The sequence below is a fragment of the Oryx dammah genome, unplaced genomic scaffold (genome assembly GCF_014754425.2).
Source record: "Oryx dammah isolate SB20612 unplaced genomic scaffold, SCBI_Odam_1.1 HiC_scaffold_1, whole genome shotgun sequence".
Classification (NCBI taxonomy): Eukaryota; Metazoa; Chordata; class Mammalia; order Artiodactyla; family Bovidae; genus Oryx; species Oryx dammah.
Window position 1 is genome coordinate 16293383 of NW_024070185.1, and position 144179 is coordinate 16437561.

Sequence of the window (144179 nt, forward strand, 5' to 3'; positions counted from 1 at the left end):
TTGAAACATGTATATTGTCATATGTGAAATGGATCACCAGTCTAGATTTAATGCATGAGACAGGGTGCTCGGGGCTGGTGCACTGGGATGGGGCTGGTGCACTGAGATGACCCAGAGGGATGGGATGGGAAGAGAGATGGGAGAGGGGTTCGGGATGGGGAACACATGTACACCCATGGCAGATTCATGTCAATGTATGGCAAAACCACAATATTGTAAAGTAATTAGCCTCCAATTAAAATAAATAAATTTATATTAAAAAAAAGAAAGAGACACGTGTACCCCAATGTTCATCACAGCACTGTTTACAATAGCTAGGACGTGGCAGCAACCTAGATGTCCATTGGCAGATGAATGAATAAGGAAGCTATGGTACATATACACAATGAAATATTACTCAGCTATAAAAAGAATGCATTTGAATCGGTTCTAATGATAAGGATGAAACTGGAGCCTATTATACAGAGTGAAGTAAGTCAGAAAGAAAAACACCAATGCGGTATATTAATGCATATATATGGAATTTAGAAAGATGGCAATGATGACCCTATATGCGAGACAGCAAAAGAGACAAAAAGATAAAGCATAGACTTTTGGACTCTGTGGGAGAAGGAGAGGGTGGGATGATTTGAAAGAACAGCATTGAAACATGTATATTCGGTTCAGTTCAGTTCACTTCAGTCGCTCAGTCGTGTCCGACTCTTTGCAACCCCATGAATCACAGCAAGCCAGGCCTCCCTGTCCATCACCAACTCCCAGAGTTCACTCAGACTTGCATCCATCGAGTCAGTGATGCCATCCAGCCATCTCATCCTTGGTCATCCTCGGTCATCCCCTTCTCCTCCTGCCCCCAATCCCTCCCAGCATCAAAGTCTTCTCCAGTGAGTCAACTCTTCGCATGAGGTGGCCAAAGTACTGGAGTTTCAGCTTTAGCATCATTCCTTCCAAAGAAACCCCCGGGTTGATCTCCTTTAGAATGGACTGGTTGTGTTACCATATGTGAAATAGATTGCCAGTCCAGGTTCGATGCATGAGACAGGGCACTCAAGGCCAGTGCACTGGGATGACCCTGAGGGATGGGATGGGGAGGGAGGTGGGAAGGGGTTCAGGATGGGAGGACACATGTACACACATGGCTGATTCGTGTCAATGTATGGCAAAAGCCACTACAATATTGTAATCAGCCTCCAATTAAATTAATTAATTAATTAATTAATTTAATTAATCTTTTTAATGGTAAAAAAAGTTTTTAATAAATAAAACATATGAAAGTGAAAAAAAAAACTTCCTTGGGACAATTATGTTATTTCACTAAAAATTAATAAAGTGACATCTGATCTGTGCATTAGTTGCTTGTGGATTTTATTACTGTGAGTACATTCCCTGGGGTTCTGTAATCTCCCCTAGAAGGCAGCAATCACATCAATGTGCCCGTCAACCTCCAGCCCCTCCAGGGACTGCCCTCCCATTTGCTTTCTCAAACTATAACAGGCAGGACTTTTAAATCTCTGTGTATTTTACACCGAAGTATTTTTATTTCCTTTGACTTTGCTACAATTTCAAATTATCTTCTAAACCTTCAGGAAGGCATGAACCAGCCTCTGTGCTTTTTCTGCACTAGCCAGAATACATTTTGTGATGGTAACTGGATTAGATCTAAACTTGGAAAAGTATCTTAATGTTCCTGCTCCTAATCAGATGGTTATGGTTCCTGTTTGGCAAGGGGTTTGAAATCGGACTTCCCTCTTTGTCAAAACTCCTTCTTTTTATCTATATGAATTTATTCCTCATGTATAAGGGGTTACTGCGTTTAACACATCACTAATTTATCTAAGGCTGTCAGGTTTATTGCAGGTAGACTGACCTTTAGAAAGGATCAGAAAGTATGTTTAGTGGCTGAGATTTAAATATATGTAAAACATAATTTCTCACTTGAGAATTATATTATGGATCATGAGCATTGTAACCGGGTGCTAAGGGAGACTATAGAATCGTGTGCAGCCTAACCTGGAAATAAGAGGAAAGTCTATGGGAGTAGGCAATGTATTACAGAGGAAATATACCAGAACCGTAATCCTGTTACTAACTTGCTGCAGGATTCTGGGTTAGCTACTTAACCTTTCTAAGCCTCATTTCTTCACCCATAAACCAAGGGAGGTGGACCAAAAAAGAAGGCTAAATCTCCTTCTAGCTCCAAAGTTCAAGTTCTGAGGTTCTGTGAAACCACTGGTCTAGCCCCTCAACATATAATCCCAATTAGTGAAATTTATTGGGGAAATCTATAATTTACAATCTAATCAGCATCCCCTGCCTTGTATATCAATCTATAATGTTCCTTTTTTAGCCCACTTTTCACTGTCCTCTATACATCACAGGTGCTTTCCAAGTGGTGCTACTGGTAAAGAACCTGCCTGCCAACGCAGAAAACACAAGAGACATCGGTTAGGTACATGGGCCAGGAAGCTCCTCTGGAGAAGGCCACTCCAGTATTCTTGCCTGGAGAACCCCATGTACAGAGGAGCCTAGTGGGCTATAGTCCATGGAGTCGCAAAGAGTCAGACACAACCGAGGCAACTTAGCACACACGCTATAGCTCACAAGGACACCTACACCAGACTTCACTTCCACTGCGCCCCATGAACTCCCTCTCCCTGATGACAAGCTTTCTCTTCCCACCCCTCACATAATCAGCTCTCACTCTTACCTTCTCTAGGATGGCTCTCTAATCCTATCTAAAGCAAACTTCAGACATGGAAGAAGCCCTAAGGCAGCAGTCAAAATCTCACTCTCAAATATCATCCTGTGTGTATTAACACGAACTTTTTCTTTTTATTGTAACTTGAAGGAGGGACTTTAACTGAAGAACAACTGAAAGAAAACTAACATCCGTTAAACACCAGTTATGTGTCACACCTCTGCATATCACCTTTACGCCTTACAAATAGCTCTTAAAATAGATACTGTTTGCCTTTTTTTTTTTTGAAGTTGAGAAAATAAACATCCAGGGAGATTAAATAAATTGCAGAGATCAAGAGGTAGCATCAGCAGAACTGCGACTCAAACTCCCAGTCCATCTGACTTGAGAACTGCTCTCTCCACCAAATCACACAGTCCCAGTCTGGTCCACAAAGTCCCAGGGTTCTGGGGTATGATCTCAGGGCCCTCCAAGAAGAGAGGACACAAATTAGACTCCATCCTTTCTTTACTCTGAGGATATCCAGAATGTGCCCAAAAGTATTTGTTTTGTAATTATTCCTACTTGATCTGAGGGAAAACAAAATATCCCACTGATTTAGAAATGTTTGTACAGCACTTGTTAAGAAAACAAAGAGCTGACCCCCCCCCTGCTAGAGTATCACCTTTTTATATTCATAGACACTTATTTTGATAGACAATTCAGGTGACGGGCTTAGATTGAATAACCACTCTCACCAATTACCCATTCTCAGGGACAGTCTGAGAAACAAGGGAGGCATGGTAGAGGCTCAACAATTGTTATTCTGTGCCACTCCTCCTATGGCTGAATCTAACCTCAGCTACATCAAAGATGACTGCAGGGTAGTATACTAGAATCTCACAACACTCATGGTTTGTAAAAATTTCACAGATTCCATATACCTACAATTTTAATTTCATGGTTAACATGCTCAGGGTTACATCAAATCACACAACCATGTTTTTCTATTTTTTTTTTTAATTCTCCTGGACCCACATTAACCCTCTTCTTTTCTCTGAGCCAGTGGATTACAATGTGTGAAAACAGAAATCTACATTGAGAGAGAATGGATGTACTACAGGCTGCCTGTGTGAGCAAATAGTAGATAACCACATGTCCTCCTGGCCAATGTTTTTTGAAGTAGAACGTCTGGCAACATTGCAGGCAGAGGAGGGATAATAACATCTGAAGTTAGCTACAGGGCTTAGAAGTGTCTGGCATCTGAAAGGTCAATGTGTGATCAACAGGTAAGGCAGGTGCCAAAAGAAAACAGCAGCAGGAGAAAGAGATAAGGAGCAAAAAGCATCAAATAAACAGCCTCAAACTTGAGAAATGGCCTCGGGGTGTTTACTGGACTGGGAATCTGTGACACTGAGTTGGGGTGTTTCTGACCCTTTTATAATTGTGTCATTCGTCAAAGAAGCCACCCTGGAAACGGGGAGCTAGACTTAGTGATTCTCCCGCTGACTGCAAGGTACTTACAATTTGTCCGAGAAAGGTGGAGAGAGAGAGATAAAGGCCTTCCAGCTCCTACATGGGACTGCTTTACACAGGTGGAAATGATCAACAGGCACCATTTCAATCCATGCAACCTCTGAAGTGGCAGTGGGCTAATGAAGACACATCCCCAGACACTTAACTGAGGCTTCTCTCACCCAAGGCTAGTTCCTCTACAAGGACATGGCATGGTATCTCAGGTATGGAACTACATCAAGTAAGATCATGTGTGTAGGTAGCCTTCAGATTGCAAGTGATGCATAATAGGTATTCTCTAAAGCAGCGGTCCCCAACCTCTTTGGTACCAAGGACTGGTTTCATGGAACACAATTTTTCCACGGACCAGGGCAGGGGTTGGGGGGATGGTTTTGGGCTGATTCAAACACATTACACACACTGTGCACTTTATTTCTATTGTTATTACATTGTGATATTTAATGAAATAATTATACAGCTCACCATAATGCAGAATCAGTGGGAGCCCTGAGCTTGTTTTTCTCAGTTTAGGTGGTAATGCGAGTGATGGGGATCAGCTGTAAATATAGATGAAGCTTTGCTAACTTGCCTACCGCTCATCTTCCACTGTGTGGCCAGATTCCTAACAGGCCACAGACTGCTGAGTGTCCACGGCCCAGAAGCTGAGGATCCCTGCTCTAAAAGTTAACATCTCCTCCAAATTAAATTCATTTTGCCTACAGTAAATTTGAGATGCCTAGAGACTGTTATCGGAGAAGGCAATGGCACCCCAATCCAGTACTCTTGCCTGGAAAATGCCATGGACAGAGGAGCCTGGTAGGCTGCAGTCCATGGGGTCGCTGAGAGTTGGACACGACTGAGTGACTTCACTTTCACTTTTCACTTTCATGCATTGGAGAAGGAAATGGCAACCCACTCCAGTGTTCTTGCCTGGAGAATCCCAGGGACGGGGGAGCCTGGTGGGCTGCCGTCTACGGGGTCGCAGAGTCGGACACAACTGAAGCGACTTAGCAGCAGCAGCAGCAGCAGCAGCAGAGACTGTTATATGGAGATATTCGTATTCACTGTGAAGGTATGGTTCAAGTTTAAAACAGGGGCAGGTTTGTGAAAGTGAGAAGGGTAGAAAGGAAAATGGGTCACTGGTAACTGTGCATCAGGGACAAGAATATCCTTTTCCGAGAAGTGAGCATCACCATGCATGTCCTTTACCTTGTCACTTATATTTTGATCACTGGTTGGTCAGTGACCCAACTTATAAACTATGCTTATTCCATGCATCTCATGAGAAAACAAGTAGCTAAAAACTTTAAACACTGGGCGCAGTGTTAGAACAAGGAAATTTCTTGATTGATTTCCCTGGTCAGTGCCTGTGTGCCTTCCCACACATCCCAGACCTGCAATCTGAGCTCTGATAATTGCCTCGTCAGCCATTCTCCACCAGCCAAAGTGCTATGGTTCAGGTCACGGCCTCTTTTCTTCTCTTTTTCTTGCAAAGAAGAGAAAAGCCACACAAATTTAAGATTTCAATTATGAGCTCTCTTACTTGACCCTGCTGGCTTTGAAACCATAAAATGATCCCTTTCTCTCTGCATTTCATATTTCTCCTTTTAGAAAGAGCAAGTGAGATTCAATTGGTAGGAACATGTGATGAAAAAAATTGGAGTGAAAACTCAAACTGCCTTAAACACCAGATGCCAACAGAACAAACCTGGTTAATGATCTAACTTTTAAATATATTGTGTGCAAAGAAAATAGCAGCAGGAAAACAGGCAACACAAAATGTGTCATAATGTCCACCCACTGAAAAACACTGCATTCTAATGGGGTAAGGGTGGGAGGAATGAGAGAAAGAAAAATGAAAGTAATAACATTTCAATTCCTACTATGTGCTGGGTAGCTTGACATATAGTTTAAACATTATTTTTCTCTAACCTCCTCAGGACAATATTTGCAGTCTGAATGGAATTTAAACCTGTTCCAGTTTGAGCATGGGGACTTTTTAGTAGCCCACATTGAAAGACATTTTATCATTTCTCTAAAAATCAAAAACAGAAATTCTGTTAAAGATGGTCTGTCAGTAGTCCCCAGAACTACCTCCTGTTCACAGATTCACCAGAAGGATTCATGGAACTCATATATAGTTGTACTCCTAAGATTTATTGTGTGAAAGTAGGAAGAATAAACAGCTGGATCATAGGTGAAAACAGGTAGGCAGAGTCTGCAGGAATCCACACACAGGCTTTCTTGGGCTCTCTCCCTCCCATGAGGGACCATACAAAGCATGTTATTCCCACAGGAACAAAAACACATTATATGTTGGCATTTTTCTGCCCAAGGAAGCCCCTAAGAGCCTCTGTGCATGCTCAGTTGTTCAGCTGTATCCAACTCTCTGCAATCACATGAACTTCAGCCCTCCAGGCTCCTCTGTCCATGGGCTTCTCCAGGTAAAAATACTGGAGTGGACTGCCATTTTTTCCTCCAGCGGATCTTCCCCACCCAAGGATCAAACCCATGACTGCTGCACCTTCTGCACTGGCAGGAAGATTCTTTACCCCTGAGCACCTGGGAAGCCCAAGAGCCTCTGTGCCCAAGGTTTTTATTGATGGCTACATAATAATAATAGGCACTCTCTGCCTTGTACATACCAATATTCCAGACTCCAAGAAGGAACACACATATTTAGCATAAATAATATTTGCATAATCTAAGCACACGAATCAACCTTATCAGTTAAGTGCTGACTATCAGGAATGCTCTTACAGCCAAGTTCCCAGCTGCCAGCCAAAGGCCACTCCACAGGAAGGCCTTTCTAAAGAAAACAGTCTTAGAACTATGGTAGCTCTCTTCTGTACAAATGATGGAGTAAGTGAATGCTTTCACCCATATCGTACTCACTACTTCCATGCCCTGCCAAATACAGGGCAATGACAGCAAAATATGAACAGTATGAAAGAAAGAGCTGGGCTTAAAAAATAACCTCAGTGAGTTATAAACAGAACCATGAAGTAGAGCTTTCCGTTTTGGGGGGGGAGCAGTGGGGGGTAAAGTTGCTTTACAATGTTGCATTAGTTTCTGCTATACAACAAAGTGAATTGGCTAGAGGGATACATGTATCCCCTACCTCCTAAGTTTCCCTCCCACCCACCCACTATCCCACCCCTGTAGATCATCACAGAGGCCTGAGCTGAGCTTCCTGCACTGTATAGCAGGTTCTCACTGACTGCTTTACACACGGCAGTGCATACATGTCAATTTCAGTCTCCCAATTCATCCCGCTTCCCCTTCTCCCAGTGTGTCTACATGTCCATTCTCGACACCAGAGTCTCTATTCCTGTCCTGCAGATAGGTTCATCTGTACCATTTTTCTAGATTCCACACACGTTAATTTATGACATTTGCTTTTTTTTCCTACCTTACTTCACTCTGTGTGACAGACTCTTGCCTATCCAGTACATAACTAGAATAAACCCTGAAGAATGCAACAGTATTGACTAGACTAGAGCATAAAAGTCAAACTTATTTCTGGAATATTAGATCTACACTGGAAATCTGTCAGTTTGCCTTGCAAATGGAAAAACGGTACAATTCCAGCTGAAAATACTGGTTAGAAGGGTTCACATTCATGAGGGCTATTTGCTCAGATTGAACCTAAGCAGAGTTGAAGTAAAACTTTTAAACTCAACCAAGTCAACCAGATATACTTAATTTCAGAATCATTTACATTTAGTTCTCAAATGGTGACAAGTAGCTCTGAATTCAGCCCTGGCCAGTAGAACTCTCTGTGATAACAGAAATGTTCTTGCTGCCCATTCTAGCAGCTCCCAGCCCCATGTAACTCTAGAGCACTTGACATGTGGACAGTACAACTGAGCAACTGCATTTTAACTTTATTTCAGCTAAATTAAATTTAAATGGTTTATATATGGCTAGGGATTTCTCTGCTCAAAAGCAGTTTCTAATGGGTTAGAGACATTACTTTGCCAACAAAGGTCCATCTAGTCAAGGCTATGGTTTTTCCAGTGGTCATGTATGGATGTGAGAGCTGGACTATAAAGAAAGCTGAGCACCAAAGAATTGATGCTTTTGAACTGTGGTGTTGGTGAAGACTCTTGAGAGTCCCTTGGACTGCAAGGAGATCCAACCAGTCCATGCTAAAGGAGATCAGTCCTGGGTGTTCATTGGAAGGACTGATGTTGAAGCTGAAACTCCAATCCTTTGGCCACCTGATGCGAAGAGATGACTCATTGGAAAAGACCCTGGTTCTGGGAGGGATTGGGGGCAGGAGGAGAAGGGGACAACAGAGGATGAGATGGTTGGATGGCATCACCGACTCAATGGACATGGGTTTGGGTGAACTCCAAGAGTCAGTGATGGACAGGGAGTCCTGGCGTGCTGCAATTCATGGGGTCGTAAAGAGTAGGACATGACTGAGCGACTGAACTGAACTGAGCTGAATGGGTTCACTGCCTTGTTTTTACTCTTACTATAGGTGCTTTCTTCAAAATGCATTGACAAAGCAGTTGATTTTGAGAGGGTGTGTGTGTGTGTCTTTGGCCAGTGTCAGTGACACCCTTTATAAATACACATTCTTAATTATCAGAAAGAGGAATTCCAGGCCTGCTTTAGATCATCCAAGCTTAGTTCATCTCTCACCTCTTCACATTTATAACTTGACTCTGTGGAAATCTGTAATAAAACCTCATGCATTTAAGTGGACAGGCCAGGTAAATCTCCTTGAATATCGAACTTCTCAAAAATCTCACTAAAGACATTAGTTTTTCTTTAAAAAAAGAAAAAACAGGATAGAGACAGAGGAGGTAATTGTGGTGTCTAGTAATGTCCAACAGAATCTATATTATATATGAATAATGGGTTGTTATAGTTTTACTTATTGGGTTTGCTTTTTTAAAAAAAATTTAAGCAGGGAAAGCATGATTTCCCTGCAAGAATTTATACTGTAAGAATTTTCTGTAAGAATTTATACTCTTGTGAAACTAAAGATTCACCAGGACACCATCTGAACTATAACAATAAAGTGGCGCTGCTATGCTGACACACTAGGCTTGGTTAGGATGAGTAAGCATCAGCCAGGGACACTCGTCTGTTCATCAGTTGTATAATGTGGTCTGCATGTCTCTGATGTACAAGGCACTGTACTAAGTACAATGGACTGGATAAAAATAAGTCCCAACCTCCAAGAGCTTCCCAGGTGGCACAGTGATAAAGAATCTGCCTGCCAATGCAGGAGACACAAGAGACACGGGTTTGAGCCCTGGGTCAGGAAGCTGCCCTGGAGTAGGAAATGGCACCCCACTCCAGTACTCTTGCCTGGAAAATCCCATGGATGGAGGAGCCTGGTGGGCTACAGTCCACGGGGTCACAGTCAATCAGACACAACTGACCACACATGCACACAACAACCTCCCGTCGTTCTGATCAAGACCTGGCACCTGGACTGGATAAATCTATAAAAAGAAATGTCAACGGTGCGTATCCCCTGACTGAACTTTATAACTGGTTTGCTTTAGCATACAATTTTGCTTTGACTATAGCCAGAGGGGAGAAGGCAATGGCACCCCACTCCAGTACTCTTGCCTGGAAAATCCCATGGGCGGAGGAGCCTGGTGGGCTGCAGTCCATGGGGTCTCGAAGAGTCGGACATGACTGAGCAACTTCCCTTTCACTTTTCACTTTCATGCATTGGAGAAGGAAATGGCAACCCACTCCAGTGTTCTTGCCTGGAGAAACCCAGGGACGGGGGAGCCTGGTTGGCTGCCGTCTATGGGGTCGCACAGAGTCGGACATGACTTACGTGACTTAGCAGCAGCAGCATAGCCAGAGGATGATGGTCAGAAAATTATCAGTGACAGAAAGTCATAATATTCACCCTTCCATCTGAAAAATGGATACAAATGAAATGAAATATGGTATCCTAAAATAGAAACAAGACCTTGTGCAGGGGTCTCCAAACTCTGGGATCTAAGGCCTGATGATCTTAGGTGGAGCTGATGTGATAATAATAGAAATAAAGTGCACAATTAATGTAATGCGCTTGAATCATCCTGAAAAAACACCCCTGCCCTAGTCTGTGGAAAAACTGTCTTCTGTGAAACCAAGCTCTGATGACAAAAAGGTGGGGGACCGCAGTGAAACATCTGAATAAATCTGAAATTCTGTAAATAGTGACTAACTTCTTAGTTTTGATCCGTATACCATAGCAATGTTACAATTAGGGAAAACTGAGTGAAGAATGTGCAGAAATTCTTTGCACCGCTGTCTTAGTCTGTTCAGGCTGCATAGCCTGAATAACAGAACTTTATTTTTCACAGTTCTGGAGGCTGAGAAGTCTAAGATCAAAGTACTAGGAGACTCATTGTCTAGCGAGGGCCTTCTTCCTGAGTCATAGGTGGGTCCTCTTCTCACTGAATCTTCACTTGTTGGAAGGTGAGAGGGAGCTATTTTACAAGGGCAGGAATCCCATTCACCTCATGTGTGCGTGCAGGCATGCCTGTTAAGTCACTTTAGTCGTGTCTCTTTGTGACCCCATGAACTGTAGCCCTCTAGGCTCCTCTCTCCATGGGAGTCTCCAGGCAGAATACTGGGGTGGGTTGCCATGCCCTCTTCCAGGGGATCTTCCTGACCCAGGGATCAGACCCATTATCTCTTACATCTCCTGCACTGGTAGGTAGTTTCTTCACCACTGGTGTCACCTGGGAAGCAACCCCCCACCCCGTTCACCTCACCCCCTCCCAAAGGATCCACTTCCAAACACCATCACACTGGGGATTAGGTTTTAACATATAAATGTTGAATTGTCACAAACATTCAGTCTAAAGCAGCTATCTCTGAAACTTTTCTATAAATGTAAAATTATCCAAAATTTGAAAGTATATAAAAAATATATGTGGAAGGACACGCAGGAATGTCTAAGGCCCCCTTAGAGCTCTCTCTGAGCTCCCTGAAAGTCAGCTAGCTGGGCCTAGGTGCTGCCTTTCTTGTAGAAGGAGAGGCTAGACATGACCTCCCCTTCCCACAAGGTCTCCAATAAATCCTATGAACAACCAGCTCTAAAGCCCAGACTATTTGGCAGACTATTTGACAGTCTCGATCTCTGTCTCCAGCGGCAAGGCAGCCATCATACTTGCTCTGTAAAAATGTACACCAAGGAGGGTAGGGTCCCTCCTAGATTCTATTCTCACAACATGGCCAGCTATGCCCAGACATGCCATTTTGAGAGAACAGCAGACCCATCTACTTTCTAATTCTTCTTTCTGTAGAGTCCAGTATGTACCATATTTGCACAAGCCCATTTCATGAATCAGTTCAGTTCAGTTGCTCAGTCATGTCCAACTCTTTGCAACCCCATGGACTGCAGCACACCAGGCCTCCCTGTCCATCACCAACTCCCGGAGTTTACTCAAACTCATGTCCATTGAGTCAGTGATGCCATCCAACCATCTCATCCTCTGTCATCCCCTTCTCTTCCCACCTTCAATCTTTCCCAGCAACAGAGTCTTTTCCAATGAGTCAGCTCTTCGCATCAAGTGGCCAAAGTATTGGAGTTTCAGCTTCAACATCAGTCCTTCCAATGAATCAGTCCTTCCATTTCATGAATAATGCTATGGAAATGCCATCATACTTTATTTTTGAGTTTTCCTTTTTGAATATTTCAATTTATTTCACCAACAACAACAAGAAAAAAAGGTTTGAATAGCCTACCTTTAAAAAAAAAAAAAAAACTTTTTACTGAATAGCCTCCTGTTTGAAAGTTAAGAATCAGAGGAAGTTGGGGGATGAGGAAGAAATAAAATATAGACTCAAACATAGTAAAGCTAAATCTGAAAGCATAGATCAGTTAGTGTTTCATCCCCAAACCAGCCTTTAAACTGTCATCCTAATTTTGATCTATGCAGGATATGTACAAGGCAATGTTTTGAGTGTAACTGTTTTTGTTATTGTTCAGTGGCTGAGTCCTATTTGACTCTTTGTGACCCATGGACTGTAGTCCACCAGGCTCCTCTGTTCATGGGATTTCCCAGGCAAGAAGGCTACAATGGGTTGTCGTTTCATTCTCCAGGGGATATTCCCAACCCAGGGATCGAATCCACGTCTCCTTCATTGGCAGGCAGATTCTTTACTACTGAGCCACCTTATTCAAAAAGTACTAACTTATATAAATAAAAAATTCCCACTAGCTTCCTAACTAATTTTAAATGTCTAGGAGGATTTTTTTTGTAAACAATTATTATAATTATGGGTAGGAAAGATCTAATAATTTACAAGCATAAATTTAGAGGTTAGGGTGATGTCACTTTAAATACAGAAAATGTCAGATTTTGGAATATTTCTGCAGAAAGTGTTCACTTTCCTCAGACATTAATCTGTACACTTAATAAGGAACAGAACTTGTCTTCACAATTTCAGAGGCAGCTGGAGGTTTTTACACGTTGGTGCAGACAAGCCTATGCAAGACCTTCTCACACTGTGAACAGGTTTTTAAATAATGTGTGAAAATTCTGTGGTGGTAATATACTTAGTACTTTCACAAGACAAAATAAGAGAAGAAAAATCAATTCCCACCCTAAGAATGAAAGAGTGGTCTAAGAGTGGTCTTGCAGGAGCAATAAAGCAATTGAATGAACAATTTCAAATTTGGACAACAGACTTTGGGAAGAATAGATTTATATCTTCTGTGAACGTATGGGCTCAGAGTTTCTTTCAGTAATTTTACAGGCAAAAATCAGTAAATTTCTTTGGACCAAGGGGAGAGGGAGAAAAAGAAGGAAAAGCAGCTACAGGCAAAGCTCTGCCTGAATCTTTTATATTCCCTTGTCCCTACGGCTTTCCACATCCCATTTGACTATTATTTCTCTGGGTCCTCCCCCAGTCAGGAAGATTTCACCATTCTTAATGGTCCCATAACAATAAAGCATTCAGCCTGCCCCAGATGCTTTTCAAAAGAGAGCAGAAATTCTCTTCCAACATTGTAGGCAAAACTCCACTACAGCTTATATTACCTCTCATTGTAAGTAAAACTACTTAACAAAACACAGAAAACAACTACCTGAGGACTCCTAAAAGGAAATGAAATACGGTGGATTGTGGAGGGAAGTCAGAACTTAGGGAAGGAAACCACACAGAGGTTGAGCAGTAATTCAGGTAGCCATAACGTCCACATAAACATCCTATTTCTGGCCAAAGGAATGTGGTAAATCCCTAGTAGGTTGAGAAGGTGGGGGAAATCTGACAGACGAGGTATGGGATGACCCTTACTCTACAGGTAAGTGTCAGCCTCACCCCCAAGCCAGCACGTGAGAGACCCAAGCAGGAGAGCTGAGGCTTCAAGAACTGACCTAAGGACTTCCCTGGCGGTGCAGTGGTTAAGAGTCCACCTGCGTTGCAGGGGACATATGTTCGATCCCTGGTCCACGAAGAGTCCACATGCCACGGGGCAACTAAGCCTGTGAGCCGCAACTGCTGGCTTGAGTACCCAGCGCCCACGCTCTGCAATTAAGCCACGGCAATGAGAAGAACCTGAGCACCGCACCGAGAGAGTAGCCCCCGACGGCCACAACTAGAGGAGTCCACACACAGCAACAGAGACCCAAAGCAGCCAGAAGGAAGCGAAGGAAGAAGGGAAAGAAAAGACCTAGGGTCCCAACCACAAGTCAGAGCACAGAATGTCTGAGAGGCACACGTGCAGGACAGGACAGAACAACAGGATAGAACAGGACAAGCAGCACAACAACCAAATGAGACTGGGCACACTGCCCGCAGAAGGTGAACGGAAACCTGTGATCTGAAAGTGAGCAGACTGGTGACCTCCCAGAAACAGCAGCAATCACAAATACGATCAACGTTCCCTAGGACAAGAAACATCACTGGGATAAAAAGACACACCACATAATATAAAAAAAGTCAGTTCTCCAAGAAAACATAACTAAACTTCTCTGCGCCCATCAGTAGAGCTTCAAAATACATGAAGCAAAAACTGACAGCAGAGAAAACGAAAACGCCACAGTTCTGTTTAGAGACTTCAACGCTCCTTTCTAAGCAATCAATAGAACAAGCTGACAGAAAATCAGTAAGGATACAGAAGACCTGAACAAAATTATCAACTATTTTGACTGACATTTATAGAACACTAGCAACAATAGCAGAATATACATTATTTTCAAGTTTACATGAAACTTTCACCAACCGAAAGCCTTAGAGAAATGAAATCTTACAAATACGGTCTTTGACTATGATGGAATTAAACTAGGAACCAATAACAGAAAGTTATCTGGAAAATCTTCAAATATTTGAAAACTAAACAACCTGGTTCTAACAAAAACACATTACAAGGGAAATTAGAGAATCTTTTTAATTGAATGAAAAGTAAAATGGAACATAAAACTTTGTGAGAAACAGTTAAAACAGTGCTTCTAGTAAAATTTATATTAAATACTTCCATTAGTAAAGAAGATCTCAAACCACTTAAGATTTCTCCTTAAGAAACTAGAAAATAGCAAAAAATTAAGCCCAGAATAATACATAAAATAATAGTGTAGAAATTGATGCATTGAAAAGGGAAAACTATAGTGATCAATAAAACCAAAAGCTAAATTTTGAAAAAAAAAATCACTAAAATTGATAGACCTGAAGCCAGAAATAAAGACAAATTACTGATATTAGAAATAAAAGAGGAAACAAAGACCCCCTACAGATGTTTAAAGATAAGAAAATATTACAAATAACTTGATATGCATAAAGTTAACAATTTAAATAAAATGGGCAAATTCCTTTCAAGACATAAACTACTAATGCTCATTGAAGAATAGCTCATATGTATTAAAGAAATTGAATTCATACTTAAAAACTGCAACACAAAAAACTCCAAGTCAAATGGCTTCACTGATAAAGTATGTCAAACATTTAAAGAAGAAATAATATGCCAGGAGAAGGAGGGAAACTTTATAGGGAGTTGCGGTGTCTTTCGAGCTTAGGCTTGCTGAGAAAGGTTGGATTACTAAATTTCTGGGGTCTTGTAGGACAAGCTGTCAATACTCCTCCCCTAGGTACCCTGGTTTCATTTCCTTATCACTTCATTTCTGTACCCTACCACCACCACCAGTCTGCTGAGGGAGCCAGGTGTATAGATTGGCTGGAAGTACAAGGCAGTAACAGCTACCCTGGAGGAGAAGAGGAAGGAGAAGGCTGAGATCCATTATAGGAAGAGAAAACAGCTCGTGAGGCCAAGGAAACAGGCCAAAAAGAACATGGAGAAAAAACTGACAAATACACAGAGGGCCCTCAAGACCCGGGGACTCCTGGTCTGAGCCTGATAAAATTGAGTGTTTATTTCTCAAGAAAAAAAAGTAAGAAGAAATAATATCAATTCCATATAAACTCCTTCAGGGAGAAAAAAGAGGAGCAAACCTCCCAGTTAATGAGCTAACATTACACTGAAAGCATAGGTATGAGGAAACCATAGACCAATATTCCTCATGAAAATAGATAAAAAATTATTCAGTAAAACATTAACAAAACAGATCTAGTGTTACATCAAAAAAGACAATATATTATGACCAAGAGGGATTTATCCCAGGAATGCAAGTTTGGTTTATCATTTGAAAATCAATCAATATAATTCACTATACCAATAAACTAAAGAAAAAAAAAACAAATTAAACGTAACCAAGCTAGTTAGCTTTTAAAAACATAGTAGCAACAACAATGAAGACCCAGCACTAACTTACTATAGACTTCTCTACTATCTAATTTTTGACTTCCCTGGTGGTTCAGACGGTAAAGCATCTGCCTACAATGCGGGAGACCCAAGTTCAATCCCTGGGTCAGGAAGATCCGCTGGAGAAGACAATGGTGACCCACTCCAGTAGTCTTGCCTGGAAAATCCCATGGATGGAGAAGCATCGTAGGCTACAGTCCATGGGGTTGCAAAGAGTCAGACACGACTGAGCCACTTCACTTCACTTTCACTATCTAATATAGGAAGTACCAAATACACTGTCAACACATGTTGGATTCTTTATTTAAAATCTCACTGACTTCAGGGGATTAATAAATGATCAAAGAATGCATCTGACAGGTCTCATACACAAATTCTCTTGTTACCTAGCAGAATTATCTTATTTTTGATCTTTCTACCCATATTTCCCTCATGCATTTGTTGCCATAAAATAAAAAAATACAAAGTGATGGAGCAATTACATTACTGTGATCACTTTCTGAACCATTCAAGACTTTCAGGAGTACCATATTGTATGCTTGTTTGACCTTCTGGTTAACCATACTAGTATCTCTCCAACCTCCAAATGAAGGCACTTCAGAGACAAGAATTTCATTATTCAAGTTGCCCCTCTGGAGAAAAAACAAGAAAACACTTGAGACTGTTCAGTTATGTGAATTGCATTGTCATGCCATTAACCTCGGTCTCACTCTGGTGGCTTCTGGCTGCTTTGAGCTCTACTGTAGCTCCTCACCAGCTCTCAGGGAGCTGCCCCAGTGTGGCCTCAGTGACACTGCCCTCACAGTGTGCAGCCCAGAGTCAGGGGCACAACCCTCTAAACTGTGCCCAAGAATATGGGACACGGAGAACAACCCTGGATTCATAAATGTTTCTCATTTTCATTTTCCTCATAGACTATGGTATTTTGCATTTTTAAATAAGGGAATAGGGACTTCCCTGGTGGCGCAGTGAATAAGGAATCTGCCTGCCAATGCCGGGAACACAAGTTCGATCCTTCATCAGGGAAAATCCCACATACCTCAGAGAAACTAAGCCTGTGCTCCGCAACAAGAGAAGTCACTGCATTGAGAAGCCCGTGCACCACAACAAACAGCAGCCCGCACATTGCAACCAGAGTCGAGTCTAGTCGGCTCTCTTGCTGCAACTAGAGAAAGTCTGCACATAGCAATAAAGACCCAGCACAGCCAAAAATAAATAAAGAAAATTTTAAAAATAAATAAAGGAAGGGGCTATTTTGGAGACTTTATTTTCACAAATTGTCTTAGACTTTCAAGTAAACTTTTGCCTTAGGACATCATGTTCTTGTGACTTTTGATCAATGAATGTTCCAAAATTCTCTGAAAAAAAAAAGAATATGTTTATCTAAATGAAACTTATATCCATATTACATATAAACCATTCACCAGGTTCTATAGTCAATAAGCTTTCTATGCAAGCACCACAGACGTACATTGGCACTGTAGATTTCTAGAATAATTGTTCCTTTTGAAAGTTTACTGTATGAGGCTTTGAGGTTATGGAAAATAGCCTTTGTTGAACCTAATGATCTTTCCTCATGTACACAGACCTCTCCCCTGTCCCTCTTCACTTGGAAACTTACCCATACTCTGAGTCTTCCTTAGGGAACACCTTCCTGACATCACTCCCTCCTTCCACTAGACCTTGCTGTACATCACTGGAGCCTGTCCAGCATATAGGCTCCTGCTAAATTCCCTGAAGGCAGCAAATATGGCTGTGCAGTTACTCTTATTTTCACTATCTAGCACAGTCCCTGGCATATAGAAGGAAACCATAAATATACTTGAATGGAAGAAAACCTAAGTGTGCTATTGCCACCCAGGAAAAACAACCCCCAAATTGGGTAAAAAGAACCAGTGAGATAACAGTGGGCTTCCCTGGTGGCTCAGCAGTAAAGAATCCATCGCAATGCAGGAGGCCACCTGCAATGCAGGGTATGCAGGTTTGATCCCTGAGTCAGGAACACCTCCTAGAGAAGGAAATGGCTACTCACTCCAGTGTTCTTGTCTGAGAAATCCCATGGAAAGAGAAGCCTGGTGGGCTACAGTCCATGGGGTCACAAAGAGTCAGATTCGACTTAGCAACTAAACCACCACCACCAAGATGGAAATACTGATCACCTCCCTTGAAGAAACAGCCTTTTGTTCATAAGAAGAAATATTTTTTGGAAAATATTTTCAACCCAAATTGTTAAAATATAAGTTATGGAATATTAAGCATCCATTACTAAATCTGAAATATTTATATAACTAGATATCCACGATATATGTTTAACTCAAAATACTATGTGTAACTTGATTATATTCTTATTGGAAAAATATAAATGCACACAGACACATATAATGGGATCTTACAGTTTTTCATTTTCTGCCATATATTTTATACTGTAAACTTTTAAACAATTTTGAAGTCAGAAAATAAAAAACTAAAAACATTTGCCATTCTGTTCTAGCTCTTCTGCTAAGTGCCAATATGGCAAGAGTTTCAGTATCATATTAATAGTACATATATCATAAAATACCAAATTTGGCTGTAATAAGACAAGTATTTGTCCTTTTAAATTTTAAGGGAAACATGAATACAGAAAATACAAATTGTAACTCTTCAGCTTATATTTCTGAGAGAAACTGAACTGTAATTTTCCTTCAAACACTCTCCTGCCCCATTATTTCCACCTTCTCCTTCTAGGATTTCTATTTCACATACATACATTTTTTTCACTAGAACAACATGTCTGTTATGCTTTTTTCCCCTGTATTTCCTGCCTTTTTTCTTTCTAGGCTTCATTTTGTTTTCTCTTGTTCTACTTTCACTATTCTGATCTTCTCTTGTGTGCATTGTTTTGTTTAAAATACCTCTTACTGACTTTTTAAGTTATTGTATTTTTCAACTCTAAAATTTCTACTTTATTATTTTGTATATTCTAGTACTCTGGTGAAATCCTCCATGTTCTTATGTATTTCATTTATATTTTCCTCTATTTTGGTGGGGTATTACTTACAGTTATTTTAAAGCTCTTATTATGCTAGTTCCAATAACTAAATCACCTGTTAAACTCTTTTTAAAAAAATCTTACATTTTAAGTTATAGCCTTGTATCTTGGCATGCCTAGAAACATTTTATTGAATGTCAGGTATTATCTGTAAAATATATATAGTCTTGGTATATTATTTTCCTTCAGAAAAGGTTCACCCTTCCCTCTGAGGCTGAATTGAATCAGAACTGGGCAACACGCTGGTAAGTTTCCATTTACCTCCAGTTCACCTCTGCCCCTGGGTGTAAGCCTCCAGGGTTTCATACTTGAGATTGGTGTACCTGGTGGGTCTGGAATCTATCCATATCAGTATCTTTAGGCTGATGAAATACCTGCCTGGTTTTTCAGAGACCTTCTGCTTGGTTTTGTGGCCTGATCAGAATTCAACCAGTATCAGTATCTTGAAAAGGAAATCAGTTTGTATTCTCTACACTACCCTTTTCACTGGATCTGGGCCCCCAAAGTCTCCAATTATGCCTCTCCAGTCCCATAAGATTCCAAACCTCTGTTTGGTTACTTTGTCCTGCAATACAGCCCCTTTGCCTGGGAAACCCATGGATTCTTATAGCCTCTCGCCTTGTACTCACAATCAGCAAGTACCTCCACAATCAATGACACTGAAGTTCAGCTCACCTCTCTGCACTTACCCTTTTCCCACAATCTTGGCCCCTGTCGACCTGCTTACTCTAACAGATCTCTCATGTCTTTAAATAGACTTTTTTTTAATTCAGCATTTTCATTGTCTTCAGTGATAGCAATGATCTCCAATGAGCTACTCCACCATAACTAGAAACAAATCTCTTGTGGAATTTTTTCACTATATCTTTAACTTGTTATAAAGACAAAAATATATAACTCTTAGAAAAACAATAAGTGATGTGTAATCCATTGAAAGATAAAACAAGAGATTTCTATCAGTAAATTTCCTGTTGTTCATATGTATCTTTGATTACTACAATTTTGTTGTGTTCAGTATATTTATTGAAACTATCTGCAATGTAACAAACTGTCTGCAATGTAACAAACTATCTGCAATGTGTTATTCAGAACCACAGGACCTCATACAGTTCTTTTCTTCCTATTGCATTCATAAGTGTGAATTTTCTTAATTTTCTACCTTTTGGAGGAATTCCAGGAGAGTCTTTTATATTTGCTTTTTCTTGGCTCCCTCAGCTCTAATTTTATGATACTTTATTCATTGATTTCATTACATCAATAATTCAGTGAGAATTTTGAACAGTCTCCACTGAAATTGCATCAGTGGCCCTTTTCTCCATTTTAAGAATAAAAGAATAATTGATTATTTAAGCAATAAAATAATGAAATATCACATGTACCATTGCAAGTAAAAAAATAATTAGGTATTTCTTCAGGTACTTATTACATTAGTAGGTACTTACTTTGAAGCACATGTTATTATTCTGTTTACATGCTTTATGCTAGGCAATAAACATAAATGCAGTCAATTTAAATTCTTCAGTGGCAATTTAATGTAGAAATTGAGCTTAAATAGAGCTTTATAAATAATAATGTTACTTCCTCTTTAGCACTGCCTTTCAGAGGAAACATTTTTTTTTGCTTATAATTATTTGTAAACTAATAATAGTTTAAACATTAAGCATTGACCTATGCTGCTGGTTAATAATTAACCCCAAACTCATGTGAAATTCTCCAAAACATAATTAGATTGATATGCTGAAAAGACTGAATTCTCTATTCACATAGAAGCTAACTCTATTCACATAGAAGCTAATTATTTTTTTTTATTGCCCATGTAATATGCATGAGCTTAAAAAGACATATCCGGAAAACTCTTTCATCAAGGAAATAAAACAACTCTTAGCCTCATATGACTACACATTTATAGAACCAGAAAGACTAACATAAACTAATTTTTACCAATTTCTCTCTTAAAAATCTAAGGGGGCACTCTTAGAGAACCCCTAAGACCATCACCAACCCTCACTTACACACACAAACAAAATTTTCTGTAGCAGTAGGAACTAAAATTTTACATGGAGCTGGTTAAAGCAAGACACTCAAAAGTGTTTTCTTAAAGTACTGGAAGAAACCAGGGAAGATTAGTGCCGTTTCTAAGTAATATTTCTCCCTAGCTTTGCATTTCCCTGGGTCTTTGTGAAGATAGAAGAAATTTTTTCCAGAAAGGCTATGGGAAGACTTACAGTCTTAAACCATCAGTTGGTTTTATTCAAGTGGAGTCTTAGTGGGGGATCACATTGTTGTTTCATTCAATCAAAGAATTCTAGTGTTAGAAGAAACCTTGCTAGTCATCCACTTCAAACATCCATCTGGGGCTGAAATGCTCTCCTCAGCTTGCTCAACACATATTTTCCACTGTTATTACATTCTTCCAGTGAACAGAAACTGATGTATCCCACAGCCATCATTTAAAAGTGGACATTCAATTTTCAAATACATAGGATTGTTTAAGTATCTTTGATATTAATTTCTCATTTTGATATTAATTTATTTAAATGCTTTCTTCTCTGCAATCACACTCTGTGTGTTTTGTCTTCTAACTTCATTGAGACTTTCAACGGCTAAATCAAAGATCCCGTGGACTATACAGTCCATGGAACTCTTCAGGCCATTCCCTTCTCCAGGGGATCTTTCCAACCCAGGGACTGAACCCAGGTCTCCTGCATCACAGGCAGATTCTTTACCAGCTGAGCCACCAGGGAAGCCCTAAGTCAAAGATGTTTCTTGGTAAATGTCACATTGCACTTGAAAATATGTGGGTTATTTTCCAATATCTTTTGATATTGATTTTTAACATAATTTTATGTGGTAAGAGAACAGACAGACTCTGCAGGATTTCATACTTTTAGATCATGAAATTTTTGCACTTTGTTTTATGGTCCTGGATATGTTACAGTGCCTCCTGCTTACAGTCTATAGGAACCTGAATAAAATCTATATCCTACTATTGTGTGAAAATTGTATAAATATTAATTATGTTGAATTGGTTCTTGGTGATTTTCATGTCTACTATATCCTCCTTTTCTATATATTTATTCTATTAATTTTTGAGAGTTTGATATTGAAACTCTAGCTAAAAATCTCAATTTATCTACTTAAAAAAATAATTTTAATATATAGTGGGACTATATGTAACTTTGTTCTGTATTTTCCAAGTCTCCTGTAAATGTGTTATCATACTTTCATAATTTAAAAAAGAAAAAAGAAAGAGGAAAAAATCGAAATTGATATATCCCAGAGCAGTTCTGGACCTTCTTAGATCATAAACTAAAATCTTCCTGGAGCTTCTTACTCACTGTGCAACCAAGAAGGACTCTATGGAGCCTTCCCAGAACAGACCTCTTACCCTATGTCTTCTGCCTGCCTCTTGCCTGTAGAAAAAGCTTAGCCTTCTAGGGCCTTCTTTGATTTACAAAGAGTAAATTTAATCAGAGATGTGAGGAAATTCAGAAAAGGACAGAGTCAAGCAAGACACAATAATAATAATTTAGCCATTAAACAAAGTCAAGAACCTTTAGTTCCTCCTCAAGGGATATAGATAATATTCTGAATCACATCTTTTGAGCTGTTTTGCAGATAATGAAAGACCCACCACATGGAAGAAGTCAACTGTATGCTCCCCACAAGCACACAGATCCCGGACTGGTTGAAACCAGAAGTTTGATGATGTTAATTCCTGATTACCTTACTACTAACCAGTCAGAAGAATATCCTTGTGCTGGTCACATACCCCAAAACCCCCTTCTCTAAGGTAAGGTAAGGTAAGGTGAAGTCGCTCAGTCGTGTCCGACTCTTTGCAACCCTGCGACCACGTGGACTGTAACCTACTAGGCTTCTCCGTCCATGGGATTCTCCAGGCAAGAATACTGGAGTGGATTGCCATTTCCTTCTCCAGGGGATCTTCCCGACCCAGGGATTGAACCCGGGTCTCCCGCATTGGAGGCGGACGCTTTAACCTCTGAGCCACCAGGGAAGTCTTTAAAAACCCTTCCCTGGAAACCTTCAGGGAGTTCAGGCCTTTGAGGCAATAGTTGCCCTGGGCTCCTTACTTGGCCCTTGCAATAAATGCTATGCTTTCCTTCACCACAACCCTGGTGTCAGTAGATTGGCTTTACTTGCACAGGCAAATGGACCCAAGTTTGGTTCAGTAACAAAATTAAACAAATAAGTAAAGCAATATCCCCTGGGGGTGGGATAACATTAGTCACCTTTTTCATTAGCATACTTATAATTCCAAACACTTATATTCTGCTTTAAATAGCACACTCAATTTAAATTGTCTCACCTGATTGTCACAAAAGCCCTGTCGGGTATGCATAATAACTTTAAAAGGAACAAAGCAAAACTCAGAGTAAGATTCAGCCTTTTTAAACACTAGCTACCCGGATTCCTTGTTTGGCTCTTGCAATAAATGCTGCCCTTTCCTTCAACACAACATAGTACTAGCAGGCTGGCTTTACTGCACATGGGCAAGTGGATGCAAGTTTGGTTTAGTAACAGCTGGTCCTCATTAAAGCACGTTCAACAATATAAAGTCTAATCTTTCTCCCAAATGCAATGGGAGACCTAAATATTTGAAGGCCTCCTAGTTGTTGAACCTAAGCTTTCTCCTCTCTAAATATTCCCATCTCTTATAGTTTTGAGTTTTTCTCCCAAGTATTTATTTAGTGTCACTGAAGTGGAAAGGACTATGCTAGGAGCAGAGGCATAGTAAAATAATTTTCTCATGTATTCTCCTTCTAAAGGAAGTTTAGGAAGCTTTTTAAGAGGAAAGGAAGTCTAGGTAAAAGTCCTAGTTGCTCATTCGTGTCCGATTCTTTGTGACTCCACAGATAACCGCCTGCCAGGCTCCTCTGTCCATGGAATTCTCCAGGCAAGAATACTGGAGTGGGCAGCCATTCCTGATCTTCCCAACCCAAGAATCGAAGCTGAGTCTCCTGCATTGCAAGCAGATTCTTTACCATCTCTGCCATCACGAAAGCCCAAGTCTTAATGAGTGACTAGTAATTGTTCATTCATTCATATGTTCAACAACACAGGAGAGCACCTATTAAATGCAAAACTCTGTGCAAGGTATTGGGAATTCAGAAATAAGATTTTAAAAAATCACTTGTTGGATAAATAAGTGAATGAATCAATGTATGGGTGAGATAAAGCACAAGCCCTCAGAAACTCACAGTCTATTCAATCTATTTCTGAATACTTTGTACACTTAAAATATTGTAAAATATTCATCACACAGTGGTCTATAAGATTTTACATTTAATTCATTAGGTACATGTATGTTTTATTAGTTGCAAACTGAGGAAAATAAATTCTCAGATTAATTTAACCTTCTGGTAAGCAGTTTACTGTGCTGTGTATAGTTCTCATATATCTTCAAAAAAGACCAAAATGCTACTTATTACACCATATTTGAAATACAGTACTCAACATCTCTTAGAAGCTCCACATACCTCTTATGAACAGTACCTGTGTATTTGCATGGGGGTTATATGTGTCTACAAACACTCCAAGTCATAACATAAATATGCTGAGTTTTTTTAAAAAAAAAGAAAAAATCAGTGATGAAAACAAAATCTAACATTCTTGAGGCTTCGTCCATCATTCAACTCATCAACTCCAGCATTCTCTTTTCTTCTAGTATCCTAGGAAGACTTGAAATTAGTATGGATTGTTGTGTATTGGGGGAAAATGTACAAGTAGTTGGTACTTTATCTTCAGGTTATTTGAAGTTTTGAAAGTGAAATTTTGTCAACTATCATGTTGGGCTAAATAACTCATTGAGAAGCAGTGTGCCAAGCAGTTAATATAAAGAATTTAATTTGTTTGCTTCTTCTGAGTTCTGCCATTGAGCTTTCGGTGGGAAAGCTTTCCCTAAAAACACACTTTATTGGCTCTAATTAAGAATGCATCCAGTAGTGTTCTCTCAGGCTTTGGATGCCTGCTGGCTTAATTTTTAAGCTTCTCCATTCTCGATAAAAGTGCTGAATTGAATTTAAAAGTCTGTTCCTACAGAATTACCCCTTAGTGTGCACACCACTCACACTTCTGCAGAAAAGATTAAAATACTATTTACTACACAGAGCAGACATTGTTTTTTGAAAATGAATGGAAAATGAGTCTATAGTTCAGCAATAATTTTGAAATGAAAGGTTGTTTCAAACATACAGTTTTTGCTTTTTGGTTTACTTTCACCCCAAACCAAGACAGAAGTTATTCATGGAGCCACAGAACATAAGACAGTATCTGTTTAAAGTCAACAAACAGATTCATAGCCTTCATTTTCAAAGGCTGGAAAAGTTCTAGTTATTTCTTTGTAACCAAGGTACACATGACTAACTTTAGAATTTTCTCATAAGGAAAACCCAGTTACATTCTCTTTTATTAGACATCATGGGTATGTTTTCTTTTCATTAATGAAGAGACAACACTCTTTGGTACTCTGAGTAACTTATCCTAAATGGACTGTTTTTGTTCTTCTTTTTAGGAAAAGATTCAACATCATGCTGACTGATCATGTTCTCCCTACAACACAAGCATAAATTTGTATACCACATTGCTTAATTACTCTTCACAGACATGCTGTATCCCACTATGACTTTGTGCCACACCATGTTAAGTTCAGTTCAGTCGCTCAGTCGTGTCCAACTCTTTGCGACCCCATGAATTGCAGCACGCCAGGCCTCCATGTCCATCACCAACTCCCGGAGTTCACCCAAACTCATGTCCATCAAGTTGGTGATGCCATCCAGCCATCTCATCCTCTGTCACCCCCTTCTCCTCCTGCCCCCAATCCCTCCCAGCATCAGAGTCTTTTCCAATGAGTCAACTCTTTGCATCAGGTGGCCAAAGTATTGGGGATATAAGGAGCCAATAGCCCAATGGAAGCTAAATGATAGATAAAATGCATTGACAAAAGAGTGAGGCAAATCCCAAGGAGAGGTGAAAATCATGTATAGTGAGACACAAATGATCCAACCACCAACTCTGCCTGGAGGAATCATATTAGACTTAGAGGAGTTATTTCTTGCCAGAGTTCTGAAAGGCCAAGTGAAGGCTGAGCGGGTATAGTGGTGGGAAGATCTGTCAGGCTTTAGAGACTGTATGTGGATGGAGGTACAGACACATGAAAAGGAAGAAACAATGGAAAGTTCAATGCAAGCTTTTATTAAATGTAATACTCTTCTCTATCAATTAAACTGAATATCCGGAGTGATTATGGCCATCCCCAAAGGCATACGACGTGATCTTATTTCCATAAAATCTGTCTATGATGTTGAGAACAAACAGCAGCGAGGAAAAATTAGAAAGGAAAAACCACTGAGGAAATCATTGCAATCATAGGAAAGAAGTGATGGTGAGCATTAACAGGATGTTATTAGTGGTGATGACTAAAAGATATCATATTCAAGATATGATATGAAGATAGATCTAATGGGATTTATTGACAAAGCAAAGGGATATGGTTTGTGAAGGAGAGAGAGGAATTAAACACATCCCATGGCTGCTGGTCTTAGCAACTGGGGGAATATGTGCCATTTCTGAAGTAAAGAGAGAATGCCAGAGTGTATCTATGCATGTACATAGGCACATGCTAAGATAAAAGAAAACCAATGGTGCTATTTGGCTGTGGTCAGTTTCACAGGCTCTTGGTGAATTGTCATTAGGCAGTTGTATGTAGGAATGTAGTGAGCAGTGAAGAATCTACAGGAAATCAGCTAAGGGGTTGGTGTAAATAGAGAAATATGAGGGCCTGAATCCTAAGGCATGCTAACATTCAAAGTTCAAAAAATGAAGGAGGATTTATAGTCATTCCTTTGGTATTTGTTGGGAACTGGTTTCAGGATATCCATAGATTCACTGGAAAAGGCCCTGATGCTGGGAAAGATTGACAGCAGGAGGAGCAGGGGACGACAGAGGATGAGATAGCTGGATGACATCACTGACTTGATGGACATGAGTTTGAGCAAGCTCCAGGGGTTGGTGATGGACAAGGAACCCTGGTGTGCTGCAGTCCATAGGGTCACAGAGTTGGACATGACTGAGAGACTGAACTGAACTGATAGATACCAAAACCTGAGAATGCTCAAGTCCCTTATATAAAATGGCATAGTATTTGCAAATAACCTGTACACATCCTCATGTATACTTTAAAACAGTGGTCCCCAACCAGGGACCAATTTCATGCAAGACAATTTTCCCACAGACCTGGGGAAGGGGATGGTTTCAGGATGGTTCCAGTACATTACATTTATTGTGTACTTTATTTCTAATTTAAAGCCATCACCGATCTGAGGGCAGGTACTGGTCTGTGGCCTGGAGGCTGGGGACCCCTGCTTTAAAGCACCTCTAGATTACTTATAAATGCTCTGTAAAAACACAAATACAGTGTAAATGCTATGCAAATAGTTTGCTGGAAAATTCAAGTTTGCCTTTCTGGAACTTTCTGGAATTAAAAAATATATATTTAGATCTGTGATTGACTAAATATTTGAATGTGGATGCCACAGACACAGAGGGCCAACTAGGCATACAGTGGAATACTACTCAGCTATAAACAAGAAGAAAATCCTGCCATTTGCAACAACATGGATGAATCTTGAGGGCATTATGCTAAATGAAATAAGTCAGACAAAGGAAGATAAACACTGCATGATCTCACTGATATGTGGAATGCGAAAAAAGTCTAATTCAAAGAAATAGATTGGCAATTGCCAGGAGCTCCAGTGTAGAAGAAATTGGGAGAACTTGGTCAGAGGATACAAACTTTCATTTATAAGATGAATAAATTCTGGGAATCTACTACACAGCACCATGAATTTAGTTAACAACACTGTATCATACACTTCACCTTTGCTAAGAGAGCAGATCTAAAATATACTAACCACACACACCAAAAAAATGGTAACTGCGTTAAGTGATGAATGTGTTAATTGACCTTACTGTGGTAATCATTTTGCAACATACATGTACATCACATCATCATGTTGTACACCTTAACCTTAAGATGAATATTATTTTTCATTTTCTCAATGTTATTTTTCAATTATATCTCAATAAAGCCAGGGAGAGGAAATGCAAGAGAAGCCACCAAAAGTGAAGGAGCAGGGGCAGCCAGTGAGTATGGTGATTCTGAACCTAAGTGAAGGAAATGTTGGAAAGATAAGGGCATAAAAAACTATATGAAATGTTGAGAGACGTGAGGACATCAAGGTATAAATGAGGCATTTTGCTTTAAAGGAGAGCAATAGATGGGGTGACAAGTAGGGCAAATGTTAAGTCAAGACAGGGGCTTTATTTTAGAATGAAAAATAATTATTTTATTCCTATTATGTAATTAAGATAAGAAATTTAACAGCTGATAAGAATAATCCTGTGGTAAGCGGGCACAGTTTGAATGCAGAAGAGAGAATTTTAAGAGTCATGTCCCTGAGTAGACAGAGGAAGGATCCAGTGCCAAGTAGAGAGGTTGACCCTAGCTCGAAACAGGAATAATTCATCCACCTGATCAGCCAGAAAACTGGATAGATCAGCCAGTTTAAAAAAAAAAAAAAAGTAAAAACAGAGGTAGTGGTGAAAAGGAAGACAGCACTGAATCTTCTATGAATGAGGAGAGTGACCTTGGATTGAGAGATGATAACAAGGAATGAGTATGGAGTATCATTTGATGGTGTCTTTAAAGGAGGAGTACCAACCTCCTGAGCCACGGACCACTACTGGTCCATGACCTGTTAGGAACCAGGCTGCACAACAGGAGGTGAGCAGTGGGTAACTAAGCGAATCTTCATCTGTATTTAGAGCTGCTCCCATGGAGAACCGGGAAAAACTGTCTTCCAGGAAACCAGTCCATGGTGCTCAAAAGGTTGGGAACCACTGCTTTAAAGGAGATATTACATTGAGAAAGGAAGGAGGGAGAATGTATTTTAGAAAGAAATAACAAGCAGTTAGTCCACTCCACTCTCCTCCATAACCAGGATATATTCTTATGAGACAAAAAATAATCACCACTTGAGAAGGAAGCACTGCCTTTGGGGTAAGTCAGCTTCCGTGAGAATAAGGGGAAGACAACATTCTTCAAAGAGTTGAGGATGTGGGCAGCTTTGCTCATGACACTCTGACAGGTCAAGAGAGCAGGTGGAAAGGTTTGGGCGGACAGGGAGTATTGTCAGAGTCTCATTAAGATATTTAGAATGCCATACGAGGGAACCTCCCTGGTGGCCCAGTGGTTAAAAATTCACCTTCCAATGCAGGAGACGCAGATTGGACCCCTGGTCAGGAAACTAAGATCCCATATGTGGTAGGGCAGCCAAACCCACACACCACAACTGCTGAGTCCACATACCACAACAAGAGATCCCAGGGGCTGCAACTAAGACCCAACACAGTCAAATATGTAACACTGTATGACACTCCTTATATGTGGAATCTAAACAGAAATGATACAGATGAACTTACTTTCAAAACAGAAAGAGATTCAGGGAACAACAGTTTCAAAGGGGAAAGGATAGTTAGGGATTTTGAGATGAATATGCACACACTGCTCTATTTGAATGGATAACCAACAAAAACCTACCGTATAGCACAGGGAACTCTGCTCAATGTTATGTGGCAGCCTGGATGCCAGAGGAGTTCGAGGGAAATTGGATACATCATGAATATGTATAGCTGAGTTCCTTCTCTGTTAACCTGAAACTGTTACAACACTGTTAACTGACTATATCCCAAGACAAAATGTAAAGTTTAAAAATAATAAATGAGTAAAAAAGAATGTCATATGGGTGTTACATGTGGGCAACAGAGGATGTGATATACACACATGCACGCTTACACACACAATGCCGCATTACTCAGCTATAAAAGAGAATGAAAGTTTTGCCATTTGTTACAACATGGATGAACTTGGAAGGTATCATGCTTAGTGAAATAAGTCAGAGAAGACAAATACTGTACGATATCATGCACATATATAATCTAAAAAAATAAAACAAACTATAGAGAATATAACAGGAAAAAAAAAAAACCAGACTCACAGATATAGAGAACAAACTAGTGGTTACCTGTGGAAAGACGGAAGAGGGGAAGGTTAATATAGGAGCTCAGCATTAAGAGTTACAAACTATTATGTAAAAAATAAACAAGCTACAAGGAAATATTGTACAATACAGACAGTACAGTCAATATTTTATAATAACTGTAAATGGAATGTAACTTTTAAAAATTGCAAATCACTATATTATGCACCTGAAACTGATGTAACATTAAACATCTGTTGTACTATACCTCAAAGAAATAACAATAGCTTTCCTGAAGCTTAAGCTTTTGACTGTGTATGAGGCAGACAGGACTATAAAGCATAATATGATTAGGTCTGATAGAATGTGGATTCTAATGATAGGGTTCTTTTTAGAATCCATCTCACAGTTGGTAAAGCAGTGGATGGGGTCATGGATGGCAGCGTGGGGTGCCAGCTGCTCTGATCCCCCTGCTCAAGAGAACCTTATTTTAACTCACAACCACCAGCTGCCTCGTCTTGGTGGCCCATTGCAGTGTTCACCACAAGACCACACTTTTGCTGGGTTCCTCCCAGCCAGACCAAGCAAGGGGGAAGTGCCAGAGAAAAGACCATTCCTGTCAACTGCAGGACTTCTCTTTGTCTAGGTCCCCACACTGCCCCTGTCAAGACCATCTCAAGGCCACCCTACAGTCTGAGGCTCTCCCTACCAATCTCCTTCCATCCCTCTCTTTTCCTACAGATGTCAAAATTGTTTCTAGATCTGAGGTCTTCCTTGCCTGTATCAGCCCATTCTCCCATCATCTTCCATGGACATCTTCCACAATAAATCTCTCACACTTATAACTCTGCCTTGGAGTCTGCTTCCAGGAGGACACAAGCTGACACACTTCGGGAGAGGTGAGGAGGCTATGGAGCTGAGGCAAAGTGTGCTGGATTTTACTAGGAACTCACAGAGCTCTGCAGGCCTCTTGAATGTCATTGACATCCGATGATCAGGGATGAAGTGGTTCACTGGAAATAATAGAATCCCATGAATTTTCCTTATATCCTGCTAGAAGTGGCAGGCACTGCAGTCAGGATAATGGAAAAGCTTTTCTATCATTATGTACTTTATTGGCCTCCTAGGTGGTAAAGAATCCAACTGCCAGCACAGGAGATGCAAAAGATGTGGGTTTGATCCCTGGGTCGGGAAGATCCCCTGGAGGAGGAAATGGCAACCCACTCCAGTATTCTTGCCTGGGAAACCCCCTGGACAGAGAAGCCTGGCAAGCTACAGTTCACGGGGTCACAAAGAGTCAGACACAACTGAGCACAGCACATGTACTTTATTATCCTCCTTGTAAGCCAAGCTGGGAATGCTACAAAATAGCAAGCAAGACAGTCAAAGAACTGTATTAAGGGCTTGCTCTGTAGCAAGCTCTGGACTAGAGCCCCCATTCATTCAGAGTGTTTACTGCATACCCAGGTTCACAGGGCACCACCTCAAGTCAAAACATGGGTTAACACTTGTTTTTGAAAAAAATCATTTACATCCTGCCTTGCTTAGGCAGCACTGTGTCTGTCCTAAAGCAAACACATCTACAGGCTGCCATGTAATATAAATTCTCCTTGCTATCTTGCTGACTGGATGCTTCCTACTTCTCCCAGCTGCATCTCAATTTTCCTCCTTAAATAGAGCAAACAAAGGCTCTCTTTCTTGCCACTGCATGTTGTGAATGCTTCAGAAATGACAACATACCTCCAGGAGATTGGAACACTTGAAAATCAGTGCCTTCATAAAAGGAGCTTCTTGTGTTGTCCACTTCAGGGGTTCCTGCCTGACAGGTATTTGTGCTGCTTTCCCAGTAGACAGCCCAGCCTGAGTGAAGGCAAAACAATGTTAGCCCCCAACTCAAGAGGAAACAGAGCTGTGGGCTTTGCGTTCCTTTGGACTCCTGGGATACTTATTTGTCTGGTTTCTGTGCTTTTCTGGGATGGCGACTATTTAAAACCTCAAACCTCTGTACCTTTTTATTCCTCCCCTGAGTGAAAGGCTTACAAAATACACCTTTGCATCATAAACCCATTATAGAAGTTAACCCAGAGTTCCCTGGGCCCAGCTAAATGCTAACCAAATGTGTTAAAATCAACAGTTTGATGTTGCCCAAAGAGACAGCTGGGGAGTGGGGAGAAGTAAGGGAGTGACTCACAGTTGGAGAAGCCAGCAGAAAATCATACTACCTGAGACCAAGCGAACAACATGGGCCTCCCTGGTGGCTCAGAGGTAAAGAATCTGCCTGCAGTGCAGGAGACCCGGGTTTGATCCCTGGGTCAGGAAGATCCCCTGGAGAAGGGAAAGGCTCCACTCCAGTATTCTGGCCTGGAGAGTTCCATGGACAGTGGGGCCTGTCGGGCCACAGTGCATGGGGGGTAAAGAGGAGGACATGACCAAGAGACCAACACTTCACGGGAAACCAGCCCCACCAGGCCACAGCACTGATGTGGTGATACAGCTCTCAGTTCAGTTCAGTCGCTCAGTCGTGTCCGACTCTTGTGACCCCATGAATCGCAGCACGCCAGGCCTCCCTGTCCATCACCAACTCCCGGAGTTCACTCAGACTGATGTCCATCGAGTCCGTGATGCCATCCAGCCATCTCATCCTCTGTCATCCCCTTTTCCTCCTGCCCCCAATCCCTCCCAGCACCAGGGTCTTTTCCAATGAGGATACAACTCTAGGTAGCTAAAATTAAAAATGATTACCTAGAATTGTTTAATTAGACCATTTCATTTATGAAATATAAAGTCCACTAAGTGCTTACTATTCTAGCTCCTATGCATGTACAGGTGGTGTTATTCAAAAGTCTAATAAACTCCCTTCTAAGCACTTAGCAGTCATTTACTCTGTGCTTTGGCCATCAAGAGGCAAGAGCTGGGGAGTCCTGAATGCCCTTTAACCTAGCTGTGCCACTCCTGGGAAGAGAGGACAGGAAAAGAGCATTGGAACGAGGCAGTATTCACACTGCAATAATTCTAATAACAAAAGACTTTCAGACAATGGAAATTGTTTTAGAAATTATTTAATACAAACAAAAGGAAATATTATAAAGAATATTTGCATTGAGAAACTAAATCAGTCTTTTCCTGTTGTCTATTGCAATTCAATAGACTGTAAGTTAACACTAAGAAAAAATGCTAATTTCACACACTATATAAAATAGATAACTAATAAAAACCTACTGTATGCACAGGGAACTCTATTCAATAGTCTGTAATAACCTATATAGGGCTAGAATCTAAAAAAAGAGTGGATATATGTGTATGTATAACCAACTCACTTTGCTGTACAGCAGAAGCATAACATTGCAAATCAACTACATTCCAATAAAAATCAATTTAAAAAATCACTTTGGCAATGGTATGCTGAAGCCAGCTCACAAGCTCATAAGAGCCAACTGTTAACATTTCAGGAATTTTATGAGCTGATAATTATATATAATCACCTTTGAAATTTAAATTATATAAGTTTGTAACAAAATAAACTATATAATAAAGATTCATGCCTCATCACTTCCTTAAAAAAAGAATGCTAGTTTTATCCATAATAAAAATAATAGAACTGCCCCAATGATTATTAATCCCAACACCTACCTAATTGTCTCAATAAGGGAAAACAAGAAATTCCAAGAGGCAATAGGAGAGAATTTGTAGGAGATTTTCCTGAGGTGAAAGTGCAATAGATTGTTTGTCCCTCCTCCATTTGGAGAGGATAGAGAGTGCCTCCCCCTCAGAAATTAAAAAAGGGTCCAAAAAAGTGTCCACAGAGTGACAGCCTTGTGTGAAAGGAGGCTGGCATTGCTCAGGTCATCTAGATGTTTGCTGAGCTGCAGACACTTGCAGAACTAGTGCAGCCACCTGAATGAAGGGGGATCAAGAAGTTTTCATGAGACTTTGACATGTGTCCACTGAAACTTCACATCCACAGTAGATCTGCCGCTCATCTGCAGAATTCTGAAGGTAGGAGTCAGGCTGGAGAAGCCTTGATGGCATAGCAAAGACAGATTGCCCAGTAAGGCTGCATCAGTTTCTTGAGAACTGAGTGGATGCCTTGGAAGATAAATGGGCCACCTTTTAAGTACTCTGGCCAGCAGTCCATGATTTGGGTCCACCACCAGCAGTAGTAGAAGATACAGGAAATCAGTTAGAAAGTGCACTGCCCATACTGGGTGCACTGTGGTGGTCCAGTCAGCCTGCAGAATATCCATCAATCCCCGAGACAAAAAGAGCCAGCATTTAGACACCCACTGTGGAAAGCATAAATAACAATATGCAATATGCAAGTAGCAATAAGACAAAGCAAAAGACCTTTGCCTTTTTTTCCCCTCCAGTCTTCTTTCTCCTTCCTCCAAATCTATGAGACTTAGAAGGATACACAAGAGAAATAATAGAACAGGAGACAGCAAAGAAGAACAATCACACCACATGCCCCATTAGGGGTCCCCAAGCCACACTCCAGCCTGCTGGAGAGAAGGGAGAAGGCTGAACGGGATGTGAGATTGAACCTGTGGTTTACATTACCCTACATCAGATAAAAAATACATATATACATAGTCTTAATTACCCTAAATGACACTACAATAATCTCTCTTTCTCCACAGAGGATACTCTCCAAGATGCTCAATGGATGCTTGAATCTGCAAATAGCACTGAACCCTATATATACTATGTTTTTTTGCTATACACACATACCAATGGTAAGGTTTCATTTATAGGCACAGTAAGAGAACATCTCAAATGCCAGCACCACTACTCTTGGCACTTTGGTGCTAAGTCGCTTCAGCTGTGTCCAGCTCTTTGTGACCCTATGGACTGTAGCTTGTCAGGCTTCTCTGTCCATGGAATCTTCTAGGCAAGAATACTGGAGTGGGTTGTCATGCCCTCCCCAGGGGATCTTCCCAAGGCAAGGATCGAACCCGTGTGCTTTGGGGCCATTATTAAATAAAATGAGAGTTACCTGAATACAAGCACTATGGTACCCACGACAGTCAGTCTGATAACTGAGATGGCTACTAAGTGAACAGTGAGCGGGATGCTCTGGACAGAAAGATCATTCATGTCCTGGGCAGGACTGACCAGGACTGAGGGACAGTTCATCACGCGGCTCAGGACGTCATGCAATTTAAAACTTATGACTTGTTTATTTCTGGAGTTTTTCATTTAATAACTTTAGAAGGCAGGTGGCCAGAGGTAACTAAAACCACAGAGAGCAAAACTGTGGGTACAGGGGAACTTTCTAACTCAAAGTGCCTGGAAAATTTTGTCTACACAAGACACAGTGAGAGATGAGTGAGTCAGCACTGCTCTTGCCTTTTTAAAGTCATCATTAAGGAAGTAAAGTGTTTTCCACCGGTGTACCCTCATTAAGTTCCTCTCATTTATTACATCAGCAACACAAAGCATTGTGTTCCTAAACACTTCAAGAAGGAATCCTACCTAGGCTGTGCTTTTTGTGTTTTTGTAAATTCACATTCTTTCTAGCCATCAGAAGCTCCACTGTTTGATTAAAAAGCAAGAAAATTTTGATTTTAAAATATCGAAAATATAGAACTTCAAGGAGCATTTAGAATACAAGTAAAATATCCTGGAACAGTGCTTCCCAAAATGTGTTGCACCAAAAACTGTAAGATCCTCTGCTGTAAAAAGGAGGGATATGCAATAAATTTGAGAAACTTGAATTTGTCATCTTTCTTCCTAAAAATTCACAATTCATATTATCATGTTCAAAAGTCTGAGAAATGCTCTAGTTTTTTTTTTAATTACTAATGTTTAACTCAGCACACTTGATATTCACCCCCACCAATACTCAATTCCGTGACAATATCCAACGATCGATCGTCTGTGGAGTAAATCTTTGTGAGAAGTGCCTTTGCCTACAAGTTCCCTCTGGACAAGAAGGCAGTAGGAAACACACTTCTCTGCCTCTTCCTCCTTTGGATGGTAAATGAAGATAATACGAGCGTGAGAAGGAAAGAACGAGACCACTGCAGAGGACAGAACAGAAAATGTAAAGGGTACAAGATGGCAAGATATTGCAAGAAAGGTAGAAGGTACCTGACGCTGTTTCCTGAAGGAGCACCTCCAAAGGTCAACAGGCAAGTGAAACTATGGCTTCAAAGGAGACTTTTGGCCCAGTTCAACCACTCACAAGGCCTCATTCCCCAAAAAGATTTTTTCCCTTCTTTTTTTAAACTTTTTCTTTTATGTTGGAGTAAAGCCAATTAGCAACACTATGATAGTTTTAGGTGGACAGCAGAGGAATTCAGCCATGTGTGTGCTCAGTCACTTCAGTCATGCCTGATTCTGCGACCCCACGGATTGCAGCCCGCCAGGCTCCTCTGTCCATGGGATTCTCCAAGCGAGAATACTGCAGTGTGTTCCCATGCCCTCCTCCAGGGATTTTTCCCAACTTGGGGATCGAACCCGTATCTCCTGTGGCTCCTTCATTGCAGGTGGATTCTTTACCGTTGAGCCACTGGGAAAGCCCAGACTCAGCCATACATCTACCTGTATCCATTCTAAACCAAAAAGATTTTGGCTAAAGAGATAGCTGACCCAGTGGTTGCAGTATGGAAGGTAAGCAGCAGGCAAAGCTATAAATATCTTTCAGGCAAATGGGGACATTGCATATGTCTGGTTATGAAGGGGAAGGGAGAAGGATCTTAAAACTTTGCAGAAGAAAAACATTCTTAGTTTTCTCTCTGGGGAAGATAATTTCTGGCCTCAGTTGCAGGTAGTATGTAAAGTAGGAGTCTAAAATAGAACCAAAGAAAGAAACAGGAAATGCTCTAGGGCGGGTTGAAAAACGGCCTCGCCAAGCTCCACAGAGCATCGGTATATCAAACGAGCGTTCAGGTACGAGTCTGTCAATTCCACTCCCTTTAGGTGGAATGGGTTCTTAAAAATGCATCTGTGCCATATTTAAAGGAGGGAACCCTATCAGCCTCTCTCCAGAATGCACAGATGGAAAGCAGCAGAGGGTTTTCTTAGTGAAGATGACCAACAGCAGAGTTGGTCATGTGAGATAAGCCATTACCTAAATCTGACGGAAAGGAGAGTGACTTGCTACAATTAATTGACTCCACTTAAAGTCTGCTCTTATTTCCCCCAAACCACAAGAACCTCTCGCCTGCAATACTGCAAATGGACTGCAGACCAAGAGGACAGAGGAGGGCTTCCTTTAGGTCTCCAGAGTGGCTGTGTTCCTCTCGCCTCACAGTGAGCTGGGACAGAGCTTGTCTCTGACAAGATGGAGATAGGGTTAATCTGCTCATAGGGACAAGGCTTTTAACAACAACACAGATGGTTTCATCAAGCACTTAAATGTGCCAAAGACTGTCCTTAGGACCTAGCACCGTTATAGCATTTCATCCTCAAAACAACTATATGTGAAGATGGGCACTTTAATTATCCCTGACTTACAGAAGGATAAACAAGAACACAAAAGTAGGAGAAGAACTAAGAAAGGGAAACCAGAGAAACACACAATGAACTGTAGACGGTTGGTTCTGGAAAGTACCATGGAATTTATTGAGGCTAGTGGTTCGCAGCCAGGGGCAGTTTTGCACCACCCCCCAACTCGCCCTGGCTAGGACATTCAGCAAAGACCGGAGACATTTCTCTTTATCACAACTGGGCGAGGGAGGCGGGGGAGTTGTTGGCATCTGGTGGGGACAAGCCAAGAATACTGCTAAACGTCTAACTATACAAGATAAATGCCATAACAAAGGATTATCTGGCCAAAATATCAGTAGTGCTACGATTGAGAACCCTCAGGTTAACGGAATGATTTTGCATGGGAAGACACTAAGACCCAAAGAGGCTCACATCTCATCACCAGGTGGTTTAGAGCTCGGGCTCTGTCTTAGGCTGACGGGGTTGATACAACAAAATACCACTAACTGGGTAGCTTCTAAACAACAGAAAGTTATTTCTCACAGTTCTGGAGGCTGGGGAGTCCAAGATCAAGATGTGTGAACACTCAGGGTCCAGCCAGAGCCTACCTCCCAATTCACACGTGGCCATCTTTTTTGCCAAGTCCTCACATGACTAAAGGGTCACGAGCACGTTCTCAGGTTTCTTTTATACAGACACTAATTCCATTCACGAGGGCTCTGCCGTCATGATCTAATCACCTCCCAACGGCCGCACCAGGGATGAGGTTTCAACATGAGAATTTTGTAGGAGACACAAAATTCATTTTTATGACAGACTTCAGAATCTGACTTTCTAGAGTCAAACCTGTATGACCTTGGCAATCCCTTCGCTTCTTCAAGCTTCCTTTTTCCTGTGAAGTGGACATAATAGTGATAAGCACTTCATTGGGTCGCTATGTTAATCAAACGCCATATGTAGACAGGTAGCTCCAAGGCTGTCATCAGCACTGTCAAACTTCTGTCAGTGGGTGACTTACCCACTAGTGAGTCCTAACTTTGTGTGTGTGTGTGTGTGTGTGTGTGTGTGCGTGCGCGCTTAGTAGTGTCCGACTCTTTTTGTAGAACTTTCCAGGCAAGAATACTGGGAAGGGTTGCTACTTCCTGCTCCAGGAGATCTTCCCGACCCAGGATCAAACCCTATATCTCTTGTGTATACCGCATCGGCAGGCAGATTATTTACCTCTAGCACTACCTGGGAAGCCCATTCTTTTGCTTTAGTCTTATTTTCCTCCATCAAGAAACAGAACAAAATAGCCTGCTGAGCTGAATGACACTCAAGCAAAATCTGATATCCAAGCTAGACCAGTAGAGATCAAGAGAAATGGTGAGAGAGAAAAGGGTACAAAAGATGACTGAAAGGAAAGTGAACAGGGAGGCAACGTCCCAGAGGAATTAGAATCAGCTATAGAAAAAAACCACCAGCTGAACCAGGTTAAGGTTTAGTTCAAGGCAGGGTGTGTCAGCACAAACCACCAGGTGCAACCCCTGCTTCTTGTGGGCTTGGTGGAGCCCTAAATAGAATAGGAAGGAGGCTCTGTGGATTTAGAAAGACAAAGCTGGAGACATCATGCAAATAGACACCATTGGATCAAAGTTCTATTTACCATCCTTCCTGGAGAGAGGAAAAAAATTCACTGAGGCCCCCTGGTGGGTGTGCTAAAGCAAATATCTGAGCAACTAACCACTCAGAAGAACACATTTGCTTTGATCACAGGATGAGGCTGGAAGCTGCATTTTTCTGGTTATACTGAATCTTATCCACTCCCTTGATGCCAAACCACATTTCTTCTCTATTAGAATAGACCCCTTTTTTATTATTCTAGGCAGCTTTTCTAAAACTCATTTTTTTTCCTTTTTCCTAACTAATGCTAATAATTTCTGATGGAAACCCTGAAAGTTATGTCATGTCTCTGCAGCTGGTAACCCTATGCTTCTCTGTCCACCCACTCCATACCACCCAGGCCCAGAGCAGTGCTGAGCACAGTAGTTTGAGCCAATAAAAAACTTCCCAACGGTGCTAAGGATCCGATAAGTTGTTTAGGGAAGTCTATCCAGAAAATAAGAATGTGTGTGTTTATTGCTCAGTTGTATCTGACTCTGCAATGCCATGGACTGTAGTCCACCAGGCTCCACTGTGCATGGAATCAGGAATACTGGAGTGAGCTGACATTCCCTTCTCCAGAGGATCTTCCAGACCCAAGGATCTAACCTGGGTCTCCTATATTTTAGGCAGATTCTTTACCATCTGAGCCACCAAAAGAACAAAAATCTCTAAACCAAACCTAGGCAGATATTTAACTTGGCCCTTCCGGTGAAGTTTATTTTCAAAAGGTAATTATGCTTCTGAACTATCAACCGTTGTTTAGAATGTCATTTTCTGTGAAAGGTGGGGTAGGCGCTGCAGTGGAAAAGCGATAGCCAAGCCTTTGCAGTAAAATCGATTTTTCAGAAGAAAGCTAAGCTATAAGGCAAGAGAACAGCACACACAACCACTAGTTGAAACGTCTGTCCCTACATGAATAAGAAATGAAAGGAGATCAGAAAGCAACTCTATCAAGATGTCATCCCAGAAGCATGCCAATGCTGGTACCTCCAGGATTTCGGATTCCCAGGTAGAGATGTGAATAAAAAGCAAGAAGCAAGTAGCTCTGACTTTAAGTATTTACAAGGAGCACCAGCCAACACTCGCACTGCATCAGCAACGAGCTGGACGCCATCCACGCTAAGCACTTTACATATACGTCACACTCAGTTCTCACAAGGGCTAAGTACTACTATTACCCGCATCTTAAATCAAAGGAAACAGGCACAAAAATTTTAAACAACGTGCCTCAAGTTTTCACTGCTAGCAAGAAATTACAGAAAACCTGCTGCTGCTGCTGCTGCTAAGTCACTTCAGTCGTGTCCGACTCTGTGTGACCCCATAGAAGGCAGCCCACCAGGCTCCCCCGTCCTTGGGATTCTCCAGGCAAGAACACTGGAGTGGGTTGCCATTTCCTTCTCCAATGCATGAAAGTGGAAAGTGAAAGGGAAGTCACTCAGTCGTGTCCGACTCTTAGCGACCCCATGGGCTGCAGCCCACCAGGCTCCTCCGTCCATAGGATTGTCCAGGCAAGAGTACTGGACTGGGGTGCCATTGTCTTCTCCAACAGAAGACCTGAGCTGTTTGCAAATACCTCTGATCTGCTCAGAGCAGTGATGGAATTTAACGTGGCTTGGAACTCTATGGGGGCTTCCCAGGGGGCCCTAGCAGTAAAGAACCCACCCACCGATGGAGGAGAGGTAAGAGAGACAGGTTGATCCCTGGGCTGGCAAGATCCCCTGGAGGAGGGCATGGCAACCCACTCCAATATTCTTGCCCAGGAAATCCCATGGACAGAGGAGCTGGCAGGCTACAGTCCATAGGATCGCAGAGAGTCAGACACAATTGAAGCGACTTAGCTCACACACACACACACACACATACAGAACCTGTGTGAGCCAGGGTGTGATCTGCCAGATTCTCTGTGCCCTGGCTTGGTGATCACTGAGGAGGTACTGGGATGGAGCCTCCACTGGTCCACGTTTCTGAGTGACTATGATGCTTATAGGCCTCCTGCCAACCTAAGTGGGCCACTTACCACGAGCAAAAAACACACCTTTGCTGGGTGTATCAAGCCTCCACACAGTCTAGGGTTGTCTGTTAATCACGCACAGTCCAGCCTACCCTGCCTGATACAGTGGAAATGACGGTATCTGAACCCAGGCAGTCTACCTTCAGGGTCTGAGCTCTAAACCAATATGCTACACTGCCTTCCAAGTATGAGGTATCACCTCTACCTTTAAAGAGCTTACAGTCTTGGGGGAAATGGGCATACACTGCAGAAGCAGCCACACGAGAGGACTAAGGAGTTCCTGATGGATTTAGACAATGAACAGCACAGACTAAGTGAATGGGAAGTTCAGAGAATGGCAAGATCGGTGTAGCCAAATGTTCTGGTCCAAGCCCACTGGGTCAGAAGGAAGAGAAATCCACTGTAATTTTAACTAGAGTCAGAAGAAGAACTTAAGTGACAAAATCTCTTGGAATCTCAACCAGGAAACAAGAAATAAAGCAAAATGAACATCCACACAGTTATAATGAGAAGTTTGGTCTGGAGATAACAGCTCGGAATATAAGAACTGAGCCTCCTATGAGCTGTGAAGATCTGAAAATTCAGTAATATTAAGGGCTCAGAGTTAGTAAAAATAGAGATTTTCAATCCATGATCTGCATTCCAAGCTCTACCTGAACTTAGACAAGTTACGTTACTTCCTGGAGTAAACAACTAGATATACTAATACTTACATCATACATTTGGTGTAAAGATTATGTGAACAAACGCTTGTAAAGCTCTTAGCCCAGTGGCTAAGGTGTTAAGGATATTAGGTTTCTTCTTGGTCTCCTCTCTCCTTTGATGAGGATTCCCTCCGAGTGATGTCACATACCTGTGGGCCATACTGGGCTCTCGACAGATGGAGCAGCTGCAATGTACACCGCTAAACAGAACCTCCAGGGCTAAGCTGCACACCGCTCAGGCCTCAGTGGCCTCCGATCTCTCCAGAGTGCTGCATCTTCACTGATCAGCGAGTGTGCCTCCTTGTCGCTCTGGAATAACATAAGGTCAGGGCAGGGCCCCCACACGATTGCATGTGACAGACTATCCTCCACACTGCAATTTGGCTCATTCCCTGTTGTGACAGTGATGGTAACAAGAACTGAACATGGCACAATACAAATCCATTCTTGAGATCAAAAATGGTAATAAAAATGGGAAGTTTTACAGGAGCTGTTATCTCCAGGGCAAGCTTCTCATTATAACTGTGTGGATATTTATTTTTCTTTATTTCTTGTTTCTTGTGCTCGGATTTGGTATTGGCAGTCAGTGAAGAGTGTCTGGGCGATCAGGACAACAGTGATGTTCTGTAACAAGGCTGCAAAATCCAGTAACAAGGCTGCAAAAACTTGAAGGCAACCTGCTAAAGGCAATAAATGCTAAAGATAGTTTCCTTTGCAGAATTAACCCTCCTACACCTTTGACATAATAAGGAATAAAAACACTCAAACCAAGATCCCAGTAAATAAAATTTCCATCTCTTGAGAAAGACATTCTGTTAAAGTAGTAATTTTTAAATGGGAACAAACACATACCCTATTCCCAAGGGACATTTGGCAATATCTGCAGATACTTTTCATTGTCACAATTGGGGTGGGGGTGCCAATGGCATCTAGTGGGCAGAGACCAGGAATGCTGATAAACCTCCTACAGTATGCAGGCGAGGCTGCCACAGCAAAGGATTATCCCACCAGAAATGTCAATAGTGATGAGATAGAGTAACTTACATTAAAAGAACTGAAACCTCTTGCTCTGCTTTAATCCAATACCTTAACATTTAATTATTAACTGTTTTTGCATCTCATTTCCTTGAAACTTACTAGACGAAAAAATTTTTAAAAGAAAACAGATAAAATGAAAACTTGTAAAATATGAACCAAAAAATTTAATCTAAAAATTTTTAGAGGCCTATATGAGCCAATGTAAGTAAACATTATAACCCATAATAACCTATAAGGGAAAAGAATTTGGAAAACAATATACACACGTATATACATAAATATATGTATAACTGAATCACTTTGCTATACATCTGAAACTAATACAACATTATAAATCAAATATTGCTGTCATTGTTTAGTCACTGAGTCGTGTCCAACTCTTTGCACCCTATGGACTGCAGCCCACCAGGCTCCTCTGTCCATGGGATTTCCCAGGCGCCAATACTGGAGTGGGTTGCCATTTCCCTTCTCCAGGGGATCTTCCCGACTCAGAGATCAAACCTGGGTCTCCTGCATTGGCAGGTGGATTCTTTACCACTGAGCCACCAGGGAAGCCTAAATCAACTATATACAATTAAAACATAAAATTGTAACTAAGCAAGGCCCTGTGGGACCTTCCCAGAACAGGACTACCCCCAAGTCCTCTCCCTGTCTCTGTAGAAAAACTTTGGTCAAAGAATAAGTTGAACCAGAGAAGTGAGGAAGTGCAGTTAGATAGGAAAACAGTCAAGCAAGACAAAATAACAATAGTTTAGCCATTATACAAAGTCAGAGACTTTCAGTTCCTCCTCAAGGGCTACAGACAATATTCTGAACCATGGCCTTTGAGCTTTTTCACAGATACTGAAACCTACTCCCCCCAACCCCCAAGTGGAAGAAGTTAACTGTATGCTCCCCACAAGCCCACAGAGCCCAGACAGAGGCTGATTTTGACCCCCAATTACCTCACCAACAACCAATCAGAAGAACGCCCACAAGCTGATCACCCACTCCACAACCCCCTCCCTCACCTTGTCTTTATGAAACATTTCCCTGAAAGCCTTCAGGGAGTTCAGGTCTCTTAACCACTAGATGCCCTGGACTCCCTCCTTGCTTGGCACCCTGCAATAAATGATGCACTTTCCTTCACCACCATCAGGTGTCAGCAGACCACCAAGTGGACCCAAGTTTGGTTCAGTAACAAAATTAAATAAAATCAAGAAAGCAAGCAAGTAAGCAATACCCCCGGGGGGAAGAAAAACCAACATTAGTCACCTTTTTTATTAGCGTGCTCATAATTCCTAACACTTATATTCCACTTAAAGTAGTACACTCAATTTAAACTGTCTCATCTGATTGTCACAAAAGCCCTGTGGGGTATGTGTGATTATCTTCAACTTAAAAAGAGTAAGACTCAGAGGTGTTATGTACTTGTTCAGGGAAACATGGATAATAAAACAGCCTAGAACCAATACAGCATTGTAAAGTAAAATAAAGTAAAAAAATAAATAAATAAATAAAAATTAAGAAAAAGAAAATAAAATAAAACAGCCTAGGACAATGGGAATGACAAATGTGTAGGATCAGAACTCTGATTTTCCTACAGCCTATCATTAGGCAGTTACGTCGCTGCTCACCCTGAGTATTCCCAGCCATACAATGGGAGAGACGATGGCTAGCTCAGGGGGTCACCATAAGGACTGAATGAGGCCATGGAGAGCAAATAAAGTACTTCACGTGGAGTGAAACAGAGAGGTGACAGAACACCAGAGCCTGAGCCAGATATTACGACTCCCAATCCACCGTGGCCTCTTCCATCCCCCGAGGGCCCACCCAGGGCTTTTATCAGGCTGGACAGAAAGTTTGTTCGGGTTTTTCCATAACATGGGCATTTGAGGTCACTGATTTCAGTAGCAAATGTGTATAGCATGCCCAAAGAGAAGAAAAAAAGAATCACCTTAAAATCACTTAGAACTCCTGTACTTTCAACTGTAGTGTTCAAAACTGCCAGATTTCTTTCTTGGCCATGACAAGATCAGCAGAAACTTCCCATTTTCTATGATGGAATCATGGGCGTTTTTGTGAGTGTTGGCGGGTAGGGGCCAGGGAGAATGAAAGCATCTCAAAACAGCCCAAAGCAAAAGGGGACGTAATCAGTGTTGCTGAAATGAAGAGAATATGTTTTAATAGATCCCCCAAAATTTTCAGACCAAGAAAGCATATCTTTCTCAAGCATCAGCAAATCTTTTGGGGTCTGAGTCAAGAAGAGAATGTTAAAAAGAAACATTGACCTACTAATTCCAATTCCACTTCTGGGAATTAATTTGAAGGAAAAAATACATATATACATATATATAAATGTACATCTAATATACAAATTGTAGTATCATCTATACAGTTCTAAAGTTATAGAACCTTTTGTAAATATTGAAACCAAACAAAATGTCCAACAAAAGGAGAATGGTCATGCAGTCCCTAAAAATTACGGGTGTAAAGGACAGTTATAACAATACGATTAATATCTGCTATAATAGCAGTTAGGAAAAAAGCAGAAACAAAATTACAGATATAAAATAAACTCAACTTTTTGAAAGCTTAAATAAACTAGTAGAAAACAGCCTAAAATGTTATAATGGTAGGATTATGAATACTTTTTCATCTTTCTCACTTTTTATTTTACCAACTTTAAAAGTGAGCATATATCAATGTTATAAGAAAACAAAAATAAATATAATGATGAACTTAAGAGCACTTGAAAAAAAAGGAATTATGTTGGAAGTGAACACAGAATTTTACGTGGAGAATTTGCTACTGCAAATAAGACAGTTAAGTAAGGCAGGGGAAAAATAACTTGATTGTTATACCATTGCAAAGCCCTTAAGACCAAATTCCTCTCAGCCCATCAATTTCACATTGATTTCATCTTGACATGTAACATGCCCCTCAGTTCTACAATAAAAGAAACCACACAATATCAATGGTGACTTCTAGAGGACACATATACACATGTTGATTGAAGATTAATTTCTCAGCAGGGTTGCTCATCATCGATAGCCTGCCTTTGGTGTGACATAGGTCAGATGACCTTAATGATTATTAAAGAAAACTACTTTGAGCTGGCTCTGGGTTTCCAGAAAATACGAGTTACTCTGAAATAAAAGCAAACAGGATGCTCTGGTTTGATAATATATTTTATTATGGAGCATCACAACTCAAGTAAGAGACTATCTGATGGTTTGAAAAGCTATTGAAGGCTACCATTTGTATGAAGTTTGGTGATATCTGACTCTAAATAAAGGGAAATCTTTCTGCACGGCAGTGTTCTACATGTTGGCTTGACTGTCCCATGAAATACTGACTTTGCCCCTTTTATCTTTTCCTTTGCACACAAGGGCCCAGCAAAACTTTCAATAGCATGTGACCTTTGGGGGAAACAGACTGAAGAAATTATTTAATTAGATGATTCTCAGGGTTCCATCTAGAGTTCAGCATGTAAACAGCTCTGAGCTGAAAGCTCAGTTTCAAAAGAATATAGATTCATAGCAACAGAAACACGAAAACCACCATGACAAGAACAGACTTAAAAGCCACTTTTTAAAATTTTTTTAATGTTTTTTATTTTACTTTACAATACTGTATTGGTTTTGCCATACATTGACATGAATCTGCCACGGGTGTACATGAGCTCCCAATCCTGAACCCCACTTCCACCTCCCTCCCCATATCATCTCTCTGGGTCATCCCAGTGTACCAGCCCCAAGCATCCTGTATCCTGTATCGAACCTAGACTGGCGATTCGTTTCTTACATGATAGTATACATGTTTCAATGCCATTCTCCCAAATCATCCCACTCTCTCCCTCTCCCACAGAGTCCAAAAATCTGTTCTATACATCTGTGTCTCTTTTGCTGTCTCGCATACAGGGTTATCATTACTATCTTTCTAAATTCCATATATGTGTGTTAGTATACTGTATTGGTGTTTTTCTTTCTGGCTTACTTCACTCTGTATAATAGGCTCCAGTTTCATATAATCAATATAATGAAAACATTTAATTGGTCCAAAATACCTAACCTTTGTCATGGTTATGTAAAAGACTGCTTTGGGAAGTCACAACTCACTCTCTGACAGCTAGTTCACCACCTAGAAAAGTCATTTCTATAATACATAAGCTTTTAATGTTGTATTGCCACCCAACCATCTCATCCTCTATTGGCAGGAGAAAAGGATGACAGAGGATGAGATGGCTGGATGGCATCACTTCTGTGATGGACATGAGTTTGAGCAAGATCTGGGAGTTGGTGATGGACAGACAGGGAAGCCTGGTGTGCTGCAGTCCATGGCGTTGCAAAGAGTCAGTTATGACTGAGTGACTGAACTGAACTGGTAATATGGAAGCTTACCTACTCACCTTCCCCACCCAGTTGTGCCCAGTTTTTTCAACCAAAGGTGAACATCTGACCAAACTTAAGTCAATCAGATATTCTTATCTCATGAATTTGGAATTGAGATTGAAATGCTACTAGTCAGTTTTTGCAAGTGGCTTTAGAACTGAAGAATGTGAATCTATTCGTCTTCCATGTTCATGAAAAAATCAGAAAAAGCTTAACTAAAGTAAATGGAAAGAAGAGAGATGCAATGGAGTTGGAAACGGCCCAATACAAAGATCCATCTTCCCTGCCTGAGTGCTGAATCAAGGAGGAGACACAGAATATACACTGAAATCAAAAGGCCCCTTTATCTGTGATACAGTTTAGCGCCCGCCACTTTAGGTATATGACCAAGTTGGCTTTCCAGTTCATAACTTCAGGCTAGGCAGAACCACTCTTCCAGTCACAGCCAGTGCTGGACACCACAGCACTTCCCTAAAGCACCTTCCAGGCATCTTAAAACACACAGGATGAAGAAGTGTATGTTCTCAGCAAGCAGTAGATCCCCACAAGAGGGTAAGCCAAATATGCCCAATGGATTCTTCCAAATTCTCCAGTTAGATAAGTCACCCTTCCCCAGGGAAGAGTGAGTGAAGGGGTGGGAAGTAGCCAAGAGTCCAATATTAACAGAGGTCTTTCCACATGTGAGTACGCTGACTGGGGGAAAAAGTGGTTCCACCTAACATGATAGTTGATATAAGAGCATGGATAGGACTCCAGCTGGGTTGCCCTTGGATTTCAAGAGATACACTAGTATCCTTCTCAGAAATTTCCCTTTTGCTTAGATTAACTTGAGTTGATTTCTATTACTTATCATCAGAATCACCCAAAGACAACTGTTGTGCTCAGCACTCCAAGCTGGACTGAAGAAGAAGACAGCTGATGCCCGCTGCATGGCTGTTCTGTATTCACCCCACCTTTTCTTTTCATTTAAAGGTGAGAAGATTAAGACCTGAAGAGATAACATATATATGGCTCCAAAATCACTTGCTTTAGGCTTTAATCAGTGCTATCATTTGAAAGATGGAAACGTTGAATCTCTGAAAAACCGGATAGTACAGATCCAGAATGTCAGGATGAAAACTAGAAACTCAGTGGCATACCACAGTCATACCAAAAGTCTATGAGAAATCAAACATGGTGGGAAAGGATAGCTAGGTGCTGGACACAAGGTGGGGCAAAGATGCAGGTTTTGAGGACAGATAATAATAAGCATAATAATAACAATTAAGCAACTTATGCTGGGCTGCCCAGGCGGCACTAATGGTAAAGATTCCGCCTGCCAGTGAAGGAGACATAAGAGACACAGGTTCGATCCCCGAATCGGGCAGATCTCCTGGAGGAGGGCATAACCACCCACTCCAGTATTCTTGCCTGGAGCATTCCATGGACAGAGCAGCCTGGAGGGCTAGAGTCCATAGGGTCACAAGAGGTATGGACACAACTGAAGTGATAGCAAGCAAGCATCTATGCTAGGTAACATCATCCCCATTTTTCAGATGAGGAAACTGTGGCTCAGAACTGGTGCAAGGCCATACAAGTAATAAAGCCAGGTTCTGAAAATGACTCTAAAGTTTATGTTCTTTTTAAAATGCTCAAAATGGTATTTGTTGTTCAGTCACTAAGTCATGTCTGACTCTTTGTGACCCTATTAACTGAAGCACACCCAGTTTCCCTGTCCTTCACCATCTCCCTGAGTTTACTCAAACTTATGTCTTTTGAGTCAGTGATGCCATCCAAGCATCTCATCCTCTGTTGCCCCCTTCTCCTCTTGCCTTCAGTCTTTCTTAGCATCAGGGTCTTTTCCAGTGAGTTGGCTCTTCGCATCAGGTGGCCAAAGTATTGGACCTTCAGCTTCAACATCAGTCCTTCCAACCCTTCCAGGGTCGATTTCCTTTACAATTGACTGGTTTGATATTGCTGTCCAAGAGTATCTGTAAGAGTCTTCTCCAGCTCCACAGTTCGAAAGCAAGAATTTTTCGGCACTCAGCCTCCTTTTTATGGTCCAACTCTCACATCCATACGTGACTACTGGAAAAACCACAGCTTTGACTATGTGGACCATTGTCAAGAAATGGAATATGTGAGAGCAAAAGCAGAAAACCCAGTCCATCAGTGGGCATGAAATGTCTGAATGTATCCTTAAGTCTTCTTACCTTACTGATGACTCTTACTGTATAGAACTGTGTAAGAGAAATTATGAAGGATGAGCTGTGGTCATCCAGTGAGTCCTTCCCCATCACTTGAAGATCTACCATGGGCTGGCTGCCTAAGGCTGATAACAAGATAAATAAGATATCAAGACAATGGCTGTAAGTGATGGTAAAGTATGCCTACATTTGTGTTCTTCCTGTTGACTGTCCCCACTGCAGAGCCCTGAGGCATAAGTCACCCATCCAATACACTGCAGGGTGCTGCAAACACTGCTAAGGCTATGGTTCTAAATTCCCATCCTCTCTCTCATCTTGGAGAACTTGCAGCCCCTTTGCACAGGAGTGACCACTGGTGGGGGAAGGCAAGTGTTCACAGAAGCAGCTCCAGGGCACACCATTCACACTCTATTCCACATGACTGGTACCCCTGCCACTGCGATGAGTGGCCCTGCATGAGCCTCTCTTCCTGTCTGATTTTCCCAGGACCCACTCTGGTTCCTGTTTGACTTTTTCAAAAGTGTAGGGCAAAGAGGACTCCTGGGCTTATCTCAGCAAATTAGCAGCACAGAAGGTGTGACCAAAACAGGTATGTCCTTTAAGCTTGCTGCTGCACTTCAGTTGTGTCCGACTCTGTGCAACCCCATAGACGGAAGCCCACCAGGCTCCCTCGTCCCTGGGATTCTCCAGGCAAGAACACTGGAGTGGGTTGCCATTTCCTTCTCCAATGCATGAAAGTGAAAAGTGAAAGGGAAGTCACTCAGTCGTGTCTGACTCTTAGCGACCCCATGGACTGCAGCCCACCAGGCTCTGCCGTCCAAAAACAGCAAGTAGAAGCCAGAAGTTAGTTTGTTTGTTTGTTTTTAATTGGAGGCTAATTACTTTACAATATTGTGGTGGTTTTTGCTATACGTCGACATGAATCAGCCATGGGTGTACATGTGTCCCCCATCCCAAACACCCCTCTCACCTCCCTCCCCATCCCATCCCTCTGGGTTGTACCACTGCACCAGCTTTGAGTGCCCTGCTTCATGGATCGAACTTGGACTAGTCATCTATTTCACATATGGTAAATACATGTTTCAATGTTATTCTCTCAAATCATAACACCCTTGCCTTCTCCCACAGAGTCCAAAAGTCTGTTCTTCATATCTGTGTCTCTTTTGCTGTCTCGTGTATAGGGTCGTCATTACCATCTTTCTAAATTCCCTATATATGCATTAATATACAGTATTGGTGTTTCTTTCTGACTTACTTCACTCTGTATAATAGGCTCCAGTTTCATCCACCTCGTTAGAACTGATTCAAATGTGTTCTTTTTAATAATTGAGTAATATTCCATTGTGTATATGTACCACAATTTTCTTATCCATTCATCTGCCAATGGACATCTAGGTTGCTTCCACATCCTAGCTATTGTAAACAGTGCTGTTATGAACATTGGGGTACACATGTCTCTTTCAATTCTGGAAGCCAGAGGTTTTAACTGCCTTGCTTCTGCCAGGGAATGCTTCCCTCCTTAGCATCGTGGCTCTGAGCTTCCCCTGCAGGTGATTCTGGGTCAGTGACACATACAACAGTTTGGATCTTCAAGGAGCTCATAGCCAAGTGAAGAAGACACAGCAATAAATGACCACTCTGCAATGACAAGTTCTATGGAAAAGAGATGTACAGATGCTAAGAGGGAGCATGAGGAGGGACCACTCAGAACTTCCCAGGTGCCTTCTGTTACAGCCTCATTTTCACTAAGGTGACAGAGTTAGATCTGAGAGCTATTGAACAACACCTTAGACTGCAGGCATGACCCATGGTGTGTTTGTGAGATGATCCCAGCCATCAACCCCAAAGCAGGGAGTTAGCATTTCTCTAAGAGGGACCAGCCTGATCAATGAGTGCTTTGCTCTGAGTCAACATGAGCCATCTATTGATCAAGAGAAGGGAAAATGAGGTGTTGGTTTCAGGTTTCCATGCCATATCCAGGTGGATGCTGGAGGCCCATCTCTCCATTCTCCGCACAGGTTAAGGGTATGTGCAGAAGAAAAGATGGCCAAAAATGTACCACAAACCTCCTTAAAGTCATTAATCATGAACTCGGGCAATTCAGTGTTACACTGTCCAGATCATTTTCTACATTCACTATTCATGAGGAAAGACTTGAATATGGGTTCAAGGGCAAAGAGGGCTCTATTCCTCACTGTATTATCACTGCCTAGCATGCCCAGTAGGTGCTCACCATGTATCAGTCCTTCTTCTCCATCCATTAGTTCAGTACTTTCAACAAACACAGAGTGCCTCTGTGTGCAGCTTCCTTCCAAGGACTGGGAAAAGAAGATAAATAAGACATGCTGGCCCTTTGCTCTCCATTGGCTTACAAACAGGTTGAAATTGCTGACTGAGTGGTTCAAGGGGATCGGGCTCAGAACCACAAATAAACTCTGAACAGAAGCCTCCAGTCAACTGAACTCAAAAACTGATTTGAGATATAACCAAAGGATATTGACCAGGCATGTGGCTTGGATTTCTTAAGCACACTGTGTGCACTGTCTCAGTGCCTATGATCATTGATTTCTTCATAGACCCACCCTGCCCTGGCTCCTTTCCGAGCAATATTGTTCAGGATGAAGCTGCTGTCTCTGGCCACAGGACCTACGGAAACATACAGGTCTACTAGGGCTTGAACAGACATCCTTCCTTAGCACTATGCTTTTACCCGCCCACTACAGATGTGCCAAAATGGATTTGCTATCATACTGACACAGCTTCATAGTAAGTTCTTCAATATAACAGAATTGTCCTTCCAACTTGAAGACAAACAACACTGAAATGTACGACCTACCCTCTGCATTTCCTGATTTTGTGACTGCATGTATCCCTAAATGAACATTACAGAGGATACAGAGCTTTCCCGCCCTCACTGGGCCCTCTGGTCTATAAATCACGCTATTTATACTTGTTTTCCCCTAATTGGACAAAGGAAACTGTCCTTGTCACTGGGAAATAAGGATGAGTAGTCCTACGATGGCAGGACACAGGCAATCCCGAACAGTCAGGGAAATAAAAACCAGCAACACGATGGATGGACTGGAAGCAAGCGTTGACGAGAGAGGAGACAGTGAGCCTGGACCATGCCTGCATCGGCCATGCAGCTAATGCCCTGTGCGTGAATGCTCAGCAGGCTTCAGAGGGAGCGCTGCAAACAGGTTTATACGAGGCAGAAGAGACTGTCAGTCAGCTGGGGGCTAGGGCAAGAGCAGGTGGGAGGGGCTGGGAGTGACGTACCAGGGCAAGAGCAGGTGGGAGGGGCTGCAAGTGACTGGTACCAGGACAAGAACAGGTGAGAGGGGCTGGAAGTGATTGATGGGGGCCTTGGCGTTTGCTGCATCCCATCCCAGCCCGCCCAGTCTCCTCAAGGAACACAGGCCTCTGGACCACAGCCAGAGTAGAAGGTCCTTCCGGCTCGCCTGTCCCCTGTGTCTCCCATGTGCTGTGAGCTGTGACCTCAGTTGTGTCCGACTCTTGGTGACCCCTTGGGCTGTAGCCCGCCAGGTCCATAGGACTCTCCAAACAAGAATACTGGAGCGGGTTGCCATGCCCTTCTCCAGCGTAGCTTGTCGACCCAGGGATCAAATCCATATCTCTTATGACTCCCACATCAGCAGGTGGGTTCTTTACCACTAGCATCTCCTATGTCCTAGACTAAATGCAGAGATCGCGTATGAAATAGATGTGCTAAAACTCAGGGCTCAGGGATACATATGACACACAATGGTAGGGGTTCTTGTGCTCTTGTCATTAGTTCCCTATACTACCCCTCAAAGTGCAGCTGCCAAAATTTAACTTGTTTTGAAGCTGGAGCAACTTTGATGTTTTCTTAGCACAGGCAGGCGCTTCATTAAAGTGCTGTGGAGGATACCAGCTATGTTTCCCCTGGGGTGGGCTGGATGAGATCCAAGTCAGGACACCAGACACACACAGGCAAAATTATACAGGCAGGGAAGCAAACCTCATTATCTTCCCAAGACACAATTTTACCTGCTTTAGTTAATTGTTGTGTTTGTGCAGGGAGGGGAGCTGCTTCATCAAGGAAGTTTTCAGGAGATGTGTGTTGGTCCAGAGTCTGCTACTGTCCACATCAGAGGCTCATGGTCTAACTGGAGGCCCAAACGCAACATCCTGTGGGAAACTCTACTTCCTCCAACACAGGCAAGGGCAAGGGAGCAAATTCTGGGTTGGTGAAAGGAAAATTCGTGCTCCCAACAAACAGATCATGCAAAACTGACTCCTTTGGGAACTATAATTTGTCCTATTGGACTTAGAATTATTTGACCTTAAGCTTGTTGGTGGTGAGAATAGAGGTGGAGGAGGAGAAAAATGCTTCGAAGTTATTGACAGGCTCCCAGGACTTTTCATATTTATATGAAGAGCTGAGTCTCTTCAAAAATGTTATGATTCCATACAACAATCCCCAGTTCATTTGTTCACTCATTCATTCATTAATTCTTTCAAAAAGTACTTATTTCATATGTGCTAATCATTGTGCTAGGCTCTAGAGATATGGTAATAAACAAGACAAGTATGGTTCTCCTCCTTTTATAGCCTAACCTGTTAAACACATAATAAAGCATGATTTTTTTTAAATGAAGGAGTGTGTGCAGGGAGCAATCATGCATGCAGATAAGAGACCTAACCTATTTAGTGGAATTCGGTGGCCTTCCCAAAAAAATGTGCCACAAAGCACCCTGGGTTCTGCTGTGGTAATTAACAACCCACAATCTCAGAGAATTAAAACAAAAGTTTATTCCTTGCTAACCCTAGTTGTCCACTGCAGTTTACCAACGGCCTCCGCTAATCATGGTAACACAGGGACCCAGGTGATAAGACAGTCATCACCTCCAATGGCATCAAATGTTAAAAGCAAGAGAACAAGGAGAGCACCGCGAGCCTAACAGCGGCATCCAGTCCCCCTGTATTTCACCTGTCACTCTGCCTACTTCTTCTGAGCCAAGACAGATCATGTGACTGCACCCAGCTAGAAAGTGCAGCCCTCCCAGGGGCTTAGTAATGGCTTGCAGAGCAAGTAACAACTTGGCCCAACCATGAAATCAGGGTCCTAGTTAGTCCCATGAAGTGGAAGAGGAGGTCAGGGGCAAAGAATTCTAGACATATTTCAAGACAGTAACACGTGTGAAGGCCACCTAATTTTTTTCTGGACTGGACTTCTGTGCATGCGTAACAGGCATGCTCAGCCATATCCAACTCTTTCCAACCCCATGGACTGTAACCCACTGGGCTCCTCTGTGGATTCCTCATGGGATTTCTCAGGCAAGAATACTGGAGTGGCCATTTCCTCCTTCAAGGAAGCTTCCAAACCCAGGGATCAAACTTATGTCTCCTGAATTGCAGGCAGACTCTTTACCGCTGAGCCCCTAGGGAATTAACTATATGTCTGCTGCCAGACTAGACTGTAAGTTCCCAAATCCACACTTCCTAGCACGGTGCCTGGCATGGAACCCATTACTAATTTGGAAATAAGGAAAACAAGATTTCCTTCTAGACTGGATGCAATAGATTAGCTCAGGAATATGCGAAGTTCCCGGCAGAGCCATAACCATCTCTAGGACTACTGAAGACCTGTTTAAGGAAGTGCCTGCTCTGCCTCCATCCTACTCCCTCTCAGAGGAGACCCACTCCCTTCTCCCTTCTTTCCCAACTATACACCGTACAAGTAAGTTCACAGGATCCATCCATAACACCCTTTTCCTGCCTGTGTTTGTCTTTCATCCTACCAGACATTGAGGGCAGGGCCCATCTTATTTATCTGTGTCCCAGTGTCTGACATGTGGCAAGGGTTCGATAAGTATCTATTGGGTAACAGAATGGATCTGAATTAAAAGGTGTCAATAGAAGGGTGCTGGCTAGCAATGGGAGAGTGGGAGAACAAGGGAAGTTAGACGCTGTCTGAGGGAGGTCGACAGACTGAAACAAACACCCTGGCTCAGTTACATGTATGTCTTCCCAGGAGACGCAGGAGCTGCAACTTATCGCAGCCTGTTTTGAAATGGATTTAAACCACCCTGGTAGCTTCCTCTACTCCAATGTTTGCACATGACATTCAAGACAGAACCTGCTGTCAGCTTACGTGTACATGCTGGTCTCTTCACCATACTTTTTTCTCCTCTCCTTGTCTGCCCAGACCCTTCTATTCTTCCAGGAGCAAATCCAGTGTTCACCAGAAGTGCATCCTTCTTGCATTTGTGTTTAACATTGAATTTCATAAAACGATTTCACGTTTCTCAGTCCACCATCCAGAAAGGTAACTTCTGTGGCATCCACCCACAAACAATGGTGTGTTGTCATTATCAATCAGAGGAACGGAAAAATACAGTGTGCTCTTTCAGGCTTGATCTTGCAGAGTAGCTGAGATGTTGTTCTGGCTCCTCTCTCTCCCAGATCTATTGGCCTCGGTAACTGCCTGAAACAGCAGGGCTCCAGGTAAATATTCAGGCTGATGACCACAGAAATCTGAACAGAATGCTAATTTCCATGCATTCGAGGTGAACCAGGCTCCTCCAGTTCTCAGCTGTATACTCTGCCAGGAGACCTGCCCCCATGGCAGCAGAAGCAGCCTGTTTGTCACTGCAGTTGCTCAAGGAAGGGCTTGTGAGTTGCAATTTTTCACACCATTAATGCACTGTTTACACCAAGAAGCACAGCTGGCAATCCTGGATTTGCATTAGAGGCTTTGGTGAGAAGCCTGAACACCTCTTATCAAGGAGAAAGTGAAAGGTGACTATGGGGACTCTACTGCTGGCTCTGCAGGGAACCAACACTAATTTATGTGTTTACCAGAGCCATGCTTTCGATTGTACTAGGGCCCCTGACAAATGGAGGGATTTTTGCATTGCTCCACTTCAGTGGGACTAATAGGATGTCAGAGCTGCTTTCAATGTCTTTCCTGATGACCCATGCATGATAGCCTCCTGTGCGTATCCAGGACTCACTTTGCAACTGATACTTCCAAGTTTCTAAAAATGCTAGTCACTGGAAAACCCCATATACCCTAAATTTCTACCATGAACCCTACAGTATTATTAGTGGTTAAGAGGCTTTCCATTTCTGTTACACTGGATTCAAATCTTAGCTCCTCTACTTTCTAATTGTAACTTCAGGCAAGTTATCCTCTCAAAGCCTCAGATTCCTTTGCTTTAAAATAGGGATCATAATAGTAACTACTTATAGTGATGATTAAATGAGAAAATGAATGCACAGTGGCAGGCACCATAAATTATTTTTTTAAATTTTGGCATTTTTATCCAGGACCCATGCCAGGGTATCATAAGACAGTAGAAAGATTAAGAGGTGGACATTACAGATTTCAGTAAGGTCCATTACCATGTGTTGGGTACTGCCCTGGAAGAAAAGGCATGCTTTCAATAAACACACGTCAAGGACTTAATATGCAAGAGCTACCAGACCCCAGGTAGATAAGTTGTCTGTCCCTGTATGTATTAAGTGTGGAATGGGCAGGAGCCAGCAGAGGGCATCTTCCACCCCAGAAAAGCAGAAAAGCAAAGGCAGCTGAGTGGGCTAGTTGAGGGGAGGGAGAGTGTTAATCAGATTTCTGGGCTGAATAATCAACTTGCACCCACTTGAATCTATGCAAATTTGTGTGTGGGCCACTTCATTCCAATAGGTGTCTATATTAATAAAGAAAGATAAAAGAGAAAGGGGCGGAGAGAACAGCAGGAAAATTACATAACTGCCTATTCCAAATTGCTTGAAAGTCTTACCTGAAGACACATACATCATAATTAAGGCCTTCGGGCTCCATTTAAGAAAATGCTGGAACAGCTCAATTGCTTTGCTCCCCGGTACTCTGTAGGGTTTTTTCTTGCTGTTACCATGTTTGTGGCTGAGAAGTGTTCATCTTGAGTGTTGGCTCTTTAGCATCACAACGTGGAAGGGAAGCCACCTCAGCTCCTGGAGCTTCCTTTTCCATTTACATCGACTCTTGAAAGGAGAGGCAGGCACAGAAGAAGGGGTGGGGGGCAGGGGCGCTGGGGCGCTGGGTAAACCTACAAATCACACCTCCAATCACAGTGAGCCGCGCTGCAAGCGAACGAAGCCCCCTTTCCATCTGATGAGTTCCCAACGCCCTCCCTTGAGGACATAGAGAAGCTGGGGAATGAGCAGTTGCTAGGCTGAGGAGGTGGCGAGGCAAGCTGACAGCAGAAGCAGAGCAGGCAGTTAGTGGGTGAGAACGTACCAGGGAAAGAAAACTGGCAAAGGAAGGAGAGACTGGAAAAGGCCCGCAAGCTGCATTCTGAGAAGGCAGCCCACCCCAGTAGGCGCGCTCCAATATGCTCCCAGACGTCTCCTTTGCGCTACTCACCTACAGTTCTCAGACTCGAGCATGCCTGGGTATCACCTGGAACTCTTGCTAAAATGCAGACCCAGGGACTCCCCTGGCGCTCCAGTGGTTAGCAGTCTGCCTGCCAGTGCAGGGAACACCAGTTCGATCCCTGGTCTGGGAAGATTTCACATGCTGCTGAGCAACTAAGGCCGTGCGCTGCCACTACTGAAGCCCGTGGGCAGCTAGGGCCTGTGCCCCGCAGCAAGCGAAGCCGCTGCAACAAGAGCCCGCAGCCCGCAGCTGGAGAGCAGCCACCCTCGCCACAGCTAGGGAAAGGCCGCACGTGGCCAAAAATAAATGAATAAAATCTCCAGGACACCCTCCACACTCTCTTCCTTGTTCTCTGGAGAGTCACCAACACTCAGAGAAACCAGAACGTTCATCAAAACACATTCGGGGAAGTAAGTGAGAAATAAACTTCTATCTTAAAAAAAAAAATTTGTGGAGTCTAAGATTCTGGATCGCTACTAAGCTCCCACCCAAGTGATGCTGACACTCGGTCTACAGAGCACACTTTAAGTAGCCACGTACTGAATCAGGGGTTAGAACGCTACTGCCTGATGGCCAAGTCTGGCCAGTTGCCTACTTTTGTTAAGTAAAGTGTGATTGAAATACAGCCATGCCCAACCGTTTACACACCGTCTAGAGTTAGTTTTGCACTACAGCGCCAGAGTAGAATAGTTGTGACTGAAAACTTAAAGCCCACAAAGCCTAAAAAAGATTTACTATCTGGCCCTTTACAGGAAAATCTTTGTCCAAGAAGATACCGGTATTGAAACAAACAAACAAAGATGAAATGGTGTTGTATTGGGCTGAAGGAATTTGTATTCTGAATTTCAACAAATAAATTTCAACAAACAAACAAATATGAATTTCAACAACAACAACAAAGATCCTTTTTACAAATACTCAGAGGAGATCTGTATTCTGTCAGTAAAGAAATTGCACAAAGATGCCAGAATTAAACAGTTCTAGAGGAAATACCCTAGTCCTTTAGAAATAATCTGTAGGACGGAAAAGAAGTAAAATCGTGTGTGTTTTACAAAGTCAATCATCAGTTAGGTCCAGAAACACAAAAGTTTATGAAACCATCATCTTAGATCAGCTGAAAATAACATGCTTCTACTCTTCACTATGTCATCATGGGTTTTTTTTCCTTTTTATTTTGTACTGAAGCATAGTTGACATTGAATATTATCTAGATGCTAAGAGTGCTTTTTCTTTAACAGGGAACCAGTAGCAACAGTTCAGCCTTAATTTCACCGGACACAGCATCTGTTCAAAATTATTTTCACTTGCAATATAACATGTGATCTTCACATTAATCCTCCCTATAGGTAAACGGGGGCTTCCCAGGGATGGCACTAGTGGTAAAGAACCCGCCTGCCAGTGCAGGAGACACAAGAGATGTGGGTTTGATCCCTGGGTCAGGAAGATCCCCTGGAGGAGGGCACAGCAACCACTCCAGTATTCTTGTCTGGAGAATCCCATGCACAGAGGAGCCTGGCGGGCTATGGCCCATTGCAAACAGTCGGACCCAGATGAAGCGACTTGGCACAGCACAGCACAGACAGGTAAACCAATTCAGTTTGATGAAAAGAAACAGTGATGTAAAGTCTTCTCTCAATGAGCTCATAGACAGTGGTGGAAACACACATCAACATGGTATAATAAGTGCTAGCAGAAGGGGAAAAGAGACACAAAGAAGGGCACAGGCTATCATGGGTCTGCATTTCAGAACTGTCATAGGTCTTGAAACTGAGGGAGGGAGGGACTTATAAGGAATGAGACGACTGTCGCCACAAAAATAGAACAAAACAAAATCTGAAAAAATATGAAAAGTCAATCATAGCATTATACAGATAATATCTTATGAGCTAGAAATTCTCCTCATGGTAGCTATAAGAAAATTGACTCTCATAAATAACAGATTAATTAATCAATTCTAATTAACAATTAGAAGGTAGAATTCATACTTCTACCTTCTAATCATTTCATTAGAAGGTAGAATTCATACCGAAGTCTTCTAACTCCAAACACTGGTTCCTTCTACTGCTATATTAGCTTTTCAAAGAGCTTTTCCCCCCCAAAGGTGATGATGTAACATGGGATTATTAATAATAGTTACCATGATTATGACTAACATTTGCATGTGTTTTCTATGTGCCAAACCCCACCTTTCAAAGAACTAGCATCAAAAGATGGATGTTACATATGAACAGATTTTAGCTCCATGTAAATAAAATCTGTTAAATCTTTGGAGCTGCCCAGAAAAAGAAAAGGTTATATCATAAATAATGATCTGGCTCTTTCTTTAAAGAAGGGAAAGTGCGTACAAGGAAAGGAAGCTGAATCCACAAGAGGCTCTGCTAGCAAAGATTCCTTTGTGTTGGCTAAAAAGTTTAGAATCCTCTCCAAACCTCCACCTCCTACCAAAAGGCAAAGGAATTTCCAAAGGCCGCATAGTTCAGCTCAGTTCAGTCGCTCAGTCATGTCCAACTCTTTGCGACCCCATGAAATGCAGCATGCCAGGGCTCCCTGTCCATCACCAACTCCCGGACTTCATTCAGACTCACACCCATCGAGTCGGTGATGCCGTCCAGCCATCTCATCCTCGGTCGTCCCCTTCTCCTCCTGCCCCCAATCCCTCCCAGCATCAGAGTCTTTTCCAATGAGTCAACTCTTTGCATGGGGTGGCCAAAGTATTGGAGTTTCAGCTTTAGCATCAGTCCTTCCAAAAAACACCCAGGACAGATCTCCTTTAGAATGGACTGGTTGGATCTCCTTGTAGTCCAAGGGACTCTCAAGAGTCTTCTCCAACACCACAGTTTAAAAGCATCAATTCTTTGGCACTCAGCTTTCTTCACAGTCCAACTCTCACATCCATACATGACTACTGGAAAAATCATAGCCTTGACTAGATGGACCTTTGTTGGCATAGTGATTAATGTCTGCTTTTGAATATGCTATCTAGGTTGGTCATAACTTTCCTTCCAAGGAGTAAGCCTCTTTTAATTTCATGGCTGCAATCACCATCTCTAGTGATTTTTGAGCCCAAAAAATAAAGTCTGACACTGTTTCCCCATCTATTTACCATGAAGTGATGGGACCATATGCCATCATCTTCATTTTCTGAATGTTGAGCTTTAAGACAAATTTTTAGCTCTCCTCTTTCACTTTCATCAAGAGGCTTTTTAGTTCCTCTTCACTTTCTGCCATAAGGGTGGTATCATCTGCATATCTGAGATTATTGAGATTTCTCCTGGCAATCTTGATTCCAGCTTGTGCTTCTTCCAGCCCAGCATTTCTCATGATGTAATCTGCATAGAAGTTAAATAAGCAGAGTGACAATATACAGCCTTGACGTACTCCTTTTCCTATTTGGAACCAGTCTGTTGTTCCATGTCCAGTTCTAACTGTTGCTTCCTGACCTGCATATAGGTTTCTCAAGGGGCAGGTCAGGTGGTCTGGTATTCCTATCTCTTTCAGAATTTTCCAGTTCATTGTGATCCACACAGTCAAAGGCTTTGGCATAGTCAATAAAGCAGAAATAGATGTTTTTCTGGAACTCTCTTGCTTTTTCCATGATCCAGCAGATGTTGGCAATTTGATCTCTGGTTCCTCTGCCTTTTCTAAAACCAGCTTGAACATCTGGAAGTTCATGGCTCACGTCTTTGCCAAGCCTAAAAGCTAGAGCCTATACATCCCAATTAACTTTCCTCTACCTCCCTTCTCCAATGGGACTATTTTTTAAATTTTATTTTTCACTGGAGGATAATTGCTTTACAATATTGTGCTGGTTTCTGCCATATAGCAACATGAATTAGCCAAAGGCATACACGTGTCCCCTCCCTCTTAAACCTCCCTCCCACCTCCCTCCGCATCCCACCCTTCTGGCTGTCGTAGAGCATAGGTTTCGGGTTCCCTGAATCATGCAGCAAATTGCCACCAGCTGTCCACTTCACATGGGCTTCCCTGGCGGCTCAGCAGTAAAGAATCTGCCTGCAGTGCAGAAGACCTGAGATTGATCCCTGGGTCAGGAAGATTCCCTGGAGGAGGGCATGGAAACCCACTCCAGTATTCTTGCCTGGAGAATCCCATGCACAGAGGAGCCTGATGGGGCTGCAGTCCACAGGGTCGCACAGAGCTGGACACTACTACGCAAGTAAGCAGCAGCAGCAGCAGCCACTTTACATGTTGGTAATGTATATGTTTCAATACTACTTTCTCAAGTCATCCCATCCTCTCCCTCCCTCACCGTGACCCAGTCTGTTCTTTACGTCTGTGTCTCCTTTGCTGCCCTGCAAATAGGATCATGAATACCATCTTCCTAGATTTCATATATGTGTGTTAATATACAATATTTGTCTTTTTCTGACTTACTTCACTCTGTATAATAGGCTCTAGGTTCAACCACCTCATTAGAACTGACTCGAATGCATTCCTTTTCATAGCTGAGTAGTATTTTCAATAGGACTATTAATGAGAGATGTAAGCGATGGGATGACTAATGAAGAACCGAGCACTGTATTTCCAGAAGCAAAATGGAGGTCAGTACAGACGGCTCAGCGATAAAGAATTTGCCTGCCGGTGCAGGAGACACAGAAGACGGGTTCCACCCCTGGGTCAGGAAGACCCCCTGGAGGAGGAAATGGCAACCCACTCCAGGATTCTTGCCTGGGAAATCCCAGGGACAGATGAGCCTGGTGGGCTACACTCCATGGCGTCACAAAGAGTTGGACACAAGTGAGCAGGCATGCATAGAAAATAACATATAAATAGTTGTAATTATCAGTGGAACCCTAATGATGGGTCTTATTGAGCCTCGTTTGAGCAACTAGGAGATTTCCTAATTCTCTCAGTCATTAAGATAACAGTTTCCACTTACTTTTATGTTCCACTAAGAATTGTTCTTGAGTCTTCAGGTACCATTCATACATTATGATACATCATACATACCACTCATACATTATGCTGACAACATACTTGTTTGCTACTTTTTCCTAATTCAGATACCATTACACATAGGTTCCTAAAGCACAGCAATTTAGTGATGGAATATGCATGAGGAAGCTGAGTGAGTACAAAATACCGTACGGTGAAACCCCAGGGAATGATGTGGTCTTTTACTTTATAGCATATTATAATATTTTACAATAACCATGGGTTCAGTCACATGTTTTCTTTATGGCATGACTTATAAACCCAAGCCACTATCCAATGTAATTCCAAAAGCACTGACTGCACAGCCCAGCTCTGACCCTAGTTCCTCACTAGGCGTGTCCATAAAAGGGAAGTATTCTATAATGAGCTTGGTACTATAATCTCAGTGGGGTTTACACTCACAGAGATTTATTTGCAAGCACGCAACCAAGTACTGGAGAAAAATGTACAACAGCATCTTCTAAAATAGAGGGTCAAAAGATAGATAGGAAAATAAGTACCCCAGAAGGGGATATACAATTGAATGGGAATTTTAATAACATTAATTTTCATGTTTCAGCTACCTTATGGATTGACTAGACTACCCCTGATAACCAATTGATTTCTTCTCTGTTGAGAGCCACATGTGGGTCTACCGTCAGCCCACATGATCAGACGACAAGAACCGTGTCCCACTGAAAAAGATTAGCTGATCTGCAGTGGCTACATTATGAATTCAGTCCCGGCTCCCTATAATGCTTCTGTAATGCAAAACCTAATGATTTTTATTTTCTTTAACCTGTGTAGTCTCTGGAGGTGGTACATCTGATTCAGCCTCTCAAGTAAGGTAAACAGCGTGGTTTGGAGGTCAGCACAGCAGGTCAGAAAGAACAGAAGCGGTGACGCAGCCAAACAAAGTGCTTAAGATTCTTTTGAAACTGACTTGAGTTTTTAGTGCCCGGGAAAAAAAAAAAAAGGAATCAAAGGTACCGGTAGTCCTCACCCACCTGCTAAATATAGATTTTCCTAAGTTAGTCAAACATAGCTCTGAGAGCTGGTTTTATCTTGAGGTTACTCTCCAATGAGAAACTGATGTTTAATTAATTTTAGTCAAGAGGTGGCAGATACACTCCTTTTTGTTTAATTAAAATCAAATCACAGAGAGGTCATTCATTCACTCATTTACTCACTTAGTAAATATTTGTTTAACCATCTGAAGCCTTAAAAAAGAAAAAACTAAAGCAAAATTCACTAGCAAATTCCATGCTGCATTAATTTTCTTCATTTTAAATATTTACCTAATTCCACAGTGATATCACCCTCGCCTTGAGTAGCAGAGGAAATTTACATCAAAAGTATTTGCCACCTGTAACCACTTTCTATTTAGCAACAATGCCAAAATCAGTGCCTCTGGAATTCTAAATGACTTTGACATAATGAAGCAGAATTATAGATTACTTTAATCTTTAGACTAGAAAACTTTCACCAACTAACAAATGGGCTTTGTCCTTCAATTGTTAATTTAATCCTTATTACCATCTTTTGTTTGTCTGTTTGTTTGTTTGTTTGGTTACTCAAGATCACTGACTCTCAGCCTTGCCTGTACTATGAAATCACTGGAAGAAATTTAAACTTTAAATTTATGGATACCTCTTATACCCCAGACTCCTAGAAAGACTGATTTAATTGGTCTGGGGTCAGCCGAGATTTTAAGTACCCTACATGTTTCAGCTGAGAACCACCACTCTAAATTATGATTCAGGGACTTCCCTGCGATTAAGTCCAGAGATTAAGACTTCACCTTCCAATGCAGGGGCACACCTTGGTTTCCCATTGGGTAACTAAGATCTCACACACTTCACAGCCAAGAAATCAAAATATTAAAAACAAAAAAAAAGAAGCAGCAGCAATATTGTTACCAATTTAATAAAGACATTTAAAAAATGGTCCACATTAAAAAATCTTTAAAAAATTTAAAAAAAAAATTTTTTAATTATGATTCAACAACCCTCACGGCTACTGAGTCAAGTTTAGAATCTCAAACGTGGTCATCTGTGGTTGCTCCCAGACACCCAGCCTCCACGTCTATCTCGCCCTCTTCTCCCAGCCCCTCAGCAGTGTGCTTCCCAAGTGGTAGGTCTTGTAACCGCCATTCAGTTCTTACACTGGTCTAGGACAAGCGTCAAGTTCCTTTGCCAGGACACTCATCCCCCTGCCTGTTCATCTGGCCACTTTCTATTGGTCTTTAGTTTGGGTTGAAGTGTCACTTCCTTGTAAACATGTTGACTCCACGGCATGACTTTTATCCTAAAACAGGTTTCCCTGCCCAGCCTAACACCTGACTTGCTCATCACGGAAACTGTAGGGGCATTGAGCACGGAAACTGTAGGGGTATTGAGGGCAGGAACCCTGTCAACACAGAGTCAGGTACATAACAGGAGCTCAGTAACTGTGTTACAGAATCAGTCAGGGTCCAGTCAGGAACAAGACATCACATCAGGAATTTGAACAGGAAAAAAATAATTTATACAAAAAAATTCTTAAATTCAAGGGGTGCGGTGGGCCAGAGCTGAGCTGCTCGAGTCATGTGGTGGGGTGTTGGTGAGGTTCAACTGAGGTGCCATGGGGTGCAGCTGGCCCACTGGAAGGTACCCAAGGGACTGTCGATAGATTGTAACGGGTCTGCATGAAGATTTCTACCAAGGGCTGGAGAATCTAACTGGAAATGAAAAGCTGCTGGGCCACCCACTCACCACGAGCAACTGGTCAGCTGAGGGAAGAAGAGAAAGGTGCAGAGGAAAAGCTTTGTTCTTTGCTCTGCCACAGTGTCTCTCTAGCCCGTTCTATTGACAAAACCTAACACTAAAGCAACATTGAAAATTGAAGATCATGGTATCTAGTCCCATTACTTCATGGCAAATAGAAGGGCAAAATGTGGAAGCCATGACAGATTGTCTTTTCTTGGGCTCCAAAATCACTGCAAACTGTGACTGCAGTAAACTGAAAGACACTTGGCTCCTTGGAAGGAAAGGTATGGCAAATACAGACAGCATAAAAAGCAGAGACACCACTTTGCCAACAAAAGTCCATATAGACAAAGCTATGGTTTTTACAGTAGTCACACAAGGATGTGAGAGTTAGACCATAAAGAAGGCTGAACACTGAAAAAGTGATGCTTTCAAACTGTGGTGGTGCAGAAGATTCTTGAGAGTCCCTTGGACAGCAAGGAGATCAAACCAGTCAATCCTAAAGGACTCAAAGCTGAATATTCATTGGAAGAATTGATGCTGAAGCTGAAGCTCCAATACTTTGACCACCTGATGCAAAGAGCCGACTCACTGGAAAAGACCCTGATGCTGGGAAAGATTAAGGGTGAAAGGAGAAGGGGGTGGCAGAAGCGGAGATGGTTAGATACTATCACCAACTCAGTGAACATGAATTTGAGCAAATTCCTGGAGATGGTGGAGGACCGAGGAGCCTGGCATGCTGCAGTCCATGGAGTCACAAAGAGCTGGATATGACTTAGTGACTGAACAATATTGAACGCGCTCTCAAAAGTGAAGTGTCTGCAGTGTTCACCCCAGATCACAACTCACAAACAGCAGCAGACTTGGAGCAGAGAGGCAATCAGCACTGCTATTTATAAATGGATAGAGAGATAGATAGGCATACCCACATACATAGAAATATAAAGATAAAAATAAGTATTTCCGGTGAAAACAAAGTAAATATAAATCCCTTCACAAATGTAAGAGCCAACAGTATGCTCAAAAAGAAAGATGAGAGCTTCGTATTCACTTTCTCTTATTACATTTCTTATTATTCCTTTTTCTCCTATTCACAGTTCAAAGCCCATACCATATTGATGGTTGCCATGTCTTCTACCCCTATTAGAGTTCTACCTCTCTCTCCATAACGCTGAAAAGCCTTGTTACTTGGACGAAGGCAAACCTTAGATTAGAAATTTGGCGGTTTTGTTTATCTGCAAGATGATCGTTAAATCCCTTCGATTTCACTTTTCAGGAGATTCTGGTAGCTATTTGAAAGCAGTGAGAAAGTGTAGACCAGAGAAAATAAATTAATCAGGATACTGCTTGTCATACTTTCATATCATTAAGGATGTTTGAGTGCCAAATGAAGGCTTTGATGCAGAAATTAGAGCACAGAATCGCAAGATTCTTTTGATCCTTCATCAGTGCTTGTGACTGATGGAACATCAACTGTGGCAAAGAATCATTAGTCTTCTGCTATATTTAAACTTCTGCTTTATTTAATAAGCAAATAGTGAAAATAAAATGCACATAGCAGGAAGATGCTCTTTAGCTGGTGTCAGGGACTGAATAAACAGCCATCAATCCTAGCCTGTCCTTTCTTACAGCCAAGTACTTGACTCAGAATCAAGTGAATTTCTGAAGCAATTAAAATTTCCTTTAAAATACTCATGCATTTCTAGGGGTACAGTTAATGGCACATGCCTTTTGGAAACCTTTCCAAACAACAATTAAATGATATGCATAAATAAGGAAATAACCTGATACATAGAAAAAGCTTTATTCTAAAGATATCTGTCACACAGTATTTATAAATTACTCCCATCCCAGCAGAGAAACCAAATGGCTAACAAGAGGAGAACTGTGGTACCATCTCATGATAAACAGTCATGCAGGCATTAAGAATGGTATGTAAAAGACTTTGAAACAACACAAAGAAATTATTGTTTCATAATAATCTTGTGTCAAATGATAAAATGTGGATACAAAACCATGTCTCATCACAACTAAAATCTACATAGAAGAAAGCATGGAAGGCCGGGATAATTTTCTTAAAATAGACATATCAGATAAAAAACTGAAATAAGTTAAAAATTGGGGGAACTTCCCTGGTGGTCCAGGGGTAAAGAATATGCCTGACAATGCAGGGGCCACAGGTTCGATTCCTGGTCTGAGATGATTCCACATGCCACAAGGAAAAACTAAGCCCATGTGCCACAACTATGGAGCCTGTGCTCTGGAGCCCAGGAGCCCCAGCTCCGGAAGGCCGAGCACGCTACAGCCCACGCTCTGCAACAAGAGATGCCACCACGATGAGAGCGCCGCGCACTGCAAGGAACAGTGGCCCGCTCACAGCAACTAGAGAAAGCCAACACACAGCAACAAAGACCCAGAGCAGCCAAAGATGAATGTCAGAAAATCTGGTAGACTGCCAGACTGTCCTCCAAAAAGACACGCACATTTACTTTTCCACTAACACTGCATTTTCCATAATTTCTGCATGTTCAGTGATGGGCATAAATAACACTTATACCAGGGAAAATCACTTCTGGATTTTGCTTTAACACTTTCTAAATCCAGTCTTAGAGATAGCACCAGTACTTAAATAAGGACAGAATAATTGTCTATTTTGTATATAGCTCCCATATTTCCTGAGAGTAAAAAAGCATGCTTGGGATGTCAAGCTGTATTTAATTCATCCAGTCACCATATTTAGTTGAACAAATCTATGTACAATTGATAAATGAGAAGCTGTGAGGGACATAAAAATAAATCAGAACTGAATTCTACCCTTAAACAACTTAACCATCTCATACACATTAATAACTATGAAACCAGATAGGTAAGTGTCACCAAGGAGGTGAGGTGCCTACAGGTGTTCATTATGATTTGGGAAGTGTCCCCATAAGCAGAGGCTGTAGCCATGGTGAGGGGATCCTGGAAAATCTCTTGCTAGAAATGCAAAGGAAATTATGGAGTATAGTCGCTTTACAATGCTGTGTTAGTCTCTACTGTACAGCAGAATAAATCAGCTATAGGCACACGCTAGTAAAGTAACGCTCAAAATTCTCCAAGCCAGGCTTCAGCAATACGTGAACCATGAACTCCCTGATGTTCAAGCTGGTTTTAGAAAAGGTAGAGGAATCAGAGATCAAATTGCCAACATCCGCTGGATCATGGAAAAAGCAAGAGAGTTCCAGAAAAACATCTCTTTCTGCTTTATTGACTATGCCAAAGCCTTTGACTGTGTGGACCACAATAAACTGTGGAAAATTCTTAAAGAGATGGGACTACAAGACCACCTAACCTGCCTCTTGAGAAACCTGTATGCAGGTCAGGAAGCAACAGTTAGAACTGGACATGGAACAACAGACTGGTTCCAAATAGGAAAAGGAGTACGTCAAGGCTGTCTATTGTCACCCTGCTTATTTAACTTCAATGCAGAGTATATCATGAGAAACGCTGGACTGGAAGAAACACAAGCTGGAATCAAGATTGCCAGCAGAAATCTCAATAACCTCAGATATGCAGATGACACCACCCTTATGGCAGAAAGTGAAGAGGAGCTAAAAAGCCTCTTGATGAAAGTGAAAGAGGAGAGCTAAAAAGTTGGCTTAAAGCTCAACATTAGAAAACGAAGATGATGGCATCTGGTCCCATCACTTCATGGGAAATAGATGGGGAAACAGTGGAAAGTGTCAGACTTTATTTTGGGGGGCTCCAAAATCACTGCAGATGGTGAATGCAGCCATGAAATTAAAAGACGCTTACTCCTTGGAAGAAAAATTATGACCAACCTAGATAGTATATTCAAAAGCAGAGACATTACTTTGCCGACTAAGGTCCGTCTAGTCAAGGCTATGGTTTTTCCTGTGGTCATGTATGGATATGAGAGTTGGACCGTGAAGAAGGCTGAGCGCCAAAGAATTGATGCTTTTGAACTGTGGTGCTGGAGAAGACTCTTGAGAGTCCCTTGGACTGCAAGGAGATCCAACCTGTCCATTCTAAAAGAGATCAACCCTGGAATTTCTTTGGAAGGAATGATGCTAAAGCTGAAACTCTAGTACTTTGGCCACCTCATGAGAAGAGTTGACTCACTGGAAAAGACTCGGATGCTGGGAGGGATTGGGGGCAGGAGGAGAAGGGGACAACCGAGGATGAGATGGCTGGATGGCATCACCAACTCGATGGACGTGAGTCTGAGTGAACTCCGTGAGATGGTGGTGAACAGGGAGGCCTGGCATGCTGCGATTCATGGGGTCACAAAGAGTCAGACACGACTGAGCGACTGAACTGAACTGAGCTGAATATATATATCCTCTCCTTTTTGGATTTCCTTCCCATTCAGGTTACCACAGTGCATTAAGTAGAGTTCCCTACACAGTACTTCTCATCACCTATCTATTTTAGACATAGTATCAATAGTATACATGTCAACCCAGTCTCCCAGTTCATCCCACCCCCACCACCCGCCTTGGGGACCATATGTTTGATCTCTACATCTGTGACTCTGTTTCCGCTTTGCAAAGAAGTTCATTGAGAGCTACCAAATGATCCCCTTTGGTTTTGAAAATGATAATCCTCCCCAGCCACACTCAAATTCCAGAATATTATTCATTGCCCACCTTTCAAGCAGGACACCATAGGCTTCACAGGATTACATATAATGAGTAACTATCAGACTCCAGGCAGGATACTTGACTCTAGGAATACACACATTAAATAAAAAGACAAAATAAGATTCAACAAAAAAAGTTCCCAGTATTAAAGTGTTTACACTTAACGCTCTAGTGAAAGAAAAAGTCAAATAATTAGAAATCAAAATTCAGTCTGAGTACATATCAGTAGCAGAGCTGAATTATATGGTAGATGTCAGTGTAACTTTTTAAGAAACATACAAATGGTTTTCTAATCACTGTGCAGTGATATCTCGTTTTGATTTAAACTTCCTCTCCTGACCAATGATGCTAAGCATCTTCTCACAAGCTTTTTCATGGACTTATTTATCATTTTCATATCTTATTCTGCTCAAATATTTTTCTCATTTCTTTATTGGTTTATTTTCCTACACTGAGTTCTAAGGGGGTCTTTATACAGTCTGGATAAAAGTCCTCTTTCAGATATATGCATTACAATTGTCTTCTCCTCATCTATGGATTGCCTTACCATTTTTCCAATTTGTACATGTTCACAGCAGCTTTACTTGTAATAGAATAGAAATACTACAAATGGTCATTAACAGGTGAATGGATAAACAAATTGTGACATATTCATACAATGGAATACTCAGCAATAAAAAGTAATAAAACATTAATATACACAACACTGATGAATCTCAAACTAATTATGATGAGCAGAAGTCTTATACTCCACTGGGAGACCCGAGACACGTAAGAAGGGCCTAAACCAACAACTCTGGGACAAAATCAGAGAAGTTAAGCTCCCAAACAGCACACACTGGCCTGCCACATGATCCTCACTGGCAATTTTATCTGGACAAACTGACTTCAAAATGGGAAATACAGGTTTCAAACTAAAAGAAAAAGCCAAATTATTATAAAAACAGCAACCCATAGTGAATGATTTTATTTATATAAAACTCTCAAAAATTCCATCTGGTCTTCAGTGACAGAAAGCAGATCAGTGTTTGCTTGGGGAGGGCAGGAGTGGGAGACGGGTGGGGAGGAACTCCCAGGAGGGATCACCAAGAGTGTACATTTAAGGAAGGAGTGAATATATTGCTACAGTTGATCTTAGCCAAAAGGATGCGAAGTGATTAGGATATATTGCTAAACATAACGATGGAGATGGTTTTACAGCTTATTCATGTGTTGAAACTTATCAGGTTGCACAAATTAAATATGGATAGCCACTGTTTCTCAATAACTATTAAAATGCAATTTGGGAAATGTGGCGATACAGTCATCACAATTTGCTGAAGAAGCTCAGAGAAAGGCACCTACTCATAGGTCCTGGGAGGCTTTCTAGAAGGACACCCAAGCTAAGCCCTGAAGAAAAGAGTGGGATAGGAATGGTGCAAGACACCCCCTCCAACATCCTAACCTCCAACAGACCTTATTTTCTTTCACGCGTAGCATGAGGCTGCCGCTGCTGCCAAGTTGCTTCACTCATGTCTGACTCTTAGCGACCCCATAGAGGGCAGCCGACCAGGCTTCTCCATCCACCGGGTTTTCCAGGCAAGAACACTGGAGTGGGTTGCCATTGCCTTCTCCAGTAGCATGAGGACAGCTTATGAATTGGCTGAGAAAAGAAGAGAAGCTAAAGGCAAAAGAGAAGAGAAAAGATATACCCATTTGAATGCAGAGTTCCAAAGAACAGAAAGGAGAGATAACAAAGCCATCTTCAGATCAACCCAAAGAAATAAAGGAAAACAATAGAATGGGAAAGAGTAGAGATCTCTTCAAGAAAATTAGAGATACCAAGGGAACATTTCAGGCAAAGATGGGCACAATAAAGGACAGAAATGGTGTGGACCTAACAAAAGCAGAAGACATTAACAAGAAGTGTCAAGAACACACAGAACTATACAAAAAAATTTTTAGATAATCATGATGGTGTGATCACTCACCTAGAGCCAGATATCCTGGCATGCAAAGTCAAGTGGGCCTTAGGAAGCATCACTATGAAAAGCTAGTGGAGGTGATAGAATTCCAGTGGAGCTATTTCAAATCCTAAAAGATGATGCTGTCAAAGGGCTACACTCAATATGCCAGCAAATTTGGAAAACACAGCAGGGGACACAGGACTGGAAAATGTCAGTTTTCATTTCAATCCCAAAGAAAGGCAATGCCAAAGAATGCTCAAACTACCGCACAATTGCACTCATCCCACATGCTAGCAAAGTAATGCTCAAAATTTTCCAAGCCAGGCTTCAACAGAATGTGAACTGTGAACTTCCAGATGTTCAAGCTGGATTTAGAAAAAGCAGAGGAACCAGAGATCAAATTGCCAACATCCACTGGATCATCAAAAAAGCAAGAGTTCCAGAAAAACATCTATTTCTGCTTTATTGACTTCGCCAAAGCCTTTGATTGTGTGGATCACAACAAACTATGGAAAATTCTGAAAGAGATGGGAATACCAGACCACCTGACCTGCCTCTTGAGAAACCTATATGCAGGTCAGGAAGCAACAGTTAGAACTGGACATGGAACAACAGACTGGTTCCAAATAGGAAAAGGAGTACGTCAAGGCTGTATATTGTCACCCTGCTTATTTAACTTCTATGCAGAGTACATGATGCGAAATGCTGGGCTGGATGAAACACAAGCTGGAATCAAGATTGCCAGCAGAAATCTCAATAACCTCAGATATGCAGATGACACCACCCTTATGGCAGAAAGTGAAGAAGAACTAAAGAGCCTCAATGAAAGTGAAAGAAGAGTGAAAAAGTTGTCTTAAAGCTCAACATTCAGAAAACGAAGATGATGGCATCTGGTCCCATCACTTCATGGCAAATAGATGGGGAAACAATGGAAATAGTGAGAGACTTTATTTTGGGGGGCTCCAAAATCACTGCAGATGGTGACTGCAGCCATGAAATTAAAAGATGCTTACTCTTTGGAAGAAACGCCATGACCAACCTAGACAGCATATTAAGAAGCAGAGACATTACTTTGCCAATAAAGGTCCGTCTAGTCAAAGGTATGGCTTTTCCAGTAGTCATGTATGGATATGAAAGTTGGACTATAAAGAAAGCTGAGTGTTGAAGAATTGATGCTTTTGAACTGTGGTATTGAAGAAGACTCTTTAGAGTCCCTGGGACTGAAAGAAGATCAAACAAGTCCATCCTAATGGAAATCAGTCCTGAATATTCATTGGAAGAACTGATGCTGAAGCTGAAACTCCAATACTTTGGCCACCTGATGCAAAGGACTGACTCACGGCAAAAAACTCTGATGCTGGGAAAGATTTAAGGCAGGAGCAGAAGGGGATGACAGAGGATGAGATGGTTGGATGGCATCACTGATTCAATCAACATGAGTTTGAGCAAGCTCCAGGAGTTGGTAAAAGACAGGGAAACCTGGTGTGCTGTAGTCCATGGGGTCTCAAAGAGTCAGACATGACTGAGCAACTGAACTGACTGATTCTGCCCCCTTGAGCCTCCCTGTCAAATCTCCAATAAAGTACCCTAAGTAGGGAACACCCATCTAACAGTATTGGGATGAGGGGTAAAATGCATTTGCCATCCCTGAAACAGGAACTATTCTTGTATAGAAGGAATTCAAGAATCTTAAAATATTGTTTCCGTTCTGGCTCTCACTTTTCCCATCACAAAACTTCACCTAGGTGATCACAGGTTCCCCACCACGTCTATGGCAACTCTTCACAGATAGCACCTCATCAGGTCGGATTTCCTGAAGGAGCCACGGCAGGAATTCTCAGGAGGGTGCCCTCAAAAGATGGCAAACAAGGAAGCAGGGCAGGGCGCGACAGCAGCTGAAGCTTGGCAGGAGCTTCATACTAGCCTCACCCCACAGGGAACTCTGGACAAACACTGCTCAGCCAAGGCCCTGTTATCTCTGTATCCGGGGTTAACCAGTCTTTGGCTGAGGGCTGAGGGGTATGTGTGTGTTGGGAGGTAACTTAGTCTGGAAGGGCAGTAACTTTCCCAACAAGGTGGCAGAAGTGAGAACATGCAGTCTGTGAGCTGTTAGCAGCCAATATTCAGGGAAGCTGGAGATCTGGGCTGGAAACCAAGTTTTTTCCCATAGAAACTCACTCTTTTCACCTTTCTTCTCATATTCTCATCACTACATTTTAGAACAGGGAACCTAAGTTTAAATGCCTACAGGAAGAAGCATGGAAATGAAGGAGAAAGCCATAGGTACAGAGAAATATTTCTCTACTGTAAGAAAAAAAAATACATTGCTGTCAAAAATAACTCCCGTGACCCTGGCATCAGGGAGAGAGCAGGGAGGGGTAGAGATGGGCGAGCCGGAGGGCAAACTCAGCTGGCTTGTGTTTTCATGTGGGAATATGAAGCTAGCATTGGTAGGTCCCTCAAATGTACGAAAAGCCAACAACCTTAATTTTAACGGATTGTTGCGTATTCCAAGCAAGAATACCGTAGTGGGTTGCCATGCCCCTCTCTAGGGGATCTTCCCAACACACGGAGCAAACCCAGATCTTCCATATTGCGGACAGATGTTTTACTGACTGAGCCACCAGGAAGCCCAATTTTAATGGAAAAGCTTCTCAATTTTTGACGATTGGCCCCCATTAAGAAAAATTATAATCATCCAAAAAACATTGTTTGCAGGTCACAGTTGATCCATGGGTAACCAATATGCAACCTCAACTTTAGGAAAATGATAAAAAGATAAGTTACTCTCCACAAAAACTTTCCCACATTTTTGGAGTCTGAAATTAACAAGTTGGCAGCCACAAACAAGCATACTTATTACACTGCATTACAGAAATCTAAACATCGAATATAATACAGAATATAAAATGGAGAGAAATACTAGGAAGAAAGGACCCAAAACCCAAAAGGCCCTATCTGTTCCCCCAAGGGAAAATCATGGAGCCATGCAAGCTAACTTTTGGGGCGGTCATGAGACCTCTTTGAGAATCTGATTAAAGCCACAGACACTCCTTTCAGAAACATGCGAACATGCACACATACAAATCTGCCTGTAATTCCTGAGGGTCTGTGAAGCCCATGGGGGGAGCCCAACTTCAGAACTCCTGGTGCGAGGCAGGAAGGAATAAGACAGAAAAGACAGATCAAGATGAGTCACCAAGGAAAGAACTGCAGTTTCTTCTACTTCTCTCCACAAAGAAAAGCAGGAACAGCTGGTTTCTGAAAGCTTCCTGGAACATAAGCCCCCTCTGAGGACACGTCGCAATTGGAGAAGATGCTGAGGAACGCAGATATTAAAGAACTGCGGCTGATGCACTCAGAAGAGGCCAGGGAGGATGATCCTAAGAGCCCCTGACTTCCATCCTCACTGGTGAAGGAAGGACCTTCCCCGCTGGCATTTTAGCAGCATGGTGGGTTCCACTTCCTTATCAAATAGCTGACCTGATGCTTGCTTTATTTTCAAAAGTTAAATAAGTCAACTCAAATAATTGAGTTGTCATAGATATATTGCTATGAGCGAAGAGAGAGGAGTCTGGGAGAGTTCCAGGCATGTCTGTGATGTGACATCTGATGCTGTACTGAGAGGCCAGCCTGGCCACCCTGCAAGAGCCACCAGTCAATACAGAACAGAGGGTGCCACCAAGCCTGATTCCACAACCAAGAGCCTACGTACACCTTCCCTGGAGACAGGAGCAAAGCACATCTGATGCAAACTCTGCCACTCACTGGCCATGATTCTGGATTTTTCCATGCCTCAACTTCCTACTCCGTAAAATGCAGCTACAGGGAATACAAGATAACAAGTGTTTATTCAAAGCAAGGCACAGGACTCTGGAGGAAAGAAAGAGTGCTTCCCTTCTATGCCAGGGAATGTGCCAAGGCTTGGTCAAATCCCCTGGAAAGCGGTGCTGTGACCTGGCTGCTCCATAAATAGACTGCTGCCAGGGATGCTGGCTGGGGCATCGCGTGGGTCAGGATATCTCTCATCACCCTCTTCCCTTTAAATGTAGGAAGTAAAGCCCCGCTTCTTTTATTTTTAGAGAAACAAGAATCTTCCTTACTATTTGGTGTGTCCTCATGCAGACACAAACATATAGATTTCCTTGGGCTCTTTAATTGTGGAAGCAATTCTAAACTCTGTCAACAGTGGCCTTATTAACCCAGATGGTGTTAATTTGCACAGTCCTCTACTTAGCTTTGGTGTTTCCTTTGCATTAAGCAGGAGTTGATTCTTTATTCCAAGGCTCACCACAGTCTGCTCCGAAGACACACTTTCTACCAGCAATGACCTGCATGGTATGCAGACAAGCTCGTGGAGCTGAATTGAAATTCCCTCAGGAGGTGGAATAATGTAGTTGAAAGGAGCCTATATCCCACACATCTGCCTGCATCTAGAGGGCCAGGGCCATTAAGGAACACGCAACTCACACTGTGTTTCAATATTGCTGTGCTCCTAGACGGCTTCCCAGTAAATACGACTCCTGTATGAATGACAGTCACCTGTAATTGATTACCCCGCCTTGTCCAGTGGCTTCGGTTGTTTTTATATATAATGAAACCGAGGACTCGATTCTCAGCAATCTCCCAGGTCTCTTAGAGGCTATTTCATAAAATTAAAGTGTTTCTCCTACAAAAATGTTTTTCCCCCAAAGTGCGAAGGTTTGACTCAAGCCCAGCTTGGTGACTGACTGAGAGACACTGGGTTGCGTGTGTTCTGACTGCTTAATGAAGGAGTGAAGATAAAGTAACATTTTATGGACAAGGCCATGTCCTTGGGGATATATATACATGTATATGAATGACCTTGTCCATTTTTATTCTCATAGCCAATCTCAGAAAAAGGTGCTGCCACCAACATCTCAGAGCACAGTGAAAATTACCTGTCATTAAGCTAGTTAGAATGTGCCCACCAATGCATGAGATATAAGAGTTCAATGGTTCAGTGGTTCGTGGGTTTGACTCCTGGGCCGGGAAGATCCTCTGGAGAAGGAAATGGCAACTCAATTCCAGTATTTTTGCCTGGAAAATTCCATGGACAGAGGAGCCTGGTGGGCTACAGTCCATGGATTGCAAAGTGTTGGACATGACTGAGTAACTGACCACACAAGTAGTTGGAAAGAGCACAGGTGCAAGGGCAGGCTTATACCGTTGCTCTGCCTCTTACTCTTCATGTGACTTAACGCTGAGTTGGTTTCCTCACGTTTAATAAGGGAAAATGGAGGGTGCACTGCAGCAGGAATCGTTTCGCTTATGAAGGCAGAAGCACATTGTCAGGCACATAGAGTTCCTTTGTGAGAGATCTCCCTTTCTAGAACGCATGGGCTGGGTATGTGTGCACACAGTACATGTGAGTCTGAAACCACTGTGCAGAAAATTCTCATCCAAGACTGGCCAAAAATCTGAGACCTGCGCAGCTTCTTCTTTGGCTCACCCATCATTCTTTGTGACCACTTTGGAGCACACGTTTCTCTCTTGACTCTCCTTCCGTAGTTTTACCCATTCTTGCCCTGCCCTTTTCTCTCTCCTCATATCTATCTTCTGCTTTCCTCCTTTCCCCACCAATGCTTCCTCCTTCTGGACAAAGAGGCTTTGTGGACAAAGAACTCCCCCAAATTGGAAACTGTCCCCAAGGTATCTCAGGGACCTCCACAGTCCAGAGCCCGAGGGACCTCCTGCCATCATGACACCCGTGAGTGGCCGGTGGACTGTGTGTAAGGCTGGACCACCGCTACATATGTAGACTGTCAAAGTGGCAGCACTTTTGTTCCTTGAAACCACGTTGCCACACGTGCATAATAGTCCACTGAAGAATAGACCCTCCTGATTTGAGAGCAACATATCATACCTACATGATCCCTCCTGGTCCATTCAAAGACTGTGAACACCAGCGCAGTCCTGTTCCCCTGAGGACAGCCAGTAATCACACACGTGACTTCATCTGGTTCCACTCAATTACTGCCGGCACCTTGTCGCTCTGAGTATTGACGTGCAATTTTCCACGCCTCTTTCCCTTTCTTGGTCTATGTCTACTTATTGGCTGGAAAATCAATGCATGCAATCTATTCTTGCACCTCATGAATCTGAGAAAATTGAGGGCACTAACACTTCGATGGCACAATTCCCTGAAAAGCTGGAAGGCCCAGCTGCAATCAGGGCACACGGTTCACCACGGCCTCGTCTCCATTTCTCTCAAATGCAACAACAGTGATGGGGAGCATGCATGGGGTGGTTTCTGTGTGCCGGGCACTGGGCTAAGTCATGTTCACAACCACCCTGAGAAGCTGAAAACATTATCCTTGTTCTGTAGATGAGGAAACTGACACTAAGCCACCGAATCAAATCTCTTCTAAGGAGCAGATACATAAGGGATTACTCTGTTAAGAAGATGGGCCTCAGACCAGAAAAACCTGAGTTTAAATGTCAAGCACCCACCAACTGAATACTCAAGGAAGGTTGCTTCACCTGAAACTGAAGCCTCAGTTTTCTTTTCTCTAAAATGGGAACAATAATCCAATTACACAGGGATAGCTGCAGGAGTCACTGTGAGAATAAGTAAACTAATACATGGAACAGAGTCTGGACCATAATAAAACCTCTGTGAGTGTGTATTACCTCCCTTCTCTCGTGACGGCATGAGCACAGAGTGTGAGATGCTGTATGTGCATAAGTCGCTTCAGTCATGTCCAGTTATTTGCAACCCCATGGACTGTAGCCCGCCAGGCTCCTCTGTCCATGGGATTCTCCAGGCAAAAATACTGAAGTGGGTTGCCACACCCTCCTCCAGAGGATCTTCCTGACCCAGGGATCAAACCTGTACCTCTTAAGTCTCCATGAGACATAAATATATATACATATATACATATATATGTGTGTGTGTGTGTGTATATATATATATATATACAGTCAGACATTTTGGCTTTGTTGTAACATAATCCAGCCAGCTGGCCTTCCAGACTAATGCTGTGTGCGACCCAATTTTTTTAATGTATATTTATTACCCAGACACCCTCTAGGGCCATTACAGTCTCATGGAAATCTATCTCAGTTTACAGACCACTGGCCCAAATAATCATTAAAAGCTAGTAAGAGTGTGTTTTGTCAGTTCCGTTGTCATGCACGAGTACTACATCTTTGCACGACAAAATCTTTCTGCAACATTTTTTTCCCTAACTCATTACGTATTTCCGCAGTAGATTTTTAACATAGTTCTGTGGCGGTTTCTTAAGAGGGAGAGTGAGTCAACACAAGTAGCCCATCTCCCCTCAGAGCTTCTGCTTGTCTGCCTGAGCCTGTCCACTGCCGCAAGCGCCCTGCACTGTGGCGCCCAAGGGCTGAGTCGGCAGGTCTCCGCACACTCACGCCCTGGAAAATAAGGGCTTAAAATAGGAATACTGACACCACCCTCATTCCAATAGCACAAATGCAGGGCTGTAATTTTCTATGCTACTTAACCTCCTGATACAAAAACCTCTGTGGCTCAAGGGAATTCCTCATCCAGTCCGGGGGTGTGGTGGGGGTCGGCTGGTAGAATCCTCTCAAGGATGTAATAGGTTAACCAACCAAATTAGCATGTAGTCCGGCTTTGTGGCTCTTACCAACCACATTAACCCCAAGGCTAATATCTTTAGTTGTGCTGTTGTTGCTTGCTGTCTCCAGACCACTAACCTTATTTCTCTATAGGGGAATGGAAAGCTATGTTCTTTGCAAATCTCCCTCTGATTTCTGTTCTTTTTGGTGGAGCTAAGCCTTTGGTTTCCAAGGTCAAATGAGCTAAGCCCCTTCCGGAGGAGCTTACTTCTGACTGACACAATAAGGGGCTACTCTTTTTAGCAGACGCTTGCGCGAGCATCATGAAAACGCTTCTCCATCATTTGAAATGCAACTTTCTTCCTTGAGCCATCTTGTGGGCCTCAGAGGAGACACACATGGAGCAGCAGCGCCACCTGCTGGTCGTCTCTGCATCCCTGTTACAGCAACGTTTTGGGTTTCCGCTTCTGCCTTAGAGAATGAGGTCTGCTCACTCTGGGACTCTGTCACCTACAAGAGGGTCAAAAGCGGGAATACCTTTAACAACTTTTTTAGGACGCTTCCGCATGAGATGCTGTATCTTTAGGGACTAAATTTTGAGATGGAAGGGGAGATGGGAAAGCCAAAATTGGAAATATACAAAACGCCTCTTGTTGATTCCTGATGGTATCTTCTCCAAGCCCCTGAGGGTGTCCTGTTCAACCTGATGTGTGTCATGCTGGCTAAGCCGGGGCCTATTTGCATAGTTGACACTCTGGCATATGGGAAGCCTCTCTTTCTATGTCAGAGTGGGAAGACAATGGTCCAATAAGTGATTTTAACCTGATGCAGGTAAATGTGATATAAATATATCAAAACCAAAAATGCCTCCAAGTAAGAAATCCACATGACACACTGGATGGCTTAGTGATCAACTGGACCAGTTAGCTGGTGCTGCCTAGGGGGCCGCAGTCACGAATTTAACCCCAAGGGCACGGGTAGAAAAGCTCTGCTTCATAGAGAGAAAGAACCGACATTTATAGATGAAAGATACCTTTGTAGATGTATGCTGCCCCATTTAATTTCAGAAACTAATCAATGTGGTAGGCATCACTACCTCCATATATAGACGAGAAAACTGAGATTTCAGAGGTTGAACCCTTGCCCAAGGTAGCAAGCCAGCAAGAGCTAATCTTGGAATGTAATTCCCTGTCTGTCTAGTTTCAAACCTTGGGTTCTCAAGAGCACAAATATGCCCTTGTCCTGGTTAGCTGTCTTGAAAATGGGTCCTCTAGTCACAAGAGGAGTCATATGAGGAGGGATGATGCAGGTTTCAAAAGCCTTGTCTGGTTTTGCAAGAAAAAAACCTATGGAGTTAACTTGATCCCCAATGATAAACAGCATCTCCTTCATCAATAACAGAAAGCATTAAATGTCAGCTACAGCACAGGAAGTTATACTGTGCCTGTTCCAGAGAAGAAATTACAATGAACCCCAAGATTCACAATGAGGCTATTTTGCCCTACCCATTCTTATTCAGGGGACCGCATTATATGATTTTCATGTCCAGAAAAATAAAGAAAAAGATGTTCCACTGCTAAGTCTTTGAAGGGGCTTATTGCTCTACAAGTCAATTATTTCTTGCAGTGAAAGTGAAGTCGTTCAGTCATGTCCAACTCTTTGTGACCCCATGGACTGTAGCCTACCAGGCTCCTTTGTCCATGGGATTTTCCAGGCAATAGTACTGGAGTGGATTGCCATTTCCTTCTCCAGGGGATCTTGCCAACCCAGGCATCAAACCCGGGTCTCCTGCATTGTACACAGATGCTTTACCGTCTGAGCCAACAGGGAAGTCAGGGCTTCCCAGGTGGCTCAATGGTAAAGAATCCACCTGCCAATGCAGAAGACGTGGGTTTGATCCCTGAGTCAGGAAGATCCCCTGGAGGAGGAAATGCCAACCCATTCCAGTGTTCTTGCTGGGAAAATCCTATGGTCAGAGGAGCCTGGCAGGCTACAGTCAATGCGGTGGCAGAGTCGGACATGACTGAGTGATTGAGCGACAATATATAAACCCACTTGCTACTCAGAATTGTCCCCACCACTGCACTCAAACAACCCTTTCAAAATCAACAACCTGTCAGATGTAAGGGTCAGGTCTCTGTCCCCAATAGCTCAGAGTGGAGAAGTGATCCCCAAGTCACAAAGGGCAAAGCCAGAACCATGCCTCCCCTCCCTTGCCTTCTGTGAGAGCATGCCAGCTTTTTGCACTCTCCCTATTATCTTTCAGATATATTTTATAGCTTTTTATATTACAAAGTAATACATGTATAAATGTTAAAATTGCAGGCAGTAAAGAAGGACAAACATAAAACCATCGATCATCCCACCACTCAGAGCTGACCACTGTTAACATTTTGGTATATTTCCTTAGTGTGTCTGTGGAGGGTAGTGGTGAGAGAATGTTTTCCATTTGTGATTTTACTCAAATGTTCAGGGGCTTCCCTGATGGTTCAGATGGTAAAGAATCTGCCTGCAATGCAGGAGACCTGAATTTGACCCCTGGGTCAGGAAGATCCCCTGGAGGAGGGATTCTTGCCTGGAGAACCCCATGGACAGTCCATGGGGTTGCAGAATTGGATACAACTCAGTGACCAACACTTCCACTCCAACTTTCACTTTCAAATGTTCAGAACACATATACATATATTCATATGATATCTATCATTATATTACATACCAACATGGAGACAATGTTTCCATCTTAACAGCTAACACGACTTGGAAAAAACAAAACTTTGCTAAGTCCTTGGGTAGGAAGTCAGCTCCCACTCCCTCTACCCCAACTTGAGGGTTAGCTGACACCAATGCTCAGAGGGGGAAGGAAAATTGTAAAAATAGAAGGCAGAACTTGAAGCTTCTGAAGGCAACTCAGCGGGGAGGTGACGGCAGGACAAGATGGGCCGGGAGAAGATAGGGATTCAGTTTAAGGACAGAAAGCTGAAACGTCCACCAAGATCAACCAAAACTTTCTCAGAGTCTAGTAGACTCACTGGCAATTGCATGAGTTTGGGGATGAAAATGCGTAAGGGGATGACGAGACACGCATCATGCGTAGCAGAAATTCCAAGGGGGTTTAGGGACTCCCACTCTCTATGGCATGGGAGATGCAAGGCAAGTTAATTCAGATCACAAGAGTTACAGGAACTCCAGCTAACATCTAAGTTACACAAGCCTGAGCATATACAGTTTTCTTCAGGTTTTATGTGCTTTTATTTCCCAGTGTGCAGTGGTTGAATGCTATTTTTGCAAGGTCTGCCTTCACAAGCCTTCCTAGAGATTCTAAAGATTCTCCTACCTTGCTCCAGTTTCCTGAACAGAGGTCTGACAACTCTGGTCTAGGAGAGGACCAGTGGGGGTTGGCAGAGACGATGGGTGGGCTTGCATGAAGTGGTCATGTGTGGAGCAGGGAGAATTGTACACTAACATCCTCTGACAGCTAAACTAACTGCAGCCGAGGGAAAGGTTTCCAAAATGTGGATACTTACTGTGTTAGATACAGTAAATTGGTGAGCCCAAGGTGTAGAAACTGCAAACCCAGAATTAAATCTATCAAAATCTCAGGAGAGATTCTTTTCCCATTCATCCTATGTGGGTTTGTGCAGCTGTGTCAGACAAGTCATTAACAAGTAGAAATTGATGTTAAGGGTCTAAGGGCCTCCTGCACTATTTCAAATGTGAGATATAAGAGTTTGAGTTCGAATGTGCAACAGAAAAAAAAAAAGGTGTATATCAAAGAGGTTATAGAGGAAACAGAACTGTGTGAGTGACCATCTGTAGAATTATGGAAGAATGAGAAGTGAAATATGACTTCATATTTCTTACCTGGGAGCTTAGAATGAATAACAGAAGTAGGGAAGGCAGGATGACTGGTTTCCACAGAGGGAGATAATAAGGGTGTTTTTATTATTGTGGAGGTTCCCAGCTAAGGCATGTGGGGCCAGCAATCAGATAGAAGGGTAGGATTGAAGTTGAGAAGGAAAGTCAGGGCCACAGCTATGGGTTCAGGAAACTTCCATGTGGGTCAACTGAAGTCAATCAGGTGGGTAAGCCCTCCAGGGGAGGGAGGGGAAGTCAATACCTCTGTAACACAGTTAGCCTCCCTGAAGAATTAATTCCTTTTCTCCTTTTCAAAGATGGTTGTCAGAAAATGCCATGGAAGGGCTTAGGAGATTTTCATTTCACTTCACATGAAAATGTCATGGATTTCTAGAATGCATGTTGAGGGAACATAGATGCTCTGATGAGAACTGCAGAAGGACAAAGGAAGGAATCTCTAAATTCAGAACCCTGGGTAAGCTTTCAATCTTTCACCCAAAAAAAGGGGGGGAAATGCCCTTTAGCAGAAGCTAAAAACGTCACTTGGTACCCTTGCTTTTGCCCTAACCTAAAGCAAGTTAAGTATTTAGAATGCTAGAAGGAAGGAAGGAAGTTCCTTTCCAGAACCCCCGAGTCAGCTCTCTTTGACCTACAAAAAAGGAGGATAAGAGAAAAGCACAGCAGAGATGGAAATGAAGAAGGCCAATCATTACTGGAGCAAAGCTTTAGAGCTCATTGAGTAGTAGGAAGACTCCTGAGAATGTAAATTCAGAGTGCTTGCTTTGGACTTATCGGGGGAAAAAAACAAATCTAAAAACAACGGCACACGCAACAGTGATTCCACATTGATTTTCACAGTGAACCTAAGGTTTATTTATTTTTCCATTTGTAAGTACCCTTCCTAAACCTTTCTTTCTTTCCTCAAAAACTGGCTCTGCTCCCCTAAATTATGTTCCAGTCATATTTCTCTCAGTATAGACCCCCTGCATCAGAACCTTTGGGATGCTTATTAAATATACGGATTCTTGTGGACTAGAGAGATCTACTCCTTCTATTTTCAACAAACAATTCACAGGATCACATTTTACACATTCAAGTTCCAGGTACATTGTATGAAAAAGACTCTGGACTTCCAGAGATTCTGACCCCCATATATATGAAGGGAAACCTACTTTTCCCTACCGTTTAAATCAAGCTGGAATAAATGTCAGCTGCTCCTTGCCCCAGCATCCTTGCCAGGAGAATCCCAGGGACAGAGGAGCCTGGCAAGCTACAGTTCATAGGACTGCAAAGAGTTGCACATGACCCGGTCTGAGCACACAAACAATGCATCTCAATAGGCTATGTTTCTTAGACTGGGTAGATATAATTTTAGGTCTAGAAAAATTTTATAATCCTTCAGTTTGTCGGAGTGAGCTCTATTATGGGATGGGTCCTGCCAACAAAATTCTAGAAATAACTGATACTCTGTCCATTAAATATATATACAGATGCACACATATACACACAGAGAGCAAACACATTCGGGAAGTTTCCTAAATGATGATGATGCTGGGGGTGGGGGCGCTGGCTGTATATGTGGTTTTGCTGCTAGTTTTAATAACGTACAAGATACAACTTTACTTTTATACAAGTTTTTTTTTTTTACTGGAAAATGGCAAAAAGAGAAAATTTTGAGTAGGGGACACAGAAAAAAAAAAGGACAATGGATAAAGTTAAACTAAATATCCATCAGAATTAGATATTTTCAAACTTGCATAGGAAAAAAAAACAAAACAGTGCAATGCAACTCTCTCGTCCTGGCCACTTACATACACTAGGTAGGTTTGCTAAGGAATATCTGTTTCTATTTATTTCTATACTTACAAAGCTCACGGCCCTTTTTTATGTTATTTAAACTGAGGCTTTTTCCAAATAAGGCAGCTTTTCACAAACCTATTTCCCTTCCTACATCTATGTTCCCAGTGTCAGCAAGCCATAGAGGCTGCTATTTTCTAGAACTGTCATTGTATTCTGTGACAAAGCACCCTTCCCTTTAGCTGAGCTGAACACTAGAAATGCTTTCAAACTAAAGTTTTCAAAGACTCCAGGCATTTTTTACCTTTAGCTGTGGGGTCTGACAAGCAATTTTCCTCTTCCTCTTGATTGAAGCTTATTTTAAGCTTAAAGAATATTAACTGTAAGCCCAATTCTCCTTCAAAGGTCCTGCAAATGATTTTTTTTTTAAAAAAAAGCATCACTTGGTCCTTGGGGTAATAATCCATATGTCTCAGGACATCAGTGGATACAGAGGCATCTGAGAGTCAAGAAAATCCAGAGACCATGAAATAAACAGCTGACTGATCAGCAGTAGAAAACTTAGGGTCTTCCACCAAAGGGATGCAGGGAACATTTTAACCAGGCTGCTTTATAGAGCAATACTATGGGCAACAGTAATCAGATCTGGAAATCTGAGTCTCTTAACCATGAACAATAGCACGGGACCAAATTGCCTTAGAGACTTTATAATCTCTTTCTTGCTTTCTCCTGAACCTGACCCCATGGTAGTTTCTAGAACTCAAAATTCTTTATCAAATCTCTAAGAGTTGCTCATGCTGGTGTTCTTGTATGTATACTTAATTCTACAACAGAAACTTAGTACCTAATGATGTACCAGGCACTGGGCTAAGCAATAGGGATTTAAAGAAGAAGGAGTAATGTGTCCTCAATAACTTGCAAGTTAGTGGGAAAACTAGAAACCTCTGTGTTATCCTCCAGCACTCAGCTCAGGTATCACCCCTCAACAGTGTGGACCAAATTGCCACAGAGGCTTTATCTCTTTGATCTATACCCCTGTGGTCAGCCGAATTCTAAGACAGCCTTCAAGATCCCTGGTGTACACACCTTATATAAGCCATTTTCCTTGAGAATGGGCAGGACACACTCATGGATCATGAATGTAATGGAATCTCTCTCCTGTTATTAGGTTATACTATTTGGCAAGGTTGAAGGCAAACTGCAGATGTAATCAAGGTCGCAAAGCAGTTGACCATGAATTAATTAAAAGGAAGGTTATCTTGGATGGGCCTGACTCAATCATATGCACACCCTTAGAAAAGAGGGACTGTGCTTTCTGAAAGGAAAGAATCTTCTTCTGATTTTGTAGAAGTAAGCTACCGTGTTATGAGAGGGTCACACAGCAAGGGAGTGGCCTCTAGTTGCAGACAACCACAAGGAAACAGAACTTAATCCTTCAACCACAAGAAACTAAGCTATGGACAGGTGTGTAAATGAAACAGGACCCTGAGCTCCAGAAAGGAACACAGCCCATCCCAAATCTTGATTACAGCCTTGGGAGACTCTGAGCAGAGGATCTAACCAAGCCGTACTGAGACTGCTGGCCTCCAGAAACCATGAGACAATGACTGTGTGTCACTTTAAGCCGCTGAGTTTGTAGTAACCTGTCACCCAGAAATAGAAAACTAGTGCAAAGTTCAAAACCAGTCGAAAAGTGCGCTATGAACAAGAACCAAAATGAAGAAAGGAAAGGCCATGGTGCGTGCAAGCTAAGTCGCTTCAATTGTATCTGACTCTTTGCGAGCCTATGGACTGTCGCCGGCCAGGCTCCTCTGTCCATGGGATTCTCCAGGCAAGAATACTGAAGTGGGTTGCCGTGTCTTCCTCCAGAGAATCTTAATGCATCTCCTGCCTTGGCAGGCATCTTCTTTACCACTAGTTCCACCTGGGAAGTCCTAATGAAAATAAAGAAAAAAATGGTCACGGTGCAAGAGGAAGAAATACATATGGTGGAGAACATGCTCACCAGCTATCGAGAGACCTCAGTTCTGGTCCCAGCTCTCCACGAACTCAGTGTATGACACTGGACAGATCACTTTATCTCTCTGGGCCCCACCCAGCTAACTTACGTATAAAATAGAGGAGTTGAACTAGATAAACTCTGCGCGTGTGCTCCATTGCTCCAGTCATGTCTGACTGTGACCCCATGGCCTGTAGCTCAGCAGGCTTCTCTGTCCGTGGGATTTTCCAGGCAAGGACACTGGAGTGAGTTGCTGTGCCCTCCTCCAGGGGATCTTCCCAACCCAGGGATTGAACCTGTGTCTCTTGGGTCTCCTCATTGCAGGTAGGTTCTTTACCACTAAGCCGCCGAGGAAGCCTCTCCAATCTCCAAGGTTCTTCAAGCCTATGCAACTATGTTCCCCGCAGCATGGACTGCTAGCCTTCCATCCATACCACACCAAATGATAGCTGCCATGAGCCCCCAAGAGACAGGAACTTATGAAAGACACGCTTTGGAAGAGGACAGGGATCCCTGCTCTCTTTCCTCTTCTTCTAAATGTTTTCACAGTGACATGAAGAGCAATACAGAGATACCTCCAAACCTATACAACCTAGAAAGACTCATACCATAAAACTGCACTCAACATCAAGACCTCAAAAAGTTCCCTGATCTAATAGCTCTCATTAAATATCTGCATATCTCTTCAGAAGGAGGAGCATCTGATCACAAGCATCTTGAAACATCACTTTTATGTATCAAATCATACAACAGCTACCATGTATTGAACATCTCAGATCTTTCTGTACACCTTGCGGCACTGAGGGTTACAGTTACGAAGCAGGGGTGAGAATTCTAACCCAGGACTGTCTCAGGCTAGAGCTTATGCTTCTTCCTTGTATGACACTTGCACTGGGATCACAGTATTTATTCACATGTCCTCACCACTCACGTGATGACCACTCATTTATACATCACACCAGAGCGCGACCACTCATCCTGGTTTGCCCAGGGCTGAGAGGTTTCCCAGGATGCCAGGGCTAAAACTGGGTATATATTCCAGGCAAGCTAGGATGAGTCAGTCTCTCTAGCACCTGTGCCCAGCACTGGGGATGCAGAACTGGAGCCCACAGGACATGTGCAGACACCAAGCGCAAAACCTTCTCTGAGAGTTAAGACACATTTCACTTCTTAAACACAATCCCATGGGAGGGACCTAAGTAGAGTCTGTCCATCTTGTTGTCCAGTCACTAAGTCGTGTCCGCCTCTTTGTGACCCTATGGACTGCAGCACACCAGGCTTCCCTGTCCTTCACTATCTCCCAGAGTTTGTTCAAATTCATGTCCATTGAGTTGGCGATGCTACCCAACCATCTCATCCTCTGCTACCTGCTTCTCCTTTCCCAGTATGAGTCTTTTCCAATGAGTCACCTCTTTGCATCAGGTGGCCAAAGTATTGGAGCTTCAGCTTCAGCATGAGCCCTTCCAATAGATATTCACGACTGATTTCCTTTAGAAATGACTGGTTTGATCTCCCTGCAGTCCAAGGGACTCTCAAGAGTCTTCTCCAGCGCCGCAATTTGAAAGCATCAATTCTTCGGTGCTCAGTCTTCTTAATTGTCCAACTCACATTCATACATGTCTACTGGAAAAGCCATAGCTTTGACTATATGGACTTCTGTCATATACACAGACACTACACACAGAGTCTGTCCTTGAACTCTCTTAAGGGAAACATGCTCATGATTCTAAGTTACAGGCCCATCTGTCTGTTGAGAAGTCTTCCTACACCTGCATACCAGGGTTTCTGTCATCTGCCAACCCGTGGTCATTCAAACTAGTACACCACCTACAATAGCAGAGCGTATAAAGCTTACTCCTGGCAAACTCCAGGAGGTGGTAAAGGACAGAGAGGCCTAGCGTGCCGTCCATGGGGCTGCAAAGAGTCAGATGCAACTTGGCAATTGAACAACAAGAGCAAGAAGCTTAACCATTCTCCCTGTAGCCAAGGCTGCTTTTTGATCTATCTGATACCCAGATCCCCCAGGAGCAACTTAAAACTTTCCACAGGGCTGCTGTTGCTCTGTGAATAGATTCCAGTCTCAAATCCATTAAATCTCTTATAGACCTAATGACAACACCTGAACTCACATACAGGGCTCTTGGACATCTCTTAGAACTTCCTAATTCTGTACACTGGAGACAAGAAAAACAGGCTGTAGCCTGGGGCCATATTTACTCTAAAAGCTATCCATAGTCAAGTAAAACCTGAACCTGATCACTCTGTTTCTAACTTGGAACTGACCATAGGGGTCCAGGGGTTGAGATGGACTGGACTTTGGGTCCTCAGCTCTGGTAGACTACAAAGCCAGCATCTCCCAGTGACCTGGGCCCATGTCCGGTTCCAGTAGCTGAACCTCTTGATCACTTTTTAACAGAAGGAAGAGCTCAGTGTTCACAGTGCCAAAACCAAAATGCCTCTTTTGGCCTGGATATTTAAGCATTCAAACAAGTTATACCAAGAGCTTCTATTACCAGATGACCCAACCTGGGAGCTGAGGGTTCATACTGGAGGATTCTCAGCCTGAGATTCAGCCTGTTCAAAACACAGTGAGATCCAGCAGCCACAGGGCAGCTGCCATGGGCTCTGGGTGATGGGTGCCTCAGGCCTCAACTCACCTAGGCCAAAGCCATTACTTCTTAGTTTTAGGGTCTGAAATAATACCAGGCTTCCCAGGTGGTGCAGTAGTAAAGAATCTGCCTGCCAATGCAGGAGACACAAGAGATGTGGGTTGAATCCCTGGGTCAGGAAAATCCCCTGGAGAAGGAAATGGCAACCCACTCCAGTATTCTTGTCTGGGGAACCCCATGGACAGAGGAGCCTGCTGGACTACAATCCATAGGGTTGCAAAGATTCAAACATGCCGGAGCATGCAGCTTCAATAAATAATATTACAGCTTTTCCTCATTTGAACATTAAATAATTTGAAAAATGAAACTGGCAGATTGAGGTTCAAAATATCACTTTCATTACTGATAAAGGTCAAACTGAAAGATGTGGCTTAGTGAGAAAGCCAATAGGCTGGGAAGTGAAACACAGAATTAGCCCAATTTGCACACACTTCTCAGTAGAAGTGGAGAAGACTTGCTCCTGGAAGAATGCTGCTGCTGCTGCTGCTGCTAAGTCACTGTCGTGTCTGACTCTGTGTGACCCCATAGACGGCAGCCTACCAGGCTCCCCCATCCCTGGGATTCTCTGGAAGAATAGTGGAAAATAAATATTCTCTGCAGTGAAGCATCCCAAGGCAGAGAGGAGGGTTTTGGGGGTAGGGAGAGCGAGGCTACTTGTACCTGATTTATTCTTCCTAAACTCACCAATCAGGTAAGTCACTCCCTTCCCACATCTGTATGAATAAAGGGGCTGAAGGGTGGGTAGGAGTAATTGATCTTCCTCACCTTGAAGAAAACAACATGTCTGTACTAAGTTCAGAGCTTCAGGTTAGAAATGCCCTTGCTCCACCGAGACAAGAACACTGATTAGGATTTTCAGAAAGGAAAAAAAAAAAAAAAAGTCAGGCTGAACTGGGTGGTAAAAACTTTTAAGTGCTCTAGGATGAAAAAGGAGGGAAGGGGAAGGGATGGTACTCTGGGCAGGCTTCTCAGGGTGGGGAGACATTGGGTAGTAGAATGAGAGAGGGAAAAATAATTTAAATACCAAAAAGAGGAAGAGATGATATTCTTAATAAAGAAAAAGGCAACAAGAACAGAGAAGTGCAGTTTGAAGGACAGGGGAGAGTTAGAAGAGAAAGGAGATGGAAAGCTTCCACCAATCTGAGCAGCTAAGGGGTTAACGCTGGACACAACCGGAAGCTTGAGGGGTTCCTTAGCTGGAAGTAACAGGCATACACTGGAGTGAATGCATTTGGGAGCCAAAATTCCAGCTCCCTAAAATGTCGGTTTAAATACATAAAATGAAAGTGAAAGTGTTAGAATGTTAGTGTGTTAATGTTAGAATGAGTCACGAGTGTCTGACTCATTGCAACCCTATGGCCTGTCGCCCACCAGGCTTTGCTGTCCATGGGATTCTCCAGGCAAGAATACTGGAGTGGGTTGCCATTCCCTTCTCCAGGGGATCTTCCTGACCCAGGAATCGAACCCAGTTCTCCTGCATTGTAGGCAGATTCCTTACTGTCTGAGATATCAGCTCCCTTAAATAAACAATCATGCTTTATCACATGTAGAGTTCTCATACCCACACAAATCAAAATTATGACTCTGCTATGTGTAAAAAGTAAAACCATAATTGTTAGAAGAAAAAAAACCATTTACACAAGACATTCTCATTTTTCCAAGGAAATGAATATTTTTGGCAGGGCCAAGCTTTTACACTGGCTTTGGTGTGCAGTACAAGGTCACTGTAGGTGCTCAGCAGGTGTGCCTTGAGGAAAGTCCCTCTGGCAGAAGTTCAGAGTGGCTCCAATGAGAAGCAGAAGCAGGCAAAAAGCCATCTGCAAAGATACCTGAAGGTGCTCTCTGGGTCCAGGGTCCTTGAGCATCCCTTGGGAGATGCTTGAGGGTTGGCCAAAATCTCCCAGACACAGTTTACAGGGCCAGGATTTCAGAGATAATCCCGACGAGTGAAGCATTTTATAAATTCTACCTTCTTTAGTCAAACTTCTGGGAGCTTTTTCAAGTTGGAGTGTTGCCACCTTCTCCCTCTAGCTGAGGCAATACTGAGAGAAAAATAAGTCCTCAGAAGTCTCAGTTGAGGACTTCCCTGGTGGCGCAGTGGATAAGAATTCTCCTGCCAGTGCCGGGCACACGGGTTGGATTCCTGATCCAGGAAGATCCCACATGCTGCAGAGCAAATAAGCCCGTGTGCCACAACCAATGAGGCTGCTCTTGAAGCCCGGGAGCCACAACTACAGAGCCCACATGCCGCAACTACTGAAACCCGCCTGCCCTAGAGCCCAGGCTCCAAAACAAGAGAAGCCAGGGCAACGTGAAGCCTGGGAACCGCAAGGAAGAGCAGACTCCGCTTGCCGCAATTAAAGAAAAGCCTCAGCTCAGCAAGGAAGACCCAGAGCAGCAAAAAACAAATGGAAAATTATTTTAAAAAGAAGTCTTGATTGCTGCTGTCATCCCGCAGTCTAGTCCCTCCCCCACAGCTCCTCTTTCTGGGGTGGAGAATCGTCCCCACTTTCCCCCATCTCTCCCCTTCATAACCTACTTTCAGCCCCTGGCAGTCTGGAGAGAGGAAGATTTCTGTAAAGAGCTTCCCAGAATCTCAGATGTCACCCCAGGATAATAACATCCTGACCCCACCTTTGGCCTCCATTACTTTCCAGCACACACAGGGCTTTGCACGCACCAGCTGCTTCCGGACCAGTCTGGCTGTGTCACCAGAGGCTGTGTTTCTCTCCTCTGCCCCAGGGCAGGAACCTGCATCCCAGCAGGGCTGCAAGACTCTCCAGGGCCCTTCTGCTTTGATCTGCACCTCACAGTCTGCATGAGTGCCCAAGGATACTTCTGGCCTGCAGGGCCGCACTGGCAAAAGAGTCTCAGCCTTGTCTTCTAGGAGCAAGATCACAGAGGGCGGGGAGCGAAGGGGGTGAACTCACTCTCCACGTGCACTCCAGGTGACTGCAGAGCCCCCGGGGACAGCTGCACCCTGGCACTCCAGCAACAAATCTAGCAAAGCGCCCAGTGAGATGGGCCCTAAGACAGATCCTCCTTCAACTCCTTTGGACTCTAGAATTGGAATAATAGGAGGGACCTTGGAGGCCATCTGCCCAAATTCTTATCTATAATGGCGAACATCTTTCCAATCCACATGACGGCCGCTGGAATAGAACAGCCCATCTTTCCTAAGGAAAGCTCCAGCTCTTCGACTATATGGTTCCTACAGTGAACGCAATCTACAGCCAACAAACCAGAGACAAACTCCTGTTCTCCTCGGAAAGCCCTTCCCTGGTCCGCACGATTCCTTCCTGACTGTTCCCACACGCAGCATCAGCAGCTGCTGGTTGGCTCACTCACTCCTAACTAAGAAGGATTTCACGATTCCTTCCTGACTGTTCCCACACGCAGCATCAGCAGCTGCTGGTTGACTCACTCGCTCCTAACTCTAAGGATTTCTCAGCTTTTTCTCATCCCAGTTGCAAAGCTGGGGACACGCTCTGGTGTCTCAGGGGTCCCTGAACAGTGCAATGATTGTGTCCAGGGCACGGAGGGGCTCCCACTGTCCCTGAGCCACTACTGTGCATCTCTCCTTGTGGCCGAGACAGGCAGGGACACCAACGGCTGAGAGACTCACGGCCGTGCTCTGGGGAAGAGAACAAGGACTCTGGGTCAGACTGACCAGGTTCCAATACCAACTTTGTCAATTACTACCTGTGTGACCTTGAACAACTTACAGGACATTTCTAGTCCAGATTCACCCTGTGTGAAACTGGGCTCATAAAGACTTCCTTATCAGGCTACTGTGAAATTAGGTGAGATGCTATATGTAACAAGCACTGCACAGATTAAGAGAACAATTACTGGTTGCTATTACTGTTGTTAGGACTACACAGCATCCATGGGTCAGATTGGACTAGGGGAAAACAAGGTCTGTATTGCTCTTTATGTTTTGCTATTGGTCTCTTCTTTCCAGCAGAGTCCTAGCCATCTGGACTGAAAGCTGTTCTCCCCATTTCCCTGCTGGTGGGAAGGGAAAATAAACATCATTCCCCTGGTGCATTAGAATTATATCCTTGGAGAGCTTGGCTCCTGCCAGGAATGGGTCTGCTGCCCTGCAAGTTAGAGAGAACTTCTCGGTCGATGCCAGGATGCCAGCTGCATTCACAAGGGGGAGTGGGGTTCAGACACAACGCAGAGGGTAGTGGGACCAACCCTCGATGTTTCACTTCTGCTCTTCTGTATCCTCATAGATGGGGTCATCTCACAGCCTATCCCGTTGGTACCAGTGGAATTCCCACTCATCTTTAGCCCCTCATGCCTAGTCTACAAGCCTCTGCTAATTGGTAGAAAGTGATGCTAGAAATCGTTTCCTGAAATCGGTGGACATCACTGAGATGCTGGGATGGATGCAGTTAGCGGTCCTCTTTGTTCCATGTGCTTTCTCAAGAACACAGGGCCTTTTGTACAAAGCTCCAGAAGGAGCTCTCCCTTCCTGAATGCACTGCTTTCCTCCTGCTGCTGCTGCTGAAACTGGCTGCCCAAAGGCTGCCACTCTACTATGCTGACAACCAACTAAGCCCTGCCCTGAATGAAAAAGCACAGGCTTCGGGGGCCCTTACCAAGTCTTCCACTCACTTTTCCGTGATGGGGTTCGGTGGCCTAACTCAGGATATGGAGACTCAGCCACACGTGGCCTGCTTCCTGGCTCCCCACCATTTCCCACAGAAGGTCCACTCCCCTCCCCTGCATCCACTCTGGCCTCCCGCCTACAGTTGACCTTGGTCCCATCTGTGATTGTCTCCATCAGAAGAACAAATGGGTGCTAAGGATAACAGGAGGGAAGAAGGGACTACCCCCGTGGTGGAGTGGCTAAGACTCCGTGGTACTGATGCAGGGGGCCCAGATTTGATCCCTGGGCGGGGAACCAGATCCCACCTAAGAGTTCAGATGCCACAACTTAGGATCCCCCATGCCACAGCAAGGACCCAAAGTAGCAAAATAAAGAAATAATTATTTTTCTTAAAAAAAAAGATGTAAGAAGAAAGAAAAAAAAAAGTGTTTTCTTTTAAAGAGACAAAGGAGATCAGAGCCTATTTCTGAAGTATTTCCTACTTTGGAGACCAGTATACATCACCAAGACCCCGCCTGCCAATGCAGGAGACATAAGAGATGCAGGTTTGATACCTGATTCAGGAAGATCCTCTGGAGGAGGGCATGGCAACCCACTCCAGTATTCTTGCCTGGAGAACCCCATGGACAGAGGAGCCTGGTGGGCTGCAGTCCATAGGATCACAAAGAATCAGACACAACTGAAGCAACTTAGCACGTACGCATGTACGTCAGCTATAGCCCCAACAGAACCCTAGGCCCTAGGAGCTCTGGTGAAGAGATTTCTCAGGATTATAAACCACATGGCCTGGACCACAAGCTTGCTGCACCATGAGACAGGGATGCTTGCTTTTTATGACTATTTACATTTTCCCTGAACCTGAGCAATCAGGATTTCAGTGTTTTATGCTCCTGTGCGTGCCCCAACTTCACACACCCTCAACCCCACTCACCAGGCCCTCAATTCCTCCCATCCCTTCTCTCCAGATCACTCCTCCGCTGGCTCTCATATCTCCATTGTGCTTTATCCTGGGGGTATTACAGACCTTCACAATCTCACCCAAAACCCCAGTCAAACTGCTTCCCAGTACGCCAGACCTCTGCCAGTCTTCCCTAAGCCATGCTTTTAATCAGAAAACACAGCTAGAGGTGCCAGGCCCTGCTGGAGGCTGTTAGGCTGGCAGCAAAGCCTGGCAGAGTCAAGCAGCCACAGGGCAAGGAACTGGGGACTGACTTGCCCCAGACCAAAGACAGGAAGATGAAGGACTTGTATGTTATCTCCTACAGAACTTGTTTCTTTTGAAAAGTGAAGATATTGAACTACATGATTTCTAATTACTCCTCCTCCGTGTTCCCCTAGTAGGCACACGCACACTGAAACACATAAAGCGGAAGGGATCCATTTAAATGAACGTGTACTTACATGCGTGCAGCTGTGTACAGGTGAAGCAGGGACCCTGCGGGAACAGATTACAGATGCAAGGCCCTGAGAGCCTATTTTGAGTCCTCAAAAAATATAATAGCTACAACCGTCCCCATCAGCATGCCCACTTGCCACGCTTCCCTTTTTCCCACACTGAGGGGCCTGGGTTCACACCAGAATCTTCCTGAACAGGGGTCAGCTCGCTCCACCCCACTCACACCTGTTTAAGATGACCAGTGCTGACCTCCAGGGCAGCTTCCCTCAACCTCCTCTGCTTCCAGCTGCTTCCACTTCTGACACCACTTCCTGGCTGGACTGGGCACCAGCCTTTCTTAGGCTTCTTAAGGCCGAGCCTTGCCCTTGAGCTGCTGTATTCTTTTTGCTCAGAGATATATTTGACCATGACCCCCCATAACTGGAATAACCAGAATTCGCAAAATCTCTCCAAGAATCTACATTTTCATCAAGCCAGGGCTAGCCTCCAATCTTGGTGCATTCTCAAGGATATTCAAGGTCAGACTCTAACCTCATCCCCGATACTGTCCATAGAGAAAGCTGACATCCAGCAGACCTGATATTTTCATCAGCATCTCCAAGAACAATCTTCACTTTTTCCACTGGAAAATTGCTCCTTGACCCACATTCAGTGTCTTTCTGCTGCGACTGCATTTCAACAAAAATATTATCTTGACTTTTCAAGAGATTTTTGTTTTTAACTCTCTGGAATTACCCTCAGTAACTGGCCCCAGCTTCTTGCAAAACAAAAGAACAAGGAACTACTAAACAGAGTTGACAAAATCTCAATTAGATCTGGTTTAACAGGAAGGAAGAATCACTAAAAGCCTTTATTCTTGTATCCAACCTCCACTTCCTCCTTAGCATGTCAAAAAAAAAAAAATCTAGAGTTGCACAGACATTGTAGTAAAGAACACTGAAAAGATAAAAAACAAAATCACCTACATTCCCATCACCCTCACAAAGTTTCTATGTTCATTCTTCTAATCTCTGCCTAAACATGAAAATAAATGCTACCCAGCTGGATATAGCTCTGACACAATATTTGTGGGTTTGCTTTCATTTTAGGTTATAAACAATTTTTTCCACTATTGCTGCAAACTCTTCAATTATAACTCTTAATGGTTATAGAACAGTCCATTGATTTGATGAGCTTAACTTATTTCATGCTTTTCTAATATTGGACTTTTAGGCAATTTTCAGATTTTCTCTAAGACAGACAGTGCTGCAACAAATATCATGGTGCATAAAGCTTTACCCCTTTATCAGATTATTTCTTTAAGAGCAATTTCTAGGAGAGAAATCCCTGTATCAAAGCATAAACCTTTCATGGCTCTGAAAATATTTTGTCCTATCCCATTCCAACCAGGCAATATTCTTGTTCCCCGCCATTGGAATTTATGAGCATAGAGGAGCGGAATGTCTAGGCGTGAACTTTTAAAACATTAAAAAAACTATTTCTTCAAAAAGTAACGAAACCTGCATTCATACCCAAGCCCCATATGAAGAGGAAAATTCCAATTTCCTCAGATTCCTTCCTGTCCTTACTGAGGCCAGATCATGACCCTCCCACATTACACTTCATGGGTCATTCCTATTCTTTCCCTCCAGGATACAACAGCAAGAAGATAACACCCCCTCCCTCCGGCCACAGGCTGGACAACTCTGCCCAGCACACTGAGGACAGATTTTCTTTTCTATGTCTGGGTCTTTTTCTCCTGACCTTTCATGCCACTACTGTTTACTTTCTGCTAGCATCGGTAGATTCCTCTCCTTCCTGGTCCAGACCCAGCTTGTCTTTCCAGTTGCCCTGACAACTCCATCATTCCACTGAGCTCCTGATGTCCTAACATGAAACCACTCTGTTTCCAGCTCCTTTAGTTTATTAGATAGAGGCTCCTTTAGCCTCTATCACTGTTGTGTCATAGTTCTAACACTTGGTGGGGCCTGGGGAGGGTGGACAATGACCTTTTCCAAACAGAGGAGGAGACTCTTATTCATACTCTCAATGAAAGCATAAAGCATGAAAGGGCTGAGAGGAACAATAATACAATGGGTACCCTCCCAAGCCACCAGCCAGGAAAAAGAAATAAGATGCCTTTCTTCAACAAAATTATTAAGTTTGAAGACTTCTGTTTAGTAAATGCAAGTTTATGCAGCTGAAGCAACTCCAAGCTAGTGATGCTTGCCAGATGCCGGAAGTCCCAGAAACCGGACAGCCTGAGAGAACTAGGTGGAACAGCAAGGCCACCTGAATTGAAATTCTCCACAAATATCTACCATCATATCCTAGCTGAGGGACACTCACAAAATCAATAGCTTGGTGGTGTCAGAGAAGACGTTTGGCACAAGCCAGTGCTTAGGCAGTACTCAGGTTGAGGTAAAAATCAAAGTAGACTTCTAGACAATTCCATATCCCTGACAACACAGTGCCTAAGCTTCAGATCTCTAGACTGCACCTACTCAAAGTGAAAGTGTGAAAGTGAAGTCACTCAGTTGTGTCCGACTCTTTGTGACCCCACAGACTGTAGCCTACCAGGTTTCTCCGTCCATGGGATTCTCCAGGCAAGATTACTGGAGTGGATTGCCATTTCCTTCTCCAGGGGATCTTCCCTACCCAGGGATCGAACCTGGGTCTCCCACATTGCAGGCAGATGCTTTTACCATCTGAGCCAGGGAAGTCTAAATTATACCAAAAACAAAACAAAACAACAATGGCTATCTATTTTTTTTCTTTTTAGTGCATCCATATTAAACATAATGTCATCTTTGGTAGGATTTGATAAGAACGTGGATAAAACACACAGAAATTCATGTTTTAGGACTTGGGAGCAGAGTAAGAACATGTAGACAAATCTACAAAAGAAGGCAATCCCCAGTTAAGCATTACCACTCCCTTCTGGCCCTGGCTCAATGGTATAGATTCTGCCTGAAATGCAGGAGACCCAGGTTTGATCCCTGGGTCAGAAAGATCCCATGGAAAAGGGAATGGCCACCCACTCCAGTATTCTTGCCTGGAGAATTCCATGGACTGAGGAGCCTGGCAGGCTAGTCCATGGGGTTACAAAGAGTCAGGCATGACTCAGCAACTAACACTTTCTAGCACTCAGCTAAAAATCTCAACTCACTGAACAAAGATACAAGATCAAGGTCAAATCTCTACCCTCTCAGAGCACAAAGTTCAGTTCACCTGATGTTTTAGAGAAACACTGATCTCTTTAATTGAAGACTAACGAATTTCCACTGAATCATCAAAAAAGCAAGAGAGTTTCAGAAAAACATCTATTTCTGCTTTATTGACTATGCCAAAGCCTTTGACCATGTGGATCACAATAAAAAATTCTGAAAGAGATGGGAATTCCAGACCACCTAACCTGCCTCTTGAGAAATCTGTATGCAGGTCAGGAAGCAATAGTTAGAACTGGATATGGAACAACAGACTGGTTCCAAATCTGGAAAGGAGTATGTCAAGGCTGTATATCATCACCATGCTAACTTAACTTATATGCAGAGAACATCATGAGAAACTCTGGGCTGGATAAAGCACAAGCTGGAATCAAGATAGCCAGGAGAAATATCAATAACCTCAGATATGCAGATGACACCACCCTTATGGCAGAAAGTGAAAAGGAACTAAAAAGCCTCTTGATGAAAGTGAAAGAGGAGAGGGAAAAAGTTGGCTTAAAGCTCAACATTCAGAAAACTAAGATCATGGCATCCAGTCCCATCACTTCATGGGAAATAGATGGGGAAACAGTGGAAACAGTGTCAGACTTTATTTTTTTGGGCTCCAAAATCACTGCAAATGGTGACTGCAGCCATGAAATTAAAAGATGCTTACTCCTTGGAAGGTAAGTTATGACCAACCTAGACAGCATATTAAAAAGCAGAGACATTACTTTGCCAACAAAGGTCCATCTAGTGAAGGCTATGGTTTTTCCAGTGGTCATGTATGGATGTGACAGTTGGACTATAAAGAAAACTGAGCACCAAAAAATTGATGCTTTTGAACTGTGGTGTTGGAGAAGACTCTTGAGAATCTCTTGGACTGCAAGGAGATCCAGCCAGTCCATCCTAAAGGAAATCAGTCCTGAACGTTCATTGGAAGGACTGATGTTGAAGCTGAAACTCCAATACTTTGGCTACCTGACGCAAAGAGCTGACTCATTTGAAAAGACCCTGATGCTGGGAAACATTGAAGGCAGGAGGAGAAGGGGCTGACAGAGGATGAGATGGTTGGATGGCATCACTGACTCAATGGACATGAGTTTGAGTAAACTCCGGGAGTTGGTGATGGACAAGGAGGCCTGGCGTGCTGCAGTCCATGGGGGTAGCAAAGAGTCAGACACGAATGAGTGACTGAACTGAACTAAACTGAAAGAATTTCCACTTAAAGTCTAGAAACCTGCAGCTCTATTTGAGGAAAATTTCAGCAAGTTAGAAGTCAGTTTGGTAGAGAAGGGCTTCCCAGTTGTGGCACTAGTGGTAAAGAACCCACTTGCCAATGCAAGAGACATAAGAGATGGGCGTTCAAACCCTGGGTCAGAAAGATGCCCTGGAGAAGGGGATGGCCACCCACTCCAGTATTCTTGCCTGGAGAATTCCATGCACAGAGGATCCTGGTGGGCTACAGTCCATGGGGTCACAAAGAGTCGGACACAACTGAGTGCTTGATGCTTTGGTAGGGAACAGTAAGGAAGTAAAGAAAAAGGAATCGGGGTGGAGGCAGCAGCATTATTCCCTACCATGGGTCAAGCGTTTCACCTTTATCAGCTCACTACAAGGAAGCTGTTATTTTCACCACTAGCTGAGCGACTTCCCTTTCACTTTTCACTTTCCTGCATTGGAGAAGGAAATGGCAACCCACTCCCATGTTCTTGCCTGGAGAATCCCAGGGACGGGGGAGCCTGGTGGGCTGCCATCTCTGGGGTCGCACAGAGTTGGACACGACTCACGCAACTTAGCAGCAGCAACAGCAAATAAGGAAGCAAAACAGAAAGGATAAGTAAGTTGTTAAAACCAAGCAAAAATACGTGGCAGAACCACATCTGAACTCGGACCTGGTGCTTCCCCCTCCTCCCAGATCCCCACATAGCTGGATTCACACATCAAAAGTCCACTAAAGTCAACACCTGCGGGAACTGCAGAAATTCTAGAACATAAGCTCCACAGAAGAAGATAAGTCTCAGAAGAGAAAGGGCCACACACATGCTCAATAAATGTTAGCTGTCATTGTTAGCTCCATATGCTCATTTAGTAAATAAATTTGAATCCCCAATTAGTTTCGCTCCACTGTAATAATAGCTACTATTCATTTTACTCTCCATCAGGCACCATGGTAAGTGCTTGAAATGATTTATTTCATTTCCACAAGATTTCTCCAAAGTAAAATTTATTATTCCCATTTTACAAATGAGGAAATGGAGGCTCAGAAAGAGGAAAAACTCGACTAACGTTAGAAAACCAACATATGACAGAATTAGGTGTCAAACAGCCCTGGGCCCCCATGGTCTGGGCTCTTCATCATTCCATTGTTCTGCCTTTCACGACTCCCCTCACCCCCAACCGCTAATGAAACTCAGTAGCTTTACAGACCATAAATCAGAACAGGTGATGTAGATAAAGGGGGGGAAATGGGATGAACTTCTTCATATAAAGTGGATCTCATAAAGCAGTGGCTCAGCGGTTCTCAGAGATGGAAAGGAAAGGAAATAAGCGCTCAAGGCAGGCAGACCACCTATTACAGCCTGGGACGTGGCGTGGCATTACTGTCCACAGTGCAAACCCCAACTGCTCTGGCATCCTCCAGTGCACTTCAAAGGCCAGGTAAGCTCAGGAAGTGTGCAGTCCATGTTGTCAGAGATGAACCGGAATTTGTCAAATCTGAAGGCAGAAAGCAGCATCATTTGAAAAACATAATGCTCTTATAGAAGTTTTCAGATCCAGGTAGAAAGTAAACACTTAGTCTCAGAGAAATGAAGTCTTGAGTCCTGATGACAAATTGAAATTAAAATGGAGTGACCACAGTTCAGGCATACATGACTGGAGCCAGGCAGTAATCAAAGATCTGGTCTCTGACACATCGCTGTACCACTGAGAACTTGAACTTCTTTGAGCTGTACCTGACCCAAGGACACCACCAGCTGTATTTAGAACAACATCCAGTCTCCCCTTGTAACTATGTAACTATAAGGTCTCCCCTTGTAACTATGCAACCATTTCAGACCCCAACTAATCCTTACTTAACAAGCATCCTTACTTCTTCCCAGCTCCAATTATAATTCTTGATTTGAAGAAAAATTTCTTGTAACTAACTGTAGCCTTGCAGTCTTTTGCCTTTGTAACCCTCCTCAATTTTGCAGTGCAATGGGACACAATTCAAATGCTTCTTGAATCTGTGTCTCGCAGGCTGAGGTCCTAGCAACACCCCACCCCAAATAAACCCTTTTTTATTTCAATCAGGTGTCCAATTCCTGAAATGTTAGTGAGCAATCCCATCGGCCAGTTTTAAAACAGATGCCCTTAAAGGAGTAAGAAGACCAAGTTCCTAGAATAGCAGCCTGCTGCTGCTGCTGCTGATGCTTCTAAGTCACTTCAGTCGTGTCCAACTCTGTGCGACCCCATAGATGGCAGCCCACCAGGCTACCCCGTCCCTGGGATTCTCCAGGCAAGAACACTGGAGTGGGTTGCCATTTCCTTCTCCAACGCATGAAAGTGAAAAGTGAAAGTGAAGTCGCTCATTGTGTCCAACTCTTAGTGACCCCATGGACTGCAGCCTACCAGGCTCCATCGTCCATGGGATTTTCCAGGCAAGAGTACTGGAGTGGGGTGCCATTGCTTTCTCTGGAGCAGCAGCCTAGAAGCAAGAAATACCTCCATTCAAGGCAGGAGACGGGAGTGGGGGCCTGGAAGAGAGGGGCCATCTATACCTGCCCCATGGGCTGTATGTCAAATACAAACACCTGTCTCCCTCATGAGCACCTGAGCCAGTAGAACAGAAATTTCACAAGCCACAAGGCATAGAGTAAATGTGTAATGCCACAGGACACCACGAAGGGGGTTGCTAGAATCACTGCAAGCAGCGCACACAGCCAGCCCAGCCACAGCGGAGTCATGACCATCTGGTGAGAACAGAGGACAGAGCAATGTCACAGAAGCGCCTCTGACAGGTGGTGTCCTGGGGGAACAGGGACAAACCAGAGGACAAAGGAGAACACGTTGTGGCTTCGTGCCACGTGCCCCCAGCCCCAAGGTCCCATCATCACACCAAAGGATGGTATAAACACATGAAGCTCAGGACAGGTGCTCTTCTACTTCAAAAGCGAGCTGAGGCATTTGACTGAGATATATAGAGATATATGCTAAACAAAAAAAATGTAGCATGCCATGACATTTAAATTTATTAGCTGACAAACACTGTGTTATACCATCTGCCGTTCTGTGCTAAACTTCCTGTAACTAAAGATGCACAAACCCTAGAGAATAAGCATTAGGTAAAATAGATTCATTTCACATAATTGAACATAATTGTGCATGTAATGTTTTAACGTAATATTACTCAACAGCTGTGCAAATAATAGAAGGGTTATTCCCCATAGGCCATATGCTGGCGATGAGGTATAAGGGCAGCACTCTCACCGACCGGTGAACCCACAGCCTCGCTGGGATGACATGATGGCCTGCTTTAGACAAAAGGGGGTGGGGAATGGCAAGTTAGAAGCAGAAATGGAAGCAGAGCACCAGGGAATTCGAAAGCAAAGGGGTGACATTACCCTCTGCTGCCCATTGCAGAGAAAGGACAGTGGCCTTCGCTCCTGTCACCCTCTGTTCTTCCCAAGGTTACTTTGCACGGCCTCTCTTCCTTTTCCATAATTTTTGTGATGCTTTCAATATTCTCCCTTTTGTAACTACATGCTGACTAACCACAAGGAGACACATCTCTGGTTTTACATTCTGTTCTACAATAAAATGACAAGTGAGCTCTAGAGCCAGAATCTCTAAATCCTTAAATGACTCTGGTTTTTGCCTTCTCAATAAACTTTTTCAGGGATCTTCATGTAAATCATAAATTTTCTCCATTCTGTGAGTAGAATTCACTACACCCATTTTAGAGATGAGAAACCTGAGGCTTAGTGTTTCAGTCAATCAACAAGTGTTTCCTTAGTACCTAGTATGGGCCAAGTTTGTATAAGTCCTTTGCCTACAGTAGGACAAGGACAGAACGGCAAATCTAAGAATTAAGATGTAATGTTTTGTTCTTTGCATTAGTTCTTTTAGGGGTTCACTGCTAAATGACTTTGGACAAGCTGCTTAATATGCCTATGACTCATATTCAACGTTTATGAAAGAAAAACAAAAATATCAATTAATTGAAATGTACCTACATGTACCCCTTTGATCAGATATAAAAAGCTTTAACTGAGTAAGCTCCAGGAGTTGGTGATGGACAGGGAAGCCTGGCGTGCTGCAGTCCACGGGGTCGCAAAGAGCTGGACACAACTGAGTGACTGATCTTAACTGAACTGCACATCGGACCAAAATCAGTCCATAAGCATCAAGTAAGTGTAGTCTACCTCAGCCCTTGATTATTCTATTCTATTCCACCCTTTCCTATAAAGCTTGTTACCATTTCTTTTCAAACCTGCTTGGCTATAGTGGCCATTTCAAGTCTGTGGAGTAAGATGAGATATATATTTTTTCTGATATATTATGCTAAGAAGTATCTTACCTGCAGGCTAACTATTGTAAATTGCCTCAACATTCACTGTATTATACATGTCACATTGTTCTGCCTATAATATTAAAAGTTGGTCTCTTGGAAAATATTATAAAGGAATTTATACATAAATATTAATAGGTGCAATAAAATAAGAACAGCATAACAGTATTTCAGTACTAGAAGTTAAATGTGTTGGAGCCTAAGGAGAGTCTTTTACTCTTTTCCCTTTTGTAAATGACTTTAAATTCACTTAAGATGATGAAATGATAAAAATGAAAATAAAATACAAAAATATATATTTATTACAATATATTAAGGAGAAGAGTTAGTGGCTTAGAAAGCCCCAAAATGACAAAAGTATAATATTCTAGAATTGAAACAAGTCATCACAGTTACTCAAATACTGTTCTCCACCACAGAGTAATGACTTTATTAACACTCAGATAAATATAATAATCTCAAACTATTTAAAGGTTGGGTGAAGGTTATGAGGGAAGAGTTACTGAAGCCAATAAATATCAGACTTGGAGCTGACATTTGGTCTCAAATCCCCAGTGTCTGCAAGAATTTCAGCACAGGTGGTAAGTACTATCATAGTATGTTCAAAATACAGACATCTGCAGATTCAGAACCAAGAGACTGTCAACTTAAATGTATGTTCTTCTGGGGAGGGAGGGTAGTTATTCTCAAGTTTAGTGAGAATTATTCAGCTTAACCCCAATTCATTTGAAAAACTAAAAATTAACCCAATCTGTCAAATGGGAGTTCTGGTCATTGAGTTTCTTTTCTAAGCACATTCCAAAAGGATCTATGCAATTTGGATGAAGGGTTATGGTTAAAATATAATTAAATTTAAAAGATTTTGTAATCTCTGTTCTGTTTTCATGAATTCAAGAAGTGGAGATGGGGTTATATCTCTATAGTAATTCTACAATTATCTGAAAACCATGAAAACCCAGACAGAATGTAATCCTTCCAAGGTAGTCTTCATTTTTATATCCACTTGGAAACAAATTTTGTGTTGTTTGGTCCCTAAGTCATGTCTGACTCTTTGTGACCCCATGGATTGTAGACGGCTAGCCTCCTCTGTCCATGGGACTTTCCAGACAAAAACACTAGCGTGAGCTGTCATTTCCTTCTCTGGGAGATTTTCCCAATCCAGGGATCAAACACGTGTCTCCTGCATTATGGATATATTCTTTACTGCTGAGCCACCAGGGAAGCCCTGGAAACAAATACGTTCTTAGAAAGTAAAATCTCAGAACTATCACGCAATGAAAAGACATGGAGAAATCCTAAATCCATATTACTAAGTAAAAGAGGCCAATCTGAAAAGACTTCACACTGTCTGATTCCAAATATATTATTTTCTATAAAGGTAAAAGGAAATGTCAACCCACTCCAGTACTCTTGCCTTGACAATCTCATGGACAGAGGAGCTTGGTGCAGGCTACTGTCCATGGGGTCACAAAGAGTCAGGCACAACTGAGCAACTTCACTTTCAGAAAGGTAAAAACTATAGAAACAGTTAAAAGATCAGTCTTTGCCAAGAAGGAAGGAAGGACGAATAGGCAGAGCACAGAGGATTTTTAGGGCAGTGAAATAATTATGTTTAATGCCACAGTGGTGGATACATGTCAATAAACATGTGTCAAAACTCTCAGAATGTACACTGAGTGAATCCTAATGTACACTATGAACTGGGTCAAAAAACATCATTTGTGACAAATGTCCCACCATGTACAGCATGTTCACAGTGGGGGAGGCTGTACATGTGTGGGAGCAGGAATACATGAAAATACTATACTTTTTGTTCAATTTTGCTTTGAAAATTAAAAATTCTCTAAAAAAAATAAAATTTATTTTAAAAAGACAAAAAAAAGTAAGATTTCAACTCCACTGTCTGATCAGTTTCAGGGGACTCTGTCTCAGAAACAATTAGCCAAGCCTGTCGACTTTCAGAAATGTCCAAAGTCTGACCATAATCTGTCCACCTCCAACACTATTACACTGGCCCAAATTACAGAAATGAGTAGGGGTAAGAGGGTCGTCATGGCTCTCCTATTTCCATCACCACTTCCTGCAATTCACTCTTTATAGAGCTCTAGAACCATCGCAGTTACAGCATACTTTTGGAGGAAGCTGCCCAGCTATGACCCTCCGTGTCTTCACTCTACTCCTCCCTAGTTGATTGGACCCTTGATCTAGGTAAGGTGACCGAGATTCTGCAACCTGGAATCTCTATGAGGATTCACAGCACCAAAACATTCTCTGTTGATCACTTTGCAAAGAGAAGATGCAGTAAATCTCTGAGAGAAACTGAAACAAAAGTCTGTGCCAAGAGACAGAAGAAGAGATAGGAACAGACTGACAAGAGAATTAATTAGCACCTCGGATCCTGATGTCTTGCCAGTTGCTAACTGCAGGCACTTATTGGGGCCCATAGTTCCATTAAAAAAAAAAAAAAAAAACAACCTCTGTATCCTTACAACAAATTCTCAAGACTTAGCAACAGTGACTTCAAACCTACCACTGGAGATGCAGGGCCAAGGGCCTTCCTTAGACTTCACCAGCTCCCATAATTGAGAAAGATTGAATCCCTTTAGTGACTGATTTATTCCATGTCACTTACAGCTACTCTGCTTCCCTGATCAGACACTAACTGATACATACAGAGCCTGCAATTAAACTATGTCTCCTGCAATGACTAGCTGAGTGACCTCAAGAAAGTCACTTTTCTAAGCTTCAGTTCTGTCATCTGATAATTCCCTCCTTACAGGCCTCTTCAGGGTATTGAAGGAGTCTGCTCTGCTTAGTCGCTCAGTAGTGTCCAACTGTGACCCCATGGACGATAGCCCACCAGGCTCCTCTCTCCATGGGGATTCTCCACGCAATAATACTGAAGTGGGTTGCCATGCCCTCCTCCAGGGGACCTTCCCAATCTAGAGATCAAAAACAGGTCTCCTGCATTGCAGGCAGATTCTTTACCGTCTGAGCCTCCTGGGAAGTCCATTTGTTTCTGATGTAATATCAAATAGAGGCAACAGATTATTGAAGGAGTAGTTACATGCAAAATGCTTAGCTTATAACCTTGTAAATACCTTTATCCTCATCATCACTATTATTACTCAAACAAACCTATATGATAGGATTCCCTCGTGGCTTAGACAGTAAAGAATCCGCGTGCAATGCAGGAGAACCAGGTTTGATCTCCAGGTTGGGAAGATCCCCTGGAGGAGGGCATGGCAACCCACTCGAGTATTGTTGCCTAGAGGATCCCACGGACAGGTGAGCCTGGCGAACTATAGTCTATGGGGCAGCAAAGAGTCAGACACAAGTGAGCAACTAACACTTTCACTTTCACTATGTATTACAAGCTGAACTTATCAAAGAGAAGTTTTAACTGCTTGTATGTTCTTCTGGTGGACATATTAGAGAACACAACTTAAGAGCTATTGTTTTTCAGTTCAGTTCAGTCACTCAGTCGTGTCCGACCCTTTGCGACCCCATGAATCGCAGCACACCAGGCCTCCCTGTCCATCACCAACTCCCGGAGTTCACTCAGACTCACGTCCATCGAGTCCGTGATGCCATCCAGCCATCTCATCCTCTGTTGTCCCCTTCTCCTCCTGCCCCCAATCCCTCCCAGCATCAGAGTCTTTTCCAATCAGTCAACTCTTCACATGAAGTGGCCAAAGTACTGGAGTTTCAGCTTTAGCATCATTCCTTCCAAAGAAATCCCACAGTTGATTTCCTTCAGAATGGACTGGTTGGATCTCCTTGCAGTCCAAGGGACTCTCAAGAGTCTTCTCCAACACCACAGTTCAAACGCATCAATTCTTCAGCGCTCAGCCTTCTTCACAGTCCAACTCTCACATCCATACATAACCACAGGAAAAACCATAGCCTTGACTAGATGGACCTTAGTCAGCAAAGTAATATCTGCTTTTGAATATGTTATCTAGGTTGGTCATAACTTTTCTTCCAAGGAGTAAGCGTCTTTTAACTTCATGGCTGCAGTCACCATCTGCAGTGATTTTGGAGCCCCCAAAAATAAAGTCTGACACTGTTTCCACTGTTTCCCCATCTATTTCCCATGAAGTGATGGGACTGGATGCCATGATCTTCGTTTTCTGAATGTTGAGCTTTAGGCCAACTTTTTCACTCTCCTCTTTCACTTTCATCAAGAGGCTTTTTAGTTCCTCTTCACTTTCTGCCATAAGGGTGGTGTCATCTGCATATCTGAGGTTATTGATATTTCTCCTGGCAATCTTGATTCCAGCTTGTGTTTCTTCCAGTCCAGCATTTCTCATGATGTACTCTGCATAGAAGTTCAATAAGCAGGGTGACAATAGACAGCCCTGATGCACTCCTTTTCCTATTTGGAACCAGTCTGTTGTTCCATGTCCAGTTCTAACTGTTGCTTCCTGACCTGCATACAGATTTCTCAAGAGGCAGGTTAGGTGGTCTGGTATTCCCATCTCTCTCAGAATTTTCCACAGTTTATTGTGATCCACACAAAGGCTTTGGCATAGTCAATAAAGCAGAAATAGATGTTTCTCTGGAACTCTCTTGCTTTTTCCATGATCCAGCGGATATTGGCAATTTGATCTCTGGTTCCTCTGCCTTTTCTAAATCCAGCTCGAACATCTGGAAGTTCACGGTTCACGTATTGCTGAAGCCTGGCTTGGAGAATTTTGAGCATTACTTTACTAGCATGTGAGATCAGAGTCAGCTCAAGAAGTGATACAACCTTCTAACAGTACCTTTTTTTTTTTTTACCTAATAGTGATTATGCTATACATAATTATCTCCAGCCTGCTTTTTAAATGTATTTTTGCTTATTCTTCTTATTTTTTTCTTTCTGGCATAGCACCATGGCATCTGAACCAAAGGAGGCCATTACAATAAAAACAAAAAGTGCTGATAAGACACTCTTGGGTCTAAAGTAACAGCAGCTGTAGACTGTGTTTAGAGGGTTCAGCCAAAGGGCAATGCTCAGCCCAGGAAATGTGCTAATGGGTGGTCAAGACTCTGCTGTCAGTGGCAGATGGCCCAGGGGTCTTCGACTCCACCTCTAAGGGAGTCAACAACACGTCCCAGGCTGCTCCTGCCACCTCAGCCACGTTTGTGTATTCCCTTCTGGAAGAAAGTGTAACTGGCACGGCTGCAACTCCGCTGAGGATGTCCTCTATTTTAAACTGATACATTCCACTTTCCCAACCTGACAAAAGGTTCTGTGTCAGATGGCACATGGATGCAGGCTGATTCCACAGGAACCTTCAGAGAGACGAGTCTGTCTGCTCTTATTAGAGGTGATGGCTAGGTAAGACACATGCTGCTGATCTATAAAAGCTGTGAGGACAAAAAAGTTTTAATTTGGGTTAAGGTGACTTAAGGCAGAATTTGAGATGCCAACTTGCTTCAGAGATGAAAATGGGCTGACATTTCCTCCAAAGTCCCCTCCAGGGACAGCAGGGTGGCGGTTGCTCAAACCACAGAGACGAACGAGAGTGTCGTATCTGAAGACCATGCAGCAAAAAGAATCCAATGTAAAGAGAAGGGTCGGGAACATAGAGTGAGAAGGATGAGCAAAAACTGAAGGCCGACTTCCCTAAGAGAAAGGGAGCCTAAAGGGGACATGACTCTCAGCCCTGCCTTGGTCAAGCCCCCAAGCCGCTTCAGACACAACCTGATGGAGAAGCATAACTCACGGATGCCATCAAGACAGGCAGAAAGAAAACAGGGCTTATTTACGCCATGTAACAAACACATACGGAAATCTTAGTACAAGTCAGCCTTGTTGGGACCAACAAGATTAATGCTTCCTTATATAACTGTGTCTCCGAGGGATCAAAATTAAGATCAAAGATCGGTTCAAGGAGAGAATTCTGAATCTTCTGGCAAGAAAGAAGTTGAGATTCTAGAATAAAAGGGATAATTTAGATCTGAAATCACAAAGGGAAAGTTTAATAAATATACCATTTCTCTAAGAACTTAGTCCAGCCCTCATCATCATTACTATACAAATAGTCTATATTATAAATCTACTGTGCGTTGTAAGTTAAAGCTCTTCATGAGAAGTTTTAGCTGTTGCTATCAGGTGGCACTAGTGGTCAAGAACCCGCCTGCCAATGCAAGAGAAAAAGGAGACACAGGTTTAATCCCTGGGTCAGGAAGATCCCCTGGAGAAGGAAATGGCAATCCACTCCAGTATTCTTGCCTAGAAATTCCCATGGACAGAGGAGCCTCGCAGGCTAATTGCATGGGGTCATAAAGAGTTGGACATGACTGAAGAGACTTAGCACATGCACGCATGCTCTTCTGGAAAGAGTATTAGAAAAAAAAGAATTTAGTTGCTATTGTTTTATCCTAACAGAGTCAGCCAAATCCTGGAAAGAGGTGAGACGAAATCCCAACACAGCATCTTTTTGACACTTGGAAAGTGTTCCTGATTGACTTAAGGGAGACTCTGTATCTCTGAGGATTTCTAATGCTAGTGGATACTTTAGTAGAAGTTTGTTCCTAGCGACCTTTTCTGCTAGTTCACGTCAGCCATCACAGTGTTGACTGAGCTCTCTCTGAACCTCAACAATGGGGTGTGTCCAAGAGCAGTCAGCTCTGTGTCGTCTCCTTAACCTGCCTCCAAGGAGCCATTCCAGGATGAACTGTGTGACCTTGAACCCACTAAGACTAGCATGGTTTCAGAACGCTTTCAGAAAATAATACTTTGGTATTACGAGCACATATCAAATGGAAACTGCACTGCAGCAAGATAAAGAGCTAACGCATTTCTCCATCCTTGACAAAATGTCTAAAGCTAAGTGAAGAGATCTTCTCCTACCTCCTTGGTATGATCTTGAAGGGGATTCATTTTCCTGCAAGGCTTTTCTCCTAAACGTCAAGTCTGTCTTTAAAAAGTAAAAGTTTTAAAGCTATTACTCCAATAAAAATTAATTTTTAAAAATTAAGTTTCTGTTTTCATAGTTAAAATATGATCATTGTTGGAATTTTTAAAAAACGGTTTCTCCATCCTGAAGCAATTGTTATAATGCATTTCTGTATTTCTCAGGAGTATGTTACTATATACTCTGTTGTATGTATTTACCATAGTTATTGCTTCTCATGTGTATGTTTAGATCTGGTTTTATTTCACTTAAGATTGGATCAGAAGTAATTGACTCTGTCTAACCTTCATATGGATCATTTTTTCAAGTCCTGCATAATGTTCTATTGCTGCTGTCTATTTAGGGAACTCCTAAAAAGTCACTACAAAGAGAGTTTTCTCTCCCTCTCCTTCACTTTCCTCTCTCTTAACAACTCACGTTATTCTGTAGAGAAAGCAACCATTGTGTGAGCATCTGGGACAGATTCACTGAAGCTCGGGCTCAAGACTAATGAGCTCTCTGATTTAAAAACACCAAATCTTTCCAACCTTTCATGATGTTGAAAAAATACACATGGATAAAGTGAAGTTGCTCAGTCATATCCAACTCTTTGTGACCCCCGTGGACTGTAGCCCACCAGGCTTCTCTGTCCATGGGATTTTCCAAGCAAGAATACTGGACTGGGTTGCCATTTCCTTCTCCAGAAACATGGATAACTCCAACATTAAATGTTTCCTTTAGCCCAAGTGGCACACTGAGGTGATAGATGTTATTTACACTCTAAAGTTGGTGACATACCTCGTTGGGGGCACAGAGACAATTTCCTTTATGAAGCTTATAATTATTACCTTAAGACAGAAGCAATTTTTCCCTCCTTAATGTTTTAACTGTACTTTGATTTTTAGCCATCAAACATTCATCTTATTCCACTTACTTCTTCAATTATCTATATAGATGCTTCCTCCTAGATAATAATGATCTTCAGTAGAGTCATTCATTCATCCATAGAAGTATGGGGAGGTATTATACTGACTTTATGTGTAAGACATGGTGTCTGATCAGAGTAAATGACCAATACGTTTTTAAATAAATTGTCAATAAACAAATGCTCATTGACTGTTCATTGGGTGTCTATTATATACCAGGTACTAGGAGAGGTACTAGAATTGTATCACATTTTATTCTTTCTCAAGGAAAATAATAGACTTAGCTCTTGCCAAATGCAAGATAACAGATGTGAGCTTTAAAATCCAGCAGATCTTCGTGGGGAAAAGAAAAAACCACTTACTTCAAAGCTTTCTCTAACTCGGTATCCATATCTAATAGAGCCAATAAATTAAGCCCTGTTGGTAAAATATCTTGAGCAAAATTCAGACTGGGGAGGTACTATTAAACAGAGAGCCATAAAATAAGTGTAAACCTGTTTATGAACTACCTTGGAAGTAATTTCAGGATAGGAGAGAAGGAACTGATTACCAGGAACAATAGCTGCCAAGATCTTTTACTCTGTTTCCTTATAAATGGGAGTCACCTTAGCAATCTTCAGCAGCCTCCCACTAAGAAGAAAAGTAACTTGTATTTAAAGTTTCATAATATCTACTTAAAGGTGACCTGACATGGAGTTTGCTTTTTTTTTTTTTTTTAACATCTAACTTCTCAACTATGACACAGGGAATTCAACCAGCTAATCTTAAACTGCCTTACAGACTGTACCAATAAATGGTACAGGTCTCAAGGCCAGTTCCAGTTAAAATCCCATTGCCTCTGTCCTTGACTATCAAAAAGGTTTCAGTTCAGTTCAGTCGCTCAGTCGTGTCTGATTCTTTGTGACCCCATGAACCGCAGCACGCCAGGCCTCCCTGTCCATCACCAACTCCTGGAGTTCACCCAAACCCAAGGAGGTTTAAAGGGTATCTAAGACACACCCCAAGCCCTATGGATTTAGTTACCATTTCAGAGTTAAGATGAAGATCTCAGTCGCATATAAGCCAGTGCAGTGGGTCTGATGGCTAATAAATAGTCGTGAAGTTCCTCATAATGGCAATAGGGTAGTGGCCCTCTTCTATGGAGAGGACTTCTCCATGGGGGGAGCTTCTGGCCAAAGTGAGTATCAGCAGCCCCTTCTCAATTTCTTCAACTGTAAAAAGGGAGGAGGACACAGTTTTCTGGTGTTATCCATAGCCACCCTTTCCAAGGTCTCTCCAGGTGGAAAAATATTCTCCAACATTCAGATGGTTTACAGCCAACAGCTAATTATTCTGTTTCCTTCAACAAGATATACTATTCAATTAGACACCTTATTGATTGGGTTTTCTTCTTGTTTGTAATCATGGAAGAAAAATCGAAATACCTGTATGCGAAATTACATAAGATAAATACACTGTGATCATGCCTTGATACAGAGCAGAACATGGAGACTCAATTACCTAGTCAAACTTCTGTGTTAAAGCACACACAGGGCCGTTTCCTGGGGAAGATTCTAGTCCTGATCATAGATGCTCTGAGGCCAGCTTTTAAACCTATGGGATGTGAGCACCCATTCAAGTACACATCCTGTTTTAGAGGGGAGGAGTTTTTATTTTCTACAGGATTTTTATTCTGTCTGCTGCACCACTCACTGTCCAAGCGTGGGAATCTGTCCTCCATAGAAGTCACCACAACCCAGGGGCTTAGTAGCACTGATGACCCTGAACTATGCCCAAATCTCGGTACCCAAATTCATGTTTGTAAAGATGCTAAAATATATTCATGTATCCATTGCTCCAAATATTCGAAAATGTGTCCAAAAGTCAATAATTCTTTCTCTCATTAAAATGCAATTCAGAGTTGTTCCCTAATAAATAAAAGATGAGAAAGGAAGATTGAATGGAACCTGTCACTACTAATTATGCACATCCGATGACTTTAACCTCCAGGGGTCACTCCAGGCTTCTCTGGCATTACAAAAAGCCCTATTAACAGGAATGGCCTAGTGGGTAAGCAGTAAAAATGGAAACGTGCACCTCAGAATTTTCTCTCACACCACGGTTAGATTTTATGGCAGCATAGTTTCCTGTTTACATGACGTCTCTGAGTCTCACATTCTCCATCTGTAAAAGGAATATAATAAAACTTTCCTCACTGATTTCAGACGAGAATTAGAATACGGAGCCACAAGTACAACAGTTCTTACCTTTGTACTATATCTGGTGGTTTAGTTGCTAAGTCAGGTCCAACTCTTGCAACCCCATGGACTATCGCCTGCCAGGCTCCTCTGTCCATGGAATCTCCCAGGCAAGAATACTGGAGTGTGTTGCCATTTCCTTCTCCAGGGGATCTTCCCAACCCAGGGATCAAACCTGGGTGTCCTGCACTGCAGGCAGATTCTTTACTGACTGTACTATATCTAAGCCTGTTCTAATCACTAATCTCTAGATTATCTGTAAACAAAACACACTAATTTACTTATCAAATTTTTCAATTATACATCAATTTGTTTGTATACTTCTTTACTACCTGCTGTCAAATTAGATTTTAAGCTCTGGGAGGGCATGCACCATGTCCATTTCATTAGCCACCACATACCTAGTGGAGGAGGAGGAGGAGAAAGGGGTGACAGAGGATGAAATGGTTAGACGGTATCATTGACTCAATGGATGTGAGTCTGAGCAAACTGGGAGACAGTGAAAACCAGGGAAGCCTGGTGTGCTGCCGTCCATGGGATGGCAAAGAATCAGACATGACTGAGTGACTAAATAACAACAGACCAAGTGGCTATAATGTCCTCAACGATATTTAAATGACTGAACAACTGAATAAAAGAATAAATAAACAAGTGAATGAGGTAGGGTATTAGCATTTAACAGAAGCATTAAATAATTATAACTGCTTTCGTTATTTTAGCATTACAAAATTATGACATTTTGAATATTATGAAAATTCTAGTGGTTTTGTTACTTGCTAAAATATCAGACAGATCATTTAGAACGTCATAATCAAATTCACCCATGTAATTGAATGCATTTCAGAATTCTTCAGGCTATCTTAAATTATTCAAATCTTTTGCATTAATACCACTTATATATTAAAAAAAAAACATGTTTACAAGATGTAGTTAAGTGATAAAGTCAAATAAAAAACCATATAAGATAACTCACTGGTTTTATATATATATATATATATATATATATATATATATATATATATACACATGTTTACGGAGGCTCAGATGGTAAAGGATCTGACTGTAATGTGGGAGACCCAGGTTCGATCCCTGGTTGGGGAAGAAGCCCTGGAGAAGGAACTGGCAACCCACTATAGTCTTCTTGCCTGGAGAATCCCACGGACAGAGGAACCTGGCAGGTTATGGTCCATGGGGTCACAAAGAGTAAGACACAACTGAGCAACTAACACACACATAGACTGTATAGATATTCTAGTTATTCAAAACATCACACGCCTACAATGAAGTACTTACAGGGCTATCTCCATCTCATCTCTGAGGATTCTTCCTATTTTATTTATCTTCACTGACTTTTCTCCTATAACTACCAAGGATTCAGTTCAGTTCAGTTCAGTTCAGTAGCTGAGTCGTGTCCGACTCTTTGTGACCCCATGAATTGCAGCATGCCAGGCCTCCCTGTCCATCACCAACTCCTGGAGTTCACTCAGACTCACGTCCATCAAGTCAGTGATGCCATCCAGCCATCTCATCCTCTGTCGACCCCTTCTCCTCCTGCCCCTAATCCCTCCCACCATCAGAGTCTTTTCCAATGAGTCAACTCTTTGCATGAGGTGGCCAAAGTACTGGAGTTTCGGCTTTAGCATCATTCCTTCCAAAGAACACCCAGGACTGATCTCCTTTCGAATGAACTGGTTGGATCTCCTTGCAGTCCAAGGATTACCTATATATTTAAATTTCAAAAATCCTAAATAAAAGGCATATATTAATTTAATTTTAAAATAGTTCAAATGAACACATTTTAGCATGAATTGTTTTTTATTTTTATTTTTTATTAGGGTATAGTTGCTCTCCTGGTGTAAGTGCATGCATGCGCAGTTGCTAACTCATGTCCAACTCTTGCAACCCCATGGACTGTAGGCCGCCAGGCTCCTCTGTCCATGGGATTTCCCAGGCAAAAATACAGGAGCAGGCTGCCATTCCTTCTCCAGGGGATCTTCCCAACTGAGGTATCAAACCCACATCTCCCACATTGGTGGGTGGATATGGCACAGTGGTAAACAATCCACCTGCTAATGAGGAGATGTGGGTTCGATCCCTTGGTCATGAAGATTCCCTGGAGGAGGGCATGGTAACCCACTTCAGTATTCTTGCCTGTGAAATCCCATGGACAGAGGAGCCTGGTGGGCTACAGTCCATGGGATTGCAAAAGAATAGGACACAACTTAGCGACTAAGCAATAACATAGTTGCTCTACAATGTTGTGTTAGTTTCTGCTGTACAGTGAAGTGAGTCAGCCATACACACACACACACACACACACACACATATATATATATATGGTCCCTCTTGGACCTCCCTCCCACTCTCCATCCCACCCCTCTAGGTCATCACAGAACACCAAGCTGAGTTCCCTGTGCTTTATAGCAGGTTCCACTAGCTATCTATTTTACACTATAATTGGGAGATGCTGCTGCTGCTGCTGCTAAGTCACATCAGTCGTGTCCGACTCTGTGCGACCCCATAGATGGCAGCCCACCAGGCTCCTCTGTCCCTGGGATTCTCCAGGCAAGAATACTGGAGTGGGCAGTTGGGAAAGGAGCTTGCATTTGAAATTAATAAAATATTCCTTTGTAAGTGTATCTGTCTTTCTCTTTATTTGGAAAATAAGGTTAAAACAACCAAAACAGAACCTCCTTTACTCTGTTTCCTCCACCCTGTGTGCTCAGTATACTTCTTAGAAAGCAAAAACCACTTCAAAACATCACTGTTTTATAAAGACGCTGGATATATGTGAAAGAGTCTATCCACTTAGAGCTCAAGAGTATAAGACATTCTGTGCAACTCTGTTTCATGCAGCCCTTCAAGTCACTGGTAGTCAGCTGGGCCGGGGAAGACCATAGGCATTTTGTCTGAATCACCTGGGGCAAACTTCACACCACACTTGAGTCTGAAGTCCTGTTCCTACCTATCATTCTTCTCAAAGGTACTGGTATTCGAATATAAAAGCTTCCTAGAAACGTGCTTAGCACAGTGACTAGGGAGAATCATATAGTGGCAGGAGGAATATTGACAGGTAACCTTTTATTGAGTAATTACCATGTGCCACGGAAAATGGATTAACTCATTTAATCTTCAAAAAACAAACAAAGAAACAACAACAACAAAAAAAACCCTGTTTGGCAGATACAATTGTTATCTCCATTCACAGAGGAGGGAAACTGAGGCCCAGATGATATGACCTTGCCCAAGGTTACACAGTAAGTGGTGGAGTCAGGACTGGGCTTCCCAGGTGGTGCTACTGGTAAAGAACCTTTCTGCCAATGCAGGAGATGTAAGCAATGCTGGTTCAATCCCTGCGTGGGGAAGATCTCCTGAAGGAGGGCATGGCAACCCACTCCAGTATTCTTGCCTGGAGAATCCCATGGACAGAGGAGCCTGGTGGGCTACAGTCCATAGGGTTGGAAAGGGTCGGACATGACTGAAGCGACTTAGCATGCACACACACACAGATTCAGGATTAGAATGTGGGGGGTGGAGTCCGTAACACACACGCTTTACTAACACTCTCTGCTGCTTCCCAACTTTACTGAAACCAACTTCACTGAAAATGCAACGTACTTATGAAATATTTCCAAAGTTTCTGTATACCACTAATGATTTCTCTTTTGCTTGGAAATGAGTACATTGTATACACTCAGTATAGTTATTTCAACTGGATAATATCATGAAATCTTAACATGTGACTGTTTCCCCCCAGACTTTTCCCTTTCTTTCATATTGGTGACAATTCTACTTCCTCACTTCAGGAAGATAAAGGGTGTGAGTTACTCAAAGATTCCCAAACAACCCTTTGAAGAGCTGCAGAAAAAACACCAGTAATCTGTTATATTTAAATTCAGATAAATGACAGACAAATCATTTTTACTATAAGTATATCCCATGCAAAATCTGAAACATATTTATATTTTATTCATAGTTTATCTGAAGTTCAAATTTAACTGGGTATCCTTTTAGTTGCTAAACCTGTCAACCCTCTCCTTGGGAAAACTCAGATAGTTTATGGAGGAAGTCAAAGATAAGAAAATTCACACAACAGGCAGAGTATCTTAGAAAAAGCAGGAGGGAGAGGGTCTAGGCAGGTGAAACTTTTGTCGGTGAATTTGAGGTTCTTACTTCATCACAAAAGAACTCGGAGGTGAAATGATCAGTAAGAAGTGGATTTCTTTAGAGAGAAACACATTCACACAGAATGTGGACCATCTCAGAAGGTGAAACAGAGAGCCTCAAAATATGGCATGGTAAGTGTATGGGCTGGGTAATTTCTTTGACTAATGAGTAGGAGGATCATTTCTATTATTTTAGGGAAGGAGCAAAGATTTTCAGGAATTGGGCTACTGCCCACATTTTGGTCTTAGACAGCTACCACAAATACTAGTGGTTGTATCACTTAGCATGCTAGTGTATTACAAGGAGTGTATGGTGAGGCTCAGGGTCTACTGGAAGTGAACTCTTCCACCATCTTGGACCTAGCTGGTTCTAACTGGTTTCTGTCATGTCCTATGACCATGTCAGTCTTTCAAAGGTTGTGCCCTGTTCCCTTGCCTCCAGTTTAAAAACCATACACAGTCTGGCAAAAGACTCCAGGGGCCAAGTGTAGCTAGGAAAGAGCAGGGGCTGCCAGTCCAGAGAGCAATGAGGACAGATGACCCTTGACCAGCTGCTTCCTACTCTCCAGTTGATGTCGGAGCTGTGTTACAACTCCAAGTTATAAAACTAAGATACAATCTAAAAGCCCAGTGCAGAAGGTTGGGCCAAAATGAAGGCACTGTGGATAAAGAGGAAAGCTATTAAACTGGGAAAATATGGATACCCACTGGTTTTTACTGAAGAGAATTAAAACTGATCTAACTTACAAGGACTAAGATAGCTTAATAGACTCTCTTCAGGCTTGCCCATCCCAGACCCTGAAGCAGAATTACATCTGCAGCTTTAATCAGATCAGATTCTGAGCAATGAATCTGAACCACTCAGTGCCGAGTGCCCTGCTGTACTACAAACCAGAGTCACTGAGATGAGAAACATATAAGGCTCGCTTTTTAGGTAATAATCAGCTGACATGGGAAAGCAACAGGGAAAGAAGCAATCTCAACTCTAGAGTCTTCCATACACAATGAAAGTCATTAGAAGAGGGTGGGACTGACTCTCTAGAAAGTGACAGGGAGCACTTGACATAGGAAATTGCTCCAGAGAAAGGTCTTTACAGAACCGCCGGCATTTGCCAAGAGGACAGTATTGAGAAAGACGGTCCTGTGAGATATGTTTGGTGTTTCTGGAATACACAATGGCAAGGAGGAGGAAGAAAGTAAAGTAGGCTGGAGACAGATTTTAACAGCCCTATGACACACAAGTGCTTCCCAAACTTTATTACATGCACCAATTATCGAGGGGTCTTGTTAAAATGCAGGTTCCGGTTGACGTGGTATGAAGTAGAGCCTTGGGGATTCTGCATTTCTAACTAGCTGCCAGATGAGGCAAGTGCGGCTAGTGAAGCCGTGAATAATTAAGGCTGTGTGCCCCACTTTGGGCTTCCCTGGTGGCTCAGTGATAAAGAATTCACCTGCAATGCTGGAGACGTAGGACACGACTAAGTTCACACAGGTTCAATCCCTGGATGGGGAAGACTCCCTGGAGGAGTAAATGGCAACCCACTCCAATATTCTTGCCTGGAGAATCCCATGGACATAGGACCCTGGTGGGGTACGGTCCATAGGGTCGTATGCACACCTCACTTTAGGTGTTAAACCTTTTCCTGCAGACCTTGTGGCTTCTCTAGCCTGAGAGTGACTAGAATTCAAAAAAAGCTACAAGCAGGTATGACTCTCCCTATGGTCCAGGTAAGAAATACCCAAACTGAAGACACTAAAGAGAAGATAAATTGAGTCATTTGCAAAGGTGAATAGCCAATATTTTATAATAACCTTAAATGGAGTATAAGTTATTGATATAAAAATATCAAAACATTATGCTGTACACCTGAAACTAATAAAACATTTAATTCATCTTGACTTCAAAATTTTTAAAAAAGGTAAAACTGACAAGTTGGTATTCAATGGAAGCACAGATAAGGGAAATAGGTGATGGTAGTTAATTTTTTTCACAACACGATATGATTTGAGGTGTGTAATCTCATTTAACATTTAAGATGTCCTGTGTGTGCATGCATGCTAAATAACTTCAGTTGTGTCCAACTCTTTGGGACCCCATAGACTGTAAACTGACAGGCTCCTCTGTCCATGGGATGCTCCAGGCAAGAATACTGGAGTGGGTTGCCACTCCCTTTTCCAGGGGCTCTTCCTGACTCAGGGATGGAACCCACATCTCTTAGGTCTCCTGCACTGGCAGGCAGGTTCTTTATCACTAGCATCACCTGCGAAGTCCTTAGGATATCTTACTATAACTAAATGTAACACTTTTTTAACCATAAGATATGACTTTAAATGAGGAGCTGGGTTTTAAATGCAGTATTTGGAGGATTCCGTCCCCTAACTTTAAGGTCACTCCTAATACATATCCAGTCTTTCTAGATAGACTGTAAAAGTCCTCTCTGGCAGGGATGGGCTTCAGTGTGTCCCCAGCCCTGAGCATGTGCTTGGTACACAAGGCTTCCTCTTTGATCATGGTTCTATGAATATGCAGACAGGCCATTCCTGATCAGACACAGCTTCACAAACTTGAAAGCTTGAGAAGATTCCAAAGCATCAGGCCCCAGTGAGTTTCCTCATTTATTTTCCCCCTTCTCACTTTCAAAAATCTGAATTGGTAAGACATTTCAATGCCAATCCTGAAACTGATCGCTCATGTATTTCTCAAGTTCCAGAATAACATCCTGAGGTTCCGATCCCAGCGGTCCCTCCTAATGACTGATCAGAGTTCTTTTCTTTACCTCCTACAGCTGATTACTTGTTGTGATACTACAGATTGCTTAGCGGCTTGACTTAGCACCTGTGCTAATTGCTTTATCCTGTTAGAATTTGATTTTCAGTGTGTTGAAATGTTAACTGAAGCCAGTGGTTCTCAGGCCCAACTACACATGAGAATCACCGAAGATCCTTTTTAAATGCTCAGGCTCCATCCCCAGAGATTGCAGTTTAACTGGACTGAAGTGGGTCTCAGGTATCAGAAAGGTTTAAAAAACCTTCCCAGGTAAATCTAATGCACAGCCAAGACGAAGAAACACTGACAGAGGCAAACTTATGTGGGGATTTTGTTTATGCCGAAGCTGCCTCCCCATACCACAGTCCATCCAAGAAAAAATACCAATAAATGACAACTTTGATTGTGTTCGTCCAAGTCTGTCTAAAGCAATCTCACCTATCAAGACTCTTGAGAGTCCCCTGGACTGCAAAGAGATCAAACCAGTCAATCCTAAAGGAAATCAATTCTGAATATTCCTTGGAAGAACTGATGCTGAAGCTCCAATACTTTGGCCACCTGAAGTGAAGAGTCAACTCATTGGAGAAGACCCTGATGCTGGGAAAGACTGAAGGTGGGAGGAGAGGGGGGCAACAAAGGTGAGATGTTGGATGCCATCACCAACTCAATGGACATGAGTTTGAGCAAACTCCAGGAGATACTGAAAGTCAGAGAAGCCTGGCGTGCTGCAGTCCATGGGGTCGCAAAGAGCCAGACACGACTGAGCAACTGAACACCACCACCACCCATCAGGAACACCAACAGCATAAGGAGAGTCTCCAAACCACCAAACCAGATGCTACAAAATCCATACAGAAAGGAACTAAATTAGAAGGAGCTGAGATCTGATGGTTAGAAACAAAACAAAAAACAGGTCTCTTGCTTTACTGGTTACAGAAGACTTAAGTTATTTTCTGCATCTAGTTTTCTCATCCACCCACATAAATTGTCCCCATGAAGTGTTATGTAGATTTAATATAATAATATGGTAATGAAACAATTTATTCTCATGTTTCAACTTCTTTTGAGATTTTTTTTTTACATCACTCCAGGCATGCTATTTTTCTTCTTTACCACATTCTTGGCATTTGACAGATTATTTTAACCTGTTAAGCGAAGACCATTTGCAAGTTAATTTTATTTTTCTGAATATTTATCAAATGTGTAACATAATAAAAATTATGGCATTGTTCTATACCTTTGTATCTTAATCTCAGGTATAGATTTCTTTTTTGCAAGACCTCTCCACCAACAAGGAAGTGTTAACCAACAAAACAACCTGATATATCCAACACTGGAGCCCAAATGCTCTGGGCCACTGAACACCAAGATGCAGCGGGCCAGCTGATCATTTGGCAAAGCAGCCTGATCTCATGGTTTTATCCCTAAGGAAGCCAGCACGTGGCTAGTGACCCACCCACCACAGGAATCCAGGGGCTAAATGCCTAAGTCACAGAAGCTAAATGCCTAAGCCACACAGGACAGCTAGGTAAGTACAGCCCAATGTCCAACGGCCCAGGTTCTCAAGAGGCCAGGCAGGGTGAAGGGACCACAATAATTCCTCAGCAACAACCACAACCATGTCGTAAAATAACATAGCTTTGTGTTGCCCTATAAAATCATTAAATCCCATTCTTTGAAAGTTTTGTTTAGTTCAGTCCTGCAAATATTAGAGATTTTTTTTAATGTCATTTATTCCTACCATGAAATATTTTTTCACAATTTTTTTTTTCTTTAGTCATAGTTGCAGCTCATGGACTCTAGAGTGTGGGCTCAGTAGCTGAGGTGTCTGGGCTTTGCGGCATGTGGGATCTTAGTTCGCAGGCCAGGGATTGAACCCATATCCCCTGCACTGGAAGGTGGATTTGCAACCCCTGGACCACCAGGGAAGTCCTGAGATTTTTCTTTATAACTGAAATAATTTCTATCACAAGCTCTGCACGTTTCCTGATAGAAAACTGAATCTGGGCACTCCTAAGTAAGCTCAACCACGTCAGTAATTTCTTAGTTATATCTGTTTTATGCTCAATCACATTAGGGACTGTCTCCTTTTTTCTTCTCCCTGGGGCTGAGTGTAACTCCACTGTTCACACAGTAATGTAAAGTCCATGAGAGCGTGTCTCTGTGCTTACTCAGTGACATTCGTCGATGTACATATAATCCTGTCTGGTTCTTTGTGCTGCCAACCTCCATTCAGGCTTGCACCCAGTTGGTCCCACACTGCATGGCCCCTGCTGCCACGGACTGTTGCATCCCCTTGTCATGACCTTGAGACCTCTCTGGATACCTGGATTTCTCTCTCCACTAAAATAGACATTTTTATTCCAGAACTGAGCAAGGTTCACTTGTTACCCCACATCTCCCCAGGGCAATGGGATACTTAAGATCTGTTCTCAAGCTCTCTCTACCTCTCACACGCATGCTAAATGACATGAGAATCTTTGTGAATTCAGTCATCCAGATGGGAAACACACTTACTCTACTCAAGGTAGGGCAGGTTATGCTATAGTAAAAATGCCCCAAAGATCAACAAAATGTCATTCCTCACTCAAAATCCACTGCGAGTCCAGAATACTCTCGCTGACAACTGTCTTTGGCACATTGGCTCAGCCTTCCAGATTACAAAGAGAAGAAGCAGGCGGGAAAGTCTAGCATCAATAATTGGATGCTTCAACACAGAAGTGACCCAGGTCGTTTCCAGGAACAATGTATTGGCCAGAGCAACTCACAAGGTCATGTCTAGCTCTGAGGCAGAGGGGAAATTTTTGTCGTTTAGTTGCTAAGTCATGTCCAACTCTTTTGCAACCCCATGGACTGTAGCCCAGCAAGGCTCCTCTCTCCATGGGATTTCCCAGGCAAGAATACTGGAAAGGGTTGCCATTTCCTTCTCAGGGGTCTTCCCAACCCAGGGATCAAACCCACATATCTTGCAATCCCTGCATTGGCAGGCAGAATCTTTGCTACTGAGCCATCTGGGAAACCCTAGAGGAGAAATACAATGGCCCATATGCCTAGGAGAACGGTGGGCCCAAGCCTTAGACCAGCGTAGCAGTGTTTTCTGCAGTCCTGGTTCCCTCTCCCCTTATACTTACTTAACGATTTATAGTCTCTTTGCCCACTATTTAGCTCATGAAGTGGGACTTGGCTCAAACAGGGGATTCAGCCCTAAAATTAATGTCTATCTCTCTTTATGAGCTTCCAACCTTCTTCCTTCAGGTGGCAGCACCTTTATCCAGTGAAGGAGTGGGGACAGGAAGGAGAGATTAAGGGAAAATATAGAAAGATGATTTAAGACTTGTAACTTTAACAGTCAGAAATTTGACATTTGAAAAGAGGGAAAATGGGAGTAAAAGTACATTCATTTCAGACTGAGAAGCTCCACAAAAGCTTTTACAAGTGGCACATTCTGAACAGCCTAATGTGTACGAGGCTCTGCTTCAACAAATCCCAATGCCAAAGTCATTTCTCCTTAACTAATTAAGGTGGTTCAAGAGATGGGTTACCCGCCCCCCTAGAGAAGGCTCTTGAGGCTGAAGAACCTGTGCATTTAAAAATATATTTAATAGTATTTTAGTCATGCCTTCCCTCAGTTCAGTTCAGTCGCTCAGTCGTGTCTGACTCTTTACGACCCCATGAATGGCAGCACGCCAGGCCTCCCTGTCCATCACCAACTCCCGGAGGTCACTCAGACTCACGTCCATCAAGTCAGTGATGCCATCAAGCCATCTCATCCTCTGTCATCCCCTTCTCCTCCTGCCCCCAATCCCTCCCAGCATCAGAGTCTTTTCCAATCAGTCAACTCTTCACATGAGGTGGCCAAAGTACTGGAGTTTCAGCTTTAGCATCATTCCTTCCAAAGAAATCCCAGGGCTGATCTCCTTCAGAATAGACTGGTTGGATCTCCTTGCAGTCCAAGGGACTCCCAAGAGTCTTCTCCAACACCATAGTTCAAACGCATCAATTCTTCAGTGCTCAGCCTTCTTCACAGTCCAACTCTCACATCCATACATGCCCACAGGAAAAACCATAGCCTTGACTAGATGGACCTTTGTTAGCAAAGTAATGTCTCTGCTTTCGAATATACTATCTAGGTTGGTCATAACTTTCCTTCCAAGGAGTAAGCGTCTTTTCATTTCATGGCTGCAGTCACCATCTGCAGTGATTTTGGAGCCCCCAAAAATAAAGTCTGACACTGTTTCCACTCTTTCCCCATCTATTTCCCATGAAGTGATGGGACCAGATGCCATGATCTTCGTTTTCTGAATGTTGAGCTTTAAGCCAACTTTTTCCCTCTCCACTTTCACTTTCATCAAGAGGCTTTTTAGTTCCTCTCCACTTTCTGCCATAAGGGTGGTGTCATCTGCATATCTGAGGTTATTGATATTTCTCCCAGCAATCTTGATTCCAGCTTGTGTTTCTTCCAGCCCAGCATTTCTCATGATGTGCTCTGCATAGAAGTGAAATAAGCAGGGTGACAATATACAGCCTTGACGTACTCCTTTTCCTATTTGGAACCAGTCTGTTGTTCCATGTCCAGTTCTAACTGTTGCTTCCTGACCTGCATACAGGTTTCTCAAGAGGCAGGTCAGGTGGTCTGGAATGCCCATCTCTCTAGACTTCTATTATTTATGAAACTTCAGTTTTCCCTCATGTGTGCTAAGTTGCTTCAGGCTGACTCTCTCTGACCCCACAAACCATAGCTCACCAGGCTTCTCTGTCCATGGGATTCTCAGGCAAGAATACTAGAGGGGGTTGCAAGCCCTCCTCAACCCAGGGATCAAACCCACGTCTCCTTAAGTCTATGTGCACTGGCAGGCGGGTTCTGTGCCACTAGCGCTACCCGTGAAGCCCTGAGCTTTGCCTCTAATGATACAGTTCACCATCACAAGCTCTGAGACTAGGCAGGGTTTAAAGTCAGGTGGTCATGACAACTACTATATCCATGTTCTACTGCTATAATTAAAATGTGCAGCAGCCACAAAACTTCAGGGCCATAAAACAATAAATGTTTTGTTCACATTCTCAAGGCCCAGCTGGGTATCACTCTAGTGATCTTGGCAGAGAGAATTTACGTATCTGGGGTCAGCTGGTTATTGTCTGATATGGTTGGCCTCAACTGGGGTGACTGGAACATTCCACTCTAGCCCACATGTCGCCCTCCCTCCTCCTAGGATCTGCAGGCTAACCTGGGCATGTTCACACGGCATTAGCAGCACAGTCACCAACGCAGTTTTCAAGGCTCTGCTTCCATCGTATCTGCTCATATAAGACTACACCTGGAGTCAGGGCAAAGGATGGATGTGAAGAGACATGAAAAATCGAAGTCAAGGCATGCTGTTTACCGCACCTAGGATTCTGCCTATCGAGAACGCCTGGGCAGGGCTGAAGCACTCACTGGCTTGGGCACCAGCAAAACGATGAATGAACTTAAAATGAGGACCAAGTCAGAAGAGAAAACCAAATACCATATATCAATGCCTATACGTAGAATCCAGAAAAAAGCTGGTATAGATGATTTTATCTACAAAGCAGAAACACAGACCTAAGAACAAATATATGGATACAAAGGGGGGAAAAGGGGGATGAATTAGGAGAACGGGATTGACCTATATACAGTATGGATACTCTGTATAAAACAGATAAGTAATGAGAATCTGCTGTATAGCACAGGGAACTTTGCTCTGCTCTGTGGTAACCTAAATAGGAAAGAAATTCAAAAAGGAGGGTATGTGTGTGGAGGTATAGCTGATTCACTTTGCTGTACAGTAGCACACGGAGAAGGCGATGGCGCCCCACTCCAGTACTCTTGCCTGGAAAATCCCATGGATGGAGGAGCCTGGTGGGCTGCTGTCTATGGGGTCACACAGAGTCGGACACGACTGAGCGACTTGGCATCAGCAGCAGCAGCAGAAACTAACCCAACACTGTAAAGCAGTTACACTCCAGTAAGATTTTTTCTTTTTAAATAAAAATAAAGATGAGCTGACTGAAAAAAAAGAGTGAGGACCAGGTCCTGAGTCCTCAACAGGAAAGACTGAGAGGTAGAAATGGCACCGAGACGTATGAGGAGAAACAGGAATTCAAAATCCTATAATCATATTTAGAAATTACAAGACATATTAAGCATGATTGAGAATGACCAGAGTATACACAGTAATTCCTGGCCCTATTTTGCCTGCAAAGGCAGTACCTGCTATGTTACAGAAAGTGAAAGTGAAAGTCGCTCGGTCGTGTCCGACTCTTTGTGACCCCATGGACTATCCAGTCCGTGGACTTCTCCAGGCCAGAATACTGGAGTGGGTAGCCTTTCCCTTCTCCAGGGGATCTTCCTAGCCCAGGAATCGAACCAGGATCTCCTGCATTGCAGGTGGATTCTTTACCAGCTAACCTACGAGGGAAGCCCCAGTGTTACAGTTCAGTTCAGTTCAGTCGCTCAGTCGTGTCCGACTCTTTGCGACCCCATGAATCGCAGCACGCCAGGCCTCCCTGTCCATCACCAAGTCCCAGAGTTCACTCAGACTCACGTCCATCGAGTCAGTGATGCCATCCAGCCACCTCATCCTCTGTCGTCTCCTTCTCCTCCTGCCCCAAATCCCTCCCAGCATCAGTCTTTTCCAATGAGTCAACTCTTTGCATGAGGTGGCCAAAGTCCTGGAGTTTCAGCTTTAGCATCATTCCTTCCAAAGAAACCCCAGGGCTGATCTCCTGCAGAGTGGACTGGTTGGAATGTTACAGAGGGCTGTGTAATCAACAGTGTTTCACATTGTTCATCTCAACTGAGGCTATCAATAGTCCCTGGGCAGTGCACGGTGGGCACTGCTATTCCATTTTAAGTGCAGGGCCATCCTGCAGGACTGAAGAAGAAAAGTGAGGTGCCCAGTGGAACAAGGTTAGTGAGTGATCCAGCTGAGACTCAAACCCAAGTCTAGTTTTTTTTTCCCCCAATATATAATGAAAACTTCTGAAAAGTAAACCGTGAAACAATAACGTTGAAAACGTCTTCCCCATAACACTCTAGCATAAAGCCCAAAGAGTCCAGTGTCTCCCAGTTTAGAAAAGGATAAGCAAAGTGGTGATTGCTATGGAGGCACTTACGCACTTACTTGCTTGTGAAGGTGGGGGTGATGCTGAAAGCTATTAAAAGTTAAAGGCAATCACGAGCCAACACTTACATGTTTTCTGAGTAGTGACAAAAACTTACTGCTGCTGCTGCTGCTGCTATGTGGCTTCAGTTGTGTCCGACTCTGTGCGACCCCATAGACGGCAGCCCACCAGGCTCCCCCATCCCTGGAATTCTCCAGGCAAGAACACTGGAGTGGGTTGCCATTTCCTTCTCCAATGCGTGAAAGTGAAAAGTGAAAGTGAAGTCGCTCAGTCGTGCCTGACTCTTCGCGACCCCATGGACTGAAGCCTACCAGGCTCCTCTGTCCATGGGATTTTCCAGGCAAGAGTACTGGAGTGGGGTGCTATTGCCTTCTCCGAAACTTAACACAATTCACATCAAAGTGGGGGGAATAAATGATTCCAAATGCTATTAGAAAAGGTAGAGGAGAGGAAATTCAACATGAGAATCAGACTCAATCAGCCTTATGATGGGAAAAGATCACTTTGAAAAATGGGATAAAATAAAACCTAAAAATCATGAGTATAACACTTGTTAACAAAGAGGAAAATCAGAGATGACAAAACATAGGTACAAGAACTACAAGATTAAAAATAATGCAAAGGTGTAGACTATTACCAATCACAAAGATTTTAAAAATGCAGTATAACAGCTGAAGAAAAAGCAAAAGCCATTGGTTTTTCTTCCAGAAATGAAAACACGTATACTTGAAGGATATTCTGCTATCTTCAGATGCAGGCAATACTGCAAATTTGTTGGAAGATAAACAGGAAGACTTGAGTCTGTCCTAAACTTAATAACAGAGTTCTGTAGGGTTTTTTTCCCTTAATAACTTGAAAACTTGCAGGGAAAAATTGGGGCTGATCTCATTTCTGTGACCTGATACTACACAGAAGTGTGGTTTCTGAGAAATGGCTGGGGGATTCGTGAGGAGATGGGATATACTTCCAAAGAGTTACAAGAAGACACGGCTGAAGCTATGCATAAACAGATAAGCAATGAGGCCCTGCTGTATAGCATAGGGAACCCTGGTGAGTGCACTGTGCTAAATGGGAAGGGGAGTCCAAAAGGGAGGGGGGTTATGTATATGTATGACTGATTCATTTTTCTGGACAGAAGAAGAAAAACAACATTGTAAAGCAGCTATACTCCAATAAAAATTAATTTTTAAAAAAAGTTACAAGAAGAAAACAACTCTCAGTTAATCATCAGGCCTTTGACGGAAGGGCCTATGGAACACACCACACTGTGAGACAGAGCCTCGTGTACGAAACATGGTGCGTGTACTCTCAGAAATCTAGAATTAGAGACACAGCAAGGCTACCACTTGTTGAGAACAACAGATTATGCAGACTAACTCTTGAACTCCCGGGGAGCAATCTGAGGAGAAAAATAAACGCAGAAGATTTTCATAGCCATTAATCCTCCCCTGGGTCAGCCCTCATTTCAGCAATGATTTCAATAAAGATAAAGAGACAGTACTCAATACATCATTCTTTTTAAATATCAAATATGTTAACAGGGGTGCGCTAGTGAAAAGAAATGGCCTTGTGAAAGACGGAACTACTAAGAGGCAATTCAGCTGAGATAAGCAAATAATGCTAAAGGTAAACCCAGGAAACTGGTTACACAAGTTAAGGGAAGGAAACTAAGAGTGCTTTGTGCTTAGTCGCTCAGTCGTGCCTGACTCTTTGCATCCCCAGGAACTGCCAGGCTCCTCTGTCCAGGCAAGAATACTGGAGTGGGTAGCCTATCCAGGGGATCTTCCCAACCCAGGGATCGAATTGGGGTCTCCTGCGTTGCAAGTGGATTCTTTACCAGCTGAGCCACCAGGGAAGTCCCTTAAGAATGATAGATAGCCTAGGAAAATGAACTTGGTGTTTGAATTGGCCACAAGCTCCATGTCAGTCTACCTTTATTTACCACAGTGGTTCATAACTTCTTTGGAGTCAAGGATTCCTTTGAGGGCATGATAAAAATTAAGTACCTCAGCTTGGAAACAAGTACCCTTTGCACTGAGTCGAGAAGCTCACAGAGAGCCCACAGGGCATCAGTGCTTTAGAACATGGGACTTGCTCTACGTGAGTCCACAATCAGTCCAGGACTCAAGTCTGTCCCCACCACTCACTTTCAAAAAGTAACACTACCCTCTCTTCACTCTGAGTTTCCTCACCTGTCAAGGGGTGATAACAGCAGTACCTACCCCCACTCCAGGGTTACTGTAAGTAACTCACAAGGTGAAGCACCAGGAGCCTTTTGGTATTTTTGTTACATTTTTATTACTTTGAAAATATGGGATACATGTTGCTACATGTATGTTTTATTATATGTATTGCATTGGCAAAGTCAGTTGCTACTTTATGCAACTTCTCAGTAACTTTTTAAGTTTAGAGTACAAGGCAGAAGAAGGGATTGCTCCTCTGGGGTCGAGTGCCACTTGGAATAATTCCTGGAATCTTCAGTTCTGATCTGGGCATCTCATGCTAAGAGGAAGGCCAGGTAGGGTGGTAAGGACATGTGAAATCTGGAACAGGGAGACACATGAAAGAATTAATCATATTCAGCTCAGGAGGAAGAACTAAGGATATTTAGCCCAAAGAACAGAGGGTTTAGCCAAATTCAAATACTGAAAAAACTGTATTGTCGTGGAAGAAAAGGAATTATTCTGAATAATTCCAGGGGTCAAAATTTAGGCCAAGAGACAAAGAACTTTCAGGTGGTTAAAAGGAAGAAGGCCTTAGCAATTAAAAGCTGATATTTTCTTATCAATAAAAGGTCAATCTATTCCTTTATTCAGCAAACATCTATTGAGCATGTACTGTGCACCAGAGACCATGCAAGGTACTGGGAATACAAAATGAGGAAGACACAGACCTTGTTGTTTGGAGGGAGAAATCAAGAAAACATGTCGTTGCAAGATAAACAGAGGCAATAGTATTGCCTGGAGAACAAGGCAGGTCCACTCCTCAGCCTGAAAGAAGGGGCCTGATGGAGGTGGTACTAGAGCTGAGACATCATGGATGAAGAGGAACAAGCCAGGTGGCCAGGCATGCTGGGCAGACGGCACAGACAGAAGTGAGGAAGAGTACGGTGTGGCCAAGGAGTGCTGGGTGCGAGGGACGAGGCAGAGTAGAGAGGGAGAAGAGAACTTCGATGTGGTTCTTTGGACAAAGCCATTAAAGGGTCGGAAGCACATACGTGACCTGCTCAGATCTGTGCTTTAGATGAAGACATGGTCATTATTGAAATGTTTGAGATGAGAGCTGGTGGTCCTATATTCCATACTTGTGATAGTTCCATATCTCCTCCAAGTAAGTGAAGAGCTTCATGATAGTTCAACATTTTTTAATGGGTTATTTAGTCTTATATAATACAAGAATGCCTCAAACAGGATACTTGTTAGGAGTGTGGAAGCAAGACTAGAAATCTAAAGAAAACCAAGAGACTGGGATAAGAATCCAAGCAATGTGAGGGCCTGCGCTGGGTATGGGAGATGGAACTGGGGCACTCAAGGGCATTTCCAAAGTTCAGACTCTATGCAGTTTGGCCTTGAAACCATCACAGAATTCTACGATTGTAAAGAGCATGGAGACCATCTCATGCAGCCCTTTCACTGTAGAAAGTAAACCCCAAGAAGAGACAGTAGTTTTATGACCTCCCCAAATAACTAGCTGATGAAAGAGTTAAGGATAGGATACAGAATCCTGAAAAACACCACATTTCAACCTTGATCCAGTAGGTGACCTTTCATTCCACTGTACCACTCAAATTTTATTAAACCATTTTTTGCAGCAAATACACTTTTTTACTGAAATACAGTTCCAAGACAAGCTATTTATCAAAAGGAAATGAGCATAGAATTTTATATGTTGCCATGGATCACAGATACCTTATGGAACAAAAAGGGTCTCCTATTTAAACCTTCCAAGGTGGAAGAAGAGGTCAGGCTGATCCAAAGCCAGGTTCCATACTTGCCAACAGAGTGACATTGAGAAAGTTGCTTATCATCTGCAGTCTGGTTTCCTCATCAGTCAAGCAAAGAAATAACACTTAAGGAGTTTTAGGTATACAAAGTGCCTTCATGATACTGGGAGCTCAACACATGTTGAGAGTGAAAGTGAAAGTCGCTCAGTCATGTTTGAGTCTTTGTGACTCCATGGACTGTACAGTCCATGGAATTCTCCAGGCCAGAACACTGGAGTGGGTAGCCTTTCCCTTCTCCAGGGGATCTTCCCAACCCAGGGATCTAACCCAGGTTTCCCATATTGCAGGCAGATTCTTTACCAGCTGAGCCACAAGGGAAGCCCAAGAATCCTGGAGAGGCTACACTATCCCTCCTCCAGCAGATCTTCCCGACCCAGGAATCGAACTGGGGTCTCCTGCATTGCAGGCAGATTCTTTACCAACCAAGCTTGGTATCAGGGAAGCCACATGTTAGGCAAGTCCTTTGTCTTTCTGTTCGCTTTCCTGTCCCCTCCCCATTAAAACCCACAAGGAGAAGTTACCCTCCATCTTCTCCAGCCTACCAGAGACAGTAAGAGGTTAGAATTTGTTCACCGGTATCAGGCCAACTAACTGATAATTCTTGGCCTTGTGTGAACTTGTACACATTTTTTAATCTCTCTGAGACCATTTATAAAACTATAATAACCCGAAGAAAACTATTCCTACCCTGTAGAGTTGTTGTGAGGATTAAAAGAAGTGAAAGTGTAAGTTGCTCAGTCGTATCCGACTCTTTGCGACCCTATGGACTGTAGTTCCCCAGGCTCCTCTGTCCAAGGCATTTCCCAGGCAAGATACTGGAGTGGGCTGCCATTTCCATAAGCGAAATACATGAAAGGTATTTAGAGCTGTACCTGACATATAGTAAACACTCAAGCAACTGCTGTGATTATGTTGATTTTACATGCAGAGAACCAGATTACATTGATTGCAATTTCCTTTGTTTCCTTAACCTCCTTGTTAATGATCTCCTCATTCGTGCACAACTTCATCTTTCAAGAAAATAGCTGCAGGCATTTCTCTTCAGACATGGAAGAAACTGAAACGCTTTCTTCCCAAAGCCTTGAAGGTAAACATGATCAGTGGATCCAAATGACCATCAGAAACGGAGTGGCTGCTAAGTCACTTCAGTCGTGTCCGACTCTGTGTGACCCCATAGATGGCAGCTCACCAGGCTCCCCCATCCCTGGGATTCTCCAGGCAAGAACACTGGAGTGGGGTGCCATTTCCTTCTCCAATGCATGAAAGTGAAAAGTGAAAGTGAAGTTGCTCAGTCGTGTCTGACTCTTCGCAATCCCATGGACTGCAGCCTACCAGGCTCCTCTGTCCATGGGATTTTCCAGGCAAGAGTACTGGAGTGGGGTGCCATCGCCTTCTCCAAGTGGAAACTAAGTATCATCAATTCAAGCTACTGGACACCCATCCATTGATTTGTTCTCTGTCTTTAATTACAAGTCAATATCTCCCTATCCCTCATCCTGCAGGCCAGAGGGACTTTGAAGCACTTCCTATGGATTATGTGGTATGATATGCTCCTAGGAAGATAGCCAGGTGAGAGTTAGAATTGGCTTTTGAATCATCCTCAATGCCAAGCACAATATAGTTACTCAAAATATCCACTGACAAACCAATCATTCAGACTCCCTTCGTTAAGTGCTGGGTCCTACAGGATTCATGCTAGGGACCACCTCACATTGCATTTGAGGTCAATACTGAGGTAGGTGACAGATGCATTGAGTAAGAGATTGGGCTCCAGAGTGAGAATATTTGAATCCTGGAGCCAGCATCTTTGTAGGTTTAGGCATATCACTTAACCTCACTACATCTCAGTTTCTTCCCCTGAAAAATGGAGATCATGATAGACGAACCTAACTAGTAGGGTTCTCATGAGATAAACTGAGATAATGCTTATAAACAGTTTAGCACAAGCAAGTGTTCAATAAATGAGATGATGATTACTATTTCAGTTTAAAATATGACTAAGTGCTATTCAATGTTATACTGTTTATAATGCACAAATAAGAATTCATAAAAGGAGAGAGCCATGTGACACTAGATAGAGCATTCATCATCACTAGAGAAGATGTGTCTTGGTTCTGAGCCTAACCTTAGAGAAAGAATTGCTTTAGATCTGCAAAGGGCATTTCCTATGGGCAAACAGCCAGAAAGCTATGGATCCCTGAATTCACAGAAGACACAGGAATAAATTAACTGCCTGAATCTTGAGTAACTGCCTAAGGAGGTAGAAAAGGGAACATTTCTATGTCCAGTATGGAAGTGGCAGGTGATTTCAGAAAAGATGAGCTACCTGATCAAAAGCCATGCTGTGGGAGGTGAATGTAGATTTTAGAGGCAGAAAGACTTAGGTGTGAATCCTTAGACAAATTACCTAACATTTTTAAGCCTCACTAGTTTATCTTTGCAAAGATAAGAAAGTCTTATCTTTCACCTTCCTTGTAGAATTAGGAGAAGAATCAAGTGAGTTATTAAAGTTAAACAGTCATCTCAGCATCTGACTCTTAGCTAGTATGATTATCTGGTAATATTTCAAGAAAAACAAACACTAACAGGAGTGATATAAATTTACCTGGACAAACACCTAACTTCAGGTGAATGAGAAAGAGCTTACTTTCCTTTAGTGTCCTACATCTCATTTTTCTGTAGGAAATTTAATACCTACAATAAATGCCAGATATTATCATTATCATGGTATAACAGATACAGAGCTATCATGATCTCATTTAATGCTCATACAACCCTGGGACAAGGATCATTTTATTTGTCCATTTTACAAAAAACTTTTTAAAAAGAGGTTTAGACATTCAACCATGTGAAAACATACATTCTATACTCCCAATTTTCCCTACCTTTTCTGTAATTCAGGTGATTCCAAGTCTTATAACTAACGATTATATAAGTCTTGTAATTTAAAAAATCAAATAAAAAGAGGTTTAGAGAGATTAGTCATTTGTCCAGGTTCACCTACAGAAAGTGATGGAACCAAGATTTGGACCAGGGCAGTCTGACTCCAAAGGCATTGTGCTTTGTCCACCTCTACGGAATGCTAGTAGACCTCCCTGAGACCTAAAGACTTGTTCCACTTGACCCAGACCTGCCAAGACAGCATGGGCCCGCCACCTGCATTCAAGAAAGAAAAACAGCCCTACAGGGAAAAGTGGATATGATTAAGTACAGAGCTGGATCAAGTAGGCTCATGCAATTTTCATTTATTTCACTCTTTCTCTGTCATTTAATTCTCATTTTAATTCATAGCAAACAACCCCTTAGACTGAAGTATGCTGCAGATCTGGCCTCTGCTGTCAGAAGTGCTTGTTGGCACTATTGTTCTAAAACTGCAGAAACACAGAACACTTTCAAAAACCAGCATCCTTCTGAGACAGGTCTGGTCGTGCCAGATGGTATTAACTTCACAACCCCGACAAGCTCTATCAATGGCCATCTTGTCTGCAAAAAGAGCTTGCTCCCACAGGTCATGCTTAGAAACAATTTGCTTCTTCTCTAGGCCAAAATAATTGAAAATCAAAGTTGAGAATGTTACAGAAAATCTGAAGAGGATTCAGTGAAGAGTGAGAAGAAGATTAAAATATTAAACTATTGGTTCTCAATTTTGTTTTTCTTCTCAAGTATCTCCACTCATTCTCCTCAGGTCTCCTATCATAACTGATCTAACCTTCTGGTCGCTAATTTCTCAAACGGAGGACAGGAAGAGAGAGAGAATGAGAAAGAGGTAAAAGGATAAGAGTGGGAACAGCAGGAAGGCGCAGGAAGAACTGGAAGGAGAATCAGGGAGTAGGGGCCTGCAGATCGGAGGTCTTCGTGAGGTCAAAGGAGAGATCCCTGGGATAACCAAGGGAACGTGAAATAAAGAAAGGCCTCAGGATTTTATCAGAGGAACATCCATGCATACTGACAAGGCCTGGGAGAGTGACTAAGTTTCAAGTGGGTTCAAGAGTAATTAGAAACAAAGAAGTGAAGAAATGAGGAGAGGAAATCACCCAGTCTGTTAGTAACTAAGCATTTCCCAAGAAATCCTGTCCAATCCCAGCAGGCAGAGAGGACACCCTGTGCTCCAGGCTCTTCAGCTGTTTGCAATGGTGTCATGTAAGGGGAACGCAGAGCCACACAGTACTGACCACAGTGAAGTGGGTATTTGTTTAGATGCTGGACTGAACGCCTTTGGAGCAGAGACTATCTTCTATTCAGGTTGCATGTAGCTGGTTCCTGGGCTTCCCTGGTGGATTAGCAGTAAAGGAGCTGCCTTCAATGCAGGAGATGCGGGTTCGATCCCTGGGTTAGGGAGATCCCTTGGGGGAGGGCATCACAAGCCACTCCGGTATTCTTGCCTGGAGGATCCCATGGACAAAGGAGCCTGGCGGGCTACAGTCCATAGGGTCACAAAGAGCCAGACACGGCTAAAGTGACTGAGTGTGCATGCTGCTGCTAAGTCACTTCAGTCGTGTCCGACTCTGTGCGACCCCATAGACGGCAATCCATCGGGCTCCACCGTCCTGGGATTCTCCAGGCAAGAACACTGGAGTGGGTTGCCATTTCCTTCTCCAATGTATGAAAGTGAAAAGTGAAAGGGAAGTTGCTCAGTGTGTCCGACTCTTCGCGACCCCATGGACTGCAGCCCACCAGGCTCCTCCGTCCATGGGACTTTCCAGGCAAGAGTAATGGAGTGGGGTGCCACTGCCTTCTCTGAGCGTGCATAGCTGGTGTCTAATAAATGTTTGCTGGAAAGGAGGGAAGAAAACGAGAAGGAAGGGAGGGAAAAGAAGGAAGAAAGACAAGCAGACAGACATATGGGAGGCAAGTCCTCTTCATCTCCATCAGGTGGAGTAAGATGGTAGTTCTGGTCTCAACTCAGTCATTTCATCCTTTCGCATGCAGCACAGACTTGCCCTGACAATTTGGAAGAAAGACAAAACGGAGAGTGATTCATGTTGGACCTCTTCACTGGAAAGTCTAAAAAACACCAGAAGCCAAAACTGTGAATAACTAAAACTCAGCGGTGAATATTATGAACTTAATAAACCATAATCTCTAAAATAATTGTTCTGAATGAGCTTTTAAGAATGGTTTAATGCCTTTTACACCCCCATATGGCCCATACTAAAGTACCCTCAACTCTTACACTGTGCCACTGAAAGATGAAAATATTCAGATCAATTACTAAAAAACAGAAACTGCAGTAGTAAGAAACACCTTATATTTTAGCCAGGTTCTTTCTTTTTCAAACTACTTACCTTGGTTTCCTTTGATCATACAGTATGATTCTGAGGTTGGTAGGACAAGTATTAATATATCATCCCAGTCCATAAATGTGAAAACTGAGCAAAGGATCAGCATACAGGAGGTTCACGTCTGATCAAAACTGAAAACCTAGGGCTCTTGAGTCCATGCTCAGCTCTCTCCCTGCAGCAATACTTAGACTTAGGCCAGTGTAGACTGTTCTTTGGGTGTGTCATTTGAAGGAGAGAAACAAGTAAAAGACTTCTCAGTTTTTTACATATCAAACATATTCTTACATGCACTATCTTTATTTTATAAGGTTGGTTTTTACTTCTCTCATGCAGCTGCGGCCTTTAAACTTCTTTCAGCGGAAGTTTTTTTATCAAAAATGTTGATAAGTGTCATGCCAAAGGTCTCTATACCAAACAAATAAAAGTCTGAGAGGATGGGGAGAACCCTCCTACACTGTTGGTGGGAATGTAAATTGGTACAGCCACTGTAGAGAACAGTCTACAGTTTCCTAAGAAACTAAAACCAGAGCCACCATATGATCCAGCAATCCCACTCTTGGGCATGTATCCAGACAAAACTAATTTGAAAACATACACATATGCCTATGTTCATAGCAACACTATTCACAACAGCGAAGACATGGAAATAACTTAAATATCTATTTACAGATGAATGGATAAAGAAGATGTGGTACATATATAAAATGGAATATTACTCCGCTGTAAAATGAATGAAATAATGTCATTTGCAGCAACATGGATGGCCTGCAAGATTATCATACTAAGCAAAGCAAGTCAGAGAAAGACAAATATGATATCACTTTTATGTGGTTAAAAAATCTGATACAGATGAACTTATTTACAAAACAGAAATAGACTCACAGACATGGAAAACAAACTTACCGTGACCAAAGGCGAAAGGCAGAGTGCAGGGTAAATTAGGGATCTGGGTTTAACAGATCCACACTACTATTATATAAACTTATATAACCAACAAGGACCTACTGTATAACATAAGGAACTATACTTAACATCTTATGTATTAAGGCCAGCGTGAATCCAGCCCCTGGGAGCTTGTGATCTGCATCTACTTCAGTCGTGTCCAGCTCTTTGCAACCCCATGGACTGTAGCCCACCAGGGCTCCTCTGTCCGTGGGATTCTCCAGGCAAGAATACTGGAGTGGGTTGCCATGCCCTCCTCCAGGGGATCTTCCCAACCCAGGGATTGAACCCAGGTCTCTTATGCCTCTTGCATTGGCAGGTGGGTTAACATTTTATAGTAACCTGTAATAGAATCTGAAAGAAAACAAATTATATATATATATATATATATATATATATATAACACAAATCACTTTGCAGTATACCTGAAACAGTGTCATCAACTATACTTCAATTAAAAACTAATACAATAAAATAGATCCAAGTAGAGCTGCACTGGTTGAAGCAGAGCTGAGAGCTGTTAGGTTTGGGGACAGGGGCCACTGGCCTTATTCTCAAAGCCAAACGTGAAAAGTATCAGGATGCCACTGACGGAAGACCCTATCACAGATTACGTCTGACTTAGTGTGGAGTGAGAAGGGCAAGCACTTCACAGTCCAACCGATTCTAATTTCTTTTTTTCTTTCTTTTTTTTTTTTAATTTTACTTTACAATTCTGTATTGGTTTTGCCATACATTGACATGAATCCACCATGGGTGTACATGTGTTCCCAAACATGAACCCCCCTCCCACCCCCCTCCCCACAACATCTCTCTGGGTCATCCCCACGTACCAGCCCCAAGCGTGCCGTATCCTGCATCGGACATAGCCGATTCTAATTTCAAGTTCATCAGTTGCTCACTGCGTGCACTGGGGATATTATCAACATTTCTGAGCCTCAGTTGCTTGACCTGTGCAACGGTGATCGAACACCTGCCAGGTGAGTCAGGCACAATCAGGGAATCTTAGGATACCATGCTCAGCACCCAGTAGGTACTCAAGCAGCTTCCTTCCGAAGGCCCTTGCCAGACCTGCATGCTTTTCTGATCAGAGATGTGTTCTTTTCTCCAAGGGTACAAATTCCATTTGTTTCCTGAAGTCCAGCTCATGCCTTTAGCACTGCTTGAGCTGCTCCCTCAAACATTTAGCATTTTCTATTCAGTTAGCGCAGCACTGAGACTTTAAAAGCAGCTTGAAAATAAACTTGATTCCAAATATGATTTATAACATCCCAAGCAACAGCTCACTTACCCAAGAAAGCTCCATCAACTATTGACAGATGTACCCTCAGAGGAGAAGTAGCATGAGGATTAGAAATGGAGGAAAAAGTATGTTCCAACCCCTTAAGCCAATTATCCAAGGTGATTTTGAGCATTTAGTCTTTAGATATGCTTAATTTACTGTCCTTGCCTGCAAGCACAGAAAAGAGTGTAAAGAGCAGAAAAAAGTGCTAAGCAATTTAGGACTGCTTTTAAAAACAAAGAGAAAGAATAAGCATAGATGGGAAAACCACATAGGAGGCAGCATGTGGGTGTTGGACGCGTGTGGGCTTTATCAACGGAGCATCCCCAGCCCTCACCCACTTTGCCCTCTCATGGGAAAGCCAGCCACAGCCCCACCTGTCTTTGTTCAGTACAGAAATAATTGCACTTAACTGCCTCTGACCTAATAATTGTAGCAGTGCCTGATTTTATTCTCAGCATGTTCACTGTGGTTGAATTTCCTCGGTTTTCAGTGCAAAGGCGTTACCGAAGGATGCTAGCGTTATTTGCTTGAACATCAAGCCAGTGACAAGGCTATGTAAGGTTCTGTAAAAAAGCCAAGAGGCCAGTGTGAATCCAGCCCCTGGGGGCTTGTAATCTGCATCTGACATGCGCATAGTAGAAAACCTTGGCAAGATTAGGAGGTTTACAGGCGAGGGAAGAAAGAGAATGCATGAGGCCAGTAAATTTGAGGATGTTAAATTATTTCTCTTTAGTTTTCTCAGGAGAAAAATAGAAGAGAGAGGGTTTTTTTACAGATCCAAATCGTAAGGTGAATGGCGACCAACCATACCCGCTTGCCTTGGTGGCTCAGTCGGTAAAGAGTCCTCCTGCAATGCGGGACAGCGGAGTTTGATCCCTGGGTCGGGAAAATCCCCTGGAGAAGGAAAAGGCAACCCACTCCAGCATTCTTGCCTGGAGAATTCCATGAACAAAGGAGCCTGCTGGGCTACAGTCCATTGGGTTGCCAAGAGTCAGACATGACTGAGCAACCAACACTTCAGGTTTAGTTTGCACGTGCTCTGTGTGTGTGTGTGTGTGTGTGTGTGTGTGTGTACCCACATGCCCGCACATGTGTATGAACAGGCATGCACAAGTGCACTGCATGTATGCCATGGATGAACATGGGGAGATGGAAGTGAGGAATACTGGGGGCATGGAAAAGAGGTCTAACAAACACACAAATTTTTGCATGATGAATTAAACATTTGTATACTGAGAAAATAAACCCTGCCACAGGAGACCTGAAAAATTACTACTCTGACTTAACGCAATCTAGGGTTTAAAGTACAATTATACAATATTCTAAAATTACTTCCTTATACCTCATAACCTGGCAGAGTAATTATAGGCTAGATTCGTTCATCTTTTTACACTTTTTAAATTAAGAATTAAGAGATCCACTGTATTGCATTATTAAAAGCCTGACCTCTTATAGCATATTTTTATCCCATTATGAAATTGTGTATATAAAATATAGTAAGTTTTGACTTTTATAGCTTTTACTTTTAACTTTCAGATTTGTAAATCAACATCTGAGGACCAACTGGGTACCAAATATTGCACAAGTGCTTTGAAAGGCACCCCTCGTTAGATCAACAAACAATTTCCTAACCAGGTCTTCTGGTTCTGACCTAGTAAGCATCCCATGGACCACAACCTTGTCATCAAGTCTCTGAGGATCAGATGGAAACAGAGGGGCAGAGGCAGGCTCATTGGTGGTGCACAATGGCCTGACGCTGGCCTGCTGTTAGAGGGATGTGGTGTTCTTTCGGGGCATCCCATTTGTCTAACTGTGAAACGAACAGAAACAGAGGATCTTCAATCAACTCACAAAAATGTGCACTCTGCATCCTTTTGAAAAACAAAACCGTCAGTGAATGTGTATCGCAGGAGAAAGGATGAGCTTTTAATGACTAGTGATTTTAACAAAGCTGCAACTGCTTCAAATTTTGTGTTAGGGGAGAGGGGCAGTCTGGAGCCAGGGGAGTCCTCTTTGGGATTATCATCATTCTTAACATCCCTGAAGGTTTATTTTGTCAGGGGTGGAAATTTTTTATCTTTAAAAGAATACTTGAAATAACCAAAACTTATTCAGAGCCAAGGATGATAAGTAAAGTGAAGGGTCAGACTGGATAATACCATTTACTATCAAGATATAAGATATCACTATGAAGTAGCTTATTAGGTTGAGTAACTTGTAAGCTGTTTATGAACACGATGGCAAAGGAGAATTCCAAAATATTTCAGGTAACTGTACACACACATTTAAAGGTTCCTCAGAATGTATAGATGTTTAAAACACAGAACAAATTTTAAAAACAAATTTCTCCCATTAAAGAGATGCAGAAACTGATTTGCAAAATAAGCCGTTGGCCTGGACTACATGTGTGCCCACATGTCTGTGAGTGCACACGTGTGTGCCTGCACATATGTACATCTGAGTGGACACGTATGCTTGCCACCCACAAAGAGAAACTGCCTTCATTCTGTTAGAGCTGCGAGTTACCCAGTCTGTTCATCTGGGCCCCTGAATCTTGGGTACAGTTGTCATGCTTCCCTAGGGCAAGTTTACAGCTACACATACTGGGAAGGATGCTATTCCTGACTAAGAAAAAAAAACCACCACCAACAACAAATATACCTCAAGGAACTAAGTGACAACCTCAACTTTTTAATTAGAACTAACATAAACTTTCTAAAACAGTGGAGTATGAACATACGTAAAAAAACTATTTAAACCAATACAGAATTGTAAAGCAAAATTTAAAAATTACAGCTTTCGTGGCTGCGAGCCGGCTGTTCCTGTGAGTTGTTGTCTGCTGCTAAGAACCGCGGCAGGCATGACTCCAATGTGGATTTTGATGGCTTCTGTTGGGCAGTTGTGTACCAGAAGGATGACAACTACTGCTGGGGTCTTAAAGCTCAAGCTTGATGCTGTATCTATGAGCAGACAGCCATTAAGCAGTCTTGACTGGAAGTTGAAGAGGTGAACTTGAATCCTTGACCTGTCCAAAGCAGTTGGCCTGACTTTTTAATGGTGGCTACATGTTTTGTTCTGTGGATGACTTCTTTGGGGTGTGAAGAGAGGTAGTGACTACAATGCAAGGAACCAGGAGTTCTAACCAAAGGCAGATGTTATGTCCTGAAGATTTCAAGGCATTTATGATACCAGTAAGACATAACAGTCAGCCAGATGGATGCACATGGGATAGAAGAGCAAACAACTATTAATTGACTGCTGCCCTGCAGAGCTTTTGGGATCCTAGCTTCCTGACAAGGGATCAAACCTGTGACTGCTGCAGTGGAAGCTCAGCCCTAAATTCTCCAGCTTTCTATTTTAATAAATGTTTATAAATCAAAAAAAAATTAAAAAATAAAAAATAAAAATTACATAAATTTTTTTTTAAAAGAAAGAAAAAAAAAGAAATTTATAAATTAAAAAATAAATAAATAAATAAATAAAATAAAAAACTATTTGCTAAATACAATCTTTCAATTTCCAAACAAACTTGCTGGATAAAAACAGTATTTTTGAAGTTTTGAGGAAATTTAATAAACAAGGTGAAGCAACCTCTAGTTTGTGTGGGAATACTTTTTGCAAGTTTTCCTCCCTTGGGAAAAAAATAAAAGCTAAAATATAAGAGCAGTGATCACAATTCAGATACTGATTAAACACAAATGTATTATGGGTTTTTCAAAATGTGAACTAATACTGTACTCTAGTCAGTAAATTTGTTTCTCAGAGATATGAGCTATCAATCCTGAAACTACTTTATCTTCCACTAGAGTTGAACAAAATAAGTGACTAC